Raw genomic sequence first — 144,179 nt, forward strand, 5'->3', positions numbered from 1 at the left:
CATATCTCTTCCTGTGAGGTGTATGTGTCATATCTCTTCCTGTGAGGTGTATGTGCCATATCTCTTCCTGTGAGGTGTATGTACCATATCTCTTCCTGTGAGGTGTATGTACCATATCTCTTCCTGTGAGGTGTATGTGTCATATCTCTTCCTGTGAGGTGTATGTGCCATATCTCTTCCTGTGAGGTGTATGTGCCATATCTCTTCCTGTGAGGTGTATGTGCCATATCCTGGGATCAGCACACTGAATATACGTTGAGTTCTAGTAAGTGTTCGCTTACGGCGAGGTTGGGACTGATGTTAGGCTCCCATTTCCCCGTGGTCAGCCCGCCTAATCAAAGGGACCAAGTACGCCATGTAGCATACTCCACCTGCGTCTCTAGGAATGCAACTGTATGCAGTCCCACCACAGACTATATAGACCTGCTCCGGCAAAGCTCCTAGAGCTGTGAAGTTGGCATGAGTCGTGGCGGGACAGTCACTGTGTCCTAAACTCTGTGTGGCTCCTGGAGCATCTGTAATACAGAGCGAGACATTATGCAATTCATAAACAGGTATTGATGGCCAAGTCTGGGCACAGTCACGCAAACTGAGTTTCTCAGGTATCAAGGGAGTAGAACAGTCATGCAAATTGATGGTCATTGAATCTATGTTCACGTATGTTTCCCATGGGATAGAGTTAACCACTGCATCAATATGAATAGAGAAACCTGAGGGTAAGGGAGTACAGGTCCTACCTGTTCTGATTCTATCCTCCTTAGTGCGACAGTCTGTCTGCACCAAGGTCATTTGTATCCTTACAATTAAGCCACCTTCTCCTATAAGCTCAGTGTAGGTTAACCTAAATAATTTGGATATGTAGGACGACAGTGATTGTTAAATTCTGCTATCACCATATAGACCAAATCTAAGTTAGCCCCACCCGGCTGGTCAGGAATGGCAGACGGGGTATAACAGTCCTTATCTGGTGGTGTCATTTGTGCTGCCACATCCGTCCAACCATGTGCCTGCCAGTCTGCTACTGAAAATGGGATAGGGGTTAACATAGGAGAACGTGAAGATGTTGGTTTGTGTTGGCAAATCCAACAATTAGTCATGTTCTTGTGTTTTGCATAGTCAACCATTATCCTAAGGGCTATGTTGTCTGGCTCTAACAGTGCTCTCCTTACTCTACCTGGTTCAGAACGACGTGGTGCAGGAGTAGGAGCTACCGTAGTACGTGCAACTGTTAAGGGACATATCATAGCGGGTCTACCTTTAGGGAAGTCGGGTGATCTGCAAGGGGAGGTACCCCCATTGGTACTGAAACACCAATAATCCTGGATTACTCCTGGAGGTTTGGAAATGTTAACAGTACAATAAACATTATCATAACATCACCTATTCACATGGTTGGGAAAATGGTGTGAGGGGAACATAGTGTTCCCTCCTGTATATAGGTGAGTCCAATACCACTCATTATCCTTTAACACTGGGCTTGTCAGTACATAGCAATCCCCATCCGGGGGGCAGCTCATCATGTCACAAGAGATTAACAAAGTCTGTTCGAAATCAGACCCTGTCTGTATCCGTGGTTCGGGCCTCTTCTCATGGTGTACAAATGTCTCTCTCCTTGCTTCATTAGGTGTCATATTTACAATCTGTCCATGATCATCACAGTGTGGTTTGGAAATCCCCACTATCGGTATGACGATGATAATACTTAAAATCAGCAGGCACCCGATGGTGCATCTCATTCCTCCAGACCTCCTGAAGGTGTTCCATGGTCCTTGTCTCTCTGGCTCCATGGAAGCAGGATGTGTTGGAGTTGTTGGTTACTAGCACCACAACTCACGCCGCCCTTAGGTAACTTCAGTTTACCTATTATTTCGCCGTATCTTCTAATGCCTTCTTACAGTGCGTGGCGTTGACCCAGGTTCCCCGTTCAGCAACCTTGACAGCAGACTGAGTGACCAGTTGAACTTGGTATGGACCCAACCAGCGTGGCTTGCTCCAGTGCTTTCTCTTGCAGTCCTTGATGACTACCCAGTCTGTGGGCAGTGGGCCTTCAATGGGAGTTGGTAGAGAAGCTTTCACACTCCTGTGGATGTTGTTCAGAACCTTTGACAGATTAGTGCAGTATGTTAACATTGTATGTATCATTCACATGTTCTGAGGTGAGTAGGGGCACCTAGGCCTGTGTTCATTGGTCTTCCAGTGATGACCTCATGAGGGGAGAGGCCTGTTTTCACCCTGGGCCTTCCTCTCATGTATGTAAGCACAAGGGGGAGTGCTTGAACCCAGTTCAACCCCGTCTACTCACCCACCTTTGAGAGTTTCATTTTAATAGTCCCATTTTCTCTCTCCACTGCCCCCCCATTCTGCGGGTTGTAGGCACAGTGGGTCTTCAGATCAACTCCTAGATACTCAGACATCTTCTGAATAGCTCCGTTCACAAAATGTGATCCATTGTCACTTGACAGTTTCTTAAGAATACCCCATCTGGGTATGATTTCAGTCAATAGTGCCTTAGCAACTGCTGTCACGTCAGCCTTCCCAGCCGGGAAAGCCTCAACCCATTTGGAAATCATATCAACAAACACAACACGGTATTTCTTTCCCTCGCAGGGGTTCAACTCAATAAAATCCATCATCAGATGATCAAAGGGGCCATCAGGGGGAGGATGGCTGGACTGGGGGACAGCTTGTCCCCGCCCTATATTAAACCCCAAACACACCAGGCATTTTGAACAAAAACTCTGAGCATAATTCGTAAAGCCCTGCGTGTACCAGTACTTATTCACAATATTCACCACCCCCCCTTTTGAAGCGTGATCTCTTCCATGTGAGAGCACCGCATAAAAGTGGAAAAGACATTTTGATAACAGGGGTTACCGTTAGGACCAATCCAAACCGTATTTACATAGGTTGAGTTTTAGTAAGAGGCTTTGGGATGCCAACAATTGCTTCTATTCTGTCTGTACTGAGACTTTTACCCTCTGGTGTTAGTTTATGGCCCAGAAAAATAACCTCCTTCGGGACAAACAGCAATTTATTCAAACTGGCTTTATGACCTTGCGAGGCCAAGTACTGTAACAACAGCACAGTGTCTTTTTCACACGTATCTTTATCTGGGGAACAGACAAGAAGATCATCAACGTATTGGATAAGGGTACTACCATGTTTAAATTGGAACCCTTCCAAGTTATTTTAGCACGGACGCAAACACAGCAGGAGATTCACAATAACCTTGAGGTAATCTCGTCCACGTGTACAATTGGCCGGAAAATTCAAATGCGAACCAAAATTGTGAATCCTTGTGCACAGAAAATCTAAAAAAAGCGTTAGCTAGGTCGACCACTGAGAAGAAATTACTATTGCTCGGAACCTGAGTCATAATTGTATATGGATCAGGTACAATCGGTGCGCGCGCATATACAGCTTCATTAACTTTTTTAAGATCTTGTACAAATCGCCAAGCCACAGGTTGTCCAACAACTTTGGCTTTCTTAACTGGAAAAATAGGAGTGCAACAAGGGCTGTTTGGACATGAAACAATTATGCCTTTTTCTAACAATGCTTTAAACACGGGAGCTATCCCTTCAATAGCCTCCGCTTTCAGTGGGTATTGAGCCTGGCATGGTCTATGGGGTCCTCCAGGTGTAACTACAAGAGGCTGTGCATTGTTAATCAAGCCAACATCATATTTATGCTGAGCCCACAAGGAGAGTGGAACTTCCGCATACCTAGGATCTGTAGCAGCCACCTGGACTGCACAGACCTGACGGACCCAGTCGTCATGCGGCATAAGATGTACTTCCCGTTTACCCAAAACGGTGCACCCAAATCTCTCTCTATGAGCCTGGGCTGCCGCGGAAAATTCCACTCCCACCATGTGACAAGGGACCCAGTCCACTACTGTATTGCACCCCTTCACCCAAGGACCCAGGCTAGCCCACGTGCCAAACACAGGTTTAGCAAGGGGAACATGGGGGTCTGAACCCTCCACATCAAAAAAGCGAGACACCTCTCTCACCTTCCGCACAGACCAGGCACAAAAACCCTCCAAAGACCAGTTTACATATTCACACGCCAAAAAATCACTTTTACCATTGTCGAACCACACCTCCTCAAAACCAACATCCTGACTTTCTGAAACCTTCGCCGAGCAACTCAAGTCTCTCATATCCATAAACAAAGCCGAACCAGTTACTACTCTATTCATCGCCTTATTTACCAACTCATGTGAAACAGCTCTAGGCCCTGTTCTTTCTAAATCCCATGAATAACAATAATCAACGGGCAGCTGTAGATACCCCTGTCATCTTCCTGATCCAAACAGTCCTTAATACAGCCCATACAGTAACTGTGTCCACAGGGAATAGTCACTGGATCCTTCAGTAAATCTAAACAGATCGAACAACTAAGTGAGCTTACGGCCTCTGTCATTTTTCACACACAAACAGAGAAAAAGAACTAGAGATAAGTTTTGTTTTCCTTGAACAGTTTCTTTTCAGAGGAGTGGTTTGTTTTCTGTGACTTCCTGGTTCTGTGGTGAACTCAGATGTCAGATATCAGGTCTGGCCAGTAGAGGGTATTAGTGATCTATAATAGCCAGAGTAAATATTCTCAATTCTGTGTTACCTTCAAGGTCTAGGTCATTATTTCTCCCAATTCAAGAACAATTAGCAGAAAAGCAGAAGTGACAGCCTGTGAATGCAGAAAGAGAGTGCATGTCAAACAAATAGAGATCTCACATATTTACTAAAACTTTCTCTGTATCTCAAACCTGTGAAAGGACCTGCAATTGTTCAAAGTGACCTGTTAGTGTTAGTGACATAACTAGACTCTGTACAACACCTTAAACCCTCAATCACTATATACCTGAGACAAGACACATTGGTTACTGTTTTATTATACAAAACCCTTTGAGCCTCACTCCCCCATCTGAGACCTACTTTTGTCAACATTGCCACTTTTAAAGACTTAATCACTAACACATTTACTGACACCTGTAACTGCTTCATGAGATGTGCCTGCTAATTGTAGTTTTGTCAAGTTGTTGTATTTGTCTATTGTCTAAATATATCTGTGTCCTGCTGTTTTGTTTTTATATTGTCTGCTACCAGGTAAAAAAAGTGGGAGATCCAGAAACACACCTTTTCTTATATAACTGAAAACACACGTCAGACCATGTAGTCTACCAATAATGAAATTCATTATTTCATTTAATATACTCTATCTAATGCAGTTTATTGGTCTAAAGCTACACATTTAATCATTTTAATGAAAATCATGTCTGGATTTACAAGTAACCAAGCAATACCACTCCGCATGTCAAATGCCAAATCAGCTAAACCCACAGTTATTATGAATCCAGTTTTGAAGATATCATAAAATGAATGAATTAGGCCCTAATCTATGGATTTCACATGACTGGGAACATTGATGTGGATTTGTTGATCACAAAAAACAGGTGTATCAGAAAACCAGTCTGTATCAGAACTGACCATTTGCCTAATTTTCCTGATGCAGCACAACACATGTTCTCAGAGTAGATCAGACTGTTTATTGTGGCCTGTAGATTGTTGTCTCACTACTCTTCAGTGTCTGTAACCAAGTTACTGGATTTTGTCTGGAACTGGAACACTGTTGGATCCTGAACATTCCAAACATGCTCAATGGGTGACCTGTCTGGTGAGTATGGAGACGTGGCAGAACTGAGACATTTTCTGCTTCCAGGAAGTGTTTGCTGATCCTTGTGACACGGGGCTGTGCATGTTAATGCTACCGATCAAGAAGTGGTGTTGATTGGCTCAGGTCTGAGTGAGAATACTAGAGACCTTTAGACTGGAATGTCAGGTGTTCTCCTCAGAGTGTGACCAGAGTAAGACAGTGGTTCAGTCAGAGTCTGACACTCCCAGTAGTTAACGTCTAAGTGTGTCTAGTTTCCATCCTTATACAGCAACTATGTGCAACAACAATGGAAAATATTTCATTTGCCACATAAACAGCCTGATCAACTATATGGTAAGAATAAGTCACACTACATGAGGCAAATGGTGGTTTCTTCAGATACTGACTGGTTTCCTCATTCATGACCCTACAATATTTTGGTATCTAATACCAAGAAATACACATCTGTATTCTCAGTCTTGGAAAATTCATAGATTAGGACCTAATTTATTTATTTTAATTGACTTATTTCCTTATATGCTCTGTAACCCAGTAAAGTCTTAAAAATGATTCTTTTTTTAAATATTTTTTGTTAAGTCAATTGATTTAACAATAACATTTGGGTAAAAAATCTATCTGATGAAAACCAGTTACTGTATTGCAGTTGATGTTGTCATTAATTAGAAACCAGAAAAAGAGTGTGCTGTCATTTTATCATATTTTAGTTTATTACCAAAATGCTTACAAAGTGACCATAACTATTTACTCTAGAAGAGGCTATTTCAGTGTTGTTTGGTAATACAAAGTTGGAAACGTCCTTGCTCTTTGAAAGTGATAATGATGTCCAGGTGAGGTAACAAATAAACTGTGGATATGTGTTTGTTGTTGTCCATATTTAATGCTGTGAAATTTTGCTAATATCTTGTAGATGACAATAGAAAAACCGTCACAATGACTTTGAAAGACAAGTACATCAGCTGGTTGTTTACTCAGTCTAGTAATGAAAGTAGTTGCAGTATTTAGCCGTGTAATTGGCTAACTGGATTTTTTCTTGTTTCAGACTGTTCAGTTATAGACATAACTAACGCAGTGCGATCCCCATTGGTTATAAACAGTGGCGTGTGTGAGGGGAATTCGTCTTCTTCACGCCCTGTGGCTTTATGTTCTGACACCAGCATTGAGGCGCTCTCTCGTTTACCAATGAGAGTAGTGGAATGCTTGGTGTCCAATCTGAGTCTATTGAGGGGAATGTTATAGACATTACTGTTCAGATGGTCTCAATGGTTTCTCAGCCCATGATCGAGGTCGTTCGTCTGGAAAGCAGAGCAATGGGGTTTTACTCCCCTTACATCCTGGTTCCCTAGAGTATGTAGGGTGGCAGGCCAATTTTGGATTTAGGCGTTCTGAATGAGTGTTAAACCAAAACGTCCTTTTCGCACACTGAAACAACTGTGGGAATAAATTCTCCCAGGTGATTTTCCAGAACATAGACCTAAAGGATGCTTACTTTCATGTTCCCATCATCCATCGACACAGGCAGTTCTTCTGATTTGCCTTTCAGGACACAGCATACAAATACTATTCGGTTCCACACTGCTCTGTGCTCCTTCTCCAAATGCCGTTACGTAGCCAGGCAATCAGAGTTCTAGCTTATCTAGACGATCTGCTGATTTTGGAAGAGTCAACTGTCAGAACGGGTGTTGTCATGGTGTGCACGGAAACCCAGATAGCAATGAGTCGGCGGACCAGCGGCGGTCCTCCCAAGACAGTAGAAGCGTCAGAATGTCTTAATCGCAAACACGTTTGCCAGCTCACCGCCAGCGGCAGCCGCTTTTTAAAAGCGCCAGCCGCCTTCCTACAGCCTTTGTTCAGCGGCCGGTCCGTGGGCCAACCGCCGTTCCACCGCCGTTATACAGAAGGCGGACCTTTCGCGGCAAACGCTATTTTTGAGCAATATTTAATATTTATAGCATGCAGTTTATCGAAAATAATGATTGATCAAACCAGACAAATTTCCATTTGGTGTTTTAATTCAACATTTCACAAAAACCGAGAAAGGTGGTGTACAACATAATACATCATACATTTCAATAGTGCATGTGACATGTTAACACAGGTTAGAAATATGTAATGACCCAGATAGCAATGAGTCAACCTCTTTATATTAACAATTATTGTGTTTGTGTTATAATTTGCTTGTATGGCAGTTTCTTTTTTTTAACCAAAATGTAATTGGAAACCTGCATGTTCTGTAATGTGTAAATGTATATTTTTTTCTGCCTGTTATTTATTTCAGTGATCTGACACATATTGTTTGAATGACAGTTACTGTACTTTGAAATGTGGCATTAAAACTCCAAATGGAAATTTGTCTGGTTTGATCAATCATTATTCTCGATAAACTGCATGCTATTAATATAAAATATATATATACATACAAGTAGCAGATCGCTCAAAAATAGCGTTTGCAGCGGAAAGTCCGCCTTCGGTATAACGGCGGATGGCCCGCGGGCCGGCCACAGAACAAAGGCGGTAGGAAGGCGGCTGACATGAGCACAGGTAGTAAGAGCAGCACAGCACACAGTAAATGGTAATTGTACAGCACACTAAATGCATAGCACAGGATAAATGGTAATAACACGGCACCCAGTGGAAGGACTCCTTATGGCTACCAGTCCCAACTAGAGCCCAGCCCCTGATCTGCTAGAACTGGAGGCCCCCCACAGAAAACATGTCAATGCAGTATAGGGTTCATAACTTACAATATTAAATGGTACAAGGCAGAGATGGGGACAAGTCACACATGGTCAAGTCCAAGCAAGTCTCAAGTCTTAACCATCAAGTCTCGAGTCAAGTCTCAAGTCACAGTTGAGATAAATCAAGCAAGTCAAGTCAAGGGTTCACCCTAAGCAAGTCAAGTCGAGTCCTTATAAGTTTCAAGTCAAGTCAAGTCACAGTACTAAAGAGATGAACACACACACACACACACACTGTCCTTTGTTTCTGACGTGCGCTCGGTGCGAAGCTCGATTTCAAAATCAAATATTTTTCTCCTCCGTGGTACATTTTTTTGGGGGGACGAAGCGGAGGGATCTTGAATCAGCCTGAAGGGGTTGTATTCGCTATAACAACCGCCTCGCTATACCTTATCCCGCTTATTACATGGCTACCTACCAAATACATCCATAATTTGATATTAAAATTCAGGTTATGCCACTGTTATAGTCAAATGCCCTTACATCTATTTACCAGACATATTCAGTAATGATAATGGTCACATTTCTAACAACAACAAAAAAAAACATAATATGCAACCAAGGCCAAATTATGACAAACAAAATATTAATTCATTACATTAGTAACTTAATCGTTATAGATCTTAGTGAAACTGAATATAAAGAGATTACTTTCTTACCTTCCCTTGTGGTTCTTAAAATGACGAATGAAATTTGACGTTGTTGCATATTTTGCATCTGGCAAATCTTTTTTTATTCACACGGTCCAGTTCAAAGTCCTTGTATCCAAATGAAACTATTTGTGGAGCTCGACTAACGTTACTGTCTGCCATGTTTGGCGCGGTTTGAATTGTTTAGCGTTATAGGCACATACGCTGATTAGTAGTGCTGATGTCACAACATATAAAATAATTTTATTGCTGTTTGTTTATTATAAGTTCAAGTCATTGTTGAGTCTTCCACTTCAAGTCAAGTCTCAAGTAACTTGTTCTCAAGTCAAGTCAAGTCATTTTCATACTTTAATCAAGCAAGTCACAAGTCCTGAAAATTATGACTCGAGTCAGACTGAGTCAAGTCATGTGACTCGAGTCCCCCACCTCTGCTCTATTATACTCCCAGGCAGATCCAGATATAACTACTTGAAGTATTTTTGGAGCACAGGATAGTTCACTTTATGTGGAACAGAACAGGTTTTGTGATACACATGCTCCAGAGGAGAAAAACACATTTTGTCAGGGAATGTTCTAAAGACATTGAGTTAACCTTTACTGTTAGTGTATCTTTATTATAAAATAAATTAGGCATTTTATCATGTGTGTTTGTGTTATTATAAATACAAAAAATGTATTGAAATATTATAGTTTCTTATTACAAAAGATAATGTCAGGTTTTTAGTGTGCAGATAAAGGATATGGAAATTACAAAAGAATACTGAACTGCAATCAAAGCTGCCAGAATGGAGTGTTTATTTAGACGGGCGGCAGGCAGGTACGTGGTCGGGGGACAGGCAGAGGTTCAGAAGGAATCAGGGTGTGACAGTTGGTGTCTGGTTTGTGGTTGCCTTGCTACGGGTTCTCCGACTGTATGACTAACATTTCAACTTGTTCTGACGGGAGAATGACCAACCAGTAGAGGGTTTTGATGGGTGGAGCCGGGCGGTTGTCTTGGTCACACCTGCTGATTGAATGTTGTCCACAACATCAACATCCATGGGTTTCTCATCCTGATGACTGGAGTATTTATTCTCCAGTCAACACCGATCCTTCTGGGGCCCCTCCATCCAGTCCATGAAGTCGTTTTTATTATGGCTATAGCTGGACTTAGACTGGATAGTGGCTGGAGCTGTGTTGGGTTCTGACATGAAGAGGGAGGCGTACTCAGGTGTAAATGTTGCCATTGTCCCTGTAAATAAATAAAGAAATGATAATCCCCTTCTAAATCAAATGTGTCCCGTTGTGCACTCTATAGCATCCAGATGCCATTACAGACTACACATTAACAGTAAGTTCAAACAAACCTGGTTCTGGGAGGGATCCACTCCAAACATGGGAGGTCCTCCATTCATCTGGCTGGTCAGCCAAGAACACAGAACATCCATTGGAACACTGCTGAACACATTGCAGGATATCTGGTCCAGAGGAATGAGGTGGAGGAGTCCAAACTGGCTCAGATAATGGAGATAGTCTGTTATTATTTGAAATGTGGTGCAGCTAAAGAAAACAAGTAATTGAAAGTGCTGTGACAGGTCCATTGTTAGTGTCTTTAAATGATTCAAGTGATAAAATACTGCTTCCCTTTAGAGTACACTACTTTTGACCATGGCTCTTTGATGACATGACATCAGCATCATAATGGAAGTCTGTGACATCATGTAGTCATGGAGCACCATGTGTTTGCCCAAGCCTAACGAGGTCACTGCTCCTAGATGTGCATGCTTTATCCCCCACTATCTGTTTATGGAAAAATAACAAATGGAAAAGCTATTTTAAAGCCAGTTTTGCCCGAAGTTCTGTTTAAAGCTGTAATTCTCCTGCCCTGTGTTATGGAAATGTCTTACACTGATGCATTCTTATTGATTCATGTATTGACTCCCCATGTTTAGTTAAGAAAATAAATGTTGGTTGTGCTGTGGTAAAGGAAGTATGAAGTGCTGAGGTAAATGTAAACCTATAGCAGGATGGGGGTAGATACATAACAATGGGTTTTAGGACAGGATAGAGGAAGATACACAACAGGGGGTAGGATGGATAAGGAACATGTGTTGTTTATGTGGTATGACCATGCAGATTCTTATCTCCACCCATTTTTCTGTAAGTATCAAATGTATTTCCAAATGCTTTAGAGGCTCCTCGGATGATTATTTTGTAAGCATTGGAAGCGTCTCTCTATTTGCAGATAAACTTTATTATGCCAAGATAATTTTGTCTCCATACTTCCTCCTTTAAAAGTTCTGATCGATTAAATTGGCATCACACCCCCTGGGCCATACACAATGTTCCTCATTGAGATTCCAGAATTCTTGTCTAACCTTATAATCATGGCAGATAGTATTCTAATTCTTGGCGATTTCAATATTCATATGGAAAAGTCCAATCCTCTTCAAAAAGCCTTTGAAGCCATAATTGACTCAATGGATTTTATCCAACATGTCTCAGGTCCAACACATTGCCACAATCATACCTTAGATTTAGTCCTGTCACGAGAAATAGATATTGTAGATCTAATAATCCCCCCACCCAAATCCTGGATTATCGGATCACTGTCTAATTACATTTACCGTTAAAACAAGAAATCCACTTGCCCCCCAAACAATGAGTTTCAAAAGCCGTACTATAAATTCTCGGACCACAAATAAATTCCTTGATATTCTTACAAGTTCGCTCATCAACGACAGAGTAAATAAATCTGGAAACGATCAAATCGAGGATCTAAACTCAACACTGCAAAATACACTAGACACGGTTGCACCACTAAAAACAAAATAAATATGCAACAAGAAACTTGCTCCCTGGTACACAGACAATAATAGAGCACTTAAGCAAGCCTCCAGAAAATTGGAGCGAAAGTGGCACTCCACCAAGTTGGATGTATTCAGACTAGCCTGGAAAAACAGTACACTACAATACCGAAAATCACTCATGTCTGCTCGATCAGCTTATTTCTCCAATCTGATTGAGCTGAACAAAATCAATCAAAAATGTCTCTTCGATACAGTTGCAAAGTTAACAAAAAAGCAACGCTCAACAAGTGAAGTGGGTCTTCACTTTAGTTGTAATGAATACATGAACTACTTTGATGAAAAGATCATCACCATTAGAAAACAAATAACTGACTCCTTAAATAGTTACTCCTTAAATATCCTGAACCTCCCTGACCAGGTGTCAATGGGGACACTTGAATTTTTTGATCCCATATCGCTTCGACACATTCACTAATTTTGTAATGAGTTCTAAACCCACAAACTGTCAGCTAGATCAGATTCCAACAAAATTACTTAAGGAGCTATTTCCTGTGCTAGGTCAGCCAATGCTGATCATAATAAATTGCTCCCTTTCCTCCGGATGTGTAGTAAACTCACTAAAAATAACGACAAGTCAAAGGTATGCTTTGGTGTTCCTCAAGGCTCGGTTCTGGGCCCATTATTGTTCTCACTATACAGGTGCTGTCAGCAGCACAATGAATGAATATTATATACAAGTTTACCTTTTTGAAAGGAATAACTGAAATAAGTCAACTTTCTGATGATATTCTAATTATATGATCAGCACCTGTACATGCTGCCTCTGGGCGATGTAATCCGAAATCACAATGTACATTTTCACTGTTATGCTGTTGACACACAGTTTTATATATTTGAATGAAGCATGGAGAAGCCCCGAAATTAGCTACTTTGGAAGCATGCGTTTCAGATATTAGGAAGTGGATGACAGAGAACTTCTTGCTCTTAAACTCAAGATAAACAGAAATGCTTGTTTTAGGACCCAAGAAACAAAGAGCGTTGTTAGCAGATCTCACTGTGAACCTTGACGGCTGCATGGTCGTATCCCAAAAAACTGTAAGAAACCTCTGCGTTACCCTTGACCCTGAGCTCTCCTTTGAAGAACATATAAAATATGTCTCATGAGTTGCTTATTTTCACCTTCGAAACATTGCAAAAATCTGAAACTTTCTATCAAAAACTGATGCAGAAAAACTAATCCTTGTTTTCGTTACTTCTAAACTAGATTACTGCAATGCTCTTCTTTCCGGTTACCCTGACAAATCAATAAATAAAATTAAATTAGTGCTGCACACGGCTGCTAGAATCCTAACTAGAACAAAACAATTGTACTGTACTAGCGTCCTTACACTGGCTGCCTGTTAAGGTTAGGGCTGATTTTAAGGTTTTACTCTTAACCTATAAATCAATACATTGACTTGCTCCTACTTACCTTGCTGAAAGGATCCAGCCATACATACCTACACATAATCTTAGATCGCAAGATGCAGGCCTTTTAATTGTACCTAGAATTTCTAAACAAACAGCCGGAGGCAGGGCCTTTTCTCCGAGAGCTCCACTACTGTGGAATGATCTGCCAATTAACCCTTCATGCGTGAGTTTCAAATATTCCTTACCGACCCCCCCAGTTTTTTTGCGCGTGACTTCAGTACTCACTACAGCATTTGAACTCACTCCAGCATTTGAATAGTCACCTTGCCAGGTAAGGAACACTAAATACATTGCATTATATGTGTACATGCAGCCCAACCATCATCTTGCCCTTTGTGGTTTCTGTCTTGTGTCTATTCTTAATTCACTCCTGCCCAGACTATGTGTGTGTGTGTGTGTGTGTGTGTGTGTGTGTGTGTTGTTAATTCAGTTTCCTGTTCGTCTGACACACACAGGCTCAATCTGCTCTCCTTCCCCAGAAACAGCCTAAATAAGATTTCCTGTTTTCTACTTGCAACTTTCAGTTTCAGCTTATGCTACATACATTCAATATTTTGCTTTAATGCTCACAACAGTTTGACAGCTTATACATTCAGTATATCCACAGTTTGCTGTCTGTTGGTACATAAGTAACACTTCTTGTCCTGATTTGAATGCTTTCTACCTGGTAAATATCATAGTGTGGTCTTGAAACAATTACAATCAGGAAATCAAGTTATAAACACTGTTTGAGCTAAATGTGAGTAAATAACGCGGTCTGACCAGCCATTGTTACGTTACTTGTAGCTAGGCATGCTAATGGTGCGTTCTAAACAATACGTTCTAATCACACCAGTGTAATCGTAAGCTTCAGGGACCACTCTAGCCCGATCACACTGGTGTGATAATACGCCTCAAACGGTTAAGGTTAGAAATGCAAACTCAGTGCAAACTTTCAAGTGTCTACTAAAAACTCATCTCTACAGCACGGTTTATGATTAGGTGTAGCCTGGCCCAGGGGTGTGAAGATGACCAGAAAGGCTTGATACTGTCCACCCTTGCTGTCTTGCCAGGTGGGCTCTCGTCGCCACTGGGATGCCCTCCCTCCAATGTCTTTCGGGCGAAGAGTCATTGGCTTGTTGTTGTCTCTCTGTTGTGCACTTGTGCAATTGGGCTGTACGCTGCTAGCAATACTCGGCCCTCATTCAGGGGGGTTGCGGTTGGTGGGTATCCCTTTGGTTGATGCCTGGCAATGTGGGTGATTGATTTCCTGCCTGTTGGGCCCTGTCTGGAGCCTCCCCCAGGTAGGGCCACAGTGTTGCCAGACTCCCCTGTCTCAGTCCCAAGGTCTTAAGCTGCTATACTATTTTGCTGGGGGATTGGGTCAGTTATCCTTCCCCACTAAGTTCTCCTTCTCCACTATAAATCATTGTTGATATGAGGAATGCATTTTCTGAATTTTCCCAGTCTCCTGCCGTTTTAAACTTTAGGAGGACATGAGGTCCTGGTCCACACCTGTGGAGTACCTGGTTTGGGGGGCCCGTTGCTGTCCCTGTCTATGGTCATCTGGTCATACTTCTGACTTTGTGTAAATTTAAATAGACTCTGGATTTAGCCCACATGCATTTATTAATTATTCCAATTGGACTCTTAGTAACTCACAGCCAGAAGAGGACTGGTCACCCCTCTGAGCCTGGGTCCTCTCTGGTTCGCATACTTATGAGCCCAACAGTGTATTGGTCCTATGCATAAGATACAGTGTAACCAGTGTATTCCCTCATATCATATCTAGCAGATTGAATTTACATTATCTGGTCCTACTACAGATAGAGGCTATTTGTTGCCAATCTATTCTCATTTCATAGAAGAAATGACATTTCTGAGGGTTGTGGCCCATTTCCCCCTGAAAACTGATAGATAACAACCGTTAGTACAACAGTTGAGAGGCACCAGTTGGTGTTGGAACTGGACCCGTTGAGGAGTGCTTTACAAATGTAAATGAGAATGTGATCAAAATAATTCAGATGTTGTCTTAGCTGCTGGGGGTTAATCTGACACTCATCACCTCATACAACCCCATGGTTAGATGAGATGGTTGAATGTTGTAACAGAACTCCGGTTGACCAGTTGGCTAAGCTTTACTATGGGGTGAGTGGGACAGTTATGTGGAGAAGGTGGCTTTTGCCTATAACATTATAACAGATTCAGACCTTATATCTTACCTCTGTCCTCTGGGCCCATCAGGTTGTGTATTATAACAGACTCAGACCTTATATCTGACCTCTGTCCTCTGAGCCCATCAGGATGTGTATTATAACAGACTCAGAATATACATCTTACCTCTGTCCTCTGAGCCCATCAGGCTGTGTATTATAGCAGACTGAGACTTTATCTTATCTATTTCCACAACAGAAAATGTCTATTAGAAGGTATTTCATCATGTACATTTATCAAGTATCTTTTTTTATGATACTCTAATATTTAGAGCGTATATGGCCAATAACTGAGAGGTTGCTGGTTTGAATCCCTGGACCAGCAAGGTAAAAACTCAATCTGAGTAAAGGTTAACAAGGCACTAACCCAATCTGCTGTGTTTAGTGGCTTTGGATAAGAGTGTCATAAAGTACGGACAACACCACCTGATGGAGAGTTTGAGCAGCAGGTCTCTAAACTTTAGTAGAAGTAACCAGTTGGGAACCGCAATAGTGACTAAAAACACACAGAGGTTGGACAAACAGTCTGGATGTAATGGATATAAACTCTTTCATACGTAGGCCATCCATTTGGGTCTTGCCTAACGATAATTATAACTATAGGTTATGAATATGTATTACATTTAAATCAGTAGAAACCTAAATTGGTAACATCAGGTAATGTTAGTACAATGTGCTACTACCATTGAGATGGCTACATGCCAGTATTGTTTTTGCACGTGATCTGTCATGATTTGGCAGTAGATTATTTTAACCAGCGGGTGTCACTAGACTCCATTGTGTTTAATGAGGCTTCAAGTAATGTAGGATAGAATTGTCTGGAAGTGTTTCAGAAAGTCTTATTTCACAATCCAACTGAAAAGGCTATGTTTTCCATATACTGCCATAAACCATACAGCTTGAACTCCGTCCAGATTTCTTAGTAGGTCAGTGCCCCTCAAGTGTTCTTCCTCCTTGTTGTTTCTTTAAGATTTAAATAGCGATCAACCAGTTGGACTACATCACTTATTATACCTGCATTCTTAAAAGGGGTGTGAACATTGAAAGTTGCTGCAGTTTCTTCTGCTATACTCCAGCAGTGGCTGGCAATGTCCTGTGGTTTAACGTGACACTCCAAAACAAACGTAAGTGGAAGCACACAACAAAGCATTCCTGAAAACTATCTGAGGGAAGACGTTTCCTGCTAAAACTGTACATCATTGTCAATGTGGTCACATAAAGACAAGAGACTCTGCTAAATGATGTTAATATAAATGCTTGATATAAAGACAATGGTCCAGTGGTCCTTTACACCGATGGTCAACCAAATCTGTTCAGAGGTTTCAGAGGAGATGTTGTTTAAGTGTGTTTTTATTAACGTTAAAATCATGAGAAACATTGGTGATGTTTATAGGGCCCCCAAGAGGTATTTCCGTATGGGACATTTTCTGTCTATTCCTGACTGACACATTTACAAGTATGTTTTGTTTCGTAGCTGTTTGATGTTCCATTTGGGATTAATGGACTTCTGAAGTCATAAACCCACCCAGCTCAATTTCATTCGCTGATTTCGGCCGTACTATTTGAGATATCAAGTTTCCTTATAGAACTTTTAAAGATCATGGTTCAAAGGTGCATCACACCAAATGGCATGCAAATCCGTTCAGCAGTCTCTGAGATGCTGTTAACAAGTTTTTCACCAAATTCAAGATGGAGAAAAATCCAAGGGGCGAATTTGAAAGACCCCAGAGACTTTTTTGGTCAGCATGAGAGGGGGTATATCTGGAACTTGGTTGCATGTCTCTACGACATTCGGTTAATGAGATTTGAGCGCTACAGCGCCACAATGAGGAGTACGTCTACAATCAGGCAAAATTTTGAGCGTTTTGAACCAGAGGGGAGCGAGCTATAGACCTCTGAAAATGGCCCTGGAGAATAATAATAATAATAATAATAAAACGTAGAAACATAAGAGGGTTCCAGCAACTTTGTTGATTGGCCCCCTAAAAACCAACAAAAACAATAGGGTTCAGTACCTACGGTACTTAGTCCCCTAATGACAAGCAGTTTTAAATGACAACAGAGACCAACTCATGATATCAACGTAACTTAACAGGAATTAATACAGGAGATAAGTTGTATGAGTGATACAACTGTGTTAAATGCTTTAATCAACAAGAGCACCTGACAGGACATGAGGACATACAGAGACAATTTAAATATCCATTTAAAGATCCTGTGTAATCAAATTCTCTTTATAATGATGAAAGTTACAGCAAATCAAGCATTAAGTTTCACTGAAATGTAAAAACTAGTCCCTCTACAACGTGTCCCAAATGTAACATAATTAGATGGACAGTAATTATAAACAAGTACAGGTAGAATTTACTAAAGTAAAACAGACTGTCTACAAATGACTGTTACTGAAAGATTCCCAAACCTATGATCACACATAAAATACAGAACAGATGTATGCTGAACATGAACCAAAGGTAAATGTTAATTAAATGTATGAATCAACTCCTATCTGCCCGATCAATCACACTAGATGACAACAGATAAGTGGTTACTCTGTTTACCTGAAATCACCTCACACAAAAACATTTTACACAGTCAATATAATTTTTATTTTTTTTAACATTTCATAATACCAATAAATTGTGTTTTGTACAACTTTTAATAATGTTTTCAATACACATGCTATACATTTATGAATATTTTTCTGTTGACAGATAAACAACCAACTCAAAACAAATCCCGGAAATCAAGAAGAGACTTGATTGTTCAGCAAGGTTCTAGACACTGACTAAACTAAACTCTAAGATGATTGGTTTATTTCAGTTGTCAATCAACTCCCTTCACCATTGAGGTGCATGTCTCGTTATGTGTTCATTCAGGAACCAAGACCTCTGGCTAACTCTATTCCACTTGATTTGATTGAATCCTGTGTACATGCAAATTTTTAACTATATCATGATGTTCTGTGATCTTAAATCAATCTTTAGCCACAGTCAATCAATCATATATTGATAGAAGCAGACTGATAGATGTATCACTGAATAGGCGTCAGTATCTTCACAGATCCATTAACATTGAAACCAGGATAGAGTGGCTGAGTGAATGTGGTCTGGACTCTGTGGAGGAGGGTCATTGTGTCAGAGACACTGTAGAAGGACAGAGTTCCTGCCCTGTGGTCCAGATACACTCCTACTCTGGAGGACCAGGGGACAGAGATATCAGTCCTGGTATTATTGTGGATAAAACAGCATATGGATGTAGAGCAGTATAACACCCATGACTGATCATTATGACCAAACAAACACTCATCACCATCTCCTTTCCTGCTGATCCCTTTATATGAGACGGCTACACGAACCTCTTTCCCACTCCACTCTACCTCCCAGTAACAGACTCCAGACAGACCCTCTCTACACAACACCTGTTTATAGGAGGTAAATCTGTCAGGATGGTCAGGATAGGACTGGACCTTATTACTCAATGTCACCTTTCTGTTCCCCTCAGACAGACACAGGTACTGATATGTTGTATTGGGATCCAATGTCAGCTGGCAGGAATCTAAGAGGATTAAAAACAAAGTCAGTGACAGTGTCTCTCCCTTACTGTGTGTGTGTGTGTGTGTGTGTGTGTGTGTGCGTGCATGCTCTCTCTCTCTGTGCATCCTGGGAGTGGTGTGAGAGAGTGTGGAGTTTTGGCGGCCCTTTTCAATTTATTGGGCTAAATGTGCTTAGTCATGGTACACATTTAAGTGCTGGAGTGGCTATTTTGTTATCCTCTAGTTTGGGGGTGACTGTAATATCTATAACAGAAATTGTCAAGGGCCGGGTCTTATTGGTCAAGGTGGATGTTATGGGAGTTCTGTTTCAGTTTTTGAATGTTTACGCTCCAAATGAGGGAACACAGTGCATTGCTGTATTTGATAAGATAAAGGTTTCTTTATGACAATGTGATCAACAGGGATGTTTGGTTTTGGGGGACTGGAACTGTACAGTGGATTTTACTGTTGATCACACAGGTTTGGAACCTCATCTGAATTCTGTGTCCTGTCTGTCTGGTGTGTTGACAGAGTTTGATCTTTCTGATGTATGGATAGCGAGAAATGCCAATGTCAGTCAGTACAAATGGTTAAAAATGACTGATGGTCAAATGAGTGCAGCAAGGTTAGACAGGTTATATGTTTCAGAACGCTACTCTGCACTTTTTTCTTTAACCTGGACCAATCAATATCACCATGTAAAGAGATGGTCTGTCTTCATCTCCCTGATGGGAAAGTGACTACAGACGATGTTGAGATGCGCCGACATGCTGTGGATTTCTACTCTTCACTTAATAAACCAGAGGCCTGTGATCCCCTGTGTGTTGAACACCTGGTTTTATGAGAGGATTTCCTCTGCAGGGGTCAATTGGGAAAAGAGTGAGTCATTTTGGGCAGGTCAGCTTCCTGTGGGGTCTCTTCCTCAGTTACCCAGGGGGCTTCAGTGAGGTAGGGATGGGCTCAAGGGGGTTTTCTAGTCTCTGATGTGTTCCAGGAAAGGATCTGGGAGGGTGTAGTGGAGAAGGTGTGTGCCAGATTGTCTTGGTGGAAATGGTTGTTACCCCAGCTGTCATATAAGGGAGGGGTTCTGGTAACTAACAACCTGGCCCCCTCAACTCTGTGGCACAGACTCATGGTTGTACAGCTGTCTGGGTGCTTGATAAAAACTCTGCAGAGAACACTTGTTAACTTTTACTGGTCTGGACAGGACTGGGTTAAGGCGGCAGCCCTGTATCTACCACTGAATGAGCCTGGTGGGCCTGGTGGACATTACTTCTAGAGTCAAGGCGTTCTGTCTTCAAGCAGCCCAGAGACTGTTGTACAGTGACTATTCCAGCTGGGTGGATACAGCACATACTCTGATGATGAAGGCTGTGTTGTGGAATTTCTTGAACTGTATAATTAGTCCTATACATGTATGAATGGGTTACTAGTTAGAATTACTGAGTCCCCATCTTAGATAAAAAAAGGAATGTAGGAGAGAGGGATCTGGTATTTGTTAATTGTCATCATTGAATGGTATCAGTAGATCACTGGGTCCTCCGTCAGTCTGTCAATCTGTCCATCTGTTTAAACCATCAGTGTATCTGTTCTTTGTCCAGATGGTCTATGGTTCAGTCCCGTGCTCTGGATTCAGCCAACCTTCACTCATGCCTTCAGGGAGTGGGGTGTATGAAGCTGGGGCATCTGATGCAGAGCAGATCATTGGAGGAGTTGGGAGAGAGAGCAGGGATCCGGTCGTATCGTTTGGGGAGGAAGGTCGTGGCTGAGCTCTGTTTGAGAAGTCTCAATCGGAGTCATCTCCTTCTCTGATTGGAGGATGGACAACCTGGATTACGTTTCCCTGAGCTCAATGTCGTGTTGCTGCTGGGACGTTTCAAGAGGATGTAGAACTTCTTTCATTCAAAACCCCAGAGCTGAGGGAGTTCAGGGCTGTGGGGAAGAAGGCCATGTACACTGTGTGTATGAAGGTGTCCCATGTTTCCTCCCTAGAAGAGGTGAAATCCACGATGTGGGCGGGTGTGTTTGGTCCAGGTGTTTCCCTGAAAGGCAGCTGGTGGTCTTTATATAAACTGTCCATTGATTAGAGGACAGCTGGTCTCCAGTGGAGGATTATACATGGGGATGTAGCCACCAATAGACATCTGGTTCACCTGGATCCAAGTGTTAAGGAGGGGTGTCCTATTTGTTCTGATCCTGAATCATCTGGTTCACCTGGATCCAAGTGTTAAGGAGGGGGGTCCTTTTTGTTCTGATCCTGAATCATCTGGTTCACCTAGATCCAAGTGTTAAGGAGGGGTGTCCGTTTTGTTCTGATCCTGAATCATCTGGTTAACCTGGACCCAAAATGTTGTGGAGGGGTGTCCATTTTTGTTCTGATCCTGAATCTCTGGTACAGGGGTTTTTATATTGTTCCATATTGGTTGTTGTTTTTGACTAGGTGGTTTATTGTTTTAGGTGAGTTCTTCTGTTCTCGGTTGTTTATATTTGGACCCAAGTATAGTTTTAGTAAACGGGGTGTGGTGGTCTTGCTGAATTGTTTTGTCAGGGGCTGATAAATTAGCTGTTTGGAAGACTAGGAAACATTTTATTCAAGGACAGGGATCTGTGGATGTGGTGGGTATGTTTGAGGGGATGCTGACAGTGAGATTGAGGGTTGAGTTTGGCTAGTCTGGTACAAAATTTTGAGCTGTTCATAAGTTTATGGGGTGTTCAGGGTGTGTTGTGTGTTGTTTCTGTGGATGATGAATTGCTGTTACATCTTTAAAGTTTATTTTTGTTTTTAGTTATTTGAGTATCTGTTGTATTTTGGGTTCATGGAACCAATAAACATGTTTTAAAATTCAAACTCTCTCTGTGTGTGTGAGTCTGATTCTCTCTCTGTCTCTCTCTCTTTTTGTGTGTGTGTGTGTGTGTGTGTGTGTGTGTGTGTGTGTAAGATTGTACTTCACATGTAGAGAAACATAATTTACACCTGTGTATGGTTACAAGTGTATGTGTGCATGTCTATGGGTGTGTGTGTACGTTTACATAAAGTGCAAACAACGATGTGTGATTGTGTCTGTGTGTCTGTGGTTGTATTTGCTCACATGTTAAGAAATCCTGTCTGGTCTTGGGCTCAGCAGGTGGTCCAATCTGAACTGTAGTCACTATGGAAACAAATAGACTTTTTCAGTGGGGAGAACAAGTATTTGATACACTAACGATTTTTCAGGTTTTCCCACTTACAAAGCATGTAGAAGTCTGTAATTTTTATCATAGGTACACTTCAACTGTGAGAGACGGAATCTAAAACAAAAATCCAGAAAATCACATTGTATGTTTTTAAAATAATTAATTAGCCTTTTACTGCATGACATAAGTATTTGATCACTTACCAACCAGTAAGAATTCCGGCTCTCACAGACCTTTTGGTTTTTCTTTAAGAAGCCCTCCTGTTCTCCACTCATTACCTGTATTAACTGCGCCTGTTTAAACTCGTTACCTGTATAAAAGACACCTGTCCACACACTCAATCAAACAGACTCCAACCTCTCTACAATGGCCAAGACCAGAGAGCTGTGTAAGGACATCAGGGATACAATTGTAGACCTGCACAAGGCTGGGATGGGCTACAGGACAATAGGCAAGCAGCTTGGTGAGAAGGCAACAACTGTTGCCGCAATTATTAGAAAATGGAAGAAGTTGAAGATGACAGTCAGTCTCCCTCGGTCTGGGACTCCATGCAAGATCTCACCTCGTGGGGCATCAATGATCATGAGGAAGGTGAGGGATCAGCCCAGAACTACACGGCAGGACCAGGTCAATGACCTGAAGAGAGCTGGGACCACAGTCTCATATAGAAAACCATTAGTAACACACTACGCAGTCATGGATTAAAATCCTACAGCACACGCAAGGTCCCCCTGCTCAAGCCAAAGCATGTCCAGGCCCGTCTAAAGTTTGCCAATGACCATCTGGCTGAAGAGGAATGGGAGAAGGTTGTGTGGTCTGATGAGACAAAAATAGAGCTTTTTGGTCTAAACTCCACTCGCCTTGTTTGGAGGAAGAAGAATGAATACAACCCCAAGAACACCATCCCAACCGTGAAGCATGGAGGTGGAAACATCATTCTTTGGGGATGCTTTTCTGCAAAGGGGACAGGACGACTGCACCGTATTGAGGGGAGGATGGATGGGGCCATGTATCGCGAGATCTTGGCCAACAACCTCCTTCCCTCATTGAAGAGCATTGAAGATGGGTCGTGGCTGAGTCTTCCAGCATGACAACGATCCAAAACAGATAGCCAGGGCAACTAAGGAGTGGCTCCGTAAGAAGCATCTCAAGGTCCTGGAGGTCCTGGAGACTAGCCAGTAGAAAATCTTTGGAGGGAGCTGAAGGTCCAAATTGCCCAGCGACAGCCCTGAAACCTGAAGGACCTGGAGAAGGTCTGTATGGAGGAGTGGGCCAAAATCCCTGCTGCAGTGTGTGCAAACCTGGTCAAGAACTACGTATGATCTCTGTAAAAAGTTTCTGTACCAAATATTAAGTTCTGGTTTTCTGATGTATCAAATACTTATTTCATACAATAAAATGCAAATTAATTACTTAAAAATCATACAATGATATTTTCCGGATTTACGTTTTAGATTCTGTCACTCACAGTTGAAAATTACGGACTCCTACATGCTTTGTAAGTGGGAAAACCTGCAACATCGGCAGTGTATCAAATACTTGTTCTCCCCACTGTATATCACAGGTCCACATTAATCATGTCCACTTGTAATCTACATACAAGTAACTAGAGGAGAGATGAACTATAGATGGACTATGTTTGTATATAAATGTACATGAGTACCAGTGGTTCAGGCCAGTCTGTCATGGCTTTGATTTTGGTCACTGACTAGAACCAAGATGTCATGGTGACAATGATTGTTGACAGATCTCAGATCTCTACTTGATAACTACATTGATTCACTGAAGATATTGAGGTCATTTATTCTCTTGTTCCTCCCCTTATATCCTTCCCCCTTCCTTCTGCTCCTCCTCCTTTTGTCCTTTTGTCCTCTTTTTTATTACAACGTACTGTCTATGGAACATTTCTGTTTAGTCTAATTGTTGCCCACCCAGACAAATCACATATTACAATAATGTCTTAATATTGGGTATTTGCTTTCATAATGTCCTCCCCAAAATAATATTGGCTGTTGTATAACATTAGATGTAGTTCTATGAGTAAAAAACATAACTTCAACGTTCTAAAAATAATTTTGACCAACCTTCCCCAGATAACTTGTCCATTTCCTTTTTGCATACATCCTGTATTTGATCTTTCAGTTCAGAGACTGATATCTTGACATGCTCAAAGGAGATGTGTGGATAGACAGTGATGGTGGGTAAGACCTCAGATCCAGGAGAGAAACAGAGAGACTGGAAACTCTACAGAGAGGGAAAGAAGCAATAGGTTTTGACATAGACAGACAGTGAATTAAGTTCCAATCCATTTCACTGGTAAAGAAGTCAAGAGGGATCCATTACAGAGTATTGTAAGGTAAGTTAGTGATGTTACCTGGAGGAAATGGATGTGATCCTCTGTGTGTGAGAGCTGCTTCAACTCAACATCTCTCCTCCTCAGCTCAGCAACCTCCTGCTCCAGTTGTTCCAAGAGTCTTTCAGCCCGACTCACTTCAGTCTTCTCATGAGCTCTGATCAGCTCCTTCAACTCAGAGCGTCTTTTCTCAATGTAGCAGATCAGCTCAGTAAAGATCCTCTCACTGTCCTCCACTGCTGCCTGTGCAGAGTGCTGTTAGGACACAGAGAGAGAAGGGGGTCCATTTTAAGTTAATTCACTCTGTTATCAACAGGATTATAGACAGCAAGTAAATGTAAACACACAGTGCCAGTCAATAGTTTAGATACACTAATCCATTCAGTGGGTGTGTCCAAACTTTTGATTGGTCCTGTACATGTATTTATATCAGCCACAACACTCACCTTCAGAGTGTCCACAGCCTGTCTCAACTCCTGAATCTTCTTCTCTCTCTCCCCAATTCTCTTCTGGGATTCCAAATGTTTCTGTCTCTGCAGCGAAATACGTCATAAACAAATTGAATTTGCAAAGTGTAGTGATTTTGAATTATGTCATACTTATTAATAAGGATATTTTCTTGTTTCTTACAATTTCGGTTATAGTCGCTATATAGTCGCTACATATAGTTTGTATATATAGTCGCTACATATAGTTTGTATATATAGTCGCTACATATAGTTTGTATATATAGTCGCTACATATTATCACTCAGATTGCAGATCCTTGATCAATATGTTTTTCACTATGTGGAAAAAATTAAGAGACCACTCAGCTTCTCTACATGTATGGCAGCCATTCCATTCCAGGGTGTGTTCAATTCCAACACAGGCACACCTCATTTTACTCAATAAGGTACTGATTAGGTGTTTACCAGATCCAAATTAAATTTAATGAGGAAAAGTATAAAAACCACTGCTGTGGTCATCACTATCCTCTTGCAATAGGACCAGCTGGATGGCAGAAACAGTGCAAGTAGTACCTCAAAGTTAATTTCAATAAATATTTTTTTTTTTTACCATGATAAAGCAGTTGAAAAGAAAAGCTTTGAGGGAGGAATAGAAGGGTTCAATTCTGGCTTTACTGGTAGAGGGATACAGTCAGCATCAGTTTGCTTCCATCCTGAATATTTCAAAGACGGCGGTTCATAAGAACAAGGTCAAAAAGCAGACATTGGGGACAACAAAGCTACAGACTGGCAGAGGGTGAAAACGACTGTCCACTGACCGAGATGACCGTCAACTCATTCGAATGTCACTCAACAACCATAGGATGAAAACAAGTGACCTACAAAAAGAATGGCAAACAGCAGCTGGGGTGAAGTGCACAGTGAGGACAGTTCCAAACAGACTCTTAGGAGCAGGGCTGAAGTCGTGCAAAGCTAGAAAAAAGCCCTTCATCAATGAGAACCAAAGAAGAGCCAGGCTGAAGTTTACAAATGACCATGAGGATTGGACCGTAGAGGAACGGAGTAAGGTCATCTTCTCTGACGAGTCATATTTTCAGCTTTGACCAACACCTGGTCATCTAACGATTAGATGGAGACCTGGAGAGGCCTACAAGACACAATGACTGACACCCACTGTGACATTTGGTGTAAATCTTGGTGTTGATGATCTGGGGATGCTTCAGCAAGGCTGGAATCGTGCAGATTTGTCTTTGTGAAAAACGCATGCATCAAGCAAAGTACAAGGTTATCCTGGAAGAACACCTGCTTCCTTCTGCTCTGTTCCCCAACTCTGAGAAAAAAAATGTCCAGCAGGACAATGCTCCATGCCTCACAGCCAGGTCAATCAAGGTGTGGATGGAGGACCACCAGATCAAGACCCTGTCATGGCCAGCCCAATCTCCTGACCTGAAACTCATTGAATACCTCTGGAATTTGATCAAGAGGGAGATGGTCACAAGCCATCAAACAAAGCCGAGCTACTTGAATATTTGTGCCAGGAGTGTCATAAAGTCACCAAACAGCAATGTGACAGACTGGTGGAGAGCATGCCAAGAAGCATGAAAGCCGTGATTAGAAATCAGGGTTATTTCACCAAATATTGATTTCTGAACTCTTCCTAAGTTAAAACATTAGTATTTTGTTGTTGAAAAGGAATATGAAATTAGCATTATTTGAGGTCTGAAAACAATGCATATTGTTTTGGTTATTTTTACCAGTTGTTATTTTCTACAAATAAATCCTCTAAATTACAATATTTTGATTTGGAATTTTGGTGTAATCTTCCCAGTAGTTTATAGAATACAACAGCAATGTTAATTTTAGTCATACACATACCTATGAATAGTAAAACCAGAGAAACTGATAATTTTGCAGTGGTCTAATTTTGTTCCAGAGAAAGCTTTATCCTATAGTTCCCATCTTACTTGTTTCTCAGTCCTTTCCGATGCAGCTGAGACTGTATCATGTCCTTTATGTTCATCCAACATACAAAGAAAACAGATACACTGCTGATCAGTACGACAGTAAACCTCCAGCAGTTTGTCATGATGAGAACAGATCTTCTCCTGTAGTTGTTTGGAGGCTTGGACCAACTTGTGCTTTTTAAAGGCTGGAGGTGAGTCTCACAGTAAGAGGCCAGACACACCAGACAGGACTTGACAGCTTTGAGTTTTCTCCCAGTGCAGGAATCACACTCCACATCTCCAGGTCCAGCATAATAATTATCAGGAGGAGCAGCTTGGAGTCTTGTCTTCTTCAGATTTTCCACCAATTCAGCCAGGATGGTGTTCCTGTTTATAACAGGTCTTGGTATGAATGTCTGTCTGCACTGGGGGCAGCTGTAGATACCCTTGTCATCTTCCTGATCCAAACAGTCCTTAATACAGCCCATACAGTAACTGTGTCCACAGGGAATAGTCACTGGATCCTTCAAGAGATCTACACAGATCGAACAACTGATTGAGCTTACGACCTCCGCCATTATTCACACACATACTAACAGAGAAAAAAGAACAAGAGATTACTTTTGTTTGCCTTTAACATTTTTTTTTCAGAGGAGTGGTTTATTTTCTGTGACTTCCTGGTTCTGTGGTGAACTCAGATGTCAGATATCAGGTCTGGCCAGTAGAGGGCACTAGTGATCTATCATAGCCAGAGTAAATATTCTCAGTTCTCTGTGATTTTCTATACCTGTAACTGGATGTGGATCTGACACAGGGTTGTGGTCCAGCCTCCAGACTCCTACTGATGGACAGTGTGTCTGTAGCTGTGGGGAGCTGGACTGACAGTCTCAACACTCACATGGATGGCAGACTGGACACTCCCAGGAGCACAGCAGGTTCTCATACCAGAGGAGAAAGGAGGTCAGTAGTGAGGGAACAAGGGCGTACCTACTCCTACTCAAAGGTCTCCAATACCAGGGAGAGACTCCTACTGCAGGGAGGAGTCGTGTGTTTTCTCTCCAAAGGGAGGGAGCAGAACGTCTGTGTGAGAGAAGGAGCAGGTGGATACAGTAGGGAGAACAAGTGTTTGATACACTGTCGATTTTGCAGGTTTTCCCACTTACAAAACATGTAGAAGTCTGTAATTTCTATCATAGGTATTCTTCAACTGTGAGGGACGGAATCTAAAACAAAAATCCAGAAAATCACATTGTATGATTTTTAAGTAATTCATTGGCATTTTATTGCATGACATAAGTATTTGATACATCAGAAAAGCAGAACTTAATATTTTGTACAGAAAGCTTTGTTTGCAATTACAGAGATCATACGTTTCCTGTAGTTCTTGACCAGGTTTAAACACACTGCAGCAGGGATTTTGGCCCACTTCTCCATACAGATCTTCTCCAGATCCTTCAGGTTTCGGGGCTGTCACTGGGCAATATGGACTTTCAGCTCCCTCCAAAGATTTATTGGGTTCAGGTCTGGAGACTGGCTAGGCCACTCCAGGACCTTGAGATGCTTCTTACAGAGCCACTCCTTAGTTGCCCTGGTTGTGTGTTTCGGGTCATTGTTTTGCTGGAAGACCCAGCCACGACCCATCTTCAATGCTCTTACTGAGGGAAGGAGGTTGTTGGCCAAGATCTCGCGATACATGGTCCCATCCATCCTCCCCTCAATACGGTGCAGTCGTCCTGTTCCCTTTGCAGAAAAGCATCCCCAAAGAATGATGTTTCCACCTCCATGCTTCACGGTTGGGATGGTGTTCTTGGGGTTGTTCTCATCCTTCTTCTTCCTCCAAACACGGCGAGTGGAGTTTAGACCAAAAAGCTCTATTTTTGTCTCATCAGACCACATGACCTTCTCCCATTCCTCCTCTGGATCATCCAGATGGTCATTGGCAAACTTCAGACGGGCCTGGACATGTACTGGCTTGAGCAGGGGGACCTTGCGTGTGCTGCAGGATTTTAATCCATGACAGCGTAGTGTGTTACTAATGGTTTTCTATATGAGACTGTGGTCCCAGCTCTCTTCAGGTCATTGACCTGGTCCTGCCGTATAGTTCTGGGCTGATCCCTCAACTTCCTCATGATCATTGATGCCCCACGAGGTGAGATCTTGCATCGAGCCCCAGACCGAGGGAGACTGACCGTCATCTTCAACTTCTTCCATTTTCTAATAATTGCGGCAACAGTTGTTGCCTTCTCACCAAGCTGCTTGCCTATTGTCCTGTAGCCCATCCCAGCCTTGTGCAGGTCTACAATTGTATCCCTGATGTCCTTACACAGCTCTCTGGTCTTGGCCATTGTAGAGAGGTTGGAGTCTGTTTGATTGAGTGTGTGGACAGGTGTCTTTTATACAGGTAACGAGTTCAAACAGGCGCAGTTAATACAGGTAATGAGTGGAGAACAGGAGGGCTTCTTAAAGAAAAATGTGATGGTAATTCCATCGATCGACACTCTTAAAGGAGAAAGAAACAGAGACAAAATTCTCTTGGCACAGGTTAACCATTTTATTAATTATTTGCAAATAAGAGAAACGCGTCAAACGCTTACAAACATAATTGTCCGAGGAGTCTCTAACTTAATACATGAACAATACGTATTTATTATAGTTAAAAGGGGTGTGGTAAGTTGTTGCCCATCTGTCTCGTCACATAGGATTTTACCCAAGATCCCCCCACCTTATCCTTCCTGCCATAATGTTTACTATTGCGTTTACCTAAAGGGGCCAACTGACCTCACTTCCCTTTGTTCTATTACTACCTAGGCTTACACAAAGGCCAAGCTCTCCTTCCCCCCATAGGTAACTTCTTCAATTCTAACTGAACCCGGACAGACAATCTGAACCCGGACAGACAATAGATGCCCTGATGAGTTATACAGATGCGCAGATAAAGAGTAACCATTTCATCTGCTGATACCAGTCAAAGATGTCCCTTAGGCAAATACCAGATCCCCCACATTCCTTTTCTAATTTGAATAAGGGGACTCAGTGAGAATACATTGGTTAGAGACATTTCCACAACAAAAACGAACAGGTCTGTTAGAGCCGGAATTCTTACTGGTTGGAAGGGGATCAAATACTTATGTCATGCAATAAAATGCAAATTAATTATTTAAATATTATATATATATATATATATATATACATATAATGTGATTTTCTGGATTTTTGTTTAAGATTCCGTCTCTCACACTGTACAAATACTTTTTTTCCCAACGGTATATGAGTAACTGATGTTGAGCCCAGGTTTCATCTTAACCATCCAATCAGATAGACAATACAGGTGAGAGAGTTGACCACTCCTCCAATGTCAGAGCTGTATTTGAATGGACTGTGGTATCAATGTTAGTGGACTCAAGTTCAGATTGCTCCTATATTAGTGCTGATGTCTGTATGTCTGTCCCAGCCCTGCATGAACATCCCCCGAACAAAGACTGTGGTGGATGAAGATGAGTAGTGCAGGCTACTACGGTATTCTCAATGGCAATTTCCTGTGAACACAATCTGGTGAATAGTTGCTTGTCAATATCATTGCAACCAACAATACATAAACAAAAAAAGGATATTAAATTAAATTTGTGATATTGCACCCATGTTGTACATTGAAGAAGTGTGCTCTTCTCAGATTAATCCTGGATTTAACTGGGCAGATGGGAGACAGTGTGTTTGGTGTTGTGTGGGCGAGTGATGATGTCAACGTTGATAACATAGTGCCCTCTGGGTCATGGTAAGAGGTAAAGGCAGAGATTCGGGGCGAAATTAACTGATGTTCCATACATCTGTTGCCTTCACCACATGTTTCAGCAAAACTATGTATGTCATCATGTCACAAGTATCATACAATTCCTGGAAGATGAAAATGTATTGAATGTGTTCTTCCAAGGCTTCCATACTCACCAGGCATGTCACCCTTTGAGCATGTTTGGCAAACTCGGGATCAATGTTGATAAGTGTGCCTAGTTCACGTCCTTATCCAGCAACTTCAGAACAACTGAAGAGAAGTTGGAAAACGTTTCATATGCCACATAAACTGCCTGATCAGCTATATGGAAAGAATATGTCACACTGCATGAGGGGGTGGCTTGCCCACTTCAGGTTGGTGGAGAGTGCCTGCCTCAAGTGGAGGAGTTTAAGTATCTAGGGGTCTTGTTCACGAGTGAGGGAAGGATGGAACGGGAGATTGACAGACGGATCGGTGCAGCTTCTGCAGTAATGCAGTCGATGTATCGGTCTGTCGTGGTGAAGAAAGAGCTGAGCCGCAAGGCGAAGCTCTCGATTTACCAGTCAATCTACGTTCCTACTCTCACCTATGGTCATGAGCTTTGGGTCATGACCGAAAGGACAAGATCCCGGATACAGGCGGCCGAAATGAGCTTTCTCCGCAGGGTGGCTGGGCGATCCCTTAGAGATAGGGTGAGAAGCTCGGTCACCCGGGAGGAGCTCAGAGTAGAGCCGCTGCTCCTCCACATCGAGAGGGGTCAGCTGAGGTGGCTTGGGCATCTGTTTCGGATGCCTCCGGAACGCCTTCCTGGGAAGGTGTTCCGGTCCCGTCCCACCGGGAAGAGACCCCGGGGAAGACCTAGGACACGCTGGAGGGACTATGTCTCCCGGCTGGCCTGGGAACGCCTCGGTGTCCTCCCGGAAGAGCTAGAGGAAGTGTCTGGGGAGAGGGAAGTCTGGGCATCCCTGCTTAGACTGCTGCCCCCGCGACCCGGCCCCGGATAAGCGGAAGAAGATGGATGGATGGAGGGGGTTGATCCAGATACTGACTCAGGGTTTTTCCAGGCTCAGAATGGGCCTTTGGGGGGTAACTACACATGGCAGTAAGCATGATCGGTGCAAGTACAGTCTAGGCAATGAGTTACCTTATGACAGAAATCTATGCATTTCTTGTTATTTTTGACCATCTGAAAAATGTCTATCCAGCTTGAATAAATAAAACCCCATTAAAACTGATAAAAAAAATTGTTTTATTACAACATTGGAAAAAGGGGGAGGGGAGTGAGTTTGAAGGACAGAGGTGTGGGGTTGGGATGGGGGAGTGAGTTAGAGGGACAGGAGTGTGGGGTTGGGAGGGGGGAGTGAGTTAGAGGGACAGGAGTGTGGGGTTGGGAGGGGGATGTGAGTTTGAGGGACAGAGGTGTGGGGTTGGGAGGGGGGAGTGATTTTGAGGGACAGAGGTGTGGGGTTGGGAGGGGGGAGTGAGTTTGAGGGACAGGGGTGTGGGGTTGGGAGGGGGGAGTGAGTTTGAGGGACAGGGGTGTGGGGTTGGGAGGGGGGAGTGAGTTAGAGGGACAGGAGTGTGGGGTTGGGAGGGGGGAGTGAGTTTGAGGGACAGGAGTGTGGGGTTGGGGGGGGGAGTGAGTTTGAGGGACAGGGGTGTGGGGTTGGGAGGGGGGAGTGAGTTTGAGGGACAGAGGTGTGGGGTTGGGAGGGGGGAGTGAGTTTGAGGGACAGGGGTGTGGGGTTGGGAGGGGGGAGTGAGTTTGAGGGACAGGGGTGTGAGGTTGGGAGGGGGGAGTGAGTTTGAGGGACAGGGGTGTGAGGTTGGGAGGGGGGAGTGAGTTTGAGGGACAGGGGTGTGGGGTTGGGAGCGGGGAGTGTGATGGCAAATCCATCGATCGACACTTAAAGGAGTAAGAACAGAGACAAAATTATCTTGGCACAATTCAACCATTTATTATTATTTGCAAATAAGAGAGACACATCAAACGCTTACAAACATAATCATCCGAGGAGTCTCTAAAGCATTTGGAAATACATTCGATACTCATAGAAAAATGGGTAGGGATAAGAATCTGCATGGCAACACATGTTCCTTATCCATCCTACCCCCTGTTGTGTATCCTTCTCTATCCTGTCCTAAAACCCATTGTTATGTATCTACCCCCATCCTGCTATGGGTTTACGTTTATCTCAGCACCTCATACTTCCTTTACCACAGCACAACCTACATTTCTTTTCTTATCTAAACATGGGGACTCAATACATGAATCAATAAGAATGCATCAGTGACATTTCCATAACAATCCATCCTCTTGATACCAAATCAACCCTTGGTATCAATCCTTAAACAGTTTACTCATTAGGATGTAGACTGCAACAAAATAGTACTTATTAACAACATGACTTTGTTGATATCATTACCCTAATGATTAGAGAACAGAACAAATCCGAAATGTCTGGATCCTCATTTACAGTTTTTTACAATCGCTATGACAGTTTTTTCAATACATTTAACAAGTTTCCTAAACTCTTAACGCACCAACACACCTAAAACACACAATTGGCAAAACGGTTAATTTCATGCTCAAAATCACACATTGTAAACTAAACTCCAAAACTAATTTACAAAACACAATAATACACTAACACAATACACTATGTCTAACAAAACACTGCAAACATGTTTCAAAATCAAATAATTATTCAAAACACTAACACATGTTCTCTTCCAACAGGAACATTTAGTCAATCATAACACAATGACAAAAAAAACACTATCATCAGCTGAAATTACAGAAACTGCATTATTTTATGTATCAGGTCTGCCCTCATACAATAGACAGTATATTGTATTGATCATAGATTGTGTTTTGCACTGCAGTTTCTTTTGATGCCTCTCTACATTTGTTTTGTTGGGTTTAGTAAATGCATGCATTTTGTTTCTTTTGCTGCAGAAATTCAATACAAAAAATGAATGACCATCTTAGAGTAGCTTTATAGAATGTACAGTTTATGAAAAAAAAAAAGACAGAGACAGAATTGCTGCAGTAAAGACTTTATTTGCTAAAGGACATTGCTGCAAGAAAAAGCACTGGAATAATAATAACAAAAACAAAGTAATATTCTAATCTGCCCGGTCTTCTGCATTTGGCCACATGTTCTCATCCACATCACACCTGATATCTTCATTGGCAAGGCATCGTGGGAAGAATCGTTTGGCATGCCTTATCCACCCCTGGCAGTGTTCCGCTGTGATGTCTTGGCATGCAGCATCCATTGCATCCAGGAGGGACATTTGGTCATGTGGACGATGGTCAAAAACTTTCCATCTCCAGGCTGAGAAAAACTCCTCAATGGGGTTGAGGAAAGGGGAGTAAGGGACAAGGAAATGGGACATCATCCTTGGATGGGCGTCAAACCAGGCTGTGACTGCCCGGGAATGGTGGAATGCCACATTGTCCCATATGATCACATATATTGGCAAGTGGTCTCCCACCTGTCCCCTTTCTACCTCTGGCACCAGTCTTTCGTGCAGGTCTTTTAAAAACAGGAGAAGGCGGACTGTGTTGTAGGGGCCAATCTCACATTTATACAGGAGTGCACCGTTGTTGGAGATTGCGGCGCACATGGTAATGTTGGCTCCTCTCTGGCCCGGCACGGTAACTGTGGCCCTTTTGCCAATTATGTTTCTCCCACAGCGACGCCTTTTTGCCAAGTTGAAGCCAGCCTCGTCAACATAGATAATTTCATGTGGGACTTGATTGGCCTCCAACTCCATGACTCTCTGAAAGTAATTAGACACAGTGTATGTAAATGCTGTGCTGTACTGTATATCTACTGTATGTCCTAATGTACTCCAGGTTTATAGAGTAGTTTACTGCAAAACACACTGTGTATAGTACAGTAATGACTGTATTGCATAACCTTACCTGGACGTATTGGTGACGGAGTTCTTTGATGCGCTCACTGTTCCTTTCAAAAGGAACTTTGTATAGTTGTTTCATTCGGACTCTGTGTTTAGCTAGAGTCCGAGAAATGGATGTTATGCTGATTGCTGCAATGTTCCCAAAGACAAGGTTGTCCTCTACAACTCTGGACTGAATGTCCTTCAGTTTTATTTCATTGTCAGCAATCACCATGTTGACAATAGCACGTTCCTGTTCTTCATTCAGGAGCTTTCCTCTGCCCCCTGAGGGAGGTAGACGTTGAATCCTTAGAGGGACAAAATACAGTTACATTTTAGAGACCGGAGGCATACAGTCACTCTAATACTGTAAATGGTAAAATTACTGTATTTACACTTTGCTGTAGGAAAAGCAATATCCTACCTGTTGGTTTCTCTGAAAATACGGACAATGGATGCCAGTGTGTCCCGGCTGAGATTTGGCTGTACTCGTTCACCAGCCTCTCTGTATGATAGCCCGTGGTTTATGACATGGTCAATGATAGTAGCTCTTATTTGATCAGTTACCCTAGCTCTGGTCCTTCTTTGAGCGCCACCACGCATTCTAACTCCTCTCCCTTGTCCTTGCCCCACTCCTCTCCCTTGTCCTTGCCCCACTCCTCTCCCTTGTCCTTGCCCCACTCCTCTCCCTTGTCCTTGCCCCACTCCTCTCCCTTGTCCTTGTCCCACTCCTCTCCCTTGTCCTTGCCCCACTCCTCTCCCTTGTCCTTGTCCCACTCCTCTCCCTTGTCCTTGTCCTTGTCCCACTCCTCTCCCTTGTCCTTGTCCCACTCCTCTCCCTTGTCCTTGTCCCACTCCTCTCCCTTGTCCATGTCCTTGTCCCACTCCTCTCCCTTGTCCTGGTACTCGTCTTCCTCTCCGTCGTGCAGGCATTTTTTTCTTTCTTTCTTTCTTTCTTTCTTTGTGTTGCTCCGTATTGTTCCTTTTCCACACAATATCAGCCCAAAGAGTACTCTTTTAGAACATATGATCATGCGATTGAAAGAACCTCAACACCTGAGTGTGCTTCCTAGATGGGAATCAGCTGTGATTTATATATTTGCATAACTTCAATAAGCTGTTTCTCAGCAATGGAATAAGATACAGGGAATATATTTGTGTTTCAATTCACAATATTACAGTTTTTTACAATCACTATGACAGTTTTTTCAATACATTTAACAAGTTTCCTAAACTCTTAACGCACCAACACACCTAAAACACACAATTGGCAAAACGGTTAATTTCATGCTCAAAATCACACATTGTAAACTAAACTCCAAAACTAATTTATAAAACACAATAATACACTAACACAATACACTATGTCTAACAAAACACTGCAAACATGTTTCAAAATCAAATAATTATTCAAAACACTAACACATGTTCTCTTCCAACAGGAACATTTAGTCAATCATAACACAATGACAAAAAAAACACTATCATCAGCTGAAATTACAGAAACTGCATTATTTTATGTATCAGGTCTGCCCTTATACAATAGACAGTATATTGTATTGATCATAGATTGTGTTTTGCACTGCAGTTTCTTTTGATGCCTCTCTACATTTTTGTTTTGTTGGGTTTAGTAAATGCATGCATTTTGTTTCTTTTGCTGCAGAAATTCAATACAAAAAATGAATGACTATCTTAGAGTAGCTTTATAGAATGTACAGTTTATGAAAAAAAAAAAAGACAGAGACAGAATTGCTGCAGTAAAGACTTTATTTGTAAAAGGACATTGCTGCAAGATATACAAACAGAAAAAGCACTGGAATAATAATAACAAAAACAAAGTAATCTTCTAATCTGCCCGGTCTTCTGCATTTGGCCACATGTTCTCATCCTCTACCTTGCCCCACTCCTCTCCCTTGTCCTTGCCCCACTCCTCTCCCTTGTCCTTGTCCCACTCCTCTCCCTTGTCCTGGTACTCGTCTTCCTCTCCGTCGTGCAGGCATTTTTTTCTTTCTTTCTTTTTCTTTCTTTCTTTCTTTCTTTCTTTCTTTGTGTTGGTCCATATTGTTCCTTTTCCACACAATATCAGCCCAAAGAGTACTCTTTTAGAACATATGATCATTGAAAGAACCTCAACACCTGAGTGTGCTTCCTAGATGGGAATCAGCTGTGAATTATATATTTGCATAACTTCAATAAACTGTTTCTCATTAGCAATGGAATAAGATACAGGGAATATATTTGTGTTTCAATTCACAATATACACAGCTGTTTACCTTGACTTTAGCCTGTAAGGTTAGGTTTAGAACATGGTGTTATCTGTTCTGACATACAGTTTGAAAGCATTTGTAAATTTGACTGTAAAATTACATTGTTTTGGTCTTGGTTGAGCTTGTGTGTAAAAGAAGTTCAAGCATTTTAAATTTGTGTTAACTGTATGCATTTTGTGTCAAAGCAACAAGAAATGTGTTAAATGTATAGCCTACAAAGATGAATGTTGTGCTAGCTGTGTTAAGAGTTTAGGAAACTTGTTAAATGTATTGAAAAAACTGTCATAGCGATTGTAAAAAACTGTAACAGCTGTTTACCTTGACTTTAGCCTGTAAGGTTAGGTTTAGAACATGGTGTTATCTGTTCTGATATACAGTGTGAAAGCATTTGTAAATTTGACTGTAAAATTACATTGTTTTGGTCTTGGTTGAGCTTGTGTGTAAAAGAAGTTCAAGCATTTTAAATATGTGTTAACTGTATGCATTTTGTGTCAAAGCAACAAGAAATGTGTTAATTGTATAGCCTACAAAGATGGATGTTGTGCTAGCCGTGTTAAGAGTTTAGGAAACTTGTTAAATGTATTGAAAAAACTGTCATAGCAATTGTAAAAAACTGTAATACCTGTGTTGGGGAACATGGTTGCATTTATCATGACTGTGATTCATTATAAATCTATTACAGTTTTTTTCAGTCGCTAACAAGCGTTTGTCCAAACAATAGTCACATTTTCAAAACTCTAAACACAATTAGCACAGCATCGGTCTTTTGTGGCCATACCATTCACACATTTAATGTCGTTTTCACACAATATGCAGTCAGTGAACACATTTCCACAATGCTTACATTTTCTTAACAGACAAGCTATACCTCCCAACAAAATTATGGATTGTTTTTGTAGTATTTACAAATGTTAACACACAACATCCCACAATAGCAAAAACAATATTCCAAACCTTAAATACAGTATAAAAACCTCTGCTTCTGAAATGATATCAGTTCAAAAACAAAATATATCAAAAATATATCTCAGCTGATAATAAACAAACAATTGAATAATTGACACAGCTGATTTATGTTTGGTGAATTGGGCCAACCACAGCTGATTCCAGTCTGGCTTAGACTCAGTGGCAGGGGCTTATTTTTTCTATTACTATAAAAGGAGGACTTTAAGGAGTGATGTTTTTGGAAACAGTAACAGAAAAAGACAAACATTGTAATGTCTGGACGAGGAAGAGGAAGAGCAAGGGGCCCAGGGAGAAGACCAGGTCCAGTGAGAGATGCAGAAGGAGGTGCAGTGAGAGGTGGAGGTGCAGTAAGAGGTGCAGTGAGAGGAGCAGTAAGAGGTGCAGTGAGAGGAGCAATTAGAGGTGCAGTGAGAGGTGGAGGTGCAGTGAGTGGAGCAGTAAGAGGTGCAGTGAGAGGTGGAGGTGCAGTGAGAGGAGCAGTAAGAGGTGCAGTGAGAGGAGCAGTGAGAGGAGCAGTGAGAGGTGCAGGTGCAGGCCCAAGGAGAGGGCAAGGTAGAGGTGTAAGAATGCGTGGTGGTGGCATTCCAAGGGCTGCAAGAACAGTAGTCAGTGATGAAATTCGTGCCACTATCATTGACCATGTAATCAACCACGGTCTCTCACTAAGAGAGGCTGGTGAAAGAGTCCAACCCAATTTGAGTCGGTCAACGGTTGCCTCCATTATTCGCATCTTTCAACAAACCAACAGGTAAGTATTGCATTTTACATGGTTTGTTTCTATTCTCATTTGACATGTCAATAAGGTCATACAGTAATGCATATGTTGATATTTTTATTTTTCTCTACAGAATGCAACGTCTTCCACCCTCTGGGGGAAGAGGAAAGCTCCTCAATAATGATCAAGAGCTTGCCATTGTAGAAATGGTTGTTGCAAATAATGCAATTAAACTGCATGAAATCAAAACTAGAATTGTGGAGGACCATGAGATATTTGCCAATATAGAAAGCATCAGCCTCACAACCATTACGCGGACATTGTCCAAACACCGAGTGCGGATGAAGCAGCTCTACACTGTTCCCTTTGAAAGGAACAGTGAGAGAGTCAAGGAGCTACGACGACAATATGTCCAGGTATAGTGTATATTCAATTCAATGTCCAGTTATATAACCTTTGCACTTTGCAAGTAGGTTACCTACACAGTAATAGGTTACAGTACAGTATGGTAGACACAGTAATGACATGACTTAAACTTTGTTTCAGAGAGTTATGGAATTGGAAGCCAACCAGGCCCCTCATGAATTCATTTACATCGATGAGGCAGGATTCAATCTGTCCAAAAGGCGTCGACGTGGACGAAATATAATTGGAAAAAGGGCCACAGTTGATGTGCCAGGACAGAGAGGGGCAAACATTACTATGTGTGCAGCAATGGCAAATACAGGATTACTCCTTCACAGATGCCAGGTTGGACCTTATAATACTGAGCGCCTCCTTGCGTTTCTTAATGATCTCCATCAGCGCCTGGTACCAGAGCAGGGTCAGGAGGGTGAAAACATGAGGACCTTTGTAATTACCTGGGACAATGTTGCTTTCCATCATTCACAAGCAAAACAGCATGGTTTGAAGTCCACCCAGTACTGGTGAGTCTCTTCCTTCCACCCTATTCACCTTTCCTCAACCCAATAGAGGAGTTCTTTTCTGCATGGAGGTGGAAGGTTTATGACAATCAGCCACATGACCAGATGTCCCTACTTGAAGCCATGGATGCTGGATGCAGGGATATCACAGTTCAAGATTGCCAAGGGTGGATCCGACATACCAAGCGGTTTTATCCCAGGTGCATCGCCTTAGATGATATCAGATGTGATGTTGACGAAAACATGTGGCCTAACCCTGAAGATCGCAGGGATTAGATACATAAATTTTGTGCCATTTTTAGTTCCCCCCCTTTTTATTTGGGCTTTTTGCTGGTTTTTTTTGGTCAGAATGCTCTTGTGTTTCATGGATATTTTGTAAATAAACCTTGAAAATAAAATAAACCTTGTCTGTTCTACTGTACCTTCTTTGGTAAACAGTTACTGTAAGAAATAACTGATTTGCTTTTTACTGGAATGCGTTTGAATGTGAACATTACTGTACATGTGCACATACAGTTCCAAACCAATAAATTTAGTGTAAACGGTGGATTGCATGTTACCTGAAACATAAAAATCTATGCAGTTTTTATAATTTTAACAATAGCCAGAATTTTGAAACCTGGTATACTTCGTTTGACTGCATGTACCCTGTGAAGTGAAAACAAATGTTACTCTTTGACAGAATGATTTCATTTTGAGTCAGATTTCCAGTGTTTTGGTAAAGTTAGTGTGTGTAGAGAAAAACATGTTCTGTTTTGAAATTAAGAGTTAATATATATTTAACAAAATGTGTTTTTGAGAAGAAAATGAAACAATTTGGCCAATTGTGTTTTGTAGGTGTGAGTCTGTGTTAAGAGTTTAGAAAAATTATCTAAAGTATGGGCAAGCGCTTGTTAGCGATTGAAAAAAACTGTAATAAATGCATTACTAGAATAAAATGCTGTGTTTCGCAATGAATACTTAACTGTTTCGCCAACATAGGAGTGTGTTTAGTTTACTGTGTTAACTGTTTTGAGAGCAGTTACCTGAATTTGGAGAAATGTGACGATTATCTCAATCGATTTGGTACATCACACCCGGTTTGAGTATTTTGCTTGTCACCGTTAAGCATTGTGTTAAACTGACTAACATTTTTATGAAGTTTACTTCCACCACAAATAGCATCTATGAACTGTATGGCTTTTGCCACTGGCTGTTTTAAAAGCTTATAAGCCAGTAATACTAGTATCTCACTGCTTGGAATCATCATGAGAATTGACCAATTGCTAGCAAGACTGAAGACGAACTTCAGGGCACAACAACATTCGACATTGATGCAGTAACCATCAATATAGGTGACAATAACTGACTGTTTGGTCCAGTGAAGAGACGAGAGACCTGTGAAAACCCCTCCTCTTTCACTGTGCAAGTAGCCTAGTTGTGGTCTACATTACCCCAACAAGCAGATTCTGCACAAAGCGTTTACACCACCAGCCCCATGGATCTTCAGAGACAGAAGTTCTCCACTGGGCTTCAGCCATCCTTTCCCGTACTGTGCGCGGTGACGTACCGTCCATCTAAATTCAATAAGGATTTTTGACAGACTTTGCTGACTGTTTGGTGGCGATTATGTTGGATTATGGTCGTTTTTTAATTGTTGGTGATTTTAATACACGTTTGCTGTGAAAATAGGCCTTCGGTCAAGGATTTTATGAGTCCTATAGACTCCTTAAATCTCGTTCAGTTAGTGACTAGTCCTACACATGAAAAAGGGCACACACCTTGGGTCTTGGGTTGTCTTACGGTTTATGTGTCCATGTCATTGACATTTGTGATATTTGTACATCAGATGCGTCTAATGCTTTAAAAAAAGATGTTGTGTAATCTAAATGACAGCTGTGCTCTTAGCGCTGATGATTTTACTACTCTCATGCATTCTACTTGCAGTGATATCTTAAACTCTGTTGCACCGTTAAAATCTAAATGCTCAAAGCCATCTTAAGAGCCTGGGCTAAACGGCAGTACCTGCACTCGCAGACATTTACTTAGACGAGCTGAAAGAAAATGGAAGAAGGATAAACTCCAGGTTTCCCTAGGAATGCTACGTGACAGCTGTACTATCAGAGAGCTCTTTAGCTGCAAAAGCACAATTTATATCAAACCTTGTTTCCAACAATAATCATAGGCCTCAGGTTCTTTTCAACTGTCTTTAACTCTCTGATAAATCCCAGTAGCGGGGCTTGTATTGTTCTATCAGCCAAACCGTGTGAACAAAGGTAGTTTGTACCAATGCGCCCCACAAATTGTCCACTGGATTCCATTCCGTCTCGTCTTATTTTTCATTTTTTATACAGTTGGGCCCAATTTTCTTATTGTGATGAATACTTGCCTTATTTCTGGGTGTGTTCCAGCTGCTTTAAAACATGCTGTAGCACAGCCTCTTATTTAAAAAATTCTTGGATCCTAATGTCCTTTCAAATTAGTCACCTTTTCTCTGTAAAAGTACTAAAGAGAGTAGTTTTTAACCAACCGACAATTCAAACTCGATAAGCAAATGAGTCTAGTAGTGAAATCAAACTTCTTTCAGCTAAGACTTTTGGCAAAGGTTAAGGTCTATCCTTCTCCAAGGGATTTTGAGAAAGTGATCCATGCATTTATTACGTCTCGGCTGGATTACTGTAATTCCTTGTACCTGGGGGTGGATCAGTAAACCCTAAATCGTCTCTAGCTAGTACAAAATGCCACCGCCCGACGGGAGCACATAAAACCAATTTTGGCCTCCCTCCATTGGCTTCCTGTTCGTTTCAGGATTGACTTTAATGCTTGTCTATTAGGTTTAAATGGGTTGGCCCCTTTAAATCTGTTTGAACCACATAACATCTGTTTGAAGCACTCAACATAGCCAAGCCTTAACCTCTGTTAAGTTGGTCTGCATAGCTCTGCATTTCTTAGCATGTGGGACATTCTTGTACAGTGTTGGTGAGGCAGAAGGTCTTGTGAAGGCAACTGCATGCCAGGAAAAAATGGTATGCCTTGCTCTAAAGCAGTACTTGAATATTTTCATCACTTTCCCTGGTCATCTTGAAACACAAAATGTATTCAATTGCAGGTATATAACAGTTAAAATAAAGGTAAAGTAGCCTACGGGTTGATGTTGAAAATGTTTGCGATTTATACAAGTAAAAACTTCAGTCTGGTATAACAGTTGATTATTTCAAGTTTAATTACGTGGATCCACGGGAATAACCTTTTTCACAAAACAGAGTAGTGTCACAACAATTGTTCTGATTCCATATTATCGCTTCCAGCTCTTTATATTCCCCCTGTCAGCCCCCAAAATATTATATAATGTTATAAGATACATACAAAACAAGTCATACTAATAGAAAACAAGATAGAACCCCATACTGCATCTACTGGGGGCATCTGTCTACAAACAGGCAGAACAGGATTTGGATTGAAATGTGCACATCTGTGAACATAGATCAAATACGTTTGGATGACAACATGAAATCCTGTTACCCTGGGAGTTGTTCACAGAAATGACAATTTAAATGTCTGCCTAACACAAAGTACTAACTGTACAGGGTTCCTATGTGAGAAAGGCTTCAAGTCTCACCGAATTAGGCTAATTAACAGTAAATGCATTGTAGTTATGTCAGTTCGCATACGTTTACCTAATAATTTGGATTGATCATAAATCTGGTATCATTTAGCCTGATGATTTAGCCAATCTTATCTAGTGATGTGAAAGTTAATGTATTAACCTTTTCACGCATGAGTTTCAAAATAATGTTAGAGCTTCTTAACATTTCCTGGAAGAGCTGACAACTGATCAAAACCATTGTAAAAACCTTCTAGAAGTTACGTTACCCATTGTATGCTTTTTATATAGTTTATTCATTTTCACTGCACTGAATTACTGGTCATGCTTTGTTAGCTAGCGGTTAGCTGAGGTTTGCTAGTGGTTAGCTGACGTTTTCTAGCTAGCTACAGTTATTCATCAACCAACTTTTGCAGCTCTTAGAATTCCAGTTAACGAGAGAAGCTTGCAATGCAATGTATATAGTGTTCCTTACCTGGCAAGGTGACTGTTCAAATGCTGGAGTGAGTTCAAATGCTTGAGAGACTACTGAAATCACGGGCAAGAAAACTCACGCTGGGGGGGGGTCGGTAAGGAATATTTGAAACTCACGCGTGAAAAGGTTCAATGCAGGCTGCACCAGCTGCAACCACTGACCAGTTGGCGAACTCAGCTCTCCAATCAGCTGCCACCAGTGATTAGGAAGCCAATTAGCCTGCAACAACCACACAGAGAAACAAAGCACAAACACACACACGAACACAGAGCAACAGAACACACTGTGGACGTAACACGCCCACCCTAAAAGATGCAAACCCCAAGTTTCCAATTATAGCAAACACATCCACATTAAGAGATGGGTAACAGATGGGTTTGCTTTAACTGCCCGCACATCAATGGTACCCAGATCCCGACCTCCAGCGCAAGTGTTGTCTGCATAGGGCGCATGGCATCATCAGGGACCCTTCACATACATGCCAAAAAACTGTTTGTCCTCCTACCATCAGTACAGGTCTCTTCATTCCTGCACCAGCAGGCTCAGGAACAGTTTATTTCCATCCACTGTAACCCTGCTGAACTCCGTACCCAACACTAACCATACCCACCCGTCTGATGAGGACATGTTTCAGTTGCTACATGTACACATTTACCTTGGGAAGCTCGTTGCTACTATCACTGGATTTGCACCTTGAATTTGCCTTCATTGCACATTTAGAATTGCCATTTGTACTTTGCCATTTGTACTTTCATTGCACAACTATACAGTACATTATACTTGTAAATGTTCTGCCCTCTTCTGTTTGCACTTCTGTGTAGTTGTACTTAGTTGTACTGTACTTGTTCTGTTCAATGACAATAAAGTTGAATCTAATCTCAAACTAATCTTTAGGGAGTTTAACTGGATGTGAGAGGAACTGCATGTGGAGGAAGAGGGGTGCAGTAGACAAGTGGGATTGTTGACGTGCTGTATACTGCTTGCTGTTCCCTACCTGGCTACCTGCCAAACTATTTTGAATACTCTATAAAACGAATTGATTAAATTCCACTTTAGGAGTATAACAACGCAATATATTTATAGGTTGACTTTTTACCCAACTTTTCTTTAACCAACTTTATTTGGACATAATTAATGGAACAGCTCCTGCAACCGGGCAATAACTTTCTCTTGGTCACTGGGAAGAAATGCCGTCGACCAGTTAAACCTGTGTCGCTGCTAGAGGCGACAGAGGTTTTCAACAGGTTTTCCCCACTGGAGTCGGAGTCAAGGCCTGAGCCGTTTTCGGAGGGGAATGATTGGCAGGCATGTTGTACCGGTGGCCCGGAATTTTTTTTAAACCTTAGACATTGGCGATTCCATTTCCCGCAGTACTAGACTAAAGAATCAGCCGGTGATTGTACACTGTTTACTTGGGGGGAGTGTCCCCGACGTAGCCGAAAATCTGGGGCTGATGCTAGCAAGTCTAAAAAGTATAGAGAGTACAGATATATTGTTATTCACGTTGGCACCGACGACGTTAGGATGAAACAGTCAGAGGTTACGAAGCAGAACATAGCATCAGCGTGTAAACTAGCTAGAAAGATGTGTCGGCATCGAGTAGGTGTTTCTGGCCCCCTCCCAGCTAGGGGTGGTGACGAGCTCTACAGCAGTATTGCGCAACTCAATCGCTGTCTGAAAACAGAGTTCTGCCCATCGCAGGAGGTAGAGTTTATAGATAACTGGCTCTCTTTTTGGGACTCTCCCAGAAATAGGGCCAGGCCTGATCTGCTGAAGAGCGACGGATTCCATCTGTTGAAGTCTAACACTTCCCCAAGTTGGTTTTTTGGAAAGGAGAATAAAACACCAGGAGTCAGGTCAATTACCGTACCGCATATTCCGTTTATTACAGAAGCTTCTGGAGACAGAGTGTCGCCGCACAATGTCTGAAACTCAACAGTCACATCAACATTATTTATACTTCAAACACACCTAAAAGTGGGGGGGGTTGAATATGCCAAGCATGTGTGCCATTGGTCCAGTTTATGTTCTATACCTTATATGTGTAAATGCAGTACAAGCGTCATCTTTGCACTTTGTGGTTTCTGTCTTGTCTATTCTTAATTCAGCCCTGTCCAGAATGTGTGTGCATTATTAATCTGTTTCCTGTTTCCTGTTCGTCTAAGACACACAAGCTAAATCTGCTCTCTCTCTCCCCAGCAACAAGATTTCCTGTTCTTCTACTTGCAACTTTAAGTTTCAGCATATGCTACAGACATGTAATATTTTGCTTCAATGCTCACAACAGTTTAACAACTTATACATTCAGTATATCCACACATCCTAGCTGGAGTGGTGCTCTTCTTTTATCTAGGAACATTGAAAGGAGTCTCACTCCCATAGCTTCACCATGAGATAGGGTGCAGGTCAAGCTAGCATAGTGGAGTTTGTTGACAGCATAGCCAGCGTAGTTAGTAGTAAGTTGTATCTATTGGCATTGTGATTCGTTCCAGACTGAGAAAAGTTAAACAAGGTAGTGCTAACAATAGCAACCTTATTAAAATAAAGCCTTCCTCCACCTCGGTCATAAATAAAAATTACTGTATCACCTCACATCTCAAAATGGGTTAGATCCCTTGCTCCAAAGGCAGTTGCAGTAAATGAATTAATCTCTGATCATAAACTAGATGTTATTGACTTGTGTGAAACATGGCTAAAGTCTGATTAATTTACTGCCCTAAATGAGACCTCTCCTCCTGGTTATAGTAGTGATCATATCCCCTGTGTATCCCGAAAAGGAGGGGGTGTTGCTAATATTTATGACAGTAAATATAAATGTACTCTTAAACACATCACTGGTTTTCTGTAACGAGGACGCGCATGGAGGACGCGCGCCACCCCTCCCGACGTGGTGTTTGGCGCGCGTCATCGCCGGCCTTCTAGCCACGCCACTCCTCCTCCCACGGCACTGTCCTGTCTTGTTATTGCACACACCTGGTGTCCATTCCCTCATTAGATCGCTTATATAAGTTCCTGTGTTTCTGGCTGTCTTTGTGTGGTATTGTTCTATGTGCGGTGTACGTTTGTATAAAGCTGTCTGCACGCTTGTTTTGCGCCTGTGCGCCCGAGAGTTACACGTGCCCTTTTGTTAATATATCTATTGCTATTGAAACTACCTCCCTGCGTTGGCTCCTTATTTCACGCACCTACTACACCGGTTACAGAATACCACACCGTCGAATGGAGTCAGCGGGGAGCGACCTGATTCTGCAGCATGGGACCATGATCGCGTCCCTGGGGGAGGCTGTGACGGAGATGGTCCACGCTATGCGGCGGTTGGAGGCGAGGCTGCCATCTGAGCAGCAACCCCCGACACAAGACCCGGCTGGAGTGCCCCTGCCATCGTCTCCACCGTCGCCGAGGAGGACCATACAGCTGAGCCTTCCCCAGGGATTCGGCGGGGACGCTGCCCAGTGCTCCGGGTTCCTGCTCCAGTTGGAGCTCTACTTTGCCTCCCTCAGCCCTCACCCGGGGGATAGGGAGAAGGTCTCGGCCCTTGTCTCCTGCCTGAGGGGCAAGGCGCCGGAGTTGGCCCATTACGGGGCGTTCGTCGGCCTCTTCCGGGCCGTGTTCGATCACCCGCCCGACGGCAGGGAGGTCGGCGAGCGTCTCGTGCACCTGAGGCAGGGGACAAGGAGCGTACAGGCCTTCGCCCTGGAGTTCAGGACCCTGGCGGCGGGGTCGGGCTGGAACGACAGGGCACTTATTGATCATTTCCGGTGCCACTTACGGTCTGACGTCCGTAGGGAGCTGGCATGCCGGGACGCCATGTTGACATTCGACCAGCTCGTCGACATGGCGATCCGGCTAGACAATCTGCTAGCCACCCGCGGACGCACCGGGAATGATCAGCCTCCTCTGGTACACCCCGTCGCCGGACCTGAACCCATGGAAGTGGGAGGCGCCGCACGTAGGGAGACGGTGCGGTCTAGGGAGTGTTCCTTTTGTGGGAGGAAGGGACACTCTGCCTCCTACTGTTTCCAGCGAGAGAGGGTCGAACGGAGGAAGCCTGACACCCCCACACTGAGTCAGGTGAGTAGACCACACACACTGTCAGGGCTCTCTGCGAAGCACATGACACTTTTGGTGGCCTTCCCTGGTTTTCCTGCTAACTCCCAGTGTAAGGCGCTCGTAGACTCAGGCGCAGCTGGGAATTTTATGGACAGCGGTTACGCACGGAAACTGAGCATTCCGCTGGTGCCGTTGTCTCAACCTAGGTCCATTACGGGCTTAGACAGCAAACCACTAGGCACTGGTCTCGTTAAGCACGTCACGGTCCCTATCACGATGACCGTACAGCACGCCCACACTGAACTCATCGAATTCCATGTTATCCACTCACCTGCTTTCCCTGTGGTGCTGGGTCTTCCCTGGTTGTCGGTACACAACCCGACTATTTCCTGGTCGCAGAGAGTATTGACAGGGTGGTCGCAGGGGTGTCAGGAGAGGTGCCTAGGTGTTTCCGTAGGTGCGACCTCGGTGGAAAGTCCAGACAATGTCTCCGCAGTGCGCATACCCCCGGAATATGCCGATTTAGCGCTGGTCTTTTCTAAGGCCATGGCAAGTCGTTTGCCACCACATCGGCCCGGGGATTGTGCTATAAATCTAAAGGGGGACGCTTTGCCGCCTTATTGTCATGTGTATCCCCTGTCGCAGGCTGAGACGGCAGTGATGGAGACCTATGTAGCCGAATCCCTGCGGCAGGGGCAGATCCGCCGTTCCACCTTGCCCGCCTCCTCGAGTTTCTTTTTCGTGAGGAAGAAGGATGGGGGTTTGCGTCCGTGCATTGACTACAGGGCGTTAAACAAACTGACGATCCGGTACTCATATCCGATCCCCCTGATTTCCCAATATATTGAGTCAATGCACGGGGCGCGCTTCTTCACGAAACTGGACCTCCGGAGTGCGTACAATTTGGTGAGAATCCGAGAGGGAGACGAGTGGAAAACCGCCTTCAGCACCACCACGGGTCACTACGAATACCTGGTGATGCCGTATGGGTTAATGAATGCCCCGGCAGTGTTTCAGTCCTTTGTGAACGATGTGTTTAGGGACATGCTGGGGCGCGGAGTTGTGGTTTACATTGACGACATCCTCGTGTATTCTGCTACGCGTGCTGAGCATGTGTCTCTCGTTCGCAGGGTGCTGAGGCGGCTGTTGGAGCATGGCTTGTACGCTAAAGCAGAGAAGTGCGCGTTCTTCCAGCGAGCTGTCTCCTTCCTCGGGTTTCGAATTTCCGCCGATGGGGTGGAAATGGAAGTTGATCGTGTGTCAGCCGTGCGTAATTGGCCCGTTCCTACCACGGTTAAGGCGGTGCAGCGGTTCATTGGGTTTGCCAATTTCTACCGTAGGTTTATACGGGGCTTTGGCAAGGTAGCAGCTCCTATCACTTCCTTATTGAAGGGTGGGCCGAGCCAGATCACCTGGACGGCCGAGGCAGACGAGGCGTTTCGCACCCTTAAGAGAATGTTCACCTCTGCCCCGGTTTTGGCTCACCCCGACCCGTCACTGCCGTTCATAGTGGAGGTGGATGCCTCTGAGGTTGGGATAGGTGCTGTGTTGTCCCAACTATCAGGTACCCCTCCTAAGCGTCGCCCCTGCGCTTTTTTCTCACGGAAGCTCAGTGAGGCAGAGCGCAACTATGGCGTCGGTGATAGGGAGCTGTTGGCTGTGTTTAGCGCCTTGACTGTTTGGAGATATTGGCTCGAAGGAGCGAGACACCCGTTTGTAGTCTGGACCGACCACCGAAACCTGGAGTATATCCGGGCGGCGAGGAGACTGAACCCTCGTCAGGCCAGGTGGGCGTTGTTTTTTACCCGGTTTGATTTCACGCTGTCATACGTGCCGGGTACGAAAAACGCCAAGGCAGACGCGCTGTCTCGGTTGTGTGACGCGGGTGTGAGGCGGGTAGATGATACACAGATTCTGCCCGCCTCGTGCATTGTGGCGCCGGTTCTGTGGGACGTGGACGCGGACCTTCAGAGGGCGTTGCGTGGCGATCCTGGGCCTCCTGGTGTCCTGCGGGTCGTCAGTACGTCCCGCTGGATGTCCGTGACCATCTCATTTACTGGGCCCACACGTCCCCTTCCACGGGTCACCCAGGCATAGACCGTACGGTGCGCTGCCTTACCGACAAGTACTGGTGGCCTGGTCTGGCTAAGGATGTGAGAGTGTACGTGTCCTCCTGTTCGGTGAGCGCTCAGTGTAAGGCACCTAGACACCTTCCGGCAGGTAAGTTACATCCTTTGCCCGTTCCACAACGACCATGGTCTCACCTGTCCATTGACTTTTTGACTGATCTACCCCCCTCACTAGGCAACACCACGATCCTGGTTGTTGTGGACCGGTTTTCAAAGGCCTGCCGGTTCCTTCCTCTCCCTGGTCTCCCGACGGCCCTGCAGACCGCGGAGGCTCTTTTCACCCATGTCTTCCGGCACTACGGGGTGCCGGAGGACATTGTTTCTGACCGGGGCCCTCAGTTCACGTCTCGGGTCTGGAAGGCCTTTATGGGCCGATTGGGGGTCTCGGTCAGCCTCACCTCCGGGTTCCACCCCGAAGCCAATGGGCAGGTGGAGCGTGTGAACCAAGACCTGGGGAGGTTCCTGCGGTCCTATTGCCAGGACCGGCCGGGGGAGTGGTCGGAGTTCCTGCCCTGGGCAGAGTATGCTCAGAATTCACTCCGCCACTCCTCCACTTCCTTGACCCCTTTCCAGTGCGTCCTGGGGTACCAGCCGGTCTTGGCACCATGGCAGAGCCAGCCCGAGACCGGGGCTCCGGCGGTGGACGACTGGTTCTGGCGCGCCGAGGACACCTGGTCCGTAGCTCATCGGCACATCCCGCGTGCAGGTGCTCGCCAGAAGTCTGCTGCCGACCGCCGGCGCAGCGACGCCCCGGTCTACACAGTGGGCGACCAGGTCTGGCTCTCGACCCGGAACCTCCCTCTCCGCCTGCCCTGCCGGAAGCTGGGCCCGCGGTTTGTGGGGCCGTTCAAAGTCCTGAGGAGAGTGAACGAGGTAACCTACAAGTTACAACTTCCCCCTGATTACAGGATTAATGCCTCGTTCCATGTGTCTCTCCTCAGGCCGGTGGTGGCTGGTCCCCTCCAGCAACCTGAGGTGCGGGAGGTCCCTCCGCCCCCTCTGGACATCGGGGGGGGGGCCTGCAGTACCTGGTGGAGTGGGAGGGGTACGGCCCGGAGGAGCGTTGCTGGGTGCCGGCGGTGGATGTTCTTGATCCGGAGCTCCGGAGCTCCTCGGATCGTCCTGCGCAGCATCCTCCGGGTCGGCCCCGGGGCCGGCGGGGGCGCGCTGCCGGAGCCGCGCGTCGAGGGGGGGGGGTACTGTAACGAGGACGCGCATGGAGGACGCGCGCCACCCCTCCCGACGTGGTGTCATCGCCGGCCTTCTAGCCACGCCGCTCCTCCTCCCACGGCACTGTCCTGTCTTGTTATTGCACACACCTGGTGTCCATTCCCTCATTAGATCGCTTATATAAGTTCCTGTGTTTCTGGCTGTCTTTGTGTGGTATTGTTCTATGTGCGGTGTACGTTTGTATATAGCTGTCTGCATGCTTGTTTTGCGCCTGTGCGCCTGAGAGTTACGCGTGCCCTTTTGTTAATATATCTATTGCTATTGAAACTACCTCCCTGCGTTGGCTCCTTATTTCACGCACCTACTACACCGGTTACATTTTCTTTCTTTTGAAGTTTTACTCATGAAAGTTAACCAGGCTGTTAAATCATTCCGCAAACAATCTAATCGAGGATCTAAACTCAACACAAATACTTCAGATATGGTTGCACCACCAAAACGAAAAGAAATACACAACAAGAAACTTGCTCCCTGGTACACAGACAATACTAAAGCACTCAAGCAAGGCTCCAGAAAATTGGAGCGAACGTGCCGCTCCACCAAGTTGTTCAGACTATCCTGGATAAACAGTACACTACAATGCCATAAAGTACTCACATTTGCTCAATCAACTTATTTCTCCAACCTGATTGAGGTGAACAAAAAACATCCAAAATGTCTCTTCGATACAGTTGCAAAGTTAACAACAATGCAACGCTCAACAAGTGAAGTGGGTCAACAAGTGAAGAGGGTCAAAATCTCAGTTGTCCTGAGAATGTCCTGAACCTCCTTGACCAGGTGTCAATGGGGAACCTCACATTTTTTGATCACGTATCGCTCGACATATTCACTAAATTTGAGTTCTAAACCCACAAATTGTCTGCTAGACCCGATTCCAACTAAATTACTTAAGGAGCTATTTCCTGTGCTAGGTCAGCCAATGTTGAACATAATAAATTGCTCCCTTTACTCTGGATGTGTACCAAATTCACAAAAAATTGCAGAAATTAAGCCTGGATCTGGATCCAGACATATTAAACAATTATTGACGAATATCGAACCTCCCGTTCCTCCCTTCCTTCCTTCTTTCCAGTTACCATGATAAATCAATAAATAAACTTCAATTAGTTCTGCACATGGCTGCTAGAATCCTAATTTGAACAAAAAAGTGTGAACACATTATTCCAGTACTAGTCTCTTTACACTGGCTGCCTGTTAGGGTTAGAGCTGTATAGGGTAACCTATAAATCAATACATGGACTTGCTCCTACTTACCTCACTGAAATGATCAAGCCATACATACCTACACATAATCTTAGATCGCAAGATGCAGGCCTTTTGATTGTACCTAGAATTTCTAAACAAACCGCCGGAAGCAGGGCCTCCCTGTACATCTGAGGAATGCATTTTCTAAATGTTCCGTGTCTCCTGCCGTTTTAAACTCAGGAGGACATGAGGTCACATGAGGTACTCCACACCTGAGGAGTACCAGGCTTGAAAGACCCGTTGCTGTCCCTGTCCAAAGTCCTCCTGGTTGTGTTGCAGATCAAAACGATTCCTGAGGATTTCAGCTGCCACTGTGCTGACACCTCCTCCCCCGTGTTGTCCCTGTCCTTGTCCATCTGGTCATGCTTCCGACCTGGACTAAGTTTAAATAGACTCTGGACTCAGCTCACATGCAATTATTAATTATTACAATTTGTACTCTTCAAATGTTCACCCGGCACAGCCAGAAGAGGACTGGTCACCCCTCTAAGCCTGGGTCCTCTTTAGGTTTCTTCCTAAATTTTGGCCTTCTTAGGGAGTTTTTCCTAGCCACTGAAATTCATCACTACTGTTGTTTGCTCCTTGGGGTTTAAGGCCGGTTGTTGTTTAAAAGCAATTTGTGACAACTGCTGATGTAAAAAAGACTTTATAAATAAATTTGAGAGAAGAACTTCACTGGCTACAACCTTACATATCCAAGTTATAGGAAGCCTAAAATGAAACTGTTTACTGTTATAGTGCGACTATTTCTTATGGATTTTCAAATTATGCATTAGGATTTGTTCAGAATAGAAAAAACCTCCCCTGGCTACACGATTCTTTTGTCTTTTCACTTGACAAAAAAGTCAGTTATCGTTACCTACATTGATAGTTATTGTATCAATGTCATTCATGAATGGCAAATAAGCTATTAAAACAGCCAGTGGCAAAAGCCATACAATTCATATATGCTATTTATGGTGGAGGTAAACTTAATAAGAAACGTTACTCAGTTTAATACAATGCTTAATGGTGTCTAGCAACATATTCCAACTCAGAGTGATGGTAATGCGTGATAAAATGATCTAATGTTGAAATGCTATGCCAACTATTGACAGGTGTATCGCTCTGTGCCGTAGTGGTTAATGACACACCCTCTTACACAGGGACGGCAACAATTATCATTGCTTTTTATTCCAGGCCGGCTGAACTAGGCTTGCCTGTTTTCTTGTTTAAATACTGTAAGCATTAACATGTCAATCTATAACATGTCTTTATATTTTAGCAACAGCCATAGCCAGACTGGAGTGTGTAATAGAATTGTACCAAGCTGATCAAGTAATTAATTCTACAATTGTATAAGGGGGTAGAGAATTACTAGTTAACTATTTGGCTGATGGAAAGGATATGCTTAGACATAGTGTTACAGTCAAAGGTATTTGTAAAATGCAGGAGGGCAACCTGCCTTTGGGTTAACCTAGGGTGGAGAGTGAAACTGATAAGATGAACAAGCCTAGACTGGTTTAGACCAGATTAACATGTGTTGATGAAATGCCACTTATTTTGTACGTTGTTGTCACACCTTCTTGCCTATACAAAAAGGAGGATATAATGAGCTGTACCTCAGAGAGTTTTATACTGATCTTGTGTTGGTGTCTTTCTCTCTCTGCTGATAAGCATAATAAGCTGATTTCTGATCTCTATAGTACCTGCTAATACTATTTAAACAAATGGAAACTTATTTCCACCACAAGTGGCTTAAAATCAAAACAGTTATTGTCCAGTCAAAGCCCAGACCTCATCACAATTGACAATATGTGGTGTGACATGTTTTCATGGCTTTGTTCAAGAACTTAAACGTCTTCTAGTATTTGGCTGTTCACCAAAGGGTTTGGATAGTAAATATTTCTGCTATGAATTATGCTTTGGTACTCTTCTTTTAGGCAGAAGTACAAAAACCTGTGTTTTAATTGTGTGGCAGATGGCTTTTGTTATGTTTTAAATCTATTTAGTCTTCCAACATTGAACCTGTGGCCTGTCAGTGTGTTGTGGAAATTCTTGCACTGATGTATACTTGGTCGTCCTATATATGTATAAATGGGTTACTAGTTAAAGATGCCGAGAGGGATCTGGTGTTTGCCTAAGGGACATCCTTGACCTTGGATGATTATGTTTGTGAGCGTTTGACACTTCTCTCTTATTTGCAAATAATTGATAAAACTGTTAAATTGTGCCAAGAGAATTTCATCTCTGTATTTCCTCATTAAAGAGTTCTGATTGATGGAATTGCCATCACACAGTGTCGTCACTTTTCTATCCTTTTTCTACAAATCCACTATCAAGATCAAACATAAAGAAGAACAAAAGCACATTGTACATCTAGCCATCAGAATTTGGCCCTTGTCAAAGACACTCAGATCCTTACACTTGCCCATTTTTCCTGCTTCTAACCTGTAGCGTCATCAGGCCTGGGCATCTGGATCTTTTATTTTTTATGAATAGCCCCAGAGTTCAAATTGACAAAAAAGAAAAGAAATTGCCCCTGATCTGTTCATCTGTAAATCCGATCCCACATTATGGCAAAGTATATGTAGAATGTTCCTCATGTACATTCAAAACTCTAGGTGGGGGGTGTTAGGCCCAGAATGTATTGATCCTAGCGACGCCTCTATTTCTAACATGTACATTTACGGACAATATTCCCTCGCTGCCTAATATATCCCACCCACTGACAGGTGCCAAGATAATGAGATTATCAGTTATTCACTTGACCTGTCAGTTGTCATAATGTTACGGCTGATCAGTGTATCAGTGTTATTCACTTGACCTGTCAGTGGTCATAATGTTATGGCTGATCAGTGTTATTTCCTTGACCTGTCAGTGGTCATAATGTTATGGCTGATTGGTGTATGTTTGATTACAACTTATTACAACTTTGTAAAATATGTTTAAACTACATGCAATAAAAAGCAATAAGCAATAAAAACTGTGGCGTGCATCTTTCGGGCAAGCATGATGTACTGTTGGTCGACTATGGCTAGGAGTATGCGGCTCCGCAGCCCTACTCTCTGTACGAGCCGTGAATACGCTCGTGCATTAACACAAATTAGTCTGCCAATACAGAAGCTTCCGACTGAGAGGGCACTTTCTGTTCATTTAGGTAAAACATTTTTTAACTCCTCCAACAAGAGTAACTCCCAGAGAGAATTGAAATCAGTCACGTTACTTGCAGTAAGCCATTTGTCAAACAGATTTCCCTTGTTTCTAGCAAACTCCACATAAGTCTGGGTAGAATACTTTTTATGAGACCTAAATCAGGAACAAGCTCGTAGGCACGAAGAACAGTTGCTTAATCCACGTAATAATTCAAAATGTCTTGAAAAGGTAGCGCTGACAAAACCTCTTGGGCTTTGCCTGTCAATTTACACAATAAGCACGATACCCCTTAAGGCCATTTCAATGCCACCGTTACATGATCAAAAACGCAAAAATCGGAGTAAACTTCTGACGCTCTGAACACTTGTACCAAGGCGATCTGTCTACTAGTATCGAAAGAAGTAGAAGACCCCGCTGGTGAGGATGGCTCACTAGCAGGCACTGCAGGGGCAGAGGCTAACCTCGTTGACTCTGCCTCCAGTTCCATCTTACGCAACTCTTGGTCAAGCTTACGCATCTCCAGTTCTTGATCATTGTACGCATTTCCAGTTCTGCCTCAAGTTTACACGTTTCCTGTTCTGCCTCAAGTTTACACGTTTCCTGTTCTGCCTCAAGTTTACGCATATCCTGTTCTGCCTCAAGCTCACACATCTGGAGTGTTTCTGGCCTGATATGTGCTCTCTCCTCTGCCTCTACTTGGAGCCGTGTTGAACGGACATCCCTTCTGGCATCACTGTCTGACAGCGGGGAGAGTGGGTCCAAATGGGGCAGTGTGGCTGGAGCCTCGCCCTCCTCCTCAGACATGGACGGGCTTACAGGAGCAGTAGCGACATCATGTAAAGGAGTCGCAGGCTCAGGCAGCGGCAACACAAGCACCTGCTCCTCCAACAAAACATCGAACACAATCTTTCTGACCTCCGCTTTAACTAAACTCTTCGATATGAGAACAGAAATGGGGTTAGACAGAGCCTGTAGATCCACTCTACAGCATCTATCAAAGTCCTCCCATGTAGGATTATTCAAAAAGGCATTCTAATCAAAGGTAGCCATTGTAAGCCAGCAACACAACCTAAACAAACACTGACCCAGACGATCACACACTCACAGCAGCACAGTTCAACACAAAACTAGACACTCAACCAATTCGCATGAGGGGCATCGATATCAATGAGACACGTTATGTTACGAACCCCTGTAACAGTCTAGGGTGGATGGTACAGAGACCCGTAACATAACACTCATGCAAAGTAGGTTAGTGTAAAGGAACAGTGAGAACAAATGACACAAGGAACCAAAGGTACCGTCAAACATAAAATGTTTATTATAAACACACTGTAAATATGTTAGGGAAAAGGGGCTGAGCTGGACTCAAGTAATGAAATAATAAAGTCAAAAACCCCAGAACTGAATTTGGATTCCTCAAAACCACTTAGCTAACTACTAACCTATACAAAAATACAGTGAGTTGTCTGTTCATTTCTAACTAGTGTTTTTAGATAAAGTTGTGTGTGACCAAGGGTGACTTGCTAAAAATCCTCTTCCCCAGGTATGAACAAAACACACAGGTTAAACAGGGACTAAACAGCAAACAGTAAACAATTGACTAGACAACACCTGCGGAGATGTCAGGAGACGAAAATCACAAACGCACATACAGGGGACCGGCATGCGTAACACAGCTGGACTAATTCTAGTCCTGATGATTTTGCCTTGAGATGAAGTGGGGAACCTACAACCTCCAGAGGGAGGTAAGGAAAGCTCCGGTTCTGAACATTTACTGGGGTGCAAAAGACCAACTGCACAACATCAAACCAAGCTGGTTGTGTCCATACCAGGTGCACCTCATCACACATCTCCTGTCCAGGTAGCTGAGAGAGGAACCTGGGTCCACGCCACACTACAGGAAGGCTTCATTTAAAGATTAGGCAGGGTGAAGTCACTTAAAGGGCAGAGTGGGTTTTTGGTGCTAGTAACCGTCACTTCTGACCCAGCCTGCAGCCATAGAGCCCTTGGACCTAACTGGTCATCTTGGCATTCACAAAGGAGAGCATACAGATTCTTCTGACCCGGCTGATAAATCAGCTAGAATGGAGACAACTAGAGTTGTGTCATTGTAGCCTGCATTTGGGCTCTGAAGGACAACACCTTGGGATATACATCTGACTTTTACAGTCTGTTACATTGGTCTGCCAAAAAAAATTTCTCAACTGACTGTCTGACATGTGGAGGAGCAGAACATTTGTGATGACTTTGGAAGTACATCTTATTGGAACCACGAGAGGACTTTTCAGTGAATCAATCAATTGGCATAAGAGGACCTTGTACCAGTAATAAATTGAAGGATGTATTCAGTGATTGGTGTTAACACACCCACGTGTCAATGCAACTTACCCCACACTGGCAGTATATAAAGTATCTCACAAAAGTTGAACACAGTTATTTTGAGGGGACAGCAAATTTAAACTGTTATACAAGCTGTACATTTACTACTTTACATTGTAGCAAAGTGTCTTTTCCTCAGTGTTGTCACATGAAATCAAATATTTACAAAAATGTGAGGGGTGTACTAAATTTTGTGAGATACTGTATAAGTCAACTGAAATTACCTACTTTGACCATTGTTTTTATCATAAAACCTTTTGCTGTACTATCTTATAGTCCTGTGTAATGAAAATGTGTGGTCTTTAAGTTACAACACAGGTTAAGTTTCAGACTCATGCTGACGAGGATCCAGACATTTTCAGACTTGTTCCATTCTCTAATTATTAGGGTGATGATATAAAATATCATGTTGTTAAAAAGTAATGTTTTGTTGCAGTCTAAATGCTAATGAGTACACAGATGTTCTAGATATACAGCTCCAGAAAATGTTTTGAGACCACTGCACCTTTTTCTTTCCTTTCCAAAAAAAGTCTAAAAGGAAGGTTGTCAGTGAGGAACAGAAAGGTTCAAATTTAGAGACCACTGCAAACTGAACGCCTCTGTTCCTCACTCAGTTCTCTCCCTCTCTGTGCTCCCACCATTTCCCTCATTACCCCCTCTTTCCTTCAACTCCTTTCTCCTCTTCCCCTATCCTCTTGCTTCTTCACTCTCTCCTCCTGCTTCCTTCCTCCTTCTGTCTCCTCTTGATCCCTCTCTCTTCCTCATCCTGTGATCTGCTGAACAGGCCAGGAATCCATCCAGTGGCTTTGAGCTGTCGTGTGTTTGAGAGAATATACTGTAAATACTGTAAACACTTCTCTAAATCACAGTAAATATTGTGTTTTTGAAATAAATGCTAATTCCTCCTAGCTGAGATTTCAAAGGATGAAATAATTGGATATGAGTCAGTGACATTCCATAAACTGAAGCCATTACATAGGCATTACCATACATTAAAATTGACAAAAAAGGCAACTAATAATTCAAACTTACACTGGAACCTTAGAGTCTGCGCAGACAACTCTCACAGCCACTTCTCCCTTGTCTTTTATTATCTTGAGGAGTGTTTGCACGGACAGGAACAAGACATTCCAAAGGGTAGCATTTGGGCATAGCAGCGGGAGGGACCAAGAGTCTTCCATGTCTTCAGCTTGCTAAAGTAGATCTTCCGCATTTATTTCAGAGTGTGTGACACTTACTGAATGTTGATTGATACACTTTCTTGTATGCATCTTTGGCTTCTACTGTAGAAACCGAGTTGAGAGATTTACAAGCCCAGCGTTGGTTCACTGGTAGCACACATTCAGAACTCACTTATCGCATGAAGTGCCACTGGTGTCTGCCCAAATTCACTGAAATGTTGGCGGTACGAGTACGGAACGGTACGATTACAGAAGTCTGTCAATCTATTTCCATTAATAAGAATTATAAGATTTGATTGTGTAGCGAGTAACGACGAGTCCATTGTTAATGGAACAGAGTGAAGTACATACATATATTTATTTAATGTAGTGAAGTAAAAGTGAAAGTCGACAGAAATATAAAAACTCCAGTAAAGTACAGAAACTCCATAAAACTACTTAAGTACTATAACAAAGTACTATTACTTTGTTACTTTACACCACTGTCACATCATCAATAAACACATGTGACCCAATGCTATTGGAAATCATGCATGTCCATGCCATCACACAGCCTCCACCGTGTTTTAAAGATGATGTGGTATGCTTCGGATCATGGGCCGTTCCAAGTCTTCTCAATACTTTTTTCTTCCCATCGTTCTAGTTCAGGTTGGTCTTAGTTTCATCTGTCCAAAAAATACTGTTCCAGAACTGGGCTGTCTATTTTAGATGTTTTCTGGCCTTCTGGCCTTTCTATTCTTGAGGCTTATGAATGGTTTACACCTTGTTGTGAACCCTCTGTATTTGCTCTCTAGAGTCTTCTCTTTATGGTAGACTTGGATAATGATATGCCTACCTCCTGGAGAGTGTTCTTTACTTGGCTGGATGTTGTGAAGGAGTTTTTCTTTACTATGGAAAGGATCCTACGATCATCCACCACTGTTGTCTTCCATGGACGACCAGGCCTTTTTGTGTTGCACAGCTCACCAGTGTGTTCTTTTTTTTCTCAGAATGTACCAAACTGCCACTCCTAATGTTCCTGCTATTGTTCTGATAGATTATATTTTGCAGCCTAAGGATGGCCTGTTCCACTTGCATTATATAGCTCATTTGACCGCATGTTGTGGGTTCACAGCAAGAGCTATCAAATGCGAATGCCACACCTGGAACAAACCTTTTACCTGGTTAATTGATGAAGAAATAACGAAGAAATATCCCACACCTGTCCATGAAACAGGTTTTGATTCAATTGTCCAATTGCTTTTGGTCCCTTGAAAAAGAGGGGGTAACATATTAAAGATCTGCAATTCCTAAATCCTTCCTCCAAGTTTTTACAGTACCATGCCCCTTTAAATCAACTTGCCATAGTTCTTCCTGCAACTCATTGACTTTACCTCATCCATATACCTCCAATCTGTCTGACAGGCCATGCAGGTGTCTCCGAACTAAACTGCCTTCATTTACATGCAACCTAAATCACAAGACATTTTAAAAATAGGTGTAGGTGCTGTAGTGTCAGATGTTAAATGGTTGTCAAAATGTTTTATTGAGCTCCTTAACCCATGCTAACCTTGCCAAGTGTTTTATTGAGCTCTTTAAGCCATGCTAACCTTGTCAAGTGTTTTATTGAGCTCTTTAACCCATGCTAACCTTGCCAAGTGTTTTATTGAGCTCCTTAACCCATGCTAACCTTGCCAAGCCTCGACTACTGAAGCCACTGTGGATCTGTTTATATTAGGCTGAACTCTGCCCAGCTTCTCTCAGTGAGAGACCATGATTTATGACAAGGTCAATAAGTGTGGTTCTGATTTCATTTGAAACACGTGTGTACCCTCCTTCTACCTCTCCTCCCTCCTCTTAGACCTTGCCCTCCTCTTACACCTTGCTCTCCTCTTACACCTTGCTCTCCTCTTCCTCTCTGTCCATGTCTTCTTGTATTTTCTACTCTCTCTCTTTCCACTATACCAATGCCCTCCAATCTGTCCATCTCTTCTCACTCTACTCCTCTATATTCTCCTCTTCCTATATCCTCAGTTCTTCTTGCTCGTTCTCCTACATCTTCAGCTCTTCTTGCTCGTTCTCCTACATCTTCAGCTCTTCTTGCTCCTTCTCCTACATCTTCAGCTCTTCTTGCTCCTTCTCCTACATATTCAGCTCTTCTTGCTCCTTCTCCTACACCTTCAGCTCTTCTGGCTCTTTGTCCATCTCCTCTTCTTCTCCCTCTACCCTGTCCACCACCTCTCACTCTTACACCTCTTCCTTTTCTACTGCTCATTCTTCTTCTTTTTATTGTCTTTTCTCCTCATTCGTCTTCTTTGTTGTTTTTCTCTTCCCCTGTTGTAGTAGTTGTAATTAAGACAGCTGTGTGAACAATTAGGAAATTGGCCTTTTCTGTGTTGAGTGGATTACTAACTAATCAGATATCAATTTGGGGTTAATTGAGGACATAAGGTGTGCAACTAACTATTTTACAATTTTATTTGTTGTGTTTTCAAAATGGTACAAAAATGCTTGTGATCTTTCTGAAGACCAATGAAAAAGCTGCAAATGTTTTCCTGAAGATTTTGTTGGCTGTATGAACTGCTGTGATAACATTAGGGAATTTTGTGCACAGTGTTTTGAGAAAATGATGCTCTTGATTTGTAATTCATATGAAATGAAGGAGAATTGACTATCTGTTTAGGACAATTACAAAGTGTACAGATCACTGTGTTCAATGTTTTGAGAGCAGTTACCCGAGTTTGGAGAAATGTACCAAATCGATTGAGAAAAACTGGAACTGCCTGGAAGCCTCAGTGATTCAGTAAGCCTCATTTTGCCCTCACTACTGAAAAGGCCATGTTTTCCATGTACTGTCATGAATCATACAGCTCAAGCTCCGTCCAGCTTTCTTAGTAGGTCAGTGCCCCTGAAGTGTTCTACCTCCATGTCATTGCTTTAAGACTTAAATACAATAATTAAACTTCACCTTCGACTAAAACGTTACTGTCATTGAAAAGTCCATTGACTGAGCTAAAGGTGAAATATATAAACCTATATGATTTGCTAGCATTCAAATGTGTCATAAGAATGTCAATGACATCCTTTCTAACTTTGTTTATCTTCCCCTCAGCCTGGGGAATACATAAGGATGAAAACAGGGGAGAAATTCCATATTTTTTGAAAATGATTTAGAACCTAGTTTTATCTGAAACAACATTCTACCGCAGAGAGCTTGTATGAAATACTGTGTAGAATGACAAGCAGTTTAAAATGCCAAAAGAGGCCAACTCATGGAGTGAACTTCATGATATCAACTGGATATAGCAAGAAATTAACACAGGAAAGAAGTTGTATGAGTGTAACAACTGTGGTAAATGCTTTAATCAATAAGAGCACCTGAAAGGACATATGAGGACATACAGGGAAGATACAGACCATTTAAAGATGCAGTCATTCTCTCTTTAATAAGATGAAAGTTACACCAAATCCTTTATTAAGTTTAATGAGTGAAATAAGTATTCGACCTCTCTGCAAAACATGACTTAGTACTTGGTGGCAAAACCCTTGTTGACAATCACAGAGGTCAGATGTTTCTTGTAGTTGGCTATCCATGTTTGCACACATCTCAGGAGGGATTTTGTCCCACTCCTCTTTGCAGATCTTCTCCAAGTCATTAAGGTTTCGAGGCCAGGCTAAGATTAATCCTGGAGTCTTATGTGTTAAATCAGCTGCCGCTCTGATCCGAAATAAACGTCTTCAACAGTCGTTCCGTTGTCTTCTGAATGTTTTCTGCTTTATTGTTAACATGCATTACTGTTAAATGCATCTCTGTTAAATCCTACTAATGCAGTTTAGATAGTTTGAAATGGTTGATGAATTTGCAACGGTGATTTCAATGATGTCATTGATGAGGGCAATATATAAAGTCCCATTCACCTGTGTTCCTCCCTGCACCATGGTATGCACATTTCTGAATGACGTTTTGGATGAAGAAGCTCTGATATTGAGACGTGCTTTCAGACGTGAGAGGGTGTTTCGGGACAGATCAGACCCTTTTCCCGACAAGTACCTGCATGATAGGTATCGATTTACTGGAGATGGAATCCGTTATTTGTGCAGACTACTGGGTCCCAAAATTCAGCACCGCACAGCGCGAAGCCATGCTCTGTGTGGCACTGCGTTTTTTTGCAAGCGGCATGTTTTTACATGCCGTGGGAGATGCCGAAATTCTAAATAAAGAAACACATCTTTATTATACCTTCCCTTGCCACAGACGAATGTGCTTCATCAAAGAGGATTTCTACAAAATTGCAGGTAACATGAGTTACAGTTTACAAAAATGTGTTACATTACAACAGTCACAGGATATACTCAGACTATTTTGTGTTACAGCGTTCCCTAATGTCATTGGTGCACTGGACTGCACACAGATCCGCATTAAACGCCCCTCAGGGGCCCACAAAGGAGATTATGTCAACAGAAAATCTTTCCACAGTATCAATGTTCAGGTAAAAATTATTTAGTTACTGTCAACTTGCTCAAATGTATTCTGTGCATGAAATGCAAACTGAATAGGAAACATTGCATTGTTTCAGATGATCTGTGATGCTGCCTGCATCATTACCAATGTGGAGGCAAAGTGGCCTGGGTCCGTCCATGACTCCCAAGTTTTTAGGTCCAGTACCATTTCCCAGCGACTATCACAAGGTAGGCCACACACATTTCACAGATAAACACAATTGCATCAAAGGTTTAACTTATATGTAGTTGTAATGATTAAATTTTGTATTCTCAGGTGAATTCTCTGGCGTTCTGCTGGGAGACCTGTGAGACATACCTTCTCACTCTTGCAGACCCTCAGGATACCATCTTGCCCATGCAAGAACAAGGTCAGAGACCAATACATTATTTCAGATGAGTGATTTTATTGTCTTGTCCTTCTCTAATAAAGGATTGTTTGTGTTACTCTTTAATTAGGCCTAATGTTTTATTCGATATTATTGTAGCTTACTTTGGTTTCATAACCTCAATTTTCATCTCACCTCACTGAACCAATAACTTTGCATAGTGTAGTGTACATTCATCACACAGGGAACACCACAATGCTTCTTAAGCTTTTTATTTTAGTGCTGTCACTTGTCAGTTTGGAGCTTGGGAGAGAGAAAGAAAAACGTGATTAATACATTGTTTTACAGATATGCTTACAGTGTGGATTGAAATCACTTATTTTTCTAGTTTCAGGATCTCCAGATCCAGTTTCCTCAGTGTTCTATTCTTGATTTCTATACCAAGGTCCAGATCATGGAGAGTCCTTTTACTTACAGCAATCTGTGCATCTGTCAGCTCTATTTGATTGTTCAGATGTCGTGTATACAGACATCTTATAGTTTGTGAATTCTGTAAACCACCCATTGATTAGCACAGCAGGAATTGTGCATAATTCAGATTTCCATTAGCCCATACTTACTATGTTGCCAGGCTGGCTAACAGTCTGTACTGCGTCTGGATCCTGTTACATACAGATCCTTCCATCACAGGCCTTACTTGGTTCAAATCAAGGGCCATTTTCTCAGCTGGGGTGAAGTCTGGAGCTGCCCCCCCCCCCCCCCCCCCTTGAAATTAAGCCTAGTCTTTAGGGTACATTTCCAGAGGAATATTAATTCCCGCTGCTCACATTTATGGCAAAAGCAGGCTAAAAGTAGGCTACTCAAAGACACCTATAGTACAACCAGCACATTTAGCACACAACGAGATACAGCACTGAAACCAACACGTAAAACAAGCATATTAAAAGCAATTAAAACAGTGTACAACTTTGCTAAAAAGTAGATATTTTTAAATCCTTACGCATTCAATCGGTCCACTTGTCAACGGTGTGTCAGGGTGTGTGAATAAAGGAGCCAAACGCAGGGAGGTAGTTAATCTTCTTTCTTTCTTAAACGAAAAAATGGCCCCTCAGACTGCTGGAGGGGACCAGCCACCACCGGCCTGAGGAGAGACACATGGAACGAGGCATTAATCCTGTAATCAGGGGGAAGTTGCAATTTATAGGTTACCTCGTTCACTCTCCCCAGGACTTTAAACGGCCCTACAAACCGCGGGCCCAGCTTCCGGCAGGGCAGGCGGAAAGGGAGGTTCCGGGTCGAGAGCCAGACCCGGTCGCCCACAGCGTAGACCGGGGTGTCATTGCGCCGGCGGTCAGCAGCGGACTTCTGGCGAACCCCGGCGCGCCGGATGTGTCGATGGGCCACGGACCAGGTGTCCTCGGCGCGCCGGAACCAGTCGTCCACCGCCGGAACCCCAGACTCGGGCTGGCTCTGCCAGGGTACCAAGACCGGCTGGTACCCCAGGACACACTGAAAGGGAGTCAAGGACGTGGAGGAGTGACGGAGTGAATTCTGAGCATACTCTGCCCAGGGCAGGAACTCCGACCACTCCCCCGGCCGGTCCTGGCAATAGGACCGCAGGAACCTCCCCAGGTCTTGGTTCACACGCTCCACCTGCCCATTGGCTTCGGGGTGGAACCCGGAGGTGAGGCTGACCGAGACCCCCAACCGGCCCATAAAGGCCTTCCAAACTCGAGACGTGAACTGAGGGCCCCGGTCAGAAACAATGTCCTCCGGCACCCCGTAGTGCCAGAAGACATGGGTGAATAGAGCCTCTGCGGTCTGCAGGGCCGTCGGGAGACCAGGGAGGGGAAGGAACCGGCAGGCCTTTGAAAACCGATCCACAACAACCAGGACCGTGGTATTGCCTAGTGAGGGGGGAAGATCGGTCAGAAAATCAATGGACAAGTGAGACCATGGTCGTTGTGGAACGGGCAAAGGGAGTAACCGCCGGAAGGTGTCTAGGTGCCTTACACTGAGCGCACACCGAACAGGAGGACACGTACGCCCTCACATCCTTAGCCAGACCAGGCCACCAGTACTTATCGGTAAGGCAGCGCACAGTACGGTCTATGCCCGGGTGACCCGTGGAAGGGGACGTGTGGGCCCAGTAAATGAGACGGTCACGGACATCCAGCGGGACGTACTGACGACCCGCAGGACACCCAGGAGGCCCAGGATCGCTGTGCAACGCTCGCTGAATGTCCGCGTCCACGTCCCACACAACCGGCGCCACAATGCATGAGGTGGGCAGAATCGGTGTATCATCTACCCGCCTTTCACCCGCGTCGCACAACCGAGACAGCGCGTCTGCCTTGGCGTTTTTTGTACCCGGAACGTATGAAAGCGTGAAATCGAACCGGGCAAAAAACAACGCCCACCTGGCCTGGCGAGGGTTCAGTCTCCTCGCCGCCCGGATGTACTCCAGGTTACGGTGGTCGGTCCAGACTACAAACGGGTGTCTCGCTCCCTCGAGCCAATGTCTCCAAACAGTCAAGGCGTTAAACACAGCCAACAGCTCCCTGTCACCGACGCCATAGTTGCGCTCTGCCTCACTGAGCTTTCGCGAGTAAAAAGCACAGGGGCGACGCTTAGGAGGGGTACCCGACAGTTGGGACAATACAGCACCTATCCCCACCTCCGAGGCATCCACCTCCACTATGAACGGCAGTGACGGATCGGGCAGTGACGGATCATTCCCGGTGCGTCCGCGGGTGGCTAGCAGATTGTCCAGCCGGATCGCCATGTCGACGAGCTGGTCGAACGTCAACATGGCGTCCCGGCATGCCAGCTCCCTACGGACGTCAGACCGTAAGTGGCACCGGAAATGATCTATAAGTGCCCTGTCGTTCCAGCCCGACCCCGCCGCCAGGGTCCTGAACTCCAGGGCGAAGGCCTGCACGCTCCTTGTCCCCTGCCTCAGGTGCACGAGACGCTCGCCGACCTCCCTGCCGTTGGGCGGGTGATCGAACACGGCCCGGAAGAGGCCGACGAACGCCCCGTAATGGGCCAACTCCGGCCCGTTGGTGGACCAAACGGAGTTGGCCCAGTCCAACGCCTTGCCCCTCAGGCAGGAGACAAGGGCCGAGACCTTCTCCCTATCCCCCGGGTGAGGGCTGAGGGAGGCAAAGTAGAGCTCCAGCTGGAGCAGGAACCCAGAGCACTGGGCAGCGTCTCCGCCGAATCCCTGAGGAAGGCTCAGTTGAATGGTCCTCCTCTGCGACGGTGGAGACGATGGCAGGGGCACTCCACCCGGGTTGAGTGTCGGGGTTTGCTGCTCAGATGGCAACCTCGCCTCCAACCGCCGCATAGCCTGGACCATCTCTGTCACGGCCTCCCCCAGGGACGCGATCATGCTCCCATGCTGGTGGATGAGGTCGCTCCCCGCTGGCTCCATTCTGGAGGTGTGGTTTCTGTCAACGGTGTGTCAGGGTGTGTGAATAAAGGAGCCAAACGCAGGGAGGTAGTTAATCTTCTTTCTTTCTTAAACGAAAAAATGGCACGCGTAACAACAAGAGCGCAAAAGCGTGCAATAGTCTTGCAATACAACACCAAACATAGAACAATACCACACAAAGACGCCCAGAAACAAGGGAACTAATATAGGCAACCTAATGAGGGAATGGACACCAGGTGTGTGCAATAACAAGACAGGACAGTGCCGTGGGAGGAGGAGCGGCGTGGCTAGAAGGCCGGCGATGACGCGCACCGAACACCACGTCGGGAGGGGTGGCGCGCGTCCTCCATGCGCGTCCTCGTTACACCACTATTGTCTGCCAGGCTTTTTCTCTCTGTTTAATAACAGCTGGCGTATTTCCTTTTCTGCATATAATATGCTTTACCTCCTCATAACTTTCCATAATTAGTTGCTGCTCCTCGGGTGAAAAATATGCCGCACCTGTCTTCTCCATCTCCTTCTCGCATCAGTAAATCTGTGATCGATACCGTGGTTTATTTTAGAAAGCCGTTGACGTGCACTTATCCCGACTATCTACACATGGCTTGACATAGCTTCACCTTCTCATCCTAGCTCGGCAAACGTGCAACCGATTAAGCCGCGATGAACAGATTACGCTAAGTCAAGCTGCGCTTTTTCAGTTATCCTGGATTTCTTCATTCTACTTTTGTGCAACAGGCCCCAGAAGAGGGATTCATGACAGTGACACTCCAAAACAAACGTAAGTGGAGGCACACAACAAAACATGCATGAAAACTATTTGAGGGAAGACGTTTCCTGCTAAAACTGTACATCATTGTCAATGGCGTCACATAAACACAATAGACTCTGCTAAATGATGTTAATATAAATGCTTGACATTTACACCATGTATAGTAGAAACATGTGGCCTCCTTATTCACAGTTCACATTCTAACGAGTCAATAATTACATTATTTTCCAAAAAAACTTTATAGTCAAAATAAAATCTATTTTGTACATTTTATAATGCTTTAAATACACATGGTATATATTTATAAATATATTTCTGTTGACAGATAAACAACCAACTCAAAACAAATCCCATAGTTTAAGAAGAATCTTCTCTGTTAAAATAGTTCAGCAGGGTTGTAGACTCCCTTCACCATTGGGGGGCATGTCTCATTATGTGTTCATTCAGGAACTCAGACCTCTGGCTAACTCTATTCCACTTGATTTGATTGAAACCTGTGTACATTGTTATGGACATTTTGAACTAAGGTGCATTTGAGAAATGTCTGTCTTTCCATTGGCTGATATGTAAATCTGTACTTTGATTGTGACACACATGTCTGTATAATATCAGAGGATTATTAGGTATTTGGGCCATGTTCTCCTGCCTAGAAGAAGGATGTATTCTTTGTCGTCTTATACCTGTATGAATGAGTTACTAGTTAAAGGTGCCGAGAGGGGTCTGGTGTTTGAATAGGAGACATCCTTGACCGGCACGGGTGGATTAGAGGGGTACTCGTACTTTAGTGTCTCTGTTGACTATCCAGACATTGTGTCTCCTCAGGAGTTGAGAAGGATAAGGTGGGGGGACAGCCCGCCCTTTGGGTAAACTCTTGTGACAAGACAGATGGCAGCATCTTACCACACCCCTTTTTCTATGTAATAAATACGGATTGTTCATGTATGGAGTTAGAGACTCCTCGGATGATTATGTATGTAAGCGTTTGACGTGTCTCTCTTAAGTGCATAATAGTTAATAAAACTGTTAAAATGTGCCAAGAGAACTTTGTCTCTGTTTCTTACTCCTTTAAGAGTGTCGATACATGGAATTTCCATCACAATTTTGGGGCTCGTCCTCGGTTACTGATCCTGGGGTCTCCTACTCGAATCATGGCGGGTTGGCAGGGCGCCCAGCTTACATGATTTTTGGGATTCCTCAGTACAGGTACCCGGGCTTAAATTTCGAACTCGGGAGGTAAGGGCACTTTAGTTTGCGTTTTGGGCGCATTTATACGGGGGTTAGGGCTCCTTTTTGCATTAGAGCACAAGTGTATGTGTTAGGGCACATTTAAATTCTGCAGACAAGGCTAGGGCCTTGAACGTCTCACTTACGGGCCGACAGGTCTATCGACGATGTTAAGGGCACGTTGATTGAGATGAAATCGTTAGGGCGCTGGTATATGTGTTAGGGCACATTAGGTTTGAATGGTTATGAGATTTGTTAATAGAATAGGGTTTGTTTCGCCGTGTTAGTTTTTCTGTTGCGTTTAAGCTTTGTGGTAAGTTTTTGGCGACAGTGTTTATGTTTATGGTGTTTGGACATGTGAACAAATGTTCTTTGAGTGTTATTAGGTTTTTCCAGCGACTGGCGTTTTCGTTCGCTAGCCTGCCGGGTTGATTGGAGGTAGATGGACGTGGTAACGTATGGAAGTTGCAGGAGGCGTGATGTGAAGTTGTTTGGAAGGCGTATGCTACGGTATGTAGGACGTGGTGACTGATGGAAACTTTGGGAAAGTTGTGTGGGGTGTATTGATCTGTGTTGTAGCTCTTTTCGTTCAGGTTGTCCCCTCTGATCGCCGGTCACCCCCCCGCTAGGACTCCTTGGAGGTTTGCATAGTCCCAACGTTTCCCTGCAATCATAGCCAACCCCGCTGGAGGCTATGCTCTATGGGCCTTTTCGTTGTTTGAGTCAAGAAAAGTTCCATAAGTGGGGAGTTGTACACATCTGTAATCTCTGGTGTTTGTGGTGGCTGAGACCAAAGAAGATTACAGACCCGGGGTTGAGAGACGGGTGCACGGGAACACACAGGAACGCTGAACCGCCTGAGGGAGGGGTGCGGACGGTCAGACAAGAGACGGACCAGAGGAGCATCGACCGGTGAGATCATTCCTTAATACAGCTTTCATATGCTTTAGTAAACTCTCTGGTTGGTTTTTGTGTGTCAGATTTGATTCATTTAAGAAAGTATGGTAAATATAAGTTATTTTTGAGGTGTAGTTAGGGAAATGTCGTTTTTGTTCCGTGTCCTGACACCCATTCCTGTGCAGCTAACCTATTGTGTTGCGATATGTGCTGGATATTAAGCAGTTGGACTGCTTGAAAATCTGCAATTTAGGTTGGACTTAAATATGCAGTTGAGATTGGATCTCATACTTTCAGTGCCTGTTGAAGGGAGTAGGGATTGCTCCTGTAAATTGCCGCAATTGCTGGTCAACTTATGGTTTAAATCAGTAGTTGTACTAATTAATTTGTATGTGTGCCCGCGCCAATTGTCTTTGTTCTATATGTGATTATGGCCCGAGTCCCAGGCATTTGTCAATATCTATTTGTGGTTGACATCTAGTACATGCATTTGTCCATTTTGGTAATCCCTGTGCACTGGGGTTCCGATTGGCTGCATTGTGTGTTCCTTGGTGGGAATGTGTATTTGTTCAAGGTTGTTGTTACCTTGGAAGTTTTGAAATCGCAAGGTTTTGCTTTGTTTGGTGTCCACTGGGGTGTATGGGAAAGTAATGTCTTAAATTTAATAAATGGGATAGATAGGTAATTGGTATAATGCTGCTTCTCTAATTTGGTAAACTATGGTCTCGTAATGGGGGTTCAAATAGTGTTCTCTCTCCTTGTATGGAGTTGGATACAGACCTGGCTGAACGATAGTAGTCTCAAGATGGGGTCTCTCTTATGGGATCCTGGCTGGGGCGGAGCCAGGGGGTGGCCAGGAGTGGCCATGGCCACCATGGAAATAATCACGGCCACCCCACTGGCCCAATCGTAAGTGCGATCTATTATAAATAATAATAATAATAATCGTTTCTTAGATTTTGATCAAAATTACCTCGATCGATCATGGCAAAACGATTACGTTCGGACTGCGAAACTATCGCAACAGTTTAATCACTTGTCACTTACAGGCAAATGCACTATCGCAAGAGTTTAGTTTCTTTCCAGCATTTGAAAAAAGTAAAAAGTCGAGGACTTAGAGAAACAAGGAGTGAAGCTTCGCTTTTGTGCCTGGTTCGACTTGTGTTTGAGCACACAAACACATCTTTTCAGGTGAGTTATTAAAGTCAGATAAATTATTATTTTAGTTCCGTTCAACTATTTGTGTCTGAAGTTTTATCATTGTCCTGTGTAACAAACAGGTAACGTAGGGAGCAGTTAACTTAGCTAGCTTCATATTAGCTGACTCAGATGCTCAACTATGTTTATTTTATCTCTGAATATATAAATGTATGTTTTAATCATGAAACATTTAATGTGATTCAACATACCAATATAATTACTAGCTTCTAAGTTGATTTTATATACAGTAACGTTACTTTTCTATGTAAACATGCTAACGTTAGATGGATGTGAATAACTGTTGCGCTCGCATCATATTTGCGTCGTCACGCGCATGACGCGCGCAGTTTTAGATAAAATTAGGTACCTACAACAAAAACTCTAATCTTTGCTCAATTATAATCCTAATTTTGTTGCTGTTTTTCAAACATGTTAATGTTGATATGTGTTGCTTATGTTTTGATTTGTATTTATGTCAGTCAGTCAGTGAAATGTGTGGAAAATGAAGAGAAAGGCAGCAGATATAGCATCCTTCTTCAGGAAGAGTAGCAAGAAGCAGTCAAATGACTCTAAGACACAGGAGAATAATAGGCAGGATGAAAGAGAGAAAGAACAGACTGACCCAGAGAGTGAGGGAGAAGAATTTCCAGAGAGCACAAGCCCAAGAGAAATGTTAGGTATACCTCCACTCACACACTTGACTACTTTACTGGTATATGTTTAAATGCAAATTATGTAGAAATCAATAATATTAAACTGTTTAAAGCTTCTGAAAATAAACTGAGACTGATTTTTTTTTTCTAGCACTTTCTCAGACAGTTCAGGAGACAGACTTTGAGAATGAAGAGGAGCCAACTAACCACACTGACCCAATAGGACCTCCAGGTAAGAGAATGAAGAGAAGTGAAAAACAACTAGTCCATACCATATATAAGAATAAATAACGTATTTTTTATATATGGTATGGACTAGTTGTTTTTCAGGTATCCACTTGTAGTGGATTATAATTAATATGTATTCCGAACACATTGTGTTATTTATTAATGTATGATGTCTTCAAGTAACTTATATTGTTTGTGTGACTCTACGTGGCTTTGTTAATTGCCCCTTGGGGATAAAGTGTTTGAAATGAAATTAGTCTTATTTTCAGGTTTATTAAAGAACCTCAGTCAAATGTTAGGTGTAAATGATGGGAAAAAATAAATAAAAATAGTCCTTTTTTTTTCTAATGTGTAAAATAATTTATATAGCTAATTATTGTTCTGTCACCATTTATTTCTTGTTCTAGACATTTCAATATCAAGAGCTGATGGTCCAGTCCAGCCACACCTTAAAGTCTTTCCCAGGACTCTCCAGGGTGACAGACGAAGACACTTTCTAGCGTCATGGTACAATTTACACCCATGGATAGAATACTCTCAGTGCCAGGACTCAGTGTACTGTTTCGCTTGTAGAAACTTTGGCCTTCTAAATACAGATTCAGTCTTTACATCTGTTGTGGGATATAAGAATTGGAAAAAGGCCACATTCAGAGATGATGGATTTGCTGGACATGCAAAGTCTGAGGCACACATAAATGCAATGATGGCTTGGAAGGAATTTGAAAGAAGAAAAAAGACAGATTCATCTTTAATGTCTATATTAAATGAAGAGCACAAAAAGCAAATAGAGGGAAATCGAACATGCATAAAAACTGTAGCAGAAGTCTTGATGTTAACTGCAACCCAGAATATATCCCAGAGGGGTCACAGGGAGACAGCTGATGCTGACAACAAGGGAAACTTTTTAGAAATATTAAATCTCATCGGCGACCATGACCCAACTGTTAAGAAGAAATTGGCGGGGCCTCAAAATGCAAAATACACAAGTCATCATATTCAGAATGAAATTTTGGACACATTGGCAGAAATGGTTCGTGTCTCCATCATTAATGAAGTCAAGGAAAGTGAGGTGTTTGCCATTATGGTTGATGAAATTAAAGATACCAAAAAAAAGAACAGATCTCTTTGGTGTTAAGATATTACTACCAAGGAGCAGAAAAGGAAAGCTTCTTACATTTTGAAGCTGCAGAGCACCTTGATGCTGCAGGACTGACAGAAAAAAATATCCATATCCTTGAGAAATATGGCTTGGATTACAGGAGTAACCTGGTTGGGAAAGCCTATGATGGTGCCTCCGTGATGAGCGGTAAGCACTCTGGCGTTCAGTCTCGTATTAAGGAGGTGGCAAAGCAGGCATTTTATGTACATTGCAATGCCCATTGCCTTAATTTAGTGTTAGTTGACACTGTGAAAGCAGTCCCCCAAGCTGAATGTTTTTTTACAATTTTGCAGAGACTGTATTCATTCATGTCAGGCTCTTATGTTCATCAACTGACTTGACATACAAAAAGAAATGTATGATGGTCCACCCAGAGAGCTGCAAAAATTAAGTGACACAAGGTGGGCTTGTCAACATCCATCCATCCATCATCTTCCGCTTATCCGGGGCCGGGTCGCGGGGGCAGCAGTCTAAGCAGGGATGCCCAGACTTCCCTCTCCCCAGACACTTCCTCTAGCTCTTCCGGGGGGACACCGAGGCGTTCCCAGGCCAGCCGGGAGACATAGTCCCTCCAGCGTGTCCTAGGTCTTCCCCGGGGTCTCCTCCCGGAAGGCGTTCCGGAGGCATCCGAAACAGATGCCCAAGCCACCTCAGCTGACCCCTCTCGATGTGGAGGAGCAGCGGCTCTACTCTGAGCTCCTCCCGGGTGACCGAGCTTCTCACCCTATCTCTAAGGGATCGCCCAGCCACCCTGCGGAGAAAGCTCATTTCGGCCGCCTGTATCCGGGACCTTGTCCTTTCGGTCATGACCCAAAGCTCATGACCATAGGTGAGAGTAGGAACGTAGATTGACTGGTAAATCGAGAGCTTCGCCTTGCGGCTCAGCTCTTTCTTCATCATGACAGACCGATACATCGACCGCATTACTGCAGAAGCTGCACCGATCCGTCTGTCAATCTGTCGTTCCATCCTTCCCTCACTCTTGAACAAGACCCCTAGATACTTAAACTCCTCCACTTGAGGCAGGCACTCTCCACCAACCTGAAGTGGGCAAGCCACCCTTTTCCGACTGAGGACCATGGCCTCGGATTTGGAGGTACTGATTTTCATCCCCACCGCTTTACACTCGGCTGCAAACCGTCCCAGCGCATGCTGAAGGTCCTGGTTAGAAGGGGCCAACACGACAGCATCATCTGCAAAGAGCAGAGACGAAATTGTGTGGTCCCCAAACCTGACACCCTCCGGCCCCTAGCTGCGCCTAGAAATTCTGTCCATAAAAATTATGAACAGAACCGGCGACAAAGGGCAGCCCTGCCGGAGTCCAACATGCACTGGGAACCAGTCTGACTTACTGCCGGCAATGCGGACCAAGCTCCTGCTTCGGTCGTACAGGGACCTGACAGCCCTTAGCAAAGGACCCAGGACCCCATATTCCCGAAGCACCCTCCACAGGATGCCGCGAGGGACACAGTCGAATGCCTTCTCCAAATCCACAAAACACATGTGGATTGGTTGGGCAAACTCCCATGAACCCTCCAACACCCTGTAGAGGGTATAGAGCTGGTCCAGTGTTCCACGGCCCGGACGAAAACCACACTGTTCCTCCTGAATCCGAGGTTCTACTATCGGCCGTATTCTCCTCTCCAGAACCCTGGCATAGACTTTCCCGGGGAGGCTGAGAAGTGTGATCCCCCTATAGTTGGAACACACCCTCCGGTCCCCCTTTTTAAAAAGAGGGACCACCACCCCGGTCTGCCATCCCAGAGGCACTGTCCCCGACCGCCACGCGATGTTGCACAGGCGTGTCAACCAAGACAGCCCCACAACATCCAGAGACTTGAGGTACTCAGGGCGGATCTCATCCACCCCCGGTGCCTTGCCACCGAGGAGTTTCTTGACCACCTCAGTGACTTCAGCCCGGGTGATGGACGAGTCCACCTCTCAGCCCTCATCCTCTGCTTCCTCAATGGAAGAAGTGACAGCGGGATTGAGGAGATCCTCGAAGTATTCCTTCCACCGCCCGACGACATCCTCAGTTGAGGTCAACAGCTGCCCACCTCTACTGTAAACAGCGTTGGTAGGGCACTGTTTCCCTCTCCTGAGGCGCCGGATGGTTTGCCAGAATCTCTTCGAGGCCAGCCGATAGTCCTCCTCCATGGCCTCACCGAACTCCTCCCAGGCCCAAATTTTTGCCTCCACAACCACCCGGGCTGCAGCCCGCTTGGCCTGTCGGTACCCGTCAGCTGCATCAGGAGTCCCACAAGCCAACCAGGCCTGATAGGACTCCTTCTTCAGCTTGACGGCATCCCTTACTTCCGGTGTCCACCACCGGGTTCGGGGATTGCCGCCTCGACAGGCACCGGAGACCTTACGGCCACAGCTCCGAGCGGCCGCTTCGACAATGGCGGTGGAGAACATGGTCCACTCGGACTCAATATCTCCAACCTCCCTCGGGATCCAGTCGAAGCTCTGCCGGAGGTGGGAGTTAAAGATCTCTCTGACAGGAGACTGTCCAGCTTTCTCCCCCGCTATCGGATCCAACTCACCACCAGGTGGTGATCAGTTGACAGCTCCGCCCCTCTCTTCACCCGAGTGTCCAAGACATATGACCGCAGGTCAGATGAGACGACAACAAAGTCAATCATCGACCTGCGGCCTAGGGTGTCCTGGTGCCACGTGCACTGATGGACACCCTTATGCTTGAACATGGTGTTCGTTATGGACAAACTGTGACTAGCACAGAAGTCCAATAACTGAACACCACTCGGGTTCAGATCAGGGGGGCCGTTCCTCCCAATCACGCCCCTCCAGGTGTCACTGTCGTTGCCCACGTGGGCGTTGAAGTCCCCCAGTAGAACAATAGAGTCCCCAGTCGGAGCACTTTCCAGCACCCCTCCCAGAGACTCCAAGAAGGTCGGGTACTCTGCACTGCCGTTCGGCCCGTAGGCACAAACAACAGTGAGAGACCTATCCCCGACCCGTAGGCGCAGGGAAACAACCCTCTCGTTCACCGGGGTAAACTCCAACACATGGCGGCAGAGCTGGGGAGCTATAAGCAAATATATCCCTTTATTTTATTTACCATAGAGAGAAAGATCTGAAGATGAGGACTGGCAGCCATCCCTCCCCAGCAAGCGCCCCCGCTCCTCAATGTCTCCACCCCCCACAGTTGTGTCTACCACTCCAGGCCACTCCAGGCCAGACATTTCTTTTGGGGGAAATTTTTTAGGGAAATCTTTTGGGGAATTTCTATCTATTGCTGTTTATAATAAGATTGATAGTTTTAATACTTTCTGTAGTGTTGTTTTTATAGTGAATATTTACTTTTAGGCACACCCAATGTGCAAAAACAGTGGCTTTTGTAAATAGTTGTCAGTTATTGGATTTTGCACTACTTTATAAATGTTTGATAACACATTTAGTTTTTTGACCTTTTATTCATCACACTTTATTGGTTTTATAATTGGATTGATTGTTTTTATATTACTTATAATGTGATTTTTATAGTGAATATTTACTTTTAGGCACCTCCAATGTGCAATAACAGTGCAATTACCCTTTCGGGACACTTTGGAGAGGTTGAAAGGACACTTGAATGTATAGCACATTATAATAAAATAATAGTTGTAAAAAAATTTTATATAAAAATTTTAGTAACATTTTTTTTTGTTGATATTTGAATTTTTTGGCACATCCAGTCTGCTGAAACAGAGCAATTATCACATTAGGCCACTTTGGAGAGGTTTAGGGACACTTGGGAACGTCTATTGACACCACTTACTAAAACAGCTGCCCAGCTCATACTCTTATGTCTATCAAGTTCAAATTTTTTGGTGATGATGGTGACATTTTTGGGAAGCCATTTGTTGTGTTTTCAGATCAGAACAGCCATAATTGAATGATTGCTTGTTTTTCAGAAAGCCAAATCTAAATAAAAATGAGTAAAAACGGTTAGAAACTTTTGTGTTTCATCTTCTGTATTTAGAACTCCCTCATTCTTATATATATTTTGATTATTTCCTCATAATCTCCCAGGTGTCTTGTTTCCAAAGGTACCAGGATTGTGCATGTCCTAACAACATAAGTCCACATGAATAGCAGTTACTTTTGGGTATGTCTATTTAGGTGGAAATTTGCATATTCTGCACTTCCATTCAAGAGGCTAGAGAGCATTTGGATGACCCAGAAGAGGATTGGGAGAATGTCATATGGTCAAATGAAACCAAAATAGAACTTTTTGGTAAAAACTCAACTTGTCGTGTTTGGAGGAGAAAGAATGCTGAGTTGCATCCAAAGAACACCAAACCTACTGTGAAGCATGGGGGTGGAAACATCATGTGTGTGTGTGTGTGTCTGTCTCAGTCTTTCTGTGTGTGTGTGTGTGTGTGTGTGTGTTTGTCTCCTATCTCTCTCTGTGCATGCTGGGAGTGGTGTGTGTGAGTTTGGAGTTTTGGCGGCCCTTTTCAATTTATTCATCCTTTTCTCTTAGGGGATTTCTGATTTCTATGCATGACGGGGCTGTTCAGATAATCAAAAAAATAATGGATATCATACATCCCAATGTTTCTTTTACCCATTTTCTGTTTTCTCTGTGTGTTCTTCTGTTTTCCCTCTTTTCTTTATGGAGGTGTTAAAGGTTGGTTCTCTTAATATTAATGGAGGGAGGAATTGGAATAAGAGGGCTTGGGTATTGGAAGTGATTACATAGAAACAACGTAATGCCATTTTCCTACAGGAGACACATAGTGATAAAGCTAATGAGGTTGACTGGGGCATGTGGTGGGGGGGGGGCAGCATGTGCTTAGTCATGGTACACATTTTCATCCTGGAGTGGCTATTTTGTTTTCCTCTGGTTTGGGGGTGACTGTAATATCTATAAGTGAAATTGTCAAGGGCCGGGTCTTATTGGTCAAATTGTATGTTATGGGAGTTTTGTTTTATTTTTTGAATGTTTATGCTCCAAATGAGGGAACACAGTGCATTGCTGTATTTGATAAGATAAAGGTTTCTTTATGACAATGTGATCAACAGGGATGTTTGGTTTTGGGGGACTGGAACTGTACAGTGGATTTTACTGTTGATCACACGGGTTTGGAACCTCATCTGAATTCTGTGTCCGGTCTGTCTGGTGTGTTGACTGAGTTTGATCTTTCTGATGTCTGGAGTGTGAGAAATGCCAATGTTAGTCAGTACACATGGTTAAAAATGACTGATGGTCAAATGAGTGCAGCAAGGTTAGACAGGTTATATGTTTCAGAACGCTACTCTGGTACAGTGGTGTGGTGTGACATTTTTCCTGTGGGGTTTTCAGATCATATTATTATTACTGTTGATTTTAAATTGTTCTGTCCATGACGGTCAATGTCACATTGGTATTTTAATATTACGTTGTTACAGGATATCATGTTTTATGAAAGGTTTTGTTGTTTTGGGGACGATGGAATTTTTAGTCCTTTAGACAACAGTGGGAGGTTGGGAAGACCCAAATGTGTGTTTTGTCAACAGTCTACTGCTCTGTCTAATGTTGAGGTTAGAGAGACTATTAGAGCCCTTGAACAGGACATCAAATTGATTGAGCTGTAACTGACCACTCAGACAGACCCTGGATTGGTCAGGAATTTACATGATAAGAGACATGAATTAAGGTCCTTTTTGCATGAAAGGGTGAAGGGTGCCTTGATCAGGTCTCGCTTTGCCACCCTCAAAGATATGGATGCTCCCAGCACTTTTAATTTAACCTGGACCAGTCAATAGACATCTGGTTCACCTGGATCCAAGTGTTAAGGAGGGGTGTCCTATTTGTTCTGATCCTGAATCATCTGGTTCACCTGGATCCAAGTGTTAAGGAGGGGTGTCCTATTTGTTCTGATCCTGAATCATCTGGTTCACCTGGATCCAAGTGTTAAGGAGGGGTGTCCTTTTTGTTCTGATCCTGAATCATCTGGTTCACCTGGATCCAAGTGTTAAGGAGGGGTGTCCTTTTTGTTCTGATCCTGAATCTCTGGTTCATGTGTTTTTACATTGTTCCAGGTTGGTTGGTGTTTCTGACCTGCTGACTAGGTGGTTTACTGTTTTGGGTGAGTTCTTCTGGTCTCGGTTGTTTATATTTGGACTCAAGTATAGTTTCAGTAAACAGGGTGTGGTGGTCTTGCTGAATTGTTTTGACAGGGGCTGATAAATTAGCTGTTTGGAAGACTAGGAAACATTTTATTCAAAGACAGGGATCTGTGGATGTGGTGGGTATGTTTGAGGGGATGCTGGCAGTGCGATTGAGGGTTGAGTTTGACTAGTCTGGTACAACATCTTGGGCAGTTCATAAGTTTATGTGGTGTTCAGGGTGTGTTGTGCTCTGTTTCTGTGGAAGTTGAATTGGTGTTAAATTTAAGGTTTTGTGTTTTGGTATTCATGGGAGCTTGTGTACACTCTGTTGTATCTTTTTTAAAGGATAATTTATGTCTCTCCCTCTCTCTCTTTTTGTGTGTGTGTGTAAGATTGTTATTACATGTAAAGAAACAGATTTTACACCTGTGTATGGTTATGAGTGTATGTGTGCATGTCTATGGGTGTGTGTGTGTATGTTTACATAAAGTGCAAACAACGATGTTTGATTGTGTCTGTGTGTGTGTGTGTGTGTATTTCCTCACATGTTAAGAAATCCTCTCTGGTCTTGGGCTCAGCAGGTGGTCCAATCTGAACTGTAGTCACTATGGAGACAGACAGACTTATAAATCACAGGTCCACATTAATCATGTCCACTAGTAATCTACATACAGGTAACTAGAGGAGAGATGGACTATAGATGGACTATATTTGTATATAATTGTACATGAGTTCCAGTGGTTCAGGCCAGTCTGTCATGGCTTTGATTTGGGTCACTGACTAGAACCAAGTTGTTATGGTGACAATGATTGTTGACAGATCTCAGATCTCTACTTGATAACTACATTGATTTACTGAAGATATTGAAGTCATTTATACTCTTCTGTTCCTCTCCTTATGCTTCCCCCTTTCTTCTCCTCCTATTTTTGTCATTTCTCCTCCTCCACTTTTTGAATAAGTGTTTTGATGACAATATTCTGTATATGGACCATTTGTGTTTTGTCTAATTGTTACCCGCCAAGAAAAACAGATATTACAATAATCTATTAATAATGTGTACTTGCTTTCATAATGTCCTCCCCAGAATAATATTGGTTGCATTATAACATTAAATGTAGTTCTAAGACGAGTAAAAATCATAACGTTCAATATGAATAATTAATATGAATAATAATTTTGACCAACCTTCCCCAGATATCCTGTCCATTTCCTTTTTGCATACATCCTGTATTTGATCTTTCAGTTCAGAGACTGATTTCTTGACATGCTCAAAGGAGATGTGTGGATAGACGGTGATACTGGGTAAGACCTCAGATCCAGGAGAGACACAGAGAGACTGGAAACTCTACAGAGAGGGAAAGAAGCAATGGGTTTTGACATAGACAGACAGTGAATTAAGTTCCAGTCCATTTCACTGGTAAAGAAGTCAAGAGGGATCCATTACAGAGTATTATAAGGGAAGTTAGTGATGTCACCTGGAGGAAATGGATGTGATCCTCTGTGTGTGAGAGCTGCTTCAACTCAACATCTCTCCTCCTCAGCTCAGCAACCTCCTGCTCCAGTTGTTCCAAGAGTCCTTCAGCCCGACTCACTTCAGCCTTCTCCTGAACTTCTCCTGATCAGCCTCTTCAACTCAGAGCGTCTTTTCTTAATATAACAGATCAGCTCAGTAAAGATCCTCTCACTGTCCTCCACTGCTGCCTGTGCAGAGTGCTGTTAGGACACAGAGAGAGAAGTGGGTACAATTTAAGTTAATTCACTGTGCTATCAACAGGATTATAGACAGCAAGTAAATGTAAATATACAGTGCCAGTCAAAAGTTGAGATACACTAATCCATTCAGTGGGTGTGTCCAAACTTCTGGTTGGTCCTGTACATGTATTTATATCAGCTACAACACTCACCTTCAGAGTGTCCACAGTCTGTCTCAACTCCTGAATCTTCTTCTCTCTCTCCCCAATTCTCTTCTGGGATTCCAAATACTTGTGGGATTCTAAATACTCCCCAAACTGTCTCTGCAGAGAAAAACATCATAAAAAAATGTAATCAGCAAAGTGTAGCAATTTTGAAATATATCACATTTATTAATGTTATCAGGATACGTTCTGCTTTCTTAAAATTTTGGTTGTAGTCAGTATATATAGTCGGTACATATTATCACTCTGATCTGAGATCCGTGGTCACCATGTTTGATCCGCCACTACATAACGTTCACATTAACAGTCTTGATCAGGAACTGACTGACATAGATACAGTATCACCTTGACGTTTGGGGGGTCAGAACCAGGGACATTCCCTGACCACTATCCTATTTGGCATTGTATGTTAAAACATCCCTTAACCATGTACATCTGTAATACACCACACCCTCTTATTCCTTATATAGATTCTTACTGAATTCTACTGATTCCAGTCAAAGGGTGAGATTTACATTAGTGGTGTATAATAGGTAAGATATAATAGCAATGCTTATGTAAGGTTCATAGATTGCTCATGGTGTAGCTGTTACAAACACACCCACAAATAAAATATAATTCATATCAAACACACCCACATCCACACACAACATGTATGTTTTATCCTATACTGTAGAGTTCCCATCTTACTTGTTTCTCAGTCCTTTCTGATGCAGCTGAGACTGTATCGTGTCCTTTATGTTCATCCATTGTACAGAGCAGACAAATACACTGCTGATCAGTACGACAGTAAACCTCCAGTAGTTTGTCATGATGAGAACAGATCTTCTCCTGTAGTTGTTTGGAGGTTTGGACCAACTTGTGCTTTTTAAAGGCAGGAGATTCATAGTGAGGCTGGAGGTGAGTCTCACAGTAAGAGGCCAGACACACCAGACAGGACTTGACAGCTTTGAGTTTTCTCCCAGTGCAGGAATCACACTCCACATCTCCAGGTCCAGCATAATAATGATCAGGAGGAGCAGCTTGGAGTCTTGTCTTCTTCAGATTTTCCACCAATTCAGAAAACATGGTGTTCCTGTTTAGAACAGGTCTTGGTATGAAGGTCTGTCTGCACTGGGGGCAGCTGTAGATACCCTTGTCATCTTCCTGATCCAAACAGTCCTTAATACAGCCCATACATTAACTGTGTCCACAGGGAATAGTTACTGGATCCTTCAGTAAATCTAAACAGATCGAACAACTGATTGAGCTTATGGCCTCCGCCATTTTTCACACACATAGAAACAGAGAAATAAGAACTAGAGATTACTTTCGTCTGCCTTTAACTGTTTTTTTTTTTCAGAGGAGTGGTTTGTTTTCTGTGACTTCCTGGTTCTGTGGTGAACTCAGATGTCAGATATCAGGTATGGCCAGTAGAGGGTAGTAGTGATCTATCATAACCAGAGTGAAAATTCTTAGTTCAGTCTGTGATCTTCAAGGTCTAGGTTATAATAATAGCTTGTGAATGCAAATAGAGAGTGCATGTCAAACAAATAGAGATCCCACAAATTTACTACAACCTTTTCTGTATAACAAACCTGTGAAAGGACCTGAGTAAGGTAAGAAATAACTAGACTGTTTACAGCTCCATAAACTGTCCATCACTATATATCTGAGACAAGATACGCTGGTTTATGCCTTTTTTTTTTTATACAAAATCCTCTTAAGCCTCACTCTCCCGATCTGAGATCTACTTTGGTCACCATTGCCTCTTTTAAAGACTTAATCACTAAAACAATTACTTCCACTTGTAAAGTCTTCATGACATGTGCCTGTTTATTGTAGTTTTGTCAAGTTGTTGTCTTTGTCAATTGTCTCTATACATATCTCTGTGTCTTGCTGTATAGTTTTTGTACTGTCTGCTACCAGGTAAAAAAATAGGGAAATCCAGAAATACAGCTTTTCTTGTATTATTGAAAACACACCTCAGACCTTGTAGTCAAACAATAATTAAATTGGTTAATTCATTTAATTTACTCTATCCAATGCAGTTTAGTGCTCTAAAGCTACACATTTAAAAAATGTCAGTTGCACGTGGAATGTTTCCAATCAGACCCAAATTGATATCTGATGAGTTAGTAAAACACAAAACACAAGAAGTAGAAATTTCCTAATTGTTTAAACAGTTCTCTTTATTACAACAACTAGAAAAGGGAAAAAGAAAATCAACAAAGAAGAAGAATGAGAAGGGGAAAAGGAAGAGGTGTAAGACTGAGAGGTGGTGGATCTGGCAGAAGGAGAGGAACAGTTAAAGAGGTAGAAAGAGATGATGGGAGAGGAGTAGAGGGTATATGAAGAGGAGATGGAGCAAGAAGAGCTGAGGATGTAGGAGAAGAATCAAGAAGAGCTGAGGATGTAGGAGATGAATCAAGAAGAGCTGACGATGTAGGAGAAGAAGCAAGAAGAACTGAGGATGTAGGAGAAGAAGCAAGAAGAACTGAGTATGTAGGAGAAGAATCAAGAAGAGTTGAGGATGTATGAGAAGAATCAAGAAGAGCTGAGGATGTAGGAGAAGAATCAAGAAGAGCTGAGGATGTAAGAAGAGGAGAAGAGGGAGGAGTAGAGGCAGAAGAGATGGGTACATTGGAGGGCATAGAAATAGTGGAAAGATCAAGAGAAGAAAATATAAGAAGACATGGACAGAGAGGAAGGGGACGGTTAGGGTTACCAAGGAGTAAGAGGAGGGAGGAGAGTACCAACAAGTCTATGTTCAATTGAACAAGAGCATGTCATTGTTGCCATGGTTGTCCAGAACAACCCCCTCCACCTCAAAGAATGAAACAGGACAATCAATCCTTACACCATATTTTCCAATTGAGGGGTTCTTTTCTTCTTGGAGGTGTAAAGTATATGATCGCAACCCTTACAACCAAGTATGTCTTCTTCAAGCAATGGAAGAGGCCTGTTGAGATATTAAGGCACAACCATGTCAAGGATGGATCCAGCTTTCACTGCGTTTTTTTCCCATGATTCATGACTCGTGAAAATGTATGCTGTGATGTTGATGAAATTCTCTGGCCAGATGTAATTGAGAGGCAGGTTCAATAAAGTTCATTGATTCAATGATCGCAGTACAGTGGATATAAATAGTCTACACATCCCTGTTATGATAAATCATGATAGAAGTTTGTTCACCTTTAATGTGACCTATAACATGAACAAAAAGGGGGGGGGGATCTTTGAGGGGGAAAATGAAATTTTTTAAACTCACAATAACTTGGATGCATAAGTGTGCACACCCTTAAACTAATTCTTTGTTGATGTACCTTTTGATTTTATTACAGTACTCTTTTTGGGTAGGAGTCTATAAGCATGGCACAGATTTGCCCACTCTTCTTGGTTAAAGTGCTCAAAATCTGTCAGATTACGAGGATTACGATCTCCTGTGCACAGCCCTCTTCAGATCACCCCACATATGTTCAATTGGATTCAGGTCTGGGCTCTGGCTGGGCCATTCCAAAACGTTAATCTTCTTCTGGTAAAGCCATGCTTTTGTAGATTTGGATGTGTGCTTTGGATCGTTGTTGTGCTGAACGGTGAAATTCCTCTTCATCTTCATCTTTCTAACGGACGCCTGAAGATTTTGTGCCAAAATTGCCTGGTATTTGGAACTGTTCATAATTCCCTCCACCCTGACTAAGGCCCTGATTGATTAAGGCCCCTGCTGAAGAAAAACAGCCCCAAAGCTGCCACCGCCATGCTTCACTGTTGGTAAGGTGTTCTTTGGGTGATGTGCAGTGTTGTTTTTGCGCCAAGCATACCTTTTGGAATCATGGCCAAAATATTAAACCTTGGTTTCATCAGACCATAACACATTTTCCATCGTGCTTTTGGGATACATGATGTTTGTTTTTCAAACCGGGCTTGGATGTTTTTCTTTGTTAGAAAAGGTTTCCGTCTTGCCACCCTCCCCATAGCCCATTCATATGAAGAATACGTGAGATTGTTGTCACATGTAGCACACAGCCAGTACTTGCCAGAAATTCCTGCAGTTCCTTTAATGTTGCTGTAGGCCTCTTGGAAGCCTCCCTGACCAGTTTTCTTTATATATTGGAGGGACGTTTAGTACTTGGTAATGTCTCTGTTGTGCCATATTTTGTCCACTTGATGATGACTGTCTTCACTGTGTTCCATGGTATATCTAATGCTTTGGAAATTATTTTGTACCCTTCTCCTGACTGATATCTTTCAAAAATGTGATCCCTCTGATGCTTTGGAAGCTCTCTGCGAACCATGGCTTTTGCTTTGAGATGCAACTAAAACAGCTGAATTTATTTGTAATTAATCAGTCACCTTAAATGATGGCAGGTGTGTAATGACTTCTATTTAACATCAGTTTGAATTTGATTGGTCAATTCTGAACACAGCCAAATCCCCAGTTATAAGAGGGTGTCCATACTTATGCAACCAGGTTATTGTGAGTTTTAGATTTTTCCCCCTTGAAGATTTCAGTTTGTTTTTCAATAGAATTATTCACATTATAGGTAACATTAAAAGTGGAAAAGGTTCTGACATTATTTATCTTTTGTTTTATATCACAAAAACCTGGCATTTTAACAGGGGTGTGTAGACATTTTATATCCACTGAAATCTGCAATTTCTACAAAGATAGAAGTCCTGGTTCATAGCAGCTCAGTTTGTAGTTTGGACCCTGTCAAGGGGCTATCTGATTTACTCCTTTGCCTTGCTGTCTATCCTGCTCCATTTTGAATGACATTGCCAGTGTTCACGTGGGTTATATTGTTATATGGTTACTACTCTGGATGGACTTTCATATCCTGTATGTGACAGCATTGTATTGAACATAATGGTCTTTTGTGGCTAGCTTAGGTTGTGGGTTTGAATCCCACTGAGATCACATCCAAATCTTTGGCCTTGTTGATAAGTCAAATTTTCAGGGAAAACAACGGGCGGAAAAAGGTCTAAAGAAATTCCTCACAATACTGGATGGCCTTAGATTATTTCAATTTTATCCAGCACAGAGAACAAGTCAAGTGTCTGTGCGTTGTTTTGATGTCAGTTCTCAAAACTCAGTTTTTTACCATCACTTAAATTAACCTTGATGTTGAAACTCTAGACACAAACCTCACAATTCTTGATGAAAATGCACATTCTTTTAAACTCTAAAATCTTTTCCAATTGATTGGATAAATACACATAAACATAACATAAATTATTTGTTGAACAAAAATCACCTCATAGTTTTTTTCTTATATGCCAAGACATGCTTAATGAACCTGGGATCCACTTGATCTTCATCATCACCGTCTTAACGCAGCAGAAGTCTTCTCTTACCAATGTGTTAACACTTTTTCATTTGTTTCACATATTTTTCACAACCATTATCAAAACAGTTACTCTATTGGATTATCTCTGTTGAACAAAAGGAAAACATCTATTCACAGATGATATAAAGTACTTGCATAATTATGAATCTCTAGTGCACCTGTGTGAAACTCCTTTGCACAACTCTTCACTCAGCAGTCAGTCCTCATCCATCTATAAAAGCTGTTACCTCTGTGTTGCTATTTGCAAGCATGGATCAAAGAGGCCAAAAGCATGTAAGGAGAAGAAGAGGCCTTGGCAGAGGGGCCAGAGGAAGAGGAGTTGTAAGGAGAGGAAGAGGCCTTGGCAGAGGGGCCTGAGGAAGAGGAGTAGTAAGGAGAGGAAGAGGCCTTGATAGAGGGGTCAGAAGAAGAGGAGTTGTAAGGAGAGGAAGAGGCCTTGGCAGAGGGGCCTGAGGAAGAGGAGTAGTAAGGAGAGGAAGAGGCCTTGATAGAGGGGTCAGAAGAAGAGGAGTTGTAAGGAGAGGAAGAGGCCTTGACAGAGGGGCCTGAGGAAGAGGAGTTGAAAGGAGAGGAAGAGGCCTTGGCAGAAGGGCCCGAGGAAGAGGAGTTGAAAGGAGAGGAAGAGGCCTTGGCAGAGGGGCCCGAGGAAGAGGAGTTTGCATGCTTGGTGCAGGAGTCACAGCAATAGGAGAAAACATCAAGTTTCAAATGAAATTGGGGCAACAGTTTTTGACCACGAAAAAAAAACATAAATTGATATATATGTTTTTCTTCTGTGGAGGAGTTACAATTGCATGTATAACGTTGTCTAACATTTTTGTGTTTGTCTGTTTTAATCATGCCATTGTGGGGAGACAATGATGGTCCCTAAAGAATATTGTAGTAAAAAGGTAGCACAGATTGTACTCACAAGTTTCTCTGACAAGTAATGTAAGAAAATGGCACATGACGGATTTAAATCAGTTTGGGGTGTGGCTTGTCAATGTAAATGGCTTACGGAGGAAGTTAAGTCTGACGTTGAAGCACAAATATAGTGCTTATCTGTGAGCTCTTTGGGCTTATGAATGTCAGGGGGTCATTGTGGGGAGAAACGACAGATGTGCTGATGTTAAACAGATGATGGATAATATGCTTACAGCCCTGGATTGTTTATGGAACGTTGGAGATGCTGTACAGCTCCAAATTCGATCCTGAAGACCTTAAGTCTTGGACTGAAAAAATTAGGAGTCTAAAACAAACTGTTTACAGCCCCACCACCGTATGGGTCCAATGCTCCGGTCTCTACAGCCCCACCACCGTATGGGCCCAATGCTCCGGTCTCTACAGCCCCACCACCGTATGGGCCCAATGCTCCGGTCTCTACAGCCCCACCACCGTATGGGCCCAATGCTCCGGTCTCTACAGCCCCACCACCGTATGGGCCCAATGCTCCGGTCTCTACAGCCCCACCACCGTATGGGCCCAATGCTCAGGCTTCCTCGTTGTATCCGTCACTGGCTCCTGTTGCATCACAGGCACAGGATGAGGATTTCGGTCCGAGGATGTGGTCTACCCGTGGGTCAGCTATAGCTGCAGAGCTAAACATGGCCCTTGGTAGAGATCCGCCTGCATCTATTTCACTCTGTGGTACCACTGAAGGACTGGCGTTCTTTCACCCCTCAGGAGAAAGACACGATCCTCCACTCTGCAACTGTCCATAGCGAACCCTCATATACAGAGAGATTAACCCAGAGAAGAGTGTCCTGTGCCATCTGACCTTGAGGCTTTCTTCACAAACACAAAAACTTCCAACAGAGCCTGATGACAGCAAAACAGACCCAACCCCATCCTGAGAAATCTAGCTTGAAACCCAAACATTTTAAACCTGTGTCCACTATCACTATTTACTCTCTCTGTTCCCGTTCCCTAATTCTGTCCCTGTCGTTACCTCCCCTGATGGTTCAGGTTTGGGTGGGTAAAAATCAGGTGGGCAATGTTTTAGGTGTTGATATTTTATCACGACTGGAGGCAAATGTACTTTTGACCAATTCCTGTCACTCCATATGACTGATTGTTTTATGTCTGTTCCTCTTCAAAAGCCAACCTCCTCCAACAAATTCTTCAGCCCCAGTGCAGATACCTCGTCTCTGTTCTAACATGCTCAACTATTTTATGTCTGCTTTTCCCAATCCCTGGGCTATAACTAAATTAGGTGTTGGCAAGTGTCCTATTCCTCCAGTTGAGGTGTCCGGGCCTTGCCATGTATTTGTTCGCCCGTGCCCGCTCAGGCATGAGACTGCTAAAGCAGCTATTGCTATTATATCAATCAAATGTATGTAATCAAATGTACCCTTTTCACAAAAGCAGTTGTCACAAAGTGCTTTACAGAGACACCCGGCCTTAAACCCCAAGGAGCAAACAGTATTGTTGAAATTCAGTGGCTAGGAAAAACTCCCTAAGAAGGCTGCATTTTAGGAAGAAACCTAGAGAGGACCCAGGCTCAGAGGGGTGACCAGTCCTCTTCTGGCTGTGCCGGGTGTAACGATTTGCTTTGTGTTGTGGGAGCAAGGAACCAGGTTGCAGGCAGAGGTAGTCGGTGTAGTTTTATTTAATTACAAGAAACAAACAAACACTGAGCACAAAAAAAACTAACGCAAGCAAATGGCTGTCTAAAGCAGCAAAATAAATGTAGCAACGGGTATAAGGAACTTAAATTTAACCGACAACACGCGACATCAAACATGACAACAACAATGATCCACACTGTGGGGAGCAGAGGGGAAACATTTAAACACATACAAATGAGTAGATAGGGACCTGGTGTGAACGATGATTGACGACATGTGACACAACAAGTCCGGGATGCATTCATGTGAGGATGGAAACTGAGAATGTACGGAACGGTGGCGCTGCTGCTCACCGTACCATTACACCGGGTGAGATATTAAGAGTCCAATTGGAATAATTTATAAATTTCTCTGGGCTAAATCCAGAGTCTATTTGATTTTAGACTAGGTCAAAAGTATGACCAGGTGGACAAGGACAGGGACAGCAACGGGCCCCCCAAACCAGGTAATCTGCAGGTGTGGACCAATACCCCATCTCCTCCTAAATTTAAAACTGTATGAGACTGAGAAAGAGTATTCCTCATATCCCCCAGCACAATAATATAGCAGCGTAACACCTTGGAACTGAGACTTATTATATCTAAGTTGCACGCTGCTGATGTTGTGTATAAGTGGACCAGCCCTACGAATTCCCCTCTGTGGTCGATTTTAAAACCAGATGGTTCCTACAGACTTACGGTTGATTACACTGCTCTTAATGATGTCACTGCTAAAGCTACTCCTCTAAATGACAGTCCCACTACGATTGTCAACGACCTGGGTACGCATCATGTGATGTTTTTTACCTGTGACATCACTAATGGCTTCTGGACTGTTCCTATCCGGCCAGAGGACCAGCACCAATTTGCTTTCACATGTAATGGGGAGCAATATACTTTTAGTCGCCTCCCTCAGGGATATTGTGATAGCCCCTCTATTCGTTCAAGCTATACTACAGATGCCCGGACCCCTCACCCTTACAGGCTTACGTTCTGTTGTGGGTCTGTCTAACTACAACCGTTGTTATATCCCAGAGTTTTCTGACTTGGCCAAACCACTGAATGATGCACAAAGGGGGTTGCCTGGCTCCGTTCCAGTTGATTGGTCTCCGGAGATGGAGGAATCCTTTACTCTCCTGAAAACCACCTTTGCCTGGTTCCCAGCCCTCAAGCATGTCGATTCTCAAACAAGACTTTCATACCTGGACTCACGTTGGTTTGCATGGGCGTAACTGTGTTCTGATTCAACTTCAAGTGGACGACACTATGGGCATTGTGGGATATAATTCCTGTGTGATCCCTACCTCCATCAGAAGCCAGCCAACCTGCCTAATGGCCATGTACTGTGTTGAATGGGCCTTAAAGGCAATATAACCTGTTACTGGATACAGCACTATCCACCTCCATACCCCAAACAGGTTTATGCGTGTCCTCTCTCACACGCCACTCAAGACAATTTCTAACCAGCCGCGGGCCAGGTGGGAAACCGCTTTGACTGCTCCACACATCCGTGTTCATACTGACACCAGGTTGAACCCGGCAGCCCTGATGCCAGACACGGGGGCCCCACACGACTGCTGTGACAACGTCTTGGTGCAGAAAGGCCATTCCGTCTCTGATGAAACTTTTGCTGATGCTGTGGACCTCCATGTTGACAGCAGGTCCTACTACATTAATGACTGTTGTGTTACTGGTTGGGCGGTCGTAAGGGGGGTGAGTGGTGACACCGTTTCTGCAGGATCTCTTTCGACTGGCGGTGCCCAGGTGGCTGAGCGCTATGCCTTAAGCGCTGCACTGGGGTATGCTGAGAAAGCCACAGCCCCATTTATACAGATAGTGCATACGCATACAATGTGGTGCATAATTATGGCCCAGTCTAGAAAAATCTGGGTTATTTGACAACTGGTGGTGTGCCCATTAGTCACAAAGATGTTGTTTTACGAATAATGACCAGATGTGCATATTTAAGTAACCAGCAGGTGTCCCTATGTAAAGTTACAGGGCACAGTCCTTTCACTGATCAAGTGGCTAGAGGGAATGTTCTTGCGGATGACGGCTCCAGGAATGCAGCTTCACTGACCTTTGCTGATGTGGCTCCCTTATTCCCGGTACCTGATAGAACAGCTTCTGAGGAGGAACTATTAGAGTATTACAAGCATGACCCCGTGGAGGAGATGTGGAAACACAGGGGCACGACCATGAGATCCCTGGACTCTCTGGTTTGTCAGCCTGTTTGGAAGTGTGTGGTATGATGCATGCTTTGTAAGTAGGAAAACCAGCAAAATCGGCCGTGAATTAAATACTTGTTCTCTCCACTGTATCCTCTCTTTATGTTTTTTTAGCCGGAGGTTCTTTAGACTTGTGGTCTACTATAATACATCTCTGTAGTTTAACAACGCTTCGCCATTGAAGACTTTGCATAAGTCACCCATCAATTCTCCGAAACATCTTGTTTTCCAGATCAGACCACATGTTAACAGGTATCCACTTAACAAGTTACGCTTCTGCCTATTACTTATTTTCTCTGTGAAAGAAGAAATGTCAACAAAACCCATTATTTCTGTGTATATCCATTCTGTGATGCATTCTCTCTGAAGACCTTGATACAACTTCCCATCTGATCCATATTTGTGTAACAAGTGTAGCCTCTCATCTCCCCCTGTGGGAAACACATTTAAAAAAAACATCCTACACCTATAGAAACATATACATGAATCACTTTTATTACCCAAACATCCTGGGTCAACATCATAAAAACCACCCTTACCTAAAATACACCTGGGAAGTCCGGAAATGACCCCTTTTAACCTTTTGACACAAACAATCAATTGTTAATTTTATAATCACCTTTACCTTCCGGCCACACCACTCAAAGGTCAAAGGTCAATCACTAAAGCCATAAATCCGACATTGAACACATAAAAGTATAATAAAGTGTATAATATCCCTCTCTCCAGTGTATTGGTCATATACATAAGATACAGTGTAACTAGTGTATTGGTCATATACATAAGATACAGTGTAACCAGTGTATTGGTCATACACATAAGATACAGTGTAACCAGTGTTTTGGTCATAAACATCTGATACAGTGTAACCAGTGTATTGGTCATATACATAAGATACAGTGTAACTAGTGTATTTGTCATATACATAAGATACAGTGTAACCAATGTATTGGTCATATACATCAGATACAGTGTAACCAGTGTATTGGTCATATAGAAAAGATACAGTGTAACCAGTGTATTGGTCATATTCATCAGATACAGTGTAACCAGTGTATTGGTCATATATATAAGATGCAGTGTAACCAGTGTATTTGTCATTTACATAAGATACAGTGTAACCAGTGTATTGGTCATATACATAAGATACAGTGTAACCAGTGTATTGGTCATATAGATAAGATACAGTGTAACCAGTGTATTGGTCATATACATAAGATACAGTGTAACCAGTGTATTGGTCATTTACATAAGATACAGTGTAACCAGTGTATTGGTCATTTACATAAGATACAGTGTAACCAGTGTATTGGTCATATACATTAGATACAGTGTAACCAGTGTATTGGTCATATATAAGATAGTGTAACCAGTGTATTGTTCATATACATAAGATACAGTGTAACCAGTGTATTGTTCATATACATAAGATACAGTGTAACCAGTGTATTGGTCATATACATAAGATACAGTGTTACCAGTGTATTGGTCATATATATAAGATACAGTGTAACCAGTGTATTGGTCATATACATCAGATACAGTGTAACCAGTGTATTGGTATATGACCAGTGTATTCTAGCAACCCTCCCCAAAAGCGTCACCCTACACTACTGATTCCCTCCTATCATATCTAGCAAATTGAATTCACATAATCTTATCCTTCTAGGGATAAAGGCTATTTGTTGCCAATATCTTCTCATTTGCTTATTAAAGCCCAATCATAAAGGAAATTACATTTGTAAGAGTTGTGGCCCATTTTCCCCAAAAACATTTGTCTTAATTGGAAAGTGTGGAATATCTCGTTTTATGTAAGTAAATGTTTTTCTTTGGTGTTCTAAATTATGTTGTGTTTTAGGTTGTTAGCTATGTCACAGAGTATATATTTAGGGTCTTTATTTAAATACATGGTTATTCTTTAAATGAAATTAAGCGTATAATTATTTTACAGTCAAAAACAGTACATAAATGAAAACTATAATTGCATTTCATAATTTAAGGCTGAAGGGCTGTGTTGGATTCAGGCCCATCATGTTTATCTTCAGATTCAATGGTGATTCACATTGAGGGTCATTACAAGGTGATACAGACACACATCCAGTAAGACATTTCAACGGCTTTTATTTATACAAATATTTTACACGGAAATTCTTACAGTTGTACATTGCTACTTGATAATGCCTTGTGCAATTATGTATATTTTTTTAGTATTTACCATTAAATCTTTATTTAACAGAACTGGCTTTTGTTATCTGATACAGCAGGTTTATAATTACCAATTCCATTTGTGTCTTTAGAGGATATGATGTTTATAGAAGAAAAAATATTAGTATCGTTGCAAAAATAAGTGAGCCCCAACTTGCTTTGGTTAAATCACAAATAGGTTTGTTTTACCCCTACAACTTCAGATCAGAGATTTATGGTCGGGGAATTAAAGCAGACACCAGAAGATCTGGCATGTAACAGCCCATTTAGTCAACAAGTAGATAGATCCTAAATGTAATCACAATTACCCTAGTCTTAGGAAGAGACTCATGGTAGAATGCTTTACATGTCCTCAGAGAGTCTACTGTGGGTGTTATATTTGTCTGGGGCTTCCTCACAAAAAACATTTTTGATATGAGACTGTGTGATGTGTTTTCCTCTTCTGACTAGAAATGACTTAATATCTCAATGCTGTAATGAGTTTATTGCTGTAGCCAGGACCCTGTGGTCTTTCACAGTGCAGATGAACCCTCCAGGTCAGACTGATCTACCCACAACAGATTATCTGGGTAGATCAGAGAAGGTAACCAGCTGGTGGTGACTCACTGACCCTGTTAAAAACCTGTGGTTCATCTGTATGATCCATCACAATAATATATTGATATTCTGCAACAGCTTTTAATCACACATGCAAATCCAAGACAAAGTCTTCTCCCACATCCTATCAGCAGGGTTTTCAATGAAAAAAAACATCACCTGGCTTGCAACCATGTAGTTTTCCTGGGTTTTCATGTTGTCTGACAGTGTGGCCTACAACTAGAACACAGTATGTCCTACAGCTAGAACACATTATGTCCTACAGCTAGAACACAGTATGTCCTACAACTAGAACACAGTATGTCCTACAGCTAGAACACAGTATGTCCTACAACTAGAACACAGTATGTCCTACAGCTAGAACACAGTATGTCCTACAGCTAGAACACATTATGTCCTACAGCTAGAACACAGTGTGGCCTACAACTAGAACACAGTATGTCCTACAGCTAGAACACAGTATGTCCTACAGCTAGAACACAATACGTCCTACAGCTAGAACAAAGTATGTCCTACAGCTAGAACACAGAATGTCCTACAGTTAAAACACAATACGTCCTACAGCTAGAACACAGTATGTCCTACAGCTAGAACACAGAATGTCCTACAGCTAGAACACAATACGTCTTAAAGCTAGAACAAAGTATGTCCTACAGCTAAAACACAATACGTCCTACAGCTATAACACAGTATGTCCTACAGCTAGAACACATTATGTCTTACAGCAAGAACACATTAAGTCCTACAGCTAGAACACAGTATGTCTTACAGCTAGAATACAGTATGTCTTACAGCTAGAACACAGTATGTCCTACAGCTAGAACAAAGTATGTCCTACAGCTAGAACAAAGACTGTCCTACAGCTAGAACACAGAATGTCCTACAGCTAAAACACAGTATGTCCTACAGCTAGAACACAATACGTCTTACTGCTAGAACAATGTATTTCCTACAGCTAGAACACAATACGTCCTACAGCTAGAACACAGTATGTCATACAGCTTGAACACATTATATCCTACAGCAAGAACACAGTAAGTCCTACAGCTAGAACAAAGTATATCCCACAGCTAGAACACAATACGTCCTACAGCTAGAACAAAGTATGTCCTACAGCAAGAACACAGAATGTCCCACAGCTAGAACACAATACGTCCTACAGCTAGAACACAGTATGTCCTACTGCTAGAAACTGTTGCCTAGTTCTAAGAAAAAAAGGTGCTTTGTCAGGAACTTCTGACACCACACAGCACATCTGAACCTTCTATTGACAGAATGTCAGACTTCCTTTAATCACTGTGATGGCAATTTCTAAAATCCAAATAATTCTATGAAAATGGTAGGTAAGACAGGAGAAATCAATTGCGCAATAAACGGTTTTAATCTTGCTTGCAAGGAGAAAGTATACAGGTTACAAAGTAACAGTGGATAGTCTCTAAATAAAAACATCATTTCGACAGTATTTATTACATAGGAAAAAGGGGTGTGGTAAGATGCTGCCATCTGTTTCATGTCAATCAAACACCTTTCCCTTTGTTCTATCACACACGTCAAATGCTATCTTCCCCCACCTTATCCTTCCTGCCATAATGTTTTCTGTAGTGTTTACCCAAAGGGGCCAACTGACCTTACTGCCCCCTGTTGTATCTTCTCCTATCCTGTCCTAAAACCCATTGATCTCCATCTGGACAGACAATAGATGTCCCCTATGCAAATACCAGATCCCACACATTCCTGTACCTATCTTAACAGTGGGACTCAGTCCTTTACTCAGTTTGAATACATTGTGCATAGAAATTTCCACAACAATCCATCCTCTTGATACCATGTCAAACCTTGGTATCAAACCTTAAACAGTTCACTCATTAGGATGTAGACTGCAACAAAACAGTACTCTTTAACAACATGACCCAGTCAATATTATTACCCTTAGTGATTAGAGACCTGATCAAATCTGAAATGTCTGGATCCTCCTTTACATTCTTCTAGATCATTACCTTCCGTATAAAATCCAAGATCACACATTGTCATCATACAGAACCATAACATAGTACAGCAAAACTTTTATGTTAAAATCATCATAAACACCTATCACTGAATGCATCCTTCAATTCATCACTGTTACAAAGTTCTCTCATGCCAATTGCTCGATTCACTGAAATGTCCTCTCCATGGTTCCATTTGGATGTCCTTCCAAAGTCATCTCAAATGTTCTGCTCTTCCAAACGTCAGACAGTCAGTTATGAACCATTTCTTTGACAGGCCGATGTAACAGAACGAAAAAGTCAGATGTATATTCCAAGGTGTTGTCCTTCACTCAAATGCAGACACAGCTCTTGTTGTCTCTATTCTAGCTGTTTTATCAGCCAGGCCAGGAGAATCTGTGTGTTCTCCTTTGTGAACTCCAAGATGACCAGTTTTAGCCAAAGGTTATAGAGCTAAAGGCCATGTAGAAAGTGACTGGTTACTAGCACCCGAAAATTCACTTTTCCCTCAGTGACTTCAATTCACTGTGTCTAACCTTCAAACACTGCAATCCTCGTGTAGCGTGTCGTCGACCCCAGGTTCCTCTCTCAGCTACCTGGACAGCAGATGAGATGTACCTGGTATGGACCCAATCAGCGTAGCATGATGTTGTGCAGTAGATCTTTCCTATGCCTCCATCCTCTCGGTCGGAGATTGCCTTCTCCATCACATTGCAGAACGAGCAGGACTCAAATCAGTTCAGCTCACAGGAACTCAGCATCCTGTAGACGTGCTCAACACTTCCAAAGCGTTCACAACGAAAAGGTCCACAGAGCTTGGCCACGTTATGACTCCAACGATGCAGTGTCCCGATCGGGCCTCCAAGGAGATCCACCTATCGGTCCAGCTGAACTCCGCAGGGTGGGGTGACGGGCGATCAGAGGAGAACGAGCCATCTAACCTGAGCAAAAAAAAACTACAACACAGATCAATATACTCCACACAAACTTTCCCAAAGCTTCCATCTACCTCCAATCAGCCCGACAGGCCGCGCATCCATCACCGAATGAAAACGCCAGTCGCCGGAAAACCAAAGAAACATTGTTCACATAAACGTCAGTGATAATTTTTGCCGGTCCAGCGTAAACACGAGAGACCGCCAAAGATTTACCGTCGCACTTCCCCATGTTCCAGATTTACCAAGTAAATCTAGTTTATCTCAACCAACCAGAAAGCGAAGTCAAGCTCGTCAGCCCACAAATGAGATTTTAAAAGGTCCAACCTTTTACTGCAGATTTTAAAGTCCAACTTTAAGTTTTTAAGCCGAATTGCGTTCTTACCTCCAAATTCAATTTCCGCAGGAAACCTGTACTGATCAAGCACGAGTCACAGCTCCCGTCAGGCACTCTTTCTCAGCCCGTCAAAGGATAAGCCTTTTCTGGACGATACTAGAATTCCAGAGCTTTCTCTGGCCGTGCACGGTTAACCTGTTAGGAAAGGGACTCGAACCGATCAGGATTAGGATCCCGGACGTGCCCCCAAATTGTGATGGCAATTTCTAAAATCCAAATAATTCTATGAAAATGGTAGGTAAGACAGGAGAAATCAATTGCGCAATAAACGGTTTTAATCTTGCTTGCAAGGAGAAAGTATACAGGTTACAAAGTAACAGTGGATAGTCTCTAAATAAAAACATCATTTCGACAGTATTTATTACATAGGAAAAAGGGGTGTGGTAAGATGCTGCCATCTGTTTCATGTCAATCAAACACCTTTCCCTTTGTTCTATCACACACGTCAAATGCTATCTTCCCCCACCTTATCCTTCCTGCCATAATGTTTTCTGTAGTGTTTACCCAAAGGGGCCAACTGACCTTACTGCCCCCTGTTGTATCTTCTCCTATCCTGTCCTAAAACCCATTGATCTCCATCTGGACAGACAATAGATGTCCCCTATGCAAATACCAGATCCCACACATTCCTGTACCTATCTTAACAGTGGGACTCAGTCCTTTACTCAGTTTGAATACATTGTGCATAGAAATTTCCACAACATCACCTGCAGTACATACTGTTGTGTTCCTTCTTAATACACTACCAGACTTTAACTTACCCTTCATGTATAAATGGTCATCTATCTACAGCCGGTCAGGGCAGTACTTGTGCAGGATTGATGGTGTCAAGTAAGTGTTGTCTGACTCCAGTCCCACACTGGCAGCGGCTGAGAAGTGCTGGTCCACATTAGACTGGGAGTTGTGTGTATTTGTGTGGTTGGTGAGTTCAGGCACTACTTGAGCCAGGCCTCATTTACCATCATAACTGACCACAAGCCTCTGCTGGTTCTGAGTCCAATCCTGATAGATAACAACCCAACAGGAGACACAAGTGGGTGTTGGAACTGGACCCATTGAGGAGAGATTTACAAATGTAAATGGGAATATGATAAAAATATTTCAGATGTTGTCTTAGCTGCTGTGAGTTAATCTGACACTCATCACCTCATACAACCCCATGGTTAGATGGAATGGTTGAATGTTTCAACAGAACTCTGATTGCCCAGTTGTCTATGCTTTACTATGGGGTGAGTGGGACAGCTATTATAACAGACTCAGACCTTATATCTTACCTCTGTCCTCTGAGCCTATCAGGTTGTGTATTATAACAGACTCAGACCTTATATCTTACTTCTTACCTATGACCTCTTCTTATGATACTCTAATAGTTAAAGCGTGTACGACAAATAACTGAGAGGTTGCTGGTTTGAATCCCTGGACCAACAAGATAAAAACAAAATCTGCGTATAGGTTAGTAAGAGGTTCCCAAACCAGGGGTTACGACCCCATGTGGGGTCACCTGATATGGGGTCAGGGGAGATTGTTTTACAACTGAGTCTCATAGCCTCAAATAAAAAAATAACTATTATATAATTTTTCTTAACCAAGGTGGGACAAACAGTCTGGATGTAATGGATTTAAACTCTGTAGCATTAGACATTTAAGGCCGGGTGTCTCTGTAAAGCACTTTGTAAACAGCTGTTGTAAAAAGGGCTTCATAAATACATTTGATTGATTGAGTGATTGACATTTCTGCAGCAGTCTATCATTGTTACAGTGACCAAAGTGGTTAGCTAGCACCTAGTGGCTAATATTCACGGGAGAAAAATGACAGACCGCCATCGTCTCTCTGGTCTGGGAACTCACTCAGACGTTTAATCTGAGCACGCTCACAATAGCATTCAAGTGCACGCAGGCACACACATACTAATATGATGTCACTGCGTAGGTTATTTAACATGGCTTTGCTCCTCATATCAAATATGCTTAACCAAATCTTTTATACATAGGCAACCCTTTTGGGTCTAGGATGGAGAAGTTCCACTAACCAAATGATAATTTGGAAGCCTCATTGTTTCAAAAAGCCTGAAAAGGCCATGTTTTCCATGTACCGTCATAAATCATACAGCTCAAGCTCCGTCCAGCTTTCTTAGTTGGTCAATGCCCCTGAAGTGTTCTACCTCCATGTTGTTTCTTAAAGACTTAAATACATGCTTCCTTCAGCGATCAACCAGTACATCACTTATTATACCTGTATTCTGGAGAGGAGGTGTCCATTAAAAGTTGCTGCAGTTTCTTCTGCTACACACCAGCAGTGGCTGACAATGTCCTGTGGTTTAACATGACACTCTAAATCAAACGTAAGTGGAAGCACACAACAAAACATGCATGAAAACTATTTGAGGGAAGACGTTTCCTGCTAAAACTGTACATCATTGTCAATGTGGTCACATAAAGACAAGAGACTCTGCTAAATGATGTTAATATAAATGCTTGACATTGACACCATGTATAGTAGAAACATGTGGCCTCCTTATTCACAGTTTTATATTTTAATGTTATTTATTAGTTTAACATTAGTTAAGCTTCACCTTTGACTAAAACCTTACTGTCATTGCAAAGTCCATTGACTGAACTAAAGGTGAAATATATACGTCAATAGGATTTTCTAGCATTCAAATGTGTCATAATAATATCAATGACATCTATTAGTTTGTAACTTTGTTGGTTATCTTCCCCTCAGCCTGGGGAATACATATAAGGGTGAACACAGGGGAGAAAAACCATAGTTTCTGAAAATGCTTTAGAACCTAGTTTTATCTATAACAACATTCTGCCACTGAAGTTGTATGAAGAAGTTGTATGAGTGAAACAACTGTGTTAAATGCTTTAGTCAACAAGAGCACCTGACAGGACATCATGACATACAGGGACCATTAAAAGATCCATTTAAAGATCCTGTTTAAAGATAGCAAAAAAACAAGTACCTCTACAACGTGTCCCAAATGTTACATAATTAGAATGGACAGTAATTATAGACAAGTACAGGTAAAATGTACTAGAAAGCATAACAAACTTTGTCTACCAATGACTTATTGAAAGATTCCCAAAACTATGATTACACATAAAATACTGAACAGTGGGATGCTTAACATGAACCAAAGGTTAATGTACATTAAATGTGTGAATCAACTCCTATCTGCCCCATCAATCCCACTAGATGACAACAGATAAGAGGTTACTCTGTTTACCTGAAATCACCTCACACAGAAACATTCTACACAGTCAGTAATTACATTATTTTCAAAACATTTTATAGTCAAATTAAAATCTGCTTTGTACAACATTTAATAATGCTTTAAAGACACATGGAATGTATTTATAAATATATTTCTGTTGACAGATAAACACCCAACTCAAAACAAATAGTTCAGCAGGGTTCTACACACTGACTAAACTAAACTCTGTGATGATTGGTTCATTTCAGCTGTCAATCAACTCCCTTCACCATTGAGGGGCATGTCTCATTATGTGTTCATTCAGGAACTCAGACCTCTGGCTAACTCTATTCCACTTGATTTGATTGAAACCTGTGTACATGCAAATGTGTAACTATATCATGCTGTTCTATATAATATCTGTAATCTTAAATCAATCTTTAGCCACAGTTATTCATTCATACATTGATACAAGCAGACTGATAGATGTATCACTGAATAGGTGTCAGTATCTTCACAGACATTCCATAACAAACATTAAACCCAGGATAGAGTGGCTGAGTGAATGTGGTCTGGACTCTGTGGAGGAGGGTCATTGTGTCAGAGACACTGTAGAAGGACAGAGTTCCTGCCCTGTGGTCCAGATACACTCCTACTCTGGAGGAGCAGGGGACACGGATATCAGTACTGGTATTATTGTGGATGAAACAACATCTGGATGTAGAGCAGAATAACACCCAGGACTGATCATTATAACCAAACAAACACTCATCACCATCTCCTTTCCTGCTGATCTCTTTATATGAGACGGCTACACGAACCCACTCCCCACTCCACTCTACCTCCCAGTAACAGACTCCAGACAGACCCTCTCTACACAACACCTGTTTATAGAAGGTAAATCTGTCAGGATGGTCAGGATAGTACTGGACCTCATTACTACATGACACCTTTCTGTTCCCCTCAGACAGACACAGGTACTGATTTGTTGTATTGGGATCCAATGTCAGCTGGCAGGAATCTAAGAGGATGAAAAAACAAAGTCAGTGAAAATATCTCTCCCTTACTCCCTTACTTACTGGGAGTTTGGAGTTTTGGTGTCCCTTTTCAATTTATTCATCCTTTTCTCTTATGTGTATGATTTCTATGCATGACGGGGCTGTTCAGAAAATCAAAAAAATAATGAATATCATACATCCCAATGTTTCTTTTACAAATGTTTTGCTTTCTCTGTGTGTTCTTCTGTTTTCCCTCTTTTCTTTATAGAGGTGTTAAAGGTTGGTTCTCTTAATATTAATGGAGGGAGGAATTGGAATAAGAGGGCTTGGGTATTGGAAGTGATTACATAGAAACAACGTGATGTCGTTTTCCTACAGGAGACACATAGTGATGAAGCTAATGAGGTTGACTGGGGCATGTGGTGGGGGGGCAGCATGTGCTTAGTCATGGTACACATTTTAGTGCTGGGGTGGGTATTTTGTTTTCCTCTGGTTTGGGGGTGACTGTAATCTGTTTCATTTTTTGAATGTTTATGCTCCAAATGAGGAAACACAGTGCATTGCTGTATTTGATGAGATAAAGGTTTCTTTATGACAATGTGATCAACAGGGATGTTTGGTTTTGGGGGACTGGAACTGTACAGTGGATTTGACTGTTGATCACATGGGTTTGGAACCTCATCTGAATTCTGTGTCCTGTCTGTTTGGTGTGTTGACTGAGTTTGATCTTTCTGATGTATGGAGAGTGAGAAATGCCAATGTTAGTCAGTACACATGGTTAAAAATGACTGATGGTCAAATGAGTGCAGCAAGGTTAGACAGGTTATATGTTTCAGAACGCTACTCTGGTAGAGTGGTGCGGTGTGACATTTTTCCTGTGAGGTTTTCAGATCATATTATTATTACTTTTGATTTTAAATTGTTCTGTCCACGACGGTCAATGTCACATTGGTATTTTAATATTAAGTTGTCGCGCTTTGCCACCCTCAAAGATATGGATGCTCCCAGCACTTTAACCTGGACCAATCAATATCACCATGTAAACAGATGGTCTGTCTTCATCCTCCTGAAGGGAAAGTGACTACAGACGATGTTGAGATGCGCCGACATGCTGTGGATTTCTACTCTGCACTTAATAAAGCAGAGGCCTGTGATCCTCTGTGTGCTGAACAGCTGGTTTTATGAGAGGATTTCCTCTGCAGGGGTCAATTGGGAAAAGAGTGAGTCATTTTGGGCAGGTCAGCTTCCTGTGGGGTCTCTTCATCAGTTACCCAGGGGGCTTCAGTGGGGTAGGGATGGGCTCAAGGGGGTTTTCTAGTCTCTGTTGTGTTCCAGGAAAGGATCTGGGAGGGTGTAGTGGAGAAGGTGTGTGCCAGATTGTCTTGGTGGAAATGGTTGTTACCCCAGCTGTCATATAAGGGAGGGGTTCTGGTAACTAACAACCTGGCCCCCTCAACTCTGTGGCACAGACTCATGGTTGTACAGCGGCCTGGGGGCTTGATAAAAACTCAGCAGAGGATACTTGTTAACTTTTACTGGTCTGGACAGGACTGGGTTAAGGCGGCAGCCCTGTATCTACCACTGAATGAGGGTGGGCCTGGTGGACATTACTTCTAGAGTCAAGGCGTTCTGCCTTCAAGCAGCCCAGAGACTGTTGTACAGTGACTATTCCAGCTGGGTGGATACAGCACATACTCTGATGATAAGGCTGTTGAGGCTGTGTTGTGGAATTTCTTGAACTGTATAATTAGTCCTGTACATGTATGAATGGGATACTAGTTAGAAGTACTGAGTCCCCATCTTAGATAAGAAAAGGAAAGTAGGAGAGGGGGATCTGGTGCAAAGAGATTTTTGTTTCTGTCCTAAAATAGTTCCTTTTTGATGGAATTACCATCACAGCTATCCTGTTGGGTCTGGATAGACATTCTTCTTGTAGTTGGAGGAGGTTGATTTTACTGGCCTGACTCCTTTTTATCAGTCTGTTATGCAGGCCTGGAGAGTGTTCTGTATGTCCCAGAAGATCAACACACTGCCCAGGATGTTGCTGTTTGAAGAGCCTCTTTTTCACAATTCTATGGTTTAGTCCCGTGCTCTGGATTCAGCCAACCTTCACTCATGCCTTCAGGGAGTGGGGTGTTTGAAGCTGGGGCATCTGATGCAGAGCAGATCATTGGAGGAGTTGGGAGAGAGAGCAGGGATCCGGTCGTATCGTTTGGGGAGGAAGGTCGTGGCTGAGTTCTGATTCCTTGCCAGCACCTCATCAACGGTCTGTGACTGACGTCTCCTTCTCTGATTGGTGGATGGACAGCCTGGATTACGTTTTCCCTGAGTTCAATGTGGTGTTGCTGCTGGGACGTTTCAAGAGGATGTGGAACTTCTTTCATTCAAACCCCTGAGCTGAGGGAGTTCAGGGCTGTGGGGAAGAAGGCCATGTACACTGTGTGTGTGAAGGTGTCCCATGTTTCCTCCCTAGAAGAGGTGAAATCCATGATGTGGGTGGATGTGTTTGGTCCAGGTGTTTCCCTGAAAGGCAGCTGGTGGTCTTTATATAAACTGTCCATTGATTAGAGGACAGCAGGTCTCCAGTGGAGGATTATACACGGGGCTGTAGCCACCAATAGACATCTGGTTCACCTGGATCCAAGTGTTAAGGAGGGGTGTCCTTTTTGTTCTGATCCTGAATCATCTGGTTCACCTGGATCCAAGTGTTAAGGAGGGGTGTCCTTTTTGTTCTGATCCTGAATCATCTGGTTCACCTGGATCCAAGTGTTAAGGAGGGGTGTCCTTTTTGTTCTGATCCTGAATCTCTGGTACATGTGTTTTTACATTGTTCCAGGTTGGTTGGTATTTCTGACCTTTTGACTAGGTAGTTTACTGTTTTGGGTGAGTTCTTCTGTTCTCGGTTGTTCATATTTGGACCCAAGTATAGTTTTAGTAAACGGGGTGTGGTGGTCTTGCTGAATTGTTTTGTCAAGGGCTGATAAATTAGCTGTTTGGAAGACTAGGAAACATTTTATTCAAGGACAGGGATCTGTGGATGTGGTGGGTATGTTTGAGGGGATGCTGACAGTGAGATTGAGGGTTGAGTTTGACTAGTCTGGTACAACATCTTGGGCAGTTCATAAGTGTATGGGGTGTTCAGGGTGTGTTGTGCTCTGTTTCTGAGGAGGTTGAATTGGTGTTACATTTAAGGTTTAGTTTTTGGTTATTTGAGTGTCTGTTGCATCTTTTTTAAAGGAGAGTCTCTGTCTCTCCTTCTCTCACTGTCTTTTTGTGTGTCTGTGTGTGTGTGTGTGTGTGTGTGTGTGTGTGTAAGATTATTATTACATGTAAAGAAACAGATTTTACACCTGTGTATGGTTATGAGTGTATGTGTGCATGTCTATGGGTGTGTGTGTACGTTTACATAAAGTGCAAACAACGATGTGTGATTGTGTCTGTGTGTGTGTGTGTGTGTGTGTGTGGTTGTATTTCCTCACATGTTAAGAAATCCTCACTGGTCTTGGGATCAGCAAGTAGTCCAATCTGAACTGTAGTCACTATGGAGACAGACAGACTTATATATCCCAGGTCCACATTAATCATGTCCACTAGTAATCTACATACAGGTAACTAGAGGGGAGATGGACTATAGATGGACTATATTTGTATATAATTGTACATGAGTTCCAGTGGTTCAGGCCAGTCTGTCATGGCTTTGATTCTGGTCACTGACTAGAACCAAGTTGTTATGGTGACAGTGATTGTTGACAGATCTCAGATCTCTACTTGATAACTACATTGTTTCACTGAAGATATTGAGGTCATTTATACTCTTCCGTTCCTCTCCTTATGCCTCCCCCTTTCTTCTTCTCCTATTTTTGTAATTTCTTCTCCTCCTCCACTTCTTGAATAAGTGTTTTGATGACAATATTCTGTATATGGACCATTGGTGTTTTGTCTAATTGTTACCGCCAAGACAAACAGATATTATAATAATCTATTAATATTGTGTATTTGCTTTCATAATGGCCTCCCCAAAATAATATTGGTTGCATTATAATATTAAATGTAGCTCTAAGACAAGTAAAAATCACAACGTTTAATATTAATAATTAATATTAATAATAATTTTGACCAACCTTCCCAAGATATCCTGTCCATTTTCTTTTTGCATAGATCCTGTATTTGATCTTTGAGTTCAGAGACTGATTTCTTTACAAGCTCAAAGGAGATGTGTGGATACACAGTGATGCTGGGTAAGACTTCAGATCCAGGAGAGAAAAAGAGAGACTGGAAACTCTACAGAGGGAAAGAAGCAATAGGTTTTGACATAGACAGACAGTGAATTAAGTTCCAGTCTATTTCACCTGTAAAGAAGTCAAGAGGGATCCATTACAGAGTATTATAAGGTAAGTTAGTGATGTCACCTGGAGGAAATTGATGTGATCCTCTGTGTGTGAGAGCTGCTTCAACTCAACATCTCTCCTCCTCAGCTCAGCAACCTCCTGCTCCAGTTGTTCCAAGAGTCCTTTAGCCCGACTCACTTCAGTCTTCTCCTGCGCTCTGATCAGCTCCTTCAACTCAGAGCGTCTTTTCTCAATGTAGCAGATCAGCTCAGTAAAGATCCTCTCACTGTCCTCCACTGCTGCCTGTGCAGAGTGCTGTTAGGACACAGAGAGAGAAGGGGCTCCATTATAAGTTAATTCACTCTGTTATCACCAGGATTACAGACAGCAAGTAAATGTAATACAGTGCCAGTCAAAAGTTTAGATACCTTAATCCATTCAGTGGGTGTGTCCAAACTTCTGATTGATCCTGTACATGTATTTATATCAGCCACAACACTCACCTTCAGAGTGTCCACAGTGTGTCTCAACTCCTGAATCTTCTTCTCTCTCTCCCCAATTCTCTTCTGGGATTCCAAATATTTTTCCCCAAACTGTCTCTGCAGAGAAATACATCATAAATAAATGTAATCAGCGAAGTGTAGCAATTTTGAATTATATCACATTTATTAATGTTATCAGGATACATTCTTCTTTCTTAACATTTTGGTTGTAGTCGGTATATATAGTCGGTACATATTATCACTCTGATCTCAGATCCTTGGTCATCATGTTTGATCCGACAGTCAACTACAGAACGTTGTATCTGAACCAGACGGATATTGGATGGAATGTGGGATTTTGAACATATCTGTGAATACCTCTAGTTTGTGGTACAGGACCAATATACTACAGATTAAGGCTTTACTTTAACCATCGTTTAACCAGGCAAGTTGATTATGATCCAGTTCCTTTCATATCAACCACCTGGGGAAATGTTACAGGGGAGGCAGAAGCAATTAGGATGAACTGTCTTGATCAGGAACTGACTGACATAGATACAGTATCACCTTGACGTTTGGGGGATAAGAACCAGGGACATTACAGACATTAGTTAGATTCCCTGACCACTATTCCACCTTGCCTGTCCTATTCAGCATTGCATTGCACATGAACAAAACGTATCTCAGCCATGTACATCTGTAATACACCAAACCCTCTTATTCCTTATTCAGATTCTTACTGAATTCTACTGATTCCAGTCAAAGGGTGAGATTTACATTAGTGGTGTATAATAGGTAAGATATAATAGCAATGTTTATGTAAGGTTCATAGATTGCTCATGGTGTAGCTGTTACAAACACACCCACAAAGAAAAGATATTTTATATCAAATACACACACAACATATATGTTTTATCCTATACTGTAGAGTTCCCATCTTACTTGTTTCTCAATCCTTTCTGCTGCAGCTGAAACTGTATCATGTCCTTTATGTTCATCCAACAAACAAAGAAAACAGATACACTGCTGATCAGTACGACAGTAAACCTCCAGTAGTTTGTCATGATGAGAACAGATCTTCTCCTGTAGTTGTTTGGAGGCTTGGACCAACTTGTGCTTTTTAAAGACAGGAAAATCATAGTGAGGCTGGAGGTGAGTCTCACAGTAAGAGGCCAGACACACCAGACAGGAATTGACAGCTTTGAGTTTTCTCCCAGTGCAGAAATCACACTCCACATCTCCAGGTCCAGAATAATAATGATCAGGAGGAACAGCTTGGAGTCTTGTCTTCTTCAGATTCTCCACCAATTCAGCGAGGATGGTGTTCCTGTTTAGAACAGGTCTTGGTATGAAGGTCTGTCTGCACTGGGGGCAGCTGTAGATACCCTTGTCATCTTCCTGATCAAAACAGCCCTTAATACAGACCATACAGTAGCTGTGTCCACAGGGAATAGTCACTGGATCATTCAGTAGATCTAAACAGATCGAACAACTAATTGAGCTTACGGCCTCTGTCATTTTTCACACACATATAAACAGAGAAGGAGAACTAGAGATACATTTTGTTTTCCTTGAACAGTTTCTTTTCAGAGGAGTGGTTTGTTTTCTGTGACTTCCTGGTTCTGTGGTGAACTCAGATGTCAGATATCAGGTCTGGCCAGTAGAGGGCAGTAGTGATCTATAATAGCCAGAGTAAATTTTCTCAATTCTGTGTTACCTTCAAGGTCTAGGTCATTATTTCTCCCAATTCAAGAACAATTAGCAGAACAGCAGAAGTGACAGCCTGTGAATGCAGAAAGAGAGTGCATGTCAAACAAATAGAGATCTCACATATTTATTACAACTTTCTCTTTATCTCAAACCTGTGAAAGGACTTGAAATTGTTCAAAGTGACCTGAGTAAGGAAAGACATAACTAGACTCTGTACAGTACCATAAACCGTCCATCACTATATACCTGAGACAAGATACACTGGTTACTGTTATTATACAAAACCCTTTGAGCCTCACTCCTCCATCTGAGACCTACTTTGGTCAACATTGCCTCTTTTAAAGACCTAATCACTAACACATTTACTGACACCTGCAACTGCTTCATGAGATGTGCCTTTTAATTGTAGTTTTGTCAAGTTGTTGTCTCTGTCTATTGTCAAAATATATCTGTGTCCTGCTGTATTGTTTTTATATTTTCAGCTACCAGGTAAAAAATGTGGGAGATCCAGAAATACACCTTTTCTTATATAACTGAAAACACACGTCAGACCATGTAGTCTACCAACAATGAAATTCATTATTTTATTTTATTTCATATACTCTATCTATTGCAGTTTATTGGTCTAAAGCTATACATTTAATCATTTGAATGAAAATCATGTCTGGATTTACAAGTAACAATACCACTCTGCTTGTCGAATGCCAAATCAGCTAAACCCACAGTTATTATGAATCAAGATATCATTAAAAAAAATGAATTAGACCCTAATCTATGGATTTCACATGATTGGGAACATTGATGTGGATCTGTTTTTCACAAAAAACAGGTGTATCAGAAAACCAGTCTGTATCAGAACTGACCATTTGCCTCATTTTCCTGATGCAGCACAACACATGTTCTCATAGAGTAAATCAGACTGTTTATTGTGGCCTGTAGATTGTTGTCTCACTACTCTTCAGTGTCTGTAACCAAGTTACTGGATTTTGTCTGGAACTGGAACACTGTTGGATCCTGAACATTCCAAACATGCTCAATGGGTGACCTGTCTGGTGAGTATAGAGACTTGGCAGAACTGAGACATTTTCTGTTTCCAGGAAGTGTTTGCTGATCCTTGTGACACTGGGCTGTGCATGTTAATGCTACCGATCAAGAAGAGGCGTTGATTGGCTCAGGTCTGTGTGAGAATACTAGAGACCTTTAGACTGGAATGTCAGGTGGTCTCCTCAGAGTGTGACCAGAGTAAGACAGTGGTTCAGTCAGAGTCTGACACTCCCAGTAGTTAATGTCTAAGTGTGTCTAGTTTCCATCCTTATCCAGCAACTATGTGCAACAACAATGGAAAACATTTCATTTGCCACATAAAGGGCCTGATCAACTATATGGTAAGAATATGTCACACTACATGAGGCAAATGGTTGTTTCTCCAGATACTGACTGTTTTCCTCATTCATGACCCTACAATATTTTGGTATCTATTACCAATTCATAGATTAAGGCCTAATTTATTTATTTTAATTGACTTATTTCCTTATATGATCTGTAACCCAGTAAAGTCTTTAAAATGATTCAGTTTATTTTTTATTTTTTGTTCAGTCTATTGATTTAACAATAATATTTGGGTAAAAATCACAAAATCTACCAGATGAAAACCAGTTACTGTATTCCAGTTTATGTTGTCATTAATTAGAAACGAGAAAAAGAGTATGCTGTCATTTGACCTTATTTTAGTTATATTTTATTAGAAAAATGCTTACAACATAGTGACCATAACTTTAGAAGAGGCTGTTTCAGTGTTGTTTTGTAATACAAAGTTGGAAACATCCTTGCTCTTTGAAAATGATAATGATGTCCAGGTGAGGTAACAAATAAACTGTGGATATGTGTTTGTTGTTGTCCATATCTAATGCTGTGAAATTTTGCTAATATCTTGTAGATGACAATAGCAAAACTGTCACAATGACCTTGAAAGACAAGAACATCTGCTGGTTGTTTGCTCAGTCTTGTAACGAAAGTAGTTGCAGTATTTAGCCGTGTAATTGGCTAACTAGTTGTATTTGTTCTCGTTTCATTCATATATGGAAACTACCATAGCTAACTAGACAACTAATTGTCCAGTTCGGTTTGTATGTTAGACAAACAAAGGAGAAAATGTCTGTTTCGCTTTTGAAGTGACGAACTAGTCACTTCCACTAGCTAGCCAAGGAAGATTGAAGGCAGTTAAATGTCTCTGCCCCCTAGAGGGCTTTGCTCCTAGTGGTTTACCCCACTGCGTTCGCAGCCATCACTGAAAAATACATATTCACTATGGCTCAGCCAATCGGGGCACACCAGCCCCTATATAACTGAGTGTGCCCTACACTCAGCCTCCCTTTTTCTTCAGCAAGTTTGATCTTCACTTCATTGATTTGCACTGTGAAGATTCTTCATGATGATCTCAGCTGAGTGGCGCTGCTCCCCCAGGCGGCTTCAGCGGAACCTATTGCGTGGTGTACCTGGGTCCTGACCATGCCAGGAAAGGGCTACTGGACCCCCCGGAGTGCCAGAGTTGTGCCCTCCTATCTGTTTCAGTGGGGAGGGAGCGTCTCTCTTCCTTCGGCTAGGAGGTCCCCTTGGCAGTGGTCCTCTCTTCTCCATCCGTATCGATGGACTCGGGGTGTGGAGGACCCTGCTGGGCGAGCAACGGGTGGCGTGAACAGCCCTAATAACACGGCGCCGTCCTCAGAGACTCACGACTGTCTCCCCTACGCCACTCAGCACAGCGTTGTGTGAGTCAGTGTGTGTAGCCGCTGCTCCACTGCTCTCTGATAGGGGCAGTGTGTGTGTAGCACCATTAATGGATCAGCCTGTTCAGTTATAAACATAACTAACGCAGGGCGATCCCCATTGGTTAGGAAGTCTAACACTTCCCAGAGTTTGTTTGATGGAAAGGAGAATAACACACCAGGAGTCAGGTCAATTCCAATACCGTATATTCTGATTATTACAAAAGCTTTTGGAGACCGAGTGCCGCCCCACAATGTCTGAATATCAGCAGTATCACAAGTACTATTTATACTACCAATACGACTAAAAAAGGGGGGGGGGGGGGCGGAGGTAGCCAAGCATGTGTTGTTTGTCCAGATGCTTAAGGTCCCCCTCAAGGGTTGAGAAGGTTAACCAGATGGGGGAAGACAACATGTGACTTAAACCTAGAACATGTGATTGAACAAAGGGAATCTGTTCTATTGACAAAACAGATGGGCAACAACTTACCACACCCCTTCTAACATTTGAAATAAATACGGATTGTGCATGTTTTCTCCTCGGACGACTATGTTTGTAAGCGTTTGACGCGTCTCTCTTATTTGCAAACCATTAATAAACTGTTGGCTGGCCTCGAAGAGATTCTGGCAAACCATCCGGCGCCTCAGGAGAGGGAAACAGTGCCCTACCAATGCTGTTTACAGTAGAGGTGGGCAGCTGTTGACCTCAACTGGGGATGTCGTCGGGCGGTGGAAGGAGTACTTCGAGGATCTCCTCAATCCCGCCGTCAGATCTTCCATTGAGGAAGCAGAGGATGAGGGCTCAGAGGTGGACTCGTCCATCACCCGGGCTGAAGTCACAGAGGTGGTTAAGAAACTCCTCGTTGGCAAGGCACCGGGGGTGGATGAGATCCGGCCTGAGTACCTCAAGTCTCTGGATGTTGTGGGGCTGTCTTGGCTGACACGCCTGTGCAACATCGCATGGCAGTCGGGGACAGTGCCTCTGGGATGGCAGACCGGGGTGGTGGTCCCTCTTTTTAAGAAGGGGGACCGGAGGGTGTGTTCCAACTATAGGGGGATCACACTTCTCAGCCTCCCCGGGAAAGTCTATGCCAGGGTTCTGGAGAGGAGAATACGTCCGATAATAGAACCTCGGATTCAGGAGGAGCAGTGTGGTTTTCGTCCGGGCCGTGGAACACTGGACCAGCTCTATACCCTCTACAGGGTGCTGGAGGGTTCATGGGAGTTTGCCCAACCAATCCACATGTGTTTTGTGGATTTGGAGAAGGCATTCGACTGTGTCCCTCGCGGCTTCCTGTGGAGGGTGCTTTGGGAATATGGGGTCATGGGTCCCTTGCTAAGGGCTGTCAGGTCCCTGTACGACCGAAGCAGGAGCTTGGTCCGCATTGCCAGCAGTAAGTCAGACTTGTTCCCTGTGCATGTTGGACTCTGGCAGGGCTGCCCTTTGTCACCGGTTCTGTTCGTAATTTTTATGGACAGAATTTCTAGGCGCAGCCAGGGGCCGGAGGGTGTCAGGTTTGGGGACCACACAATTTCATCTCTGCTCTTTGCAGATGATGTTGTTGTGTTGGCCCCTTCTAACCAGGATCTTCAGCATGCACTGGGACAGTTTGCAGCCGAGTGTGAAGCGGTGGGGATGAGAATCAGCACCTCCAAATCTGAGGCCATGGTCCTCAGTCGGAAAAGGGTGGCTTGCCCACTTCAGGTTGGTGGAGAGTGCCTGCCTCAAGTGGAGGAGTTTAAGTATCTAGGGGTCTTGTTCACGAGTGAGGGAAGGATGGAACAGGAGATTGACAGACGGATCGGTGCAGCTTCTGCAGTAATGCAGTCGATGTATCGGTCTGTCGTGGTGAAGAAAGAGCTGAGCCGTAAGGCAAAGCTCTCGATTTACCAGTCAATCTACGTTCCTACTCTCACCTATGGTCATGAGCTTTGGGTCATGACCGAAAGGACAAGATCCCGGATACAGGCGGCCGAAATTAGCTTTCTCCGCAGGGTGGCTGGGCGATCCCTTAGAGATAGGGTGAGAAGCTCGGTCACCCGGGAGGAGCTCAGAGTAGAGCCGCTGCTCCTCCACATCGAGAGGGGTCAGCTGAGGTGGCTTGGGCATCTGTTTCGGATGCCTCCGGAACGCCTTCCTGGGAAGGTGTTCCGGTCCGGTCCCACCAGGAGGAGTCCCCGGGGAAGACCTAGGACACGCTGGAGGGACTGTGTCTCCCGGCTGGCCTGGGAACGCCTCAGTGTCCCCCCGGAAGAGCTAGAGGAAGTGTCTGGGGAGAGGGAAGTCTGGGCATCCCTGCTTAGACTGCTGCCCCCGCGACCCGGCCCCAGATAAGCGGAAGAAGATGGATGGATGGATGGGATCCAATGTCAGCTGGCATGAATCTAAGAGGATGAAAAACAAAGTCAGTGAAAATGTCTCTCCCTTACTCTGTGTGTGTGTCTGTCTCTGTCTCTCCTTGTGTGTATGTGTGTGTGTGTGTGTGTCTTTCTTTGTCTGTCTGTCTCTCCCTCTGTGTGTGTGTGTGTGTTTGTGTCTCTCCTCTCTCTGTGCATGCTGGGAGTGGTGTGAGTGAGTATTTTGGCGGCCATTTCAATTTATTCATCATTTTCTCTTGGTGGATTTCTGATATCTGTGCATGACGGGGCTGTTCAGAAAATCTAAACATTAATCTTTTACCCATTTTCTGTTTTCTCTGTGTGTTCTTCTGTTTTCCCTCTTTTCTTAATAGAGGTGTTAAAGGTTGGTTCTCTTAATATTAATGGAGGGAGGAATTGGAATAAGAGGGCTTGGGTATTGGAAGTGATTACATAGAAACAACGTGATGTCGTTTTCCAACAGGAGACACAGTGATGAAGCTAATGAGGTTGACTGGGGCATGTGGTGGGGGGGGGGCAGCATGTGCTTAGTCATGGTACACATTTTAGTACTGGAGTGGGTATTTTGTTTTCCTCTGGTTTGGGGGTGACTGTAATATCTATAACTGAAATTGTCAAGGGCCGGGTCTTATTGGTCAAGGTGGATGTTATGGGAGTTCTGTTTCAGTTTTTGAATGTTTATGCTCCAAATGAGGGAACACAGTGCATTGCTGTATTTGATAAGATAAAGGTTTCTTTATGACAATGTGATCAACAGGGATGTTTGGTTTTGGGGGACTGGAACTGTACAGTGGATTTTACTGTTGATCACACAGGTTTGGAACCTCATCTGAATTCTGTGTCCTGTCTGTCTGGTGTGTTGACTGAGTTTGATCTTTCTGATGTATGGAGAGTGAGAAATGCCAATGTTAGTCAGTACACATGGTTAAAAATGACTGATGGTCAAATGAGTGCAGCAAGGTTAGACAGGTTATATGTTTCAGAACGCTACTCTGCACTTTTTTCTTTAACCTGGACCAATCAATATCACCATGTAAAGAGATGGTCTGTCTTCATCTCCCTGATGGGAAAGTGACTACAGACGATGTTGAGATGCGCCGACATGCTGTGGATTTCTACTCTTCACTTAATAAACCAGAGTCCTGTGATCCTCTGTGTGTTGAACACCTGGTTTTATGAGAGGATTTCCTCTGTACTGGGAAAAGAGTGAGTCATTTTGGGCAGGTCAGCTTCCTGTGGGGTCTCTTCCTCAGTTACCCAGGGGGCTTCAGTGTGGTAGGGGTGGGCTCAGGGGGGTTTTCTAGGCTCTGATGTGTTCCAGGAAAGGATCTGGGAGGGTGTAGTGGAGAAGGTGTGTGCCAGATTGTCTTGGTGGAAATGGTTGTTAACCCAGCTGTCATATAAGGGAGGGGTTCTGGTAACTAACAACCTGGCCCCCTCAACTCTGTGGCACAGACTCATGGTTGTACAGCTGCCTGGGGGCTTGATAAAAACTCTTCAGAAGGAAATTGTTCATCTTTTCTGGTCTGGACAGGACTGGGTTAAGGCGGCAGCCCTGTATCTACCACTGAATGAGGGTGGGCCTGGTGGACATTACTTCTAGAGTCAAGGCGTTCTGTCTTCATGCAGCCCAGAGACTGTTGTACAGTGACTATTCCAGCTGGGTGGATACAGCACATACTCTGATGATGAAGGCTGTGTTGTGGAATTTCTTGAACTGTATAATTAGTCCTATACATGTATGAATGGGTTACTAGTTAGACGTACTGAGTCCCCATCTTGGATAGGAAAAGGAATGTAGGAGAGGGGGATCTGGTATTTGTTAATGGTCATCATTGAATGGTATCAGTAGATAACTGGGTCCTCCATCAGTCTGTCAATCTGTCCATCTGTTTAAACCATCCGTGTATCTGTTCTTTGTCCAGATGGTGTGTGTCCCTTCTGAGTTGAATAGGTAACCTACAGTTTCCTTAGTTCCTTGGGATAAGATGGGGGTACAACCCGCCCTTTGGGTAAAACCTATGTATTGTTGCCAGTTGGGCAGTATCTTAGCACACCCTTTTAACTGTAATAAGTACTCAAGAAACCTGTGGTAAAGACATGCAAGACTTGCGTTGACACTGAAAGATGTGTACTTAGTCTTAGTCCAGAGACTCCACAGAAGAAGATAAATCTTCGTTAAGTCATCTAGAAGTCCTTGCTAAATCTTCCTTGTGATGGGAAGTACTTACTAGACTGAGTAGTAAGTGACACATGTGTAAAGTCCTAATATAGGCCACTGTTTAGTGGAAAGCTTCTTTATTCATCTAGGAGTCCTTGTTAATTGGATAACAGGTTGACGCGTGTAATAATTGCAATAATAATCTTGTACAAGTAAGGTGGAGAAAAGAAATGACGTCTTTAAGTTAGAAACAATGTTGTAAATACAGGGACTGCAGCTCTTCCGTTGTATTTTAGAAAATGGCGAAATCATTGGCCTATGAGATCAAAAAGAGCTTGAAAGTAGATGACTGTCACCAAGAGGTAATTAGAAAATATGCCATTGTTCCAGAAGAATTTGGATTTTTTTTTTTTGATATACAGAAAATATGGGAAGAAATTCAAAGAATACCTGATGAATTACAAAAAACACATTGGTCGTTGATTGTGGTAACAGAAATTCAAAAATGGAATGATAAATTCCTCAAAGATGATCTTGAAAGATCTTTGAAGGAGAATGAATGTGTTCGGGCGTCGGCTAAACAAATGGCTGAACTGGACAAGTTAAAAAAAGGACTTGAAAAGTTGAAAAAGCAACTGGACACAATCAAAGGAGGAAAAACATCTAAAGACACTCAAAGCCCATTGAAAAAGAAACCAGATCATGTCACTATTGTGGAATACCTGGCCACTGGCAGAATGAGGGTCGCAAGAAGAAGAAGAACCAAAAGACAAATACAGATGGTTGGAACACAAGACATTCTGCCCACATGCCTAGCAGCAGCAAGCAAAGATCTCCCATGTATGGAATTCAGGAATCAAAGACAGATGATTTCCTGGCGATACCTGGAACAGACGTGAGCTTAAATAATCATTGATTAAGAGTTTTAAATGTGTTTCCAAAACTGTATCGTACCTAAAATATTGAGTAGAGCTGGAACTTATCAAGGGAATCTGATCACTTCCCTTGATAATTACCATGCTTTTTCAAGTGAATATTAATTTGAAAGCACTTTGATGGTATATTGAGTGTTTTAATAGGTATTCAAGGTATTCATATTTTATAGCCTGTTTTGATGTGCTTTGTCATGTTCACTATGTACATTTTAAATCAAAACGTATTTATTGCGTTGATGATAATGTTTAAATCGTAAGGCCTCAAGGGTCTTACTACAATGTGGGTAGGCTTTAACAGGCCCTGTTCGCTAGTACATCTAACCCTAGTGATATATTAGAAATTGGTGCAATTATGATTTTCTAATCTGGTAAAGTAGTCTCATGGTTTTCTTACAAAAGGTTACAATATTGTGTTTTCTCTCACCTTATATATTGTATAAGTGTTTGAATGAAGTATCCACATAGTGATAATCTTTAAAATTAAGAAGACACGCTGTGTCCCATGAGGAGTGAATATGAATCCAAAATAGCCATAAGCCTTTACAAAGGGTTTCCACCAAGTTGGAATGTGTGTTCGCTCTCTCTCTCTGCCTCGTGACAGGACGACTTGTGAGAGGGAAACAATACACAGATTGTAATAATTTTTTGAACTTAAGTAAAACACATGGTTTTCATGTGCACTAAATTGGATTCTAATGTGTGTTATAATTTGGTTTTAGTCAAAAGATTGAGATTACAGTCTCGTGAAATTATAACAAATAGGGTGAACACAGCCAAAATGGAGTTTATCCCCTACAATAAAATGTAATATTTTATTTTAAATGCTAAATTGGCTTGGTTAACTAAGAACCTTTTAACTGTTTGTTTTTTGTGTTCCTCTAGTTACTGAGATGACATATGTGTTTTGAAGAACAAGTTAGATACTTGTCTCAGTTCTGAAAAGGTTGACTGACAGAAATAGTCACATAGTCACACCCTGGGTTCAAAGAGCAGCACAGGGGGGAGGGGCCATGTCTCCCACTCACTGCCCTGGGTTAGAAGATGACAGGCTTAATTGGGTGCTCATATCTGTTTTAGTTTAGTCATAATTATTATGATTTTTTTGGAATTTCCACAATAACGTTAAGTTACTATGTAGGTCTGGGAGCACTCTTTGCAACTTCAAAAGCATTGGATAGGATAGAATTTACACCTTTGGTTAACATATAATGTCAATTAAGTTGAAGAAAAATAACATGTCTTACAACAGACATGGTCAAAATGTGCATTTAAGTTGAAATTTAGTGTTTTGGCTGACCGACACTATTCAAGAATAAAATTGCAAAATGAAACAGAGTTGGAAAATGTCCCTACGATTTAGGAGGTTAATCAAGATGTTATGTTTGTGTTTCACATAAGGTTGTTTAGCCATAACCTTTAAACAAATGCTACATTTAGGTGCTGATAATACAGTCACCCTGGTGGTTGCAGCAGGTACACCACTGCAACCTGAGCTGGAGTTTTTTCCAATAATAGTTAAACAGACATTCCCATAGAGGGCAATTTGTTTATTTAGTCAGGTGTGTGCCACCAAACTACAGGAGTTTATAAATACATGATAGCCAATTTCATTGACCTGAGAAAAGATTCCTAAGTGTAATCCAAATGAGAGCTGTTTAGCTTTAAATTTGTCAATTGGTTATATGGTTTATAATTCCTTCACACAAGAGACCATGTTACACATTTGATGTCTTTGATTTTGTTTTCAACATATTCATTTTGATTTAGTTTTTAATTAATTTACAGTATGCAACTCCATATCAAATGGATTCTAGATCCATCCCTATTACAAATTCTCTATTTTACATGTCCGTCCCAAAATGATGGCCAGTGTGGGTTCAGGATGGCGCCTCCTGTGGCCGTATTCGCCATGATTCTGCTTTCACTCATGGTGTCACTTTCCATTGACTTAATGAAGTGAAGGCAGGGGGCATGTATGATATGATAATTGATTAGGATTGGATAGAGTTGGTATTTAAAAGGAGTTACATGAAAAATGAAAATAATTCTTGGGGTTTTTCGGTTTGCATAGTTATAATGGAGCATTGGAATCTGCTATGTTTAACATATTCTGTTCTTAGGATTTATTTTAATGGTTTATTTGGAAACTGTTTGTTTGATGTAAGGTCTAACATTTTAATGGTGGAATAGCATAGATCTTACCATTTTTGATTTAGTTAGGCAAAGTCAAGTCTGATCAGACAATGAAATCGCATTTCACTGCCAGGTGCTATTCAGGCATAAATATAGCACATTGAATGAAACATCCACCAAGCTAGTTCTGGATGAAAAATGAACTTCGACATAGACTTTTATGGAAACTTGTCTGAATTGGGTGTATGCTTCACTCGGATGATGGAACTTCTGAGATCCACAAGTTTTAGGACTGATCTATTGTCTTCATTGTTGGTAGTTGAAAGAACCATACCCAGTGGATGAAAGAGTGACTGTTGAACCACACTAATCGTTGTTTTGTAGTTATACTTTCAACAGATCAGGACATCACAACCCCTTTTCTGATGATACATCACGTCACTGACTGGACACAGACAACTGAGTGTGTGAGTACCAGCAACACATCACTGACTGGACACAGACAACTGAGTGTGTGAGTACCAACAACATGTTCAAGAAGGATTTCAACCACAACCACATGGGTCACATCTGTTCCAAACCTTCCTGACCACTCACATGGCAGAACGATGCCAGGGTCAAATCACTTGGCTTCACATTCCATTTTCCAGATGAATCATCGACAGCAAGATGAGAGGACTCCACATACTACAGGTCAGAGTACCACGGGCCAGTTGACTGGAAAGGTCACATGGTCCCATCACAGTGGAAGACACTGTTGTGGTGTTAATCTTGAATTAGTGAAGTGTTGGAAACTCACTATTCCACTACACACCTAAACTGACTTGTTAGGACAACCAGGCAATTTGCTGGGTCCACATCACACTGACTGCAATAACTGATATTGGAACTTTATATCACTGATGCAAGACAGAGAAGACTGAAGACTAGAACGTCAGGACATTTGTTGAGACTCTAGGGTCATTCCTAACAATCCATAATTTTCCTAAAGTGACTGGTATTTTGATCTCTTATATATGTATGTTCATTCCTCACAAAGCAGGTGGAGGACTACATATGATCACTATTCAAACATTGGTAATTGATACTTGTCTTTTTGTGAAGTTGCTTCATAGTCATGATTACATCAGCTATTCTGATATATTTATTAGTGCCATATTCCTTTTCAAAGGTAGAAACTGTCACTAGTACATTCATTGGAGTTGAGTGTTGTGTTACGTTCAGGATATGTTGGGTTGTTGGTATGATATTGATGCATGACTCATGATATGGACAAGAGGGACTTTGATTGTTTAAAGGGCTTATAGGGAATGAACTATGCATTTCATTAATATGTCATGTTAGGTCTGTTTCGGTTGGACACGATGGTCACTACGATTGCAGTACCATACAGTGCTATGTGTCAGGGCAAGCTGTGTCCACTGCATTTTATTTTCATTTCATTTAAGGAATAATAAAGCCTCATAGGCCAGATAATCCTTTTTTTATATTTTTCTTTATGGTTTTTTACAGAAGTGTTTGGACCTTTTCAGTTCATTAAGAATTGGACTGTACCTTTATTTAGCTAGTTTTATCAATATGTAATGATTAATTGTTACATGATTGAAGGGGGGACTGATAGATATTGAGCATGAAAGTAATTGAATTAAGCTTGACACAATGTATGAGAGTACTAACTATCTCTGTATGGAGGACACTAGGTAGGAAATGTGATGTCCCATTACTGATGAGTCCCAAACACCCTATCCATACCACCTGTTAGGAACTGTGTATGTGACTGTCATAGGACTCTCTGAATAGACCCTTGGGTCAAAGGTTGGAATACGCCATACAAGGGTAATTTGTAGGACAAACTATTTCTTATAATAATCTGTATAATGGTTGACTATGAACACTGACCACCTCCTGGTATAAATGACTGTGTTTACGTTGTAAGCATTTGGAGAGAACAAGGAAAGAACTATGGAAGGTTATCATCGTAAACCTCATGCTGAATAAAGGCTCTCCCCTGACTTCCGGTTGCATTAATTTTGTTCATGGATCACAAATGGACAGAATCTAACATGTGTTTCCTCAGAGATTCCTCACAGGTTAATTTTAAGAAAGCTTTTGACGCATCTCTCTATTTGCAAATAAACTGCTAATTAGGCCAATAGAATTTTGTCTCAGTCCCAAAAGAGTTCCTTTTGATGGAATTACCATCACAGCTATCCGGTTGGGTCTGGATAGACATCTCTTCCTCTTGTAGTTGGAGGAGGTTGATTTGTCTGGCCTGACTCCTTTTCATCAGTCTGTTATGCAGGCCTGGAGAGTGTTCTGCATGTCCCAGAAGATCAACACACTGCCCAGGATGTTGCTGTTTGAAGAGCCTATTTTTCACAGTTCTATGGTTCAGTCCCGTGCTTTGGATTCAGCCAACCTTCACTCATGCCTTCAGGGAGTGGGGTGTATGAAGCTGGGGCATCTGATGCAGAGCAGATCATTGGAGGAGTTGGGAGAGAGAGCAGGGATCCGGTCGTATCGTTTGGGGAGGACGGTCGTGGCTGAGCTCTGATTCCTTGCCAGCATCTCATCAACGGTCTGTGGCTGATGTCTCCTTCTCTGATTGGTGGATGAACAGCCTGGATTACGTTTTACCTGAATTTAATGTGGTGTTGCTGCTGGGACATTTCAAGAGGATGTGCAACTTCTTTCATTCAAACCCCTGAGCTGAGGGAGTTCAGGGCTGTGGGGAAGAAGGCCATGTACACTGTGTGTGTGAAGGTGTCCCATGTTTCCTCCCTAGAAGAGGTGAAATCCACAATGTGGGCGGGTGTGTTTGGTCCAGGTGTTTCCCTGAAAGGAAGCTGGTGGTCTTTATATAAACTGTCCATGGATTAGAGGACAGCAGGTCTCCAGTGGAGGATTATACATGGGGATGTAGACACCAATAGACATCTGGTTCACCTGGATCCAAGTGTTAAGGAGGGGTGTCCTTTTTGTTATGATCCTGAATCATCTGGTTCACCTGGATCCAAGTGTTAAGGAGGGGTGTCCTTTTTGTTCTGATCCTGAATCATCTGGTTCACCTGGATCCAAGTGTTAAGGAGGGGTGTCCTTTTTGTTATGATCCTGAATCATCTGGTTCACCTGGATCCAAGTGTTAAGGAGGGGTGTCCTTTTTGTTCTGATCCTGAATCATCTGGTTCACCTGGATCCAAGTGTTAAGGAGGGGTGTCCTTTTTGTTCTTATCCTGAATCTCTGGTTCACATGTTTTTACATTGTTCCAGGTTGGTTGGTGTTTCTGACCTGCTGACTAGGTGGTTTACTGTTTTGGGTGAGTTCTTCTGTTCTCGGTTGTTTATATTTGGACTCAAGTATAGTTTCAGTAAACAGGGTGTGGTGGTCTTGCTGAATTGTTTTGACAGGGGCTGATAAATTAGCTGTTTGGAAGACTAGGAAACATTTTATTCAAGGACAGGGATCTGTGGATGTGGTGGGTATGTTTGAGGGGATGCTGACAGTGAGATTGAGGGTTGAGTTTGACTAGTCTGGTACAACATCTTGGGCAGTTCATAAGTGTATGGGGTGTTCAGGGTGTGTTGTTCTCTGTTTCTGTGGAAGTTGAATTGGTGTTAAATTTAAGGTTTTGTTTTTTGAGTGTCTGTTGTATCTTTTTTAAAAGAGTCTTTGTCTCTCCCTCTCTCTCTTTGTATGTGTGTGTGTGTGCGTAAGATTGTACTTACGTGTAGAGAAATATAATTTACCCCTGTGTATGGTTATGAGTGTATGTGTGCATGTCTATGGGTGTGTGTGTACGTTTACATAAAGTGCAAACAACGATGTGTGATTGTATCTGTGTGTGTGTGTGGTTGTATTTCCTCACATGTTAAAAAATCCTTTCTGATCTTGGGCTCAGCAGGTGATCATATCTGAACTGTAGTCACTATGGAGACAGACAGACTCATATATCACAGGTCCACATTACTCATGTCCACTAGTAATCTACATCAAGGTTATAATCGTGAACGAAAACGAACGAAAAAACGAAAACTAGGTTAACTGAAATAAAAATAAAAACATGGCATTACAAAAAAACGATAACTAACTAAAACTGTAATGTGTGGTTGACAAAACAAACTAAAATAAAATTATAGAGTAAATGTTCTTAATTTTCGTCTTAGTCAATGTCTTTCCTTTTTTAACTCTATTTAAAACACGCAAGGTATTCGCTCAGCTGTGTTTCCTTTCCCTGCTCTCCCTCCGTCTCTCTGTCACTCACACACACACAGCCCTCCCCTCCGTGCACACCGCGGCTCCATGAGAACGAGTGTTCGACGTTGAAGTTCGCGAAAGGTTGGTATCTCGTGAACACCTTTACACAATCACACATTAAAAAGTGGTATAAAATATTTTTAATTCTGAATATAATTTTGTCAGTGTGTTAATGTCTATCCGAGAAGCGATTGCGCCTTCTTTAGAAAGTTAACTAGTCGCAAGTTTGAGGTAAAATGCACTTGGGTTGTCGATGTCAAAACACTATAAGCTGTGATTCAAATATTAAATAATGTTACGTCATTTTTACTTTTACACTGAATGTTTGCTGCTTCAATCCAGATGAGTAGGCAGAAGGCTATTGTATGAATTTAGAATAGGGTGTGAAAATTGTACAGCTGTGGTATTTGTATAGAGTGTGAATTCTGTTTAGAAGATGTGTAACGTTAGATTTTTGGTACGGCTTGTGGATTTTGTAAGAGGTAACTTTAACGTTAAAGGAATTTCCATGGGGTGTGAATTTGGTAGGCCTCTAGGGTGTTAAATGTGTGTAGTTTGTGAAGGCGTGAACCATATTTAACATAATAAAGTTCTGTGTAACATTACGAAGGAATTATTTTAACTATCCCTTTCAGATACTTTTTTCAAAACATTAAAGCAAATCTACTAAATAGCGATCAGATGGCTAAAAACTTCATCTGCATTTTGAGTTCTATCTATTTATGCTCTTGGCAAAGGTCATAACAAAACTAGTGCTATACATATCATAACACTTTGCCCCTAAACAACATAGTTTTTGTTGAGTTATTATTACACAATACTTTTTCTGACCTTTTTGAATCTTGCCCCTGACAAATAGCCCATATTACAAAAAAAGACTAAAACTAACACTAAAACTAATAAAAACTAAACTAAAACTAAGCATTTTCAAAAAATAAAAACTAAACTATCAAACCCACTTTAAAAAGTAATTAAAACTAAACTGAATTTGAAAACAAAAAGTCAAAACGAAATAAAAATAAAAACTAATAAAAAAAAAACTATAATAACCTTGATTTACATACAGGTAACTAGAGGGGAGATGGACTATAGATGGACTATATTTATATATAATTGTACATGAGTTCCAGTGGTTCAGGCCAGTCTGTCATGGCTTGATTTTGGTCACTGACTAGAACCAAGTTGTTATGGTGACAGTGACAGTTGACTGATCTCAGATCTCTACTTGATAACTACATTGATTCACTGAAGATATTGAGGTCATTCATACTCTTCTGCTCATTTCCTTATACTTCCCCCTTTTCTTCTTCTCCTATTTCTAAGTGTTTTGATGACAATATTCTGTATATGGACCATTTGTGTTTTGTCTAATAGTTACCCGACAAGACAAACAGATATTACAATAATCTATTAATGTTGTGTATTTTTTGTGTATATTATAATTTTTTGCAAAATAATATTGGTTGCTTTATAACATTAGATGTAGTTCTAAGATGAGTTCTAAGATAAGTAAAAATCACAACGTTTAACATTAATAATTAATATTAATAATAATTTTGACCAACCTTCCTTTCTTTTTTTGAAAAAGACTTAAATTCTGATCTTTAGGCCAGCAGGGAAGGTCTTGCTGGCCCTGATAGCCCACCACTGAGTGTATGTGTGCATGTCTATGGGTGTGTGTGTACGTTTACATGAAGTGCAAACAACAACGATTGTGTGATTGTGTGTGTGTGTGTTATTGTATTTCCTCACGTGTTAAGAAATCCTCTCTGGTCTTGGGCTCAGCAGGTGAACCAATCTGAACTGTAGTCACTATGGAGACAGACAGACTCATATATCACAGTTCCACATAATCTGTATCCACTAGTAATCTACATACAGGTAACTAGAGGAGAGATGAACTATTTGAAGATACCATGTACTAACAACTAGTTTAATACCCATATGAATATAGACTATAAGAAGACACCATGTACTAACTAGTTTTACACCATTATCCATGTGAATATGGACTATAAGAAAATACAATGTACTAAATTGACCAGGTTATTTTGAGCAGTGTAATATCCTTACCCCTATGATTATGGAGTATAATAAGATACCATGTACTAACAACTAGTTTAATATCATTACCCATATAAATATGGACTATAAGAAGTACTAATGACTAGTGTAAAATCAAGATTGAGATGAATCATGGCATAGCATGGGAAAATGTACAAGCTCTAATATTACTCAAGTTAGTGTTTTATATTTTATTCATAACTACATCCTACTGAAATGCTACCATCATTGTCATTGCTCATCCTAACTTCTCGCTTTGGCTTTTCATTTTTCTTTAATAAGTTTAATTCTGGATTAAAAAAATTATGAAAAAATCTCAAAAATGTTATATAATTGTACATGAGTTCCAGTGTTTGAGGCCACTCTGTCATGGCTTGATATTGGTCACTGACTAGAACCAAGATGTTATTGTGACAATGATTGTTGACAGATCTCAGAGCTCTACTTAAAAACTACATTGATTCACTGAAGATATTGAGACATTTATACTTTTCTGTTCCTCTCCTTATGCTTCCCCCTTTCTTCTTCTCCTCTTTCTGTCCTTTCTTCTGCTCCTCCTCCACTTTTTAATAAACGTTTTGATGACAACATACTGTTTTGTCTAGTTCTTGCCCACCCAGATGAATCAGATATTACAATAATCTATTCATGTTGTGTATTTGCTTTCAGAATGTCCTCCCCAAAATAGTATTGGTTGCTTTATAACATTAGATGTAGTTCTATAAGTAAAAAACGTTTAATGTTATAAAATAATTTTGACCAACCTTCCCCAGATATCCTGTCCATTTCCTTTTTGCATACATCCTGTATTTGATCTTTCAGTTCAGAGGCTGATTTCTTTACATGCTCAAAGGAGATGTGTGGATAGACAGTGATACTGGGTAAGACCTCAGATCCAGGAGAGACATAGAGAGACTGGAAACTCTACAGAGGGAAAGAAGCAACAGGTTTTGACATAGACAGACAGTGAATTAAGTTCCAGTCCATTTCACTGGTAAAGAAGTCAAGAGGTAGCCTTTACAGAGTATTGTAAGGTACGTTAGTGATGTCACCTGGAGGAAATGGATGTGATCCTCTGTGTGTGAGAGCTGCTTCAACTCAACATCTCTCCTCCTCAGCTCAGCAACCTCCTGCTCCAGTTGTTCCAAGAGTCCTTCAGCCCGACTCACTTCAGTCTTCTCCTGAGCTCTGATCAGCTCCTTCAACTCAGAGCGTTTTTTCTCAATGTAGCAGATCAGCTCAGTAAAGATCCTCTCACTGTCCTACACTGCTGCCTGTGCAGAGTGCTGTTAGGACACAGAGAGAGATGTGGGTCCAATTTAAGTTAATTCACTCTGCTATCAACAGGATTATAGGCAGCATGTAAATGTAAATATACAGTGCCAGTCAATAGTTTAGATACACTAATCCATTCAGTGGGTGTTTCCAAACTTCTGATTGATCCTGTACATGTATTTATATCAGCCACAACACTCACCTTCAGAGTGTCCACAGTCTGTCTCAACTCCCGAATCTTCTTCTCTCTCTCCCCAATTCTCTTCTGGGATTCCAAATATTTCTCCTCAAACTGTCTCTGCAGAGAAATACATCATAAACAAATTTAATCAGCAAAGTGTAGCAATTTTGAATTATATCACATGTATTAATGTTATCAGGATACATTCTTCTTTCTTATAATTTTGGTTATAGTCGGTATATATAGTCTGTATATAAAGTCTTTACAAATAGTCGGTATATATAGTCAGTACATATTATCAATCTGATCTCAGATCCTTGGTTACCATGTTTGATCTGACTGTCAACTACAGAACGTTGTATCTGAACCAGACGGATAACAGATGGAATGTCGGATTTTGGACATATTTGAGAATACCTCTAGTTTGTGGTACAGGACCAATATACTACAGATTAAGGCTTTACTTTTACCATCGTTTAACCAGGCAAGTTGATTATGATCCAGTTCCTTTCATATCAACCACCTGGGGAAATGTTACAGGGGAGGCAGAAGCAATTAGGATGAACTGTCTTGATCAGGAACTGACTGACATAGATACAGTATCACCTTGACGTTTGGGGGATCAGCCATCCGTGAGGAACTCGTAGTAGAGCCGCTGCTCCTTTGCATTGAAAGTCCACGTCCAGCTGGGAGGAGACCTCAGGGTAGGCCCAGGACTAGGTGGAGAGATGATATTTCGACACTGGCCTGGGAACGCCTCGGGATCCCCCTGTCAGTGCTGGCAAATGTGGCTCTGGAAAGGGAAGTTTGGCGTCCCCTGCTGGAGCTGCTGCCCCCGCGACCCAATCGGATAAGCGGATGAAGATGAGATGATTGATTGATATTTAGACTTTTACAGTATTCAGTAATTTCATTATCCATTCCCTGGAGAGTCAACCTGCTCTGAGGGAAAAGTGTGTTAGTCATTCTCATGGGTCATCCAGTGACATGAGGGGAAAGACCAGTGGCCTAATTTGTTCTCTCACACATCATCAAAGCCAATACTCATCAAAGCCAATGGTAACACCTTCATTCAAGTCATCCCTGTCTCAGCCTGTAGTTTTGCCAATTTCCTGACTGAGGATGGTAACTACAATGTGTCCTTAAATCAATTTGCAGGACTTCCGTTATTGAGGTTATTACCTTGTTGACAGTGTGTACCATTGTCTGATGTCAATCGTGTGGGAATTCCCCACCATGGGATCATTTCTCTGATCATCCCATTCACTACTGTGTCCACGGTGCCTGCAAGGGAAAGCTTCTACCCATTTAGAAAACATGTCAGTGATTACCAGACAGTATTTATTACCTTCACAGGGAGTCAACTCAATGAAGTCCATCATTAGATATTCAAAAGGGGCATCTGGTGAGGGCTGACACACCTTTACCAACATTATAAGCAGCACAGATATACACTTTTTACAAAAATTCTCAGCAAAAACAGTAAATCCAACAGTATACTGTTATGGAAATTTTGAACTAAGGTACATTTGACAAATGTCTGTTTTTCTATTGCCTGGTATGTAACTATTTTCTTTGATTGTGACAAACATATCTGTATAATATCAGAGGATTATTAGGTGCTTGGACCATGTTCTCCTGCCTCGACCAAGAAGGGTGTCAGTCCTTTTTGTTTCTTAGGAATGTGGTCCTTGGGGGGAAGTAAGGTCAGTTGGCCCCTTTAGGTAAACACAACAGTAAACATTATGGCAGGAAGGATAAGGTGGGGGGGCAACCCTCCCTTTGGGTAAAACCTATGTGACACAAGAGAATTTTGTCTCTGTCCTTGCTCCTTAAAAGTTCTGATTGATGAAATTGCCATCACAGATTGTCTGACTCTGACTGAACCACTGTCTTACTCTGGTCACACTCTGAGGAGACAACCTGACAGTCCAGTCTAAAGGTCTCCAGTATTCTCACAGAGATCTGAGCCAATCAACCCCTATTCTTTATTGGTCCCATTAAAATGCACAGCCCTGTGTCACAAGGATCAGCAAACACTTCCTGGAAGCAGAAAATGTCTCAGTTCTTCCATGTCTCCGTAATCACCAGACATGTGACCCATTGAGCATGTTTGGAATGTTCTGGATCCACGTGTACAACAGTGTTACAGTTCCAGACAATATCCAGATACTTACAGACATTGAAGAGTAATGAGACAACATTCTACAGGCCTCAATAAACAGTCTGATCAACTCTTTGAGAAGACAAATGAGGCACATTGTGATCAGACCAGATACTGACTGGTTTTATGATACGCCTGATTTAACATCTGTATTAATGTCATGTGAAATCCATAGATTAGGGTCTAATTAATCTATTATATGCTGTCTTCAAAATTTTATTGATAAAAACTATGGGTTTAGCTTATTTGGTATTTGACTTACAGAGTGTTGCTTGTTTTCTTGGAAATCCTGAAATGATTTTCATTAACATTATGCAATGTGTAGTTGTTGACCTTTAAACTGCATTTGATAGAGTAAAATACATTTCATTAATGTCAAAGGAGTGATTTATAGAATATAATAATAGGTGTATTTCTGGATCCTCTGATTTTCATTTATCTATTTAACATTTATTTGACCAGGCAAGTGAGTCAAGAACAAATTCTTAGTTACAATAACAGCTTGTATGTAGGGGTTTCCTATAGGAGATGGGTACTGAGATTAAATAAAAATAAAAAGACAGTCCAGACAGAAGACAAATGGACAAAGCACAGTTCCTCCTAGAAGACATTATAACCAGTGTAAGACAACACATCATGAAAACAGCTTACATGGTAACAACATAGACCTGATAGCAGACAATATAAAAACTATACAGCAGGATATATTTAGACAATAGACAAATACAACAACTTGACAAAACTACAATTAACAGGCACATCTCATGAAGCAGTTACAGGTGTCAGTAAATGTGTTAGTGATTAGGACTTTAAAAGTGGCAATGGTGACAAAAGTAGATCTCAGATGGGGTACTGAGGCCTAAGAGGGTTTTGAATATTAAAGCATTAACCAGTGTATCTTGTTCCAGGTATATAGTGATGGACATTTTATGGAGCTGTAAAGAGTCTAGTTATGTCTTATCTTACTCAAGTCACTTTGAAAAATGTCAGGTCCTTTCACAGGTTTGTTATACAGAGAATGTTTTAGTAAATATGTGAGATCTCTAATTGTTTGACATGCATTCTCTTTCTGCACTCACAGGCTGTCACTTCTGCTGTTCTGCTAATTGTTCTTGAACTGGGAGAGATAATGACCTAGACCTTGAAGGTAACACAGAATTGAGAATATTTACTCTGGCTATAATAGATCAATAATGCCCTCTACTGGGCAGACCTGATATCTGACATCTGAGTTCACCACAAAACCAGGAAGTCATAAGAAAACAAACCACTCCCCTGAAAAGAAACTGTTCAAGGAAAACAAAACTTATCTCTAGTTCTTTTCCTCTGACTGTATGTGTGTGAAAAATGACAGAGGCCGTAAGCTCACTTAGTTGTTCGATCTGTTTAGATCTACTGAAGGATCCAGTGACTATTCCCTGTGGACACAGCTACTGTATGGGCTGTATTAAGGACTGTTTGGATCAGGAATATGACAAGGGTATCTACAGCTGCCCCCAGTGCAGACAGACCTTCATACCAAGACCCGTTCTAAACAGGAACACCATTTTTCTGAATTGGTGGAGAATCTGAAGAAGACAAGACTCCAAGCTGTTCCTCCTGATCATTATTATGCTGGACCTGGAGATGTGGGGTGTGATTCCTGCACTGGGAGAAAACTCAAAGCTGTCAAGTCCTGTCTGGTGTGTCTGGCCTCTTACTGTGAGTCTCACCTCCAGCCTCACTATGAATCTCCTGCCTTTAAAAAGCACAAGTTGGTCCAAGCCTCCAAACAACTACAGGAGAAGATCTGTTCTCATCATGACAAACTACTGGAGGTTTACTGTCGTACTGATCAGCAGTGTATCTGTTATCTTTGTATGTTGGATGAACATAAAGGACATGATACAGTCTCAGCTGCAGCAGAAAGGACTGAGAAACAAGTAAGACAGGAACTCTACAGTATAGGATAAAACATATAAGTTGTGTGTGGATGTGGGTGTGTTTGATATAAAATGTTATTTTGTTTGTGGGTGTGTTTGTAACAGCTAAACTGTGAGCAATCTATCAACCTTACATAAGCAATACCTATTTTACCTTACCCATTTTCCACTGCTAATGTAAACCCCATGCTTTGACAAGAATCAATAGAATTCAGTATGAGTCTGTTTAAGCAATAAGAGGGTGTGGTGTATTACAGATGTACATGGGTAAGGGATGTTTTAACATATGATGCCATGCCAAATAAGGTAGGCAAGGTGGCCTAGTGGTCAGGGAATCTAACTAATGTCCGAAAAGTCCCTGGTTCTAATTCCCCAAACGTCAAGGTGATACTGTATTTATGTCAGTCAGTTTCTGATCAAGACTGTTAATCTTAATTGTTTCTGCGTCCCCTGTAACATTCCCCAGGTGGTTGATATAAAAAATAATTGGATCATAATCAACTTGCCTGGTTAAACGATGGTTAAAGTAAAGCCTTAATCTGTAGTATATTGGCCCTGTACCACAAACTAGAGGTATTCACAGATAAGGTCATTCACTCCCTCAATCTACCCCCCCCCCAGCCTCTCTCTCACTCCCTCCCTCCCTCCCCCCCACATCCCCCTCCTTTCCCTCTCTCTCTCCCTCTTTCCAAAATTCAATTCCATCCGTTATCTGTCTGGTTTGGATACAACGTTCTGTAGTTGACTGTCAGATCAAACATGGTGACCACGGATCTCGTATCGGAGTGATAATATGTACCGACTATACAGGTGCTGGTCATAAAATTAGAATATCATCAAAAAGTTGATTCATTTCAGTAATTCCATTCAAAACGTGAAACTTGTATAATGTATACATTCATTACACACAGACTGATATATTTCAAGTGTTTATTTCTTTTAATTTTGATGATTATATCCGACAACTAATGAAACTCCCAAATTCGGTATCACAAAAAATGTGAATATTACTTAAGACCAATACAAAAAAAAGAGTTTTAAAAATGTTGGCCAACTTAAAAGTATGAACATGAAAAGTATGAGCATGTACAGCACTCAATACTTAATTGGGGCTCCTTTTGCCTGAATTACTGCAGCAATGCGGCGTGGCATGGACTCGATCAGTCTGTGGCACTGCTCAGTGCTGTTATGACAGCCCAGGTTGCTCTGATAGTGGCCTTCAGCTCTTCTGCATTGTTGGGTCTGGTGTATCGAATCTTCCTCTTCACAATACCCCATAGATTTTCATGGGTTAAGGTCAGGCGAGTTTGCTTGCCAATTAAGAACAGGGATAACATGGACCTTAAACCAGGCAATGGTAGCTCTGGCACTGTGTGCAGGTGCCAAGTACTTTTGGAAAATGAAATCTGCATCTCCATAAAGTTGGTCAGCAGCAGGAAGCATAAAGTGCTCTAAAACTTCCTGGTAGATGGCTGCGTTGACCTTGGACCTCAGAAAACACAATGGACCAACACCAGCAGATGACATGGCACCCCAAACCATCACTGACTGTGGAAACTTAACACTGGACTTCAAGCAACGTGGATTCTGTGCCTCTCCTCTCTTCCTCCAGACTCTGGGAACTTGATTTCCAAAAAAAATGCAAAATGTACTTTAATCAGAGAACATAACTTACCACTCAGCAGCAGTCCAGTCCTCTCCCAGGCGAGACGCTTCTGACACTGTCTTGTTCAAGAGTGGCTTGACACAAGGAATGCGACAGCTGAAACCCATGTCTTGCATACGTCTGTGCGTGGTGGTTCTTGAAGCACTGACTCCAGCTGCAGTCCACTCTTTGTGAATCTCCCCCAAAATTTTTGAATGGGTTTTGTTTCACAATCCTCTCCAGGGTGCGGTTATCCCTATTGCTTGTACACTTTTTTCTACCACATCTTTTCCTTCCCTTAGCCTCTCTATTAATGTGCTTGGACACAGAGCTCTGTGAACAGCCAGCCTCTTTAGCAATGACCTTTAGTGTCTTGCCCTCCTTGTGCAAGGTGTCATTAGTCGTCTTTTGGACAGCTGTCAAGTCAGCAGTCTTCCCCATGATATTCTAGTTCTGTAGGCTACACAGAGAGACCATTTAAAGGCCTTTGCAGGTGTTTTGAGTTACTTAGCTGATTAGAGTGTGGCAGGTGTCTTAAATTTTGAACCTTTTCACAATATTCAAATTTTCTTAGATATTGAATTTGGGGTTTTCATTAGTTGTCAGTTATAATCATCAAAATTAAAAGAAATAAACACTTGAAATATATCAGTCTGTGTGGAATGAATGTATACATTATAAAAGTTTAACTTTTTGAATGTAATTACTGAAACAAATCAACTTTTTGATGATATTCAAATTTTATGACCAGCACCTGTATATACCGATTATATATACAGACTATATGTACCGACTAAATGTACAGACTATATGTACAGACTATATATACCGACTATATATACCGTATATATATATATATATATATATATATATATATATATATATATATATACAGACTATATGTACCGGCTATATGTACCGACTATATGTACCGACTATATGTACCGACTATATATACAGACAATAAATACAGACTATATGTACCGACTATAAGAAAATTAATGCACTTCGCTAATTACATTTGTTTATGATGTTTTTCTCTGCAGAGACAGTTTGGGGAGAGGTATTTGGAATCCCAGAAGAGAATTGGGGAGAGAGAGAAGAAGATTCAGGAGTTGAGACAGACTGTGGACACTCTGAAGGTAAGTGTTGTGGCTGATATAAATACATGTACAGGACCAATCAGAAGTTTGGACACACCCACTGAATGGATTAGTGTATCTAAACATTTACTTTTACAATCTGTCTGTGATCCTGGTGATAGCAGAGTGAATTAACTTAAAATGGACCCCCTTCTCTCTCTGTGTCCTAACAGCACTCTGCACAGGAAGCAGTGGAAGACAGTGAGAGGATCTTTACTGAGCTGATCTGCTACATTGAGAAAAGACGCTCTGAGTTGAAGGAGCTGATCAGAGTTCAGGAGAAGACTGAAGTGAGTCGGGCTGAAGGACTCTTGGAACAACTGGAGCAGGAGGTTGCTGAGCTGAGGAGGAGAGATGTTGAGTTGAAGCAGCTCTCACACACAGAGGATCACATCCATTTCCTCCAGGTGACATCACTAACTGACCTTACAATACTCTGTAATGGATCCCTCTTGACTTCTTTACCAGTGAAATGGACTGGAACTTAATTCACTGTCTGTCTATGTCAAAACCTATTGCTTCTTTCCCTCTCTGTAGAGTTTCCAGTCTCTCTGTGTCTCTCCTGGATCTGAGGTCTTACCCAGTATCACTGTCTATCCACACATCTCCTTTGAGCATGTAAAGAAATCAGCCTCTGAACTGAAAGATCAAATACAGGATGTATGCAAAAAGGAAATGGACAGGATATCTGGGGAAGGTTGGTCAAAATTATTTTATAACATTAAACGTTGTTTTTTACTTATCATAGAACTACATCTAATGTTATAAAGCAACCAAAATTATTTTGGGGAGGACATTATGAAAGCAAATACACAACATTAATAGATTATTGTAATATCTGATTCGTCTGGGTGGGTAAGAACTAGACAAAACAGTATGTTGTCATCAAAACATTTTTTTAAAAGTGGAGGAGGAGCAGAAGAAAGGACAGAAAGAGGAGAAGAAGAAAGGGGGAAGCATAAGGAGAGGAACAGAAGAGTATAAATGTCTCAATATCTTCAGTGAATCAATGTAGTTATCAAGTAGAGCTCTGAGATCTGTCAACAATCATTGTCACCATAACATCTTGGTTCTAGTCAGTGACCAATATCAAGCCATGACAGAGTGGCCTCAAACACTGGAACTCATGTACAATTATATAACATTTTTGAGATTTTTCATAATTTTTTTAATCCAGAATCAAACTTATTGAAGAAAAATGCAAAGCCAAAGCGAGAAGTTAGGATGAGCAATGACAATGATGGTAGCATTTCAGTAGGATGTAGTTATAAATAAAATATAAAACACTAACTTGAGTAATATTAGAGCTTGTACATTTTCCCATGCTATGCCATGATTCATCTCAATCTTGATTTTACACTAGTCATTAGTACTTCTTATAGTCCATATTTATATGGGTAATGATATTAAACTATTTGTTAGTACATGGTATCTTATTATACTCCATAATCATAGGGGTAAGGATATTACACTGCTCAAAATAACCTGGTCAATTTAGTACATTGTATTTTCTTATAGTCCATATTCACATGGATAATGGTGTAAAACTAGTTAGTACATGGTGTCTTCTTATGGTCTATATTCATATGGGTATTAAACTAGTTGTTAGTACATGGTATCTTCAAATAGATCATCTCTCCTCTAGTTACCTGTATGTAGATTACTAGTGGATACAGATTATGTGGAACTGTGATATATGAGTCTGTCTGTCTCCATAGTGACTACAGTTCAGATTGGTTCACCTGCTGAGCCCAAGACCAGAGAGGATTTCTTAACATGTGAGGAAATACAATAACACACACACATAATCACACATCGTTGTTTGCACTTCATGTAAACTACACACACACCCATAGACATGCACACATACACTCAGTGGTGTGCTATCAGGGCCACCAAGACCTTCCCTGCTGGCCTAAAGATCAGAATTTACGTCTTTTTCAAAAAAAGAAAGGAGGATGGAATATGTCTTCAAACAATAAGTAGCTTTGGTAAGGTTGATGGATTTTGATGTATTTTTACTAGCAGGGCCGGCGCCTGAGGAGTCTCAAACTGCGGTCAACCTATCTGACTCTTGAAAATACTCAGTCAAACTAGCCATTCATAAACATTGTGTGCGCGGCTACACCATCACATAAGAGGGAGCCCTCTAAAACCAGTCGAAAGACATACGTGTGTCTTGCTCAATAGGTTTGAACATTTTGTATTTCGACATACATTAAACTGTAAAACATGTAATAAGAAAATGTTTCAGTGTTTATAGATCTGATCTGGACATCTTTTGAGAAGAAATATATGAATGTCCTCTATTACATTACAGGGATTCTATTATATTTTTTTAATTTGATGCTAAACCACATACTCATTTGTAACTATTAGTCATTAATTTCAGTTGATTTGTGTTCAGTCAGATCTCCTCTATACACATACAACACAACACATGACTTTGGAGAAGTTAATATTTAAATATATAATTAATCTCTATAGAGATGTTAATGCTGCAACACTTGAAGTTACATTAAGGGAACAATTCCTAAAAGTACTTAAAGAATACACATGATTTATGTTAAGGAAGGTCTCCTTTAAATGTACAACACAAAGGATTTTTACTGTAGCATCTAGGATACATTTTCACATAAAGGTATAGCGCATCTTCATGGAGATGTGGATGTTGTCACACTTAAAGCTACATTAAGGCACAATTCCTATAATTACTTAATGAATACACCATTTCTGTTAAGGAAGGTCTCCTTTATATCTACACCACATATGAATAATTTTTACTGTAGCATTTTGGAGAAAATGTTATTTTGTATTGTATGTACAGTATGGAGATGTGGATGCTGCCAAACATAAAGCTACATTACAGGCTCAATTCCTATAATTAGTTGATGATTCTACTTGAACCAAAGCGCACTCTAACACCGAGCTGGCAGTCATGGGTCCAATCTGAACCCAATGTCTCCTTGTGAGCTGCTCAAAATCAAACCCCCTTCTACCCTGAGGAGCCATATCAACTAGCTTAAAGCTGGCTGATGCCCTCACCTTTTCAACTAACTACACACAAGAAAGGAAAACACTATTGGTGACAGTGCAACTTAACGATAAATAATGTGAAATTGCAAACATTCAACCAAAGACGAACTGTAGCAAAGCAGTTAGAAAACCAGTCGCTCTCACAACCACAACCGACACACTCACTCCCAGCATGCACAGAGAAAGAGAGACAGAGAAAGAGAGACACTGCCACTTACTTTGTTTTTCATCCTTTCAGATTCCTGCCAGCTGACATTGGATCCCAATACAACATATCAGAACCTGTGTCTGTCTGAGGAGAACAGAAAGGTGACACAGAGTAAAAAGGTCCAGTCCTATCCTGACCATCCTGACAGATTTACCTTCTATAACCAGGTGTTGTGTAGAGAGGGTCTGTCTGGAGCCTGTTACTGGGAGGTAGAGTGGAGTGGGGGAAAGGTTGGTGTAGCCGTCTCATATAAAGAGATCAGCAGGAAAGAAGATGGTGATGAGTGTTGTTTTGGTAATAATGATCAGTCCTGGGTGTTATTCTGCTCTACATCCAGATGTGGTTTCTATCACAATTATACCAGGACTGATATCCCTGTCCCCTGCTCCTCCAGAGTGGGAGTGTATCTGGACCACAGGGCAGGAACTCTGTCCTTCTACAGTGTCTCTGACACAATGACCCTCCTCCACAGAGTCCAGACCACATTCACTCAGCCACTCTATCCTGGGTTCTATGTTTATAAAGGAACGTCTGTGAAGATACTGACACCTATTCAGTGATCCTTCGATCAGTCTGCTTCTATCAATGTATAAAGTTTGATTTAAGATTACAGATATTATTTAGAACAACATGATATAGTTACAAATTTACATGTACACAGTTTTCAATCAAACCAAGTGGAACAAAGTGAGCCAGAGGTCTTGGATCCTTAATGAATATGAACACATAACAAGCCATGCACAACAATGGTGAAGGGAGTTGATTGACAGCTGAAATGAACCAATCATCATGGAGTTTAGTTCAGTCAATGTCTAAACCCTGCGGAATTATTTAACAGAGTTGTTTCATCTTAAACTATGGGTATTTTGAGTTGGTTGTTTATCTGTCAACAGAAATATATTTATAAATATTTACCAAGTGTATTTAAAGCATTATTAAATGTTGTACAAAACAGAATGTATTTTTATTATGAAATGTTTTGAAAATAATGTAATTATTGACTGTGTAGAATGTTTCTGTGTGAGGTGATTTCAGGTGAACAGAGTAACCTCTTATCCACCTAGTCAATCAATCATTCAATCAAATGTATTTATAAAGCCCTTTATACAACAGCAGTTGTCACAAGGAGCAAACAACAGTAGTGTTGAATTTCTGTGGCTACGAAAAACGCCTTAAGAAGACCTAAATTTAGGAAGAACCCTAGAGAGGACACAGGCTCAGAGGGGTGACCAGTCCTCTTCTGACTGTGCCGGGTGAAATATTAAGAGTCCAATTGTAATAATTAATAAATGCATGTGGGCTGAGTCTAGAGTCTACTTAAACTTAGTCCAGGTCAGAAACATGACCAGATGGACAAGGACAGGGACAACACGGGGGAGGGAGGAGGTGTCAGCACAGTGGCAGCTGAAATCATCAGGTATCGTCTTTATCTGCAACACAACCAGGAGGATTTTGGACAGGGACAGCAACGGGCCCCCCAAACCAGGTACTCCGCAGGAGTGGACCAGGACCTCATGTCCTCCTAAAGTTTGAAATGGGAGGAGACTGGGAAAATTCAGAAAATGCATTCCTCATATCAACAACAAATTATTATGGGAGAAGGACAACTTAGTGGGGACGGAGAACTGACCCTACTCCCCCAGCACAATAGTATAGCAGCGTAAGATCTTGGGACTGAGACAGGGGGGGTCCGGCGAGACTGTGGTCCTACCCAGGGGAGGCCCTGGACAGGGCCCATGTGATGGCAATTTTATCGATCAGAACTCTTTCTCAAGGAAGTACAGAGACGAAATCCTCTGGGCACAATTAACAATCGTCTGAGGAGTCTCTGACTCGATACATGTCATTCCAACAGTATATAAGGGAGGAAAAGGGGTGTGGTAAGATGCTGCCAGCTGTCTCATGTCAATAAAACACATTGCCTTTGTTCTATCACAAGTCAAATGCTATCCTCCCCCACCTTATCCTTCCTGCCATAATGTTTACTGTTGTGTTTACCTAAGCTTCACACAAAGGACAGCTCTCCTTCCTGCCATAAGTAACTTCTTCAATTCTAAGAGTTCTTACAGCATCTGGACAGACAATAGATGCGCCCTATGCAAATACCAGATCCCCCACATTCCTCTAACTATCTAAACAATGGGACTCAAGTCCTTTAATCAGTAAGAATGCATCAGGCTTCAGAAACTTCGCCAACACCCAAAAGACAGGAAATCAATCCACCCACATTGCCAAGCATCAACCAAAGGGACACCCACCAACCGCAACCACCCTGAATGAGGACAGAGTATTGCCAGCAGAGTACAGCCCAATTGCACAAGTGCACAACAGAGGGACAATGACAGGCCAGTGACTCTTCCCCCAAAAGGCATTGGATGGAGGCCACCCCAGTGGCGACGAGAGCCCACCTGGCAAGACAGCAAGGGTGGACAGTATCAAGCCTTTATGGTCATCTTCACACCCCTGGGCCAGGCTACACCTAATCATAAACCATGCTGTAAAGATGAGTTTTTAGTACACACTTGAAAGTTTGCACTGAGTTTGCATTTCTAACCTCAATTGGCAGATCATTCCACAGTATTGTGATTGATGGGTCAGATAGGAGTTAATTGACACATTTAATTAACATTTACCTTTGGTTCATGTTCAGCATACATCTGTTCTATATTTTATGTTTGATCATAGATTTGGGAATCTTTCAATAACAGTCATATGTAGACAGTCTGTTATGCTTTCTAGTAAATTCTACCTGTCTATAATTACTGTCCAGTCTGATTATGTTACATTTGGGACATGTTGTAGAGGGACTCGTTTTTAAATCTCAATAAGACTTAATGAAGGATTTGCTGTAACTTTCATAATTATAAAGAGTTTGATTGCATAGGATCTTTAAATTGTCTCTATCTTCCCTGTATGTCCTCATATATCCTGTCAGGTGCTCTTGTTGATTAAAGCATTTAACACAGTTGTTGCACTTATACAACTGTAAATTCATGGCTAGGTTCAGTTGATATCATGACATTCACTCCATGAGTTGCCTCTGGTGGCATTAAACTAGATAAGAAACGTTAGTCAGTTTAACTGTATTAATATCGTTAACGAATGACCAGTTAGCTGTTAAAAAGGGCAGTTGCAAAAGAGGATTTGTTCAGGGTAGACACAAGAAGTTAACCTGCATGGATTCAAGTGGCTTTAGTGCTGAGAGAAATCCCACTAGCGGACAATACCTTTGTATGTAGCTGAACTTGTTACGATTAAAAAACATTTGAATATGGGGTGTCTAATGACCCAGGTGTGTTAGCTCCTGTAGGAATGTATTGAGAAACACTGCTGGAATCCAGATTGTCGGTACCTCACCCTGAATGATGTAGGACCCCTGGTTTCCCTGGTACTGCTTTTAATACCTGTGTTGGGGAACGTGGTTGCATTTATCATGACTGTGATTCATTATAAATCTATTAATGTTCTTGATCTACCCCCAACTGAATATCTGGTCTCCACTAGAGAAGGTAACCAGGAGGCAAACACTAGAGAAGGTAACCAGCTGGTGGTGGCTCACTGGCCCATGTTAAAAACCCATCAATCCCCCTGAGCACGGTGTTACACATCAGCAGGGCATCCATCTAGGAGAGTTCAACGCAGAAGGAGCGATGTGTTTTCTCTCACCAAATGGAGGGAGCAGAGCTTCTGTGTGAGTGAAGGAGCAGGTCGCTATACAAGATGTAGCTGATGTTGAGAACAGTTTTCAGCATGACTATCCAAAGGGATGGATGAGAGACTGAAGAAAGGCTGAAGAAATGCTCCTCCTATGTCAGAGGTGTAGTTGAAGGGACTGAGGTACCAATGTAAGTGGATTTAAGTGGATTTTAACTAATTAATGCATGGTGTACAATGCAGGCTCTGATGTCAACTGGATTTTCTGCAAAGGTACAAGCCATGGTGATGGAATACAATCTGGTTGATGAGCTCCTTGTTTATTTACATTCACATTTTTTAAACCACCTTAATGAAATCCTCTTTCCGCAGGGTGATCAGGAGCAAATGGTGCGGACTTTTGCAGTTGTTTGGGACAATGTCCAATTCCAACATTCAGCACTAGTGCCAGAGTGATTTGAGAATCACCCACATTTCAGGATGGTGTTCCTTCCAACATATTCTACTTTCCTGACTTCAATTAAGGAATTCTTCTTATCTTGGAGATGGAAAGTACATGATCGCAACCCTTACAACCAAGTTAGTTTTCTTCAAGTGATGGAAGAGGCCTGTGGAGATATTGGGGCACAAGCAGGTCAAGGATGGATACAGCATTCAAGGCGTTTTTTCCCACAATACATGACTCGTGAAAATATTTGCTGTGATGTTGATGAAATTCTCTGCTCAGATGTATTTGAGAAGCATGATCAATAAATGTATTGATTCAATGAATGCACTACATTTTTAATGTCATTTTTTATTTAACTACAGACGTGCTCAAATTTGTTGGTACCCCTCCACAAAAAATGAAGAATGCAATTTTTTTTCTGAAATAACTTGAAACTGACAAAAGTAATTGGCATCCATCATTGTTTATTATATATTTAATAGAAATCAGAATTTGATATAAAAAAAAATATTCAACATAATATTGTAAAAAAGAAAACAAATGAAAATGGCATGGAGAAAAATGATGGGACCGCTAACCTAATATTTTGTTGCACAACCTTTAGAGATAATCACTGCAATCCAAAGTTTTCTGTAGCTCTCAATGAGACTTCTGCACCTGTTAACAGGTAGTTTGGCCCACTCTTCCTGAGCAAACTGCTCCAGCTGTCTCAGGTTTGATGGGTGCCTTCTCCAGACTGCAAGTTTCAGCTCTTTCCATAGATGTTTGATAGGATTCAGATCAGGACTCATAGAAGGCCACTTCAGAATAGTCCAATGTTTTGTTCTTATCCATTCTTGGGTGCTTTTAGCTGTGTGTTTTGGGTCATTATCCTGTTGGAGGACCCATGACCTGCGACTGAGACTAAGCTTTCTGACACTGGGCAGTACGTTTCGCTCCAGAAAGCCTTGATAGTCTTGAGATTTTCATTGCACAGATTCAAGGCACCCAGTGCCAGGCGCAGCAAAGCAGTCCCAAATCATAACCGAGCCTCCTCCATGTTTCACTGAAGGTATGGTGTTCTTTTCTTTAAAAGCTTAATTTTTTGTTCTGTGAACATAGAGCTGATGTGACTTGCCAAAAAGTTCCAGTTTTGACTCATCTGTCCAAAGGACATTCTCCCAGAAGGATTGTGGCTTGTCAATATGCATTTTAGCAAATTCTCGTCTGGCTTTTTTTTAATGTTTTTCTTTCAAAAGTGGAGTCCTCCTGGGTCTTCTTCCATGGAGCCCACTTTCGCTCAAAAAGTGATGGATGGTGCGATCAGAAACTGACGTACCTTCACCTTGGAGTTCAGCTTGCATCTCTTTGGCAGTTATCCTTGGTTCTGTTTCTACCATTCGCACTATCCTTCTGTTTAATCTGGGGTCGATTTTCCTCTTGCGGCTGCGCCCAGGGAGGTTGGCTACAGTTCCATGGACCTTAAACTTCTTAATAATATTTGCAACTGTTGTCACAGGGACATCAAGCTGCTTGGAGATGGGCTTGTAGCCTTTACCTTTATCATGCTTGTCTATTATTTTCTTTCTTCTCTCCTCAGACAACTCTCTCCTTTGCTTTTTCTGGTCCATGTTCAGTGTGGTGCACACAATGATACCAAACAGCACAGTGACTACTTTTCTCCATTTAAATAGGCTGAATGACTGATTACAAGATTGGAGATGTGTGATACTAATTAAAGAAAATAATTAGTTTGAAATATCACAATGATCCAGTTATTTATTTTGTTTTCTAAGGGGTACCAACAAATGTGTCCAGGCCATTTTAGAATATCTTTGTAGAATAAGCAATAATTCACCTCTTTTCACAGCTTCTTTGCTTTATTCTATGACATACCAAAGGCATGCAAGTATATATGATAAAATAGCTTTAAATTTCATAACTTTTCAGGAGGAATGAAGCATTATTTCAATGAGCTGTAGGGGTACCAACAAATTTGAGCACGTCTGTATGTACTTATTTGCATAATATTTTTTTATGCAGTGACAACTGATTGTTATACACCTGAACTCCTCATTTAAAAACTTAATGAAAAACATGTATTTTCATTTATTTCTTAGGGCATCTTCAGCTGAATTTGTTATCAAATCAAAAGAGAACACACTTTTAGTTTTGATGTTAATATAGAATTTTATAAATGCATTACTAGAATAAAATGCTGTGTTTCATTGTGCAATGAATACTTAACTGTTTCGCCAACATAGGAGTGTGTTTAGTTTGCTGTGTTAACTGTTTTGAGAGCAGTTACCTGAATTTGGAGAAATGTACCAAATCGATTGAGAAAACTGTAACATCACACCCGGTTTGAGTATTTTGCTTGTCACCGTTCAGCATTGTGATAAACTGACTAACATTTTTATGAAGTTTACTTCCACCACAAATAGCATCCATGAACTGTATGGCTTTTGCCACTGGCTGTTTTAAAAGCTTATAAGCCAGTAATACTAGTATCTCACTGCTGGGAATCGTCATGAGAATTGACCAATTGCTAGCAAGACTGAAGACGAACTTCAGGGCACAACAACGTTCGACATTGCAGTAACCATCAATATAGGTGACAATAACTGACTGTTTCGTCCAGTGAAAAGACGAGAGACCTGTGAAAACCCCTCCTCTTTCACTGCCCAAGTAGCCTAGTTGTGGTCTACATTACCCCAACAAGCAGATTCTACACAAAGCGTTTACACCACCAGCCCCACGGATCTTCAGAGACAGAAGTTCTCCACTGGGCTTCAGCCATCCTTTCCCCGTACTGTGCGCGGTGATGTATCGTCCATCTAAATTCAATAAGGATTTTTTACAGACTTTGCTGACTGTTTGGTGGCGATTATGTTGGATTATGGTCGTTTTTTAATTGTTGGTGATTTTAATACACGTTTGCTGTGAAAATAGGCCTTCGGTCAAGGATTTTATGAGTCCTATAGACTCCTTAAATCTCGTTCAGTTAGTGACTAGTCCTACACATGAAAAAGGGCACACACCTTGGGTCTTGGGTTGTCTTACGGTTTGTGTCCATGTCACTGACATTTGTGATATTTGTATATCAGATCACCTGCCTGTTTTGTTTACTGTCACAGTCCCCTGCTCTAAGGCTGAAAATTGTGTTCCTGCATGTCAATTGTGTACGATTAACCCCTTAACTTCGTTGCATTTTTCTAATGCTTTAAAAAAAGATGTTGTGTAATCTAAATGACAGCTGTGCTCTTAGCGCTGATGATTTTACTACTCTCATGCATTCTACTTGCACTGATATCTTAAAATCTGTTGCGCCGTTCAAATCTAAATGCTCAAAGCCATCTTAAGAGCCTGGGCTAAACGGAGGTACCTGCACTCGCAGACATTCACTTAGACGAGCTGAAAGAAAATGGAAGAAGGATAAACTCCAGGTTTCCCTAGGAATGTTACGTGACAGCTGTACTATCAGAGAGCTCTTTAGCTGCAAAAGCACAATTTATATCAAACCTTGTTTCCAACAATAATCATAGGC

General features: G+C 42.2%; 1 protein-coding gene and 2 pseudogenes across 2 annotated transcripts; 1 reads left to right on the plus strand and 2 right to left on the minus strand.

Moving 5' to 3' along the window:
- Positions 1 to 18,198: 18,198 nt before the first annotated feature.
- LOC117594489 lies at positions 18,199 to 82,687 on the minus strand (annotated as a pseudogene).
- Positions 67,614 to 108,156, minus strand: LOC106023662 (tripartite motif-containing protein 16-like). Of its 2 annotated transcripts, XR_004575739.1 has the most exons (7): positions 107,519 to 108,156; positions 106,598 to 106,693; positions 106,176 to 106,409; positions 105,888 to 106,047; positions 105,246 to 105,305; positions 101,141 to 101,789; positions 67,614 to 68,428 (listed from the first exon to the last, which is right to left on the minus strand). XR_004575739.1 is itself a non-coding variant. In XM_034292118.1 (6 exons), the coding sequence occupies exons 1-6, from the start codon at positions 108,092 to 108,094 to the stop codon at positions 101,260 to 101,262; spliced, it is 1,656 nt and encodes a 551-aa protein (XP_034148009.1). In that variant the 5' UTR covers positions 108,095 to 108,156; the 3' UTR covers positions 99,965 to 101,259. The 2 variants fall into 2 exon arrangements, 1 of the variants encoding a protein (XP_034148009.1); XM_034292118.1 differs by lacking the exon at positions 67,614 to 68,428 and having other exon boundaries at positions 99,965 to 101,789.
- A 21,750-nt stretch (positions 108,157 to 129,906) lies between these two features.
- On the plus strand, positions 129,907 to 137,835 carry LOC109615778 (annotated as a pseudogene).
- Positions 137,836 to 144,179: the final 6,344 nt, after the last annotated feature.

Source organism: Esox lucius, chromosome 5 (genome assembly GCF_011004845.1).
Source record: "Esox lucius isolate fEsoLuc1 chromosome 5, fEsoLuc1.pri, whole genome shotgun sequence".
NCBI classification, from domain to species: Eukaryota; Metazoa; Chordata; class Actinopteri; order Esociformes; family Esocidae; genus Esox; species Esox lucius.

Coding starts and splice junctions, on each gene's coding strand:
- LOC106023662 (XM_034292118.1), bottom strand. CDS start 108,094: ATGACAGAGGCCGTAAGCTCAATTAGTTGTTCGATCTGTTTAGATCTA. Junction 106,694..107,518: donor CAGAAAGGATTGAGAAACAA/GTAAGATGGGAA, acceptor ATTTCTCTGCAG/AGACAGTTTGGGGAAAAATA. Junction 106,410..106,597: donor ACACTGTGGACACTCTGAAG/GTGAGTGTTGTG, acceptor GTGTCCTAACAG/CACTCTGCACAGGCAGCAGT.